The sequence below is a fragment of the Perissodus microlepis genome, chromosome 6 (assembly GCF_051167445.1).
Source record: "Perissodus microlepis isolate ML-2025 ecotype Zambia chromosome 6, ASM5116744v1, whole genome shotgun sequence".
Lineage (NCBI taxonomy): Eukaryota > Metazoa > Chordata > Actinopteri > Cichliformes > Cichlidae > Perissodus > Perissodus microlepis.
The window spans coordinates 11,056,796-11,178,691 of NC_140466.1; the positions used below are offsets into that span (position 1 = coordinate 11,056,796).

At 40.2% G+C, this 121,896-nt stretch overlaps 9 protein-coding genes and 1 long non-coding RNA gene across 18 annotated transcripts; 3 read left to right on the forward strand and 7 right to left on the reverse strand.

Moving 5' to 3' along the window:
* The first annotated feature begins 2,491 nt into the window (after window positions 1-2,491).
* On the forward strand, window positions 2,492-5,197 carry LOC146385156 (tumor necrosis factor ligand superfamily member 14-like). Of its 3 annotated transcripts, none has more exons than XM_084929965.1 (6): window positions 2,492-2,754; window positions 3,043-3,292; window positions 3,962-4,031; window positions 4,277-4,324; window positions 4,422-4,656; window positions 4,787-5,197. In XM_084929965.1, the coding sequence occupies exons 2-6, from the start codon at window positions 3,095-3,097 to the stop codon at window positions 4,974-4,976; spliced, it is 741 nt and encodes a 246-aa protein (XP_084786091.1). In that variant the 5' UTR covers window positions 2,492-2,754; window positions 3,043-3,094; the 3' UTR covers window positions 4,977-5,197. The 3 variants fall into 3 exon arrangements, with proteins under 3 accessions (XP_084786091.1, XP_084786093.1, XP_084786092.1); XM_084929967.1 differs by having other exon boundaries at window positions 3,075-3,292; XM_084929966.1 differs by having other exon boundaries at window positions 2,492-3,292.
* A 2,731-nt stretch (window positions 5,198-7,928) lies between these two features.
* Window positions 7,929-10,721, reverse strand: LOC146385157 (uncharacterized). Its single transcript, XM_084929968.1, has 3 exons — window positions 10,195-10,721; window positions 10,054-10,090; window positions 7,929-9,717 (listed from the first exon to the last, which is right to left on the reverse strand). Exons 1-3 carry the CDS (start codon window positions 10,438-10,440, stop codon window positions 9,341-9,343), a joined length of 660 nt encoding a protein of 219 aa, XP_084786094.1. The 5' UTR covers window positions 10,441-10,721; the 3' UTR covers window positions 7,929-9,340.
* Window positions 10,722-19,939: 9,218 nt separating this feature from the next.
* On the forward strand, window positions 19,940-26,597 carry LOC146385158 (phospholipid phosphatase 3-like). Its single transcript, XM_084930749.1, has 7 exons — window positions 19,940-20,144; window positions 20,310-20,478; window positions 22,322-22,479; window positions 22,586-22,872; window positions 22,953-23,010; window positions 25,519-25,695; window positions 25,796-26,597. Exons 1-7 carry the CDS (start codon window positions 20,088-20,090, stop codon window positions 25,892-25,894), a joined length of 1,005 nt encoding a protein of 334 aa, XP_084786875.1. The 5' UTR covers window positions 19,940-20,087; the 3' UTR covers window positions 25,895-26,597.
* A 2,142-nt stretch (window positions 26,598-28,739) lies between these two features.
* adgrl1b (adhesion G protein-coupled receptor L1b) lies at window positions 28,740-55,444 on the reverse strand. Of its 6 annotated transcripts, XM_084930744.1 has the most exons (27): window positions 55,065-55,444; window positions 54,589-54,701; window positions 47,651-47,763; window positions 45,105-45,318; window positions 44,542-44,651; window positions 43,711-43,725; window positions 42,225-42,432; window positions 41,003-41,267; window positions 40,564-40,903; window positions 40,193-40,486; window positions 37,473-37,576; window positions 37,154-37,339; window positions 36,997-37,035; window positions 36,736-36,916; window positions 36,519-36,641; window positions 35,844-36,061; window positions 35,560-35,733; window positions 34,680-34,892; window positions 34,309-34,529; window positions 34,067-34,133; window positions 33,850-33,938; window positions 33,001-33,169; window positions 32,747-32,896; window positions 32,568-32,664; window positions 32,378-32,488; window positions 31,981-32,004; window positions 28,740-31,664 (listed from the first exon to the last, which is right to left on the reverse strand). In XM_084930744.1, the coding sequence occupies exons 3-27, from the start codon at window positions 47,712-47,714 to the stop codon at window positions 29,674-29,676; spliced, it is 5,667 nt and encodes a 1,888-aa protein (XP_084786870.1). In that variant the 5' UTR covers window positions 47,715-47,763; window positions 54,589-54,701; window positions 55,065-55,444; the 3' UTR covers window positions 28,740-29,673. The 6 variants fall into 6 exon arrangements, with proteins under 6 accessions (XP_084786870.1, XP_084786874.1, XP_084786871.1 ...); XM_084930748.1 differs by having other exon boundaries at window positions 32,747-32,857; window positions 54,589-55,444; XM_084930745.1 differs by having other exon boundaries at window positions 31,981-32,001; window positions 54,589-55,444.
* A 143-nt stretch (window positions 55,445-55,587) lies between these two features.
* On the reverse strand, window positions 55,588-58,396 carry nxnl1 (nucleoredoxin like 1). Its single transcript, XM_084930752.1, has 4 exons — window positions 58,194-58,396; window positions 57,660-57,907; window positions 57,327-57,416; window positions 55,588-57,225 (listed from the first exon to the last, which is right to left on the reverse strand). The coding sequence occupies exons 2-4, from the start codon at window positions 57,893-57,895 to the stop codon at window positions 56,868-56,870; spliced, it is 684 nt and encodes a 227-aa protein (XP_084786878.1). The 5' UTR covers window positions 57,896-57,907; window positions 58,194-58,396; the 3' UTR covers window positions 55,588-56,867.
* A 1,794-nt stretch (window positions 58,397-60,190) lies between these two features.
* Window positions 60,191-64,194, reverse strand: LOC146385161 (nucleoredoxin-like protein 1). The gene is made up of 3 exons (XM_084930751.1): window positions 61,383-64,194; window positions 61,188-61,277; window positions 60,191-61,063 (listed from the first exon to the last, which is right to left on the reverse strand). Exons 1-3 carry the CDS (start codon window positions 61,850-61,852, stop codon window positions 60,688-60,690), a joined length of 936 nt encoding a protein of 311 aa, XP_084786877.1. The 5' UTR covers window positions 61,853-64,194; the 3' UTR covers window positions 60,191-60,687.
* Window positions 64,195-65,436: 1,242 nt separating this feature from the next.
* Window positions 65,437-83,583, reverse strand: LOC146385162 (procollagen galactosyltransferase 1-like). The gene is made up of 12 exons (XM_084930753.1): window positions 83,254-83,583; window positions 78,333-78,443; window positions 78,119-78,236; window positions 75,516-75,650; window positions 72,465-72,669; window positions 72,247-72,366; window positions 71,263-71,339; window positions 71,065-71,171; window positions 70,566-70,698; window positions 69,390-69,517; window positions 67,261-67,467; window positions 65,437-67,136 (listed from the first exon to the last, which is right to left on the reverse strand). The coding sequence occupies exons 1-12, from the start codon at window positions 83,469-83,471 to the stop codon at window positions 66,866-66,868; spliced, it is 1,830 nt and encodes a 609-aa protein (XP_084786879.1). The 5' UTR covers window positions 83,472-83,583; the 3' UTR covers window positions 65,437-66,865.
* On the forward strand, window positions 83,328-87,239 carry LOC146385163 (uncharacterized). The gene is made up of 2 exons (XR_014800452.1): window positions 83,328-83,442; window positions 86,795-87,239. It is a non-coding gene; the product is annotated as an uncharacterized LOC146385163 (long non-coding RNA).
* An 8,232-nt stretch (window positions 87,240-95,471) lies between these two features.
* LOC146385164 (long-chain fatty acid transport protein 1-like) lies at window positions 95,472-102,565 on the reverse strand. Its single transcript, XM_084930756.1, has 14 exons — window positions 102,104-102,565; window positions 101,846-102,025; window positions 101,598-101,736; window positions 101,237-101,492; window positions 100,947-101,105; window positions 100,317-100,386; window positions 100,006-100,097; window positions 98,446-98,555; window positions 98,099-98,308; window positions 97,867-97,993; window positions 97,624-97,761; window positions 96,048-96,212; window positions 95,810-95,956; window positions 95,472-95,720 (listed from the first exon to the last, which is right to left on the reverse strand). Exons 2-14 carry the CDS (start codon window positions 102,013-102,015, stop codon window positions 95,563-95,565), a joined length of 1,941 nt encoding a protein of 646 aa, XP_084786882.1. The 5' UTR covers window positions 102,016-102,025; window positions 102,104-102,565; the 3' UTR covers window positions 95,472-95,562.
* Window positions 102,566-102,936: 371 nt separating this feature from the next.
* Window positions 102,937-118,536, reverse strand: adgre5b.1 (adhesion G protein-coupled receptor E5b, duplicate 1). 2 transcript variants are annotated; one of them, XM_084930754.1, is made up of 17 exons: window positions 118,128-118,536; window positions 114,150-114,230; window positions 113,563-113,706; window positions 113,057-113,200; window positions 111,290-111,430; window positions 110,744-110,787; window positions 110,296-110,400; window positions 110,046-110,199; window positions 109,824-109,943; window positions 109,546-109,745; window positions 109,232-109,399; window positions 108,656-108,850; window positions 106,635-106,852; window positions 106,287-106,445; window positions 105,254-105,425; window positions 104,961-105,062; window positions 102,937-104,776 (listed from the first exon to the last, which is right to left on the reverse strand). In XM_084930754.1, exons 1-17 carry the CDS (start codon window positions 118,156-118,158, stop codon window positions 104,735-104,737), a joined length of 2,220 nt encoding a protein of 739 aa, XP_084786880.1. In that variant the 5' UTR covers window positions 118,159-118,536; the 3' UTR covers window positions 102,937-104,734. The 2 variants fall into 2 exon arrangements, with proteins under 2 accessions (XP_084786880.1, XP_084786881.1); XM_084930755.1 differs by lacking the exon at window positions 113,057-113,200.
* Window positions 118,537-121,896: the final 3,360 nt, after the last annotated feature.

Here is a 121,896-nt window from a genome sequence, read left to right on the forward strand (position 1 = left end):
TCCCTAGATATAGATATAAATTATTTTTACGCAAATAAGCATCACAGATGATTGAAGTAGGCAATGCACATAATGAACCGTTACGAGTGGAAATTACAAAAAAGAAATGGCTCATGTTGAAATAAATGCATTCATGTATTCTTGTTCAAAATATCGACTCCTCATTTGTTAAACTTATATCACCCGTTGATGTTAATTTCATTATTTTGTTTTATTTTAATATGTTCAGCATAATTAGTTACTGCCTTAACAAGTATGGCAGCACATTATATTACAGCTCAGTAATAAATAAAATAATAGGTAATATTAGGGTAACAAGGCAGAAACAAGAATTTCATAAAGTGGTAATTTCCACATTTTTACATTATTATTATTACATTATTAAGTTATTACCACTCAATTAGCAAAGTTATAACCAGTTAATATCCAAGTAATACCATGGTAGCAACAGTGGTTACAGATGGGTAATATTACACAGAAATATATGTCAATTTATTTAATTTAAGAATAATAAGGGCCCATGGATTTGATTTCAAATACCCATCCATTTTCTTCCGCTTATCCAGGGCCGGGTCGCAGGGGCAGCAGCCCAAGCAGAGAAGCCCAGACCTCCCTCTCCCCAGCCACCTCCTCCAGCTTATCCGGGGGAACACCAAGGCGTTCCCAGCCCAGCTGAGAGATATAATCTCTCCAGCGTGTCCTGGGTCTGCCCCGGAGAACCTCGCCCAGGAGGCGCCCAGGGGGCATCCTTGTCAGATGCCCGAACTACCTCAACTGGCTCCTTTCGATGCGGAGGAGCAGTGGCTCTGCTCTGAGCCCCTCCCGAATGGCAGAACTTCTCACCCTATCTCTAAGGGAGAGGCCAGCCACCCTTTCTTAGTAATACAGATTTATTGAAATTTATTTCAATGAAAGTTATTTGGATTGTGTGTATTCTTGACCAGGAATTCCCTGCTTACAGGGGGATTGTACATGCTGGGTTTGTGTAAATCACAAAGTTCTGCCTTCACTTTCTCTCCCACTTTCTAACTTCAGGTATGTGTATGAATGTATCAGTAGGTTTCCTACAATAGGTTTTATTTCTCTTAATGTGTCTAAAACTAGTCAACTTTATACTCTCTGAAATAAAAGAAGTTCCTTGCTTTTTTTTTCTTGCTTTTTTGCTTGTCTTAGCACTTTTACTGTAACTCACCACTGGGTCTGTCAGAGTCTGTTCATTTTGTCATTCATGTTGGACTGAGCATGCAACGACCACAACAACTACAGTCAGGCCTTCCTTGACAGCAGACTTGCCTCTGCCCTCCTTGCAACTTGCAAGTGCCCTGTGCACACACTGCATATCTCTGTTTGTGTGTCTAAATGTATGTGTCTGAAGTAGTAATTTATATTGCAAGTCAGTAAGTGTGTGAGTGAAGTTTCACCATATGGAGTATGTCACGTCAAACTTTCCCCTCCTACAGCAGAAAACAGATTGTAAAAATACTGGTGTCAGGTTATGATAAAGAGGATACCAAAAAGAGTGTTTCTTCATAACATTAGAGACAGTGTTTAAGCAGCAGAGAGAAAAAGAAAGCATTCAGTATCACAATTCAAAACGAGGATTGCATTATGAAACAGGAAATGCGAAAGAACAAAAAAAAAAAGAACCATAACCAACACAGACTGCCTGCATTTCTGTACTCCTACTTAGCTGTCCACATTTACATGAAGATGAATCACACTTTCAGGATGTTAGATAATAAAAGTAAATACATTTAAAAAATGACATGTCACTAAAACATTTTTTCAAAGGAAAAAAGTGAGAACTACATCAATACTACTTACAAAAGTGAGGAAAAAATGTCTCGTTGTCTCACTTTTTCCAAACTGCTGCAAACCATCAAGCTCAATCACTGCAAGCTGTTGTTTGTTGAAAAAAAAAGAAAAGAGAAAGAAACACCGCAAGTTCCTCAAAATGAAAATAAAAGCAAGTTGCTTAATCCACCTGAGACACCTAGAATACCGAAAGAAATTTTGTGTGTGAAAGGGGGGTTTTACTGTAAGATTAACACTTACAATGTGGGTGATAGTGCAACACTGTGGTGGGAGGGCTGGGTAGTGGTCAAGAGTGCGGATGTGTGTTACAGCTTGCCACCCCAGCTCATCTGGTTTTGCTGTACTTAGTTTAACATCACACTGCGTACGTGCTTAGTATTAGAAATGCTAGAAATGTGCATAGCTAGATGAAGCGACTTTCTTAGAAACTGATAAAAAAAATCTAAACAACTTAAAACCAACATTGACTGTTCAATAAAACATCAAGAACAGTGAGGCAGAAACTAAAGAGTAAGAAAAGGAAGTGTCAGCTGTGATGATAACTATATTCAGCAGTTGTAGGGAGTGCCCCACACACACGCACACTACTCACTCTCTCACTCTTTGTCTCTGTGTCTTTGCTCCTTCCCCGTGTCATCTTCATTTCCTCCTTATATGAGCTGAAAAGAAATATTTGTGATAGTTGACAGCAGGCAAGCGAACACTAGAGGTTGGACTGAGTGCCAATATCTGCTCCGAGAGAAAATATCTAGAGAGGGAAATAATTTAATAAATGAGTCAGTAGCGTAGTTCAGAGAATGTTGTTAGGTCTATATTTTTGAAATGCATTAAGAATACATTTGCTATTAAATATCCCAAACGAGCTTCAGAGGACTGTGTAGAGACTACCCCGTGCTGCTGGATGGTTGGCTGAGCGGTGGAGGAACATTTAAATCCAAGGTAATTTCCCTTTGCCTTACAAGAGTTTTGTTTTTATTATTTTTTCATTTGATTGACAAGCTGTCTTTCACTGTGCTGTTCAAGTAGTTGGGATATGAAGAAATCACATTGTTTTCAGAAACTGCTTGCATCATGGCTACTTAACTTAAATAGACCGTAAAATAACTGATTTGTTTATGTGTAGATTGTTGCTTTGTCACACATTCTTTTTTTTAAATATTTCCTGTCTGATCTTCCTTTTTTCCCCCCGTTTCTTTACACTCTACTGTACAACTTTTTTTCCTTCAGTATCTCCTTTGACCTTTACCCTAACATCTTAGGTTGTCTCTGATCTGGTGGGATGTCAGAGGGCGGCGCAGGTGCCTGCCCCCAGGTGTTTGTAGTGGACAGTCAGGCCAGCTACATTAAAATGCCCCCTGAAAGGAAACCAAGGTGGGGGAGTCAGTTCCAAAAGTTTCTTCTCTTGCTGGTGGGACTGGCCATGTTGGGAATAATCGTCGAGGGATTTTTAATCTACAAACTTTACCAAAGGACAGAGGTGAGCCTGAGGTCTGTGTGTGATTGCATGTGTGCTGTAAGAGAAGAGAGAAGTGTCAGTGCTTGGACTGACTGGAAATTCCTTCTCTTTAGAATTTCCCTGCTTGCCCCTACGTCATATTGAGACATGTCATTGCAGAGCTAAACGCGTTTCGGTGTGGGTCCTCGTTTGCTCTTTAAGTTATAGGTCGATAGTGACACGTTTTTCAACTGGACTCTTTCTCTAGTTGTACTTCCCTTTATTTGTATCTCAAGCACAAAGCTGCAACATTAACTTCACTTTTTTAAAGACAGTTTCATAATGCTGTTTATTATTCACCTGCCTCTCACGTGTTATGCCCTCTGTTTGTATATAATATGAACTGCACTTAAAAATCAAACCTAAGATCTCAGGTTTTATTGAAAATATTATTGTTACATTTAGGTTACTATTGAAAAAAATACTGGAGTATGTGGTTTCATACAATAATTAATCTAATGTGTAAAACATTACTTGTATATATACATATATATATAATGTATTTGCAGAATTTACATTTAGTGTGCATGTTTTTCCATACATCTCTAAAGGACACCTTCCCTTATTGCATGAGGTTCCTACATTTTGACAAACACACAAAGATTTTCACTCAGTATTTGTTGTGTTGTATTTATCTTTCCTTTCCTGTAGGCTTCTTCTTCTAACCATGAGCATGACCTTAAGAACCGGACAAACCCCAAGCCAGAAAGTCTGGTGGGAGGTATTGAGATGCCCATTCTTAACACGATTCATTGATAATTCATGATCTGCATAGAAGACTGTCTGTGAAGGGAAGCCAGAACAATTAAATCATCATATAATTTAGACCATTAGACTGCTAACACATTGAAATTTTGTATTGTTTTTCCCCACAACTTCATCTTAAGAATTTTATGTGTATATTTAAAAATGTTTTTTTTACACTGGTTGATTAATTAGTTGATCTGCCCTTGCTTTCTTGAACAGATGGGAAGATGAGCAGAGATGAGAGGAGACCCTTTGCTCACCTGCTGGGTAAGAGGCTCCCCTCATCACTCAAACATGAACACTGCATATGAGCTCTTCAGATAAATTATGGTCCAAGCAACTGCTTTCTCTCTCTTTATCCAAGGCTCCAATAATCCTATGGGGACGAACGATGTAGTGCAATGGGCAAAAGAGGGTGAGGCAGTCACCCAAGACATGAAGTATGAAAAAGGCCGGCTGACAGTAGAAAAGGAGGGCTACTACTATATCTACTCCAAAGTGATTATGAATGCAGTAGAAGAGTGTTCACTTAGCCAGCACAAAGTCATGAAGGAGACCAAAGCCTATGATAAGCCTATAGAACTTATGCAATCAAAAAGGTACTCTTTCTTTCCTTTCTTTCCTCTCTCCCGTTGTTATTGGTGTGCTTATTTGTGTGTTGCCTGTCTGTAATTTTTATGTTTGTGCTGAGTTGATTTAAATGTGACACCTATCATATTTTTCTTCTAGTATTCATTGCTCAACCTCAAAACCTCATTTGAAGCTTCCAGAAACTTCAGAAGATTTGTGGAACAGTTACCTGGCTGGGATTTTCCAGCTGCAAGTTGGAGATGAAATTTATGTGACACTGAAGAATATAACGAAGATTCATGGAGGGTCTACTCTTAACTTTATGGGGGCCTTTATGGTATATCCCTAGAGCCATGTGTGTGCCAGTTTATCTTATTCTATTTACTCAATGTTAATTTTACACCATCTGTTTGGATGATTTCTATGTATAATATATGCACAAAATAGATAATATATGCTGTACCTGGTGTATGTATTTGGATCACCAATGAAGAAATAACATTTTGTTGTTTTATAAAAAAGTATCTGATATTCAGGTTATATAATGCTATTTTTGCAATGTGGTTTCTTGTTTAAAATAAATAATGTTTTTTTCATCAAACAAATTGCAAAGCAGTATCATATCCTGATTATGACACACAACAAGAACAACGAATAAGAAGGTATCTTATAAGTGAAAGAATGAGATGCGGCAGATTTTTTTTCTTGTTCACATATAAAACTGTGTGAACACTCATAAAATCATTTGGAAACAGCTTGGATACCTTAAACACACTGTAATGAACCACAGACAACCCACATTATATAGCTGCATATTGAGAGATGCAACAAACACCAATGTCTGCAAGGCACTATATGTGTGTGTGAAGTGCAGGATGTGGTTGAGTAAGGATGCAGTGAGGAGAAAATGGGGGAGGGAGTGGAGTGGAGGTTGGGGTGGGGGGGTGGGGGGGGGGGGGGGGTATCGAGATGCTGGGTCTAGTGTTCCTGACTCAGCTACTTTCACACTTTAGGGGAAGTTTCACATCACTGAAGCAGTTTCAAGTGGAAAGAAGTAAACCATATAGATCTACATATAAGTCAATGAGGGTTCATTAGCCAAAAATGGCTTCTTCCATGGAAGTAGAGTGGAAAAACAGAAAAATGAAAGTGTGTGATGTGGAGTGAGAATAAAAATAAAGTAGTAAAGACAGGTGCAGAGACAGGTAACTAAATCACCACTAAGACAGAGACATAAGTAAGTGGAAAGACTGACCTCAGATACCTTTGAAATATTTGGGTCATTTCCTGCCACAATACACAGATAAGCATCTGTGCAGAGAGGAACCGGCTCAAACCAAGATAGTCTTTGCAAACTTGAGCTCGAAAGCAATGGTTGTACAAACATATCATGTTGCTGATGTTTATTACTTGCAGCGGTGCAATGTGTCCATTGTCTATGTTAGTGCTTTATTTTACATAGTTTTCTTGGGTTTTACACCCATGTTTTACATACTATTTCAAGTCTCTGTTTTCACTACATTTCTTCAACTTCAACTACATTTCAGAAGTTTTCTTGTGAACATCATGAGCTTTCAAACACAGCAAGTATTCAGGTCATAAAATCTGATGCATTCCTCCTCAACAGTAACAGGATGCATCGATAAAAGGCTGTTTGCACCTTAATGTTTCAGTAGTAACGATCTGTTTGACGTGATAAATGTCCACTGAAAAGGGAATAAGTAATTTCACTTGTAGTAAAAATCTTGTGTTTCATGCACATGCACATTCACATGCACATTCACAATGCAATACGTTTCCAAGTCTGCACATTCACAGATCTGGTGGTAAGAGCCAGAGATGTGCAAACAGGGACACTGACACACATGAGTCCTGAAAAGCAACTGCAGCCATACACAATGCAAGGTTTAAAATGAAGAAAGAAAGAAGCTTGACTAGTGTTTTGTGAATCTTGTCAGTTCCGTTGTTTGGAATTTACTGTAAATTTGGGGTTTTTTTGTTCATTTTTAAGGTGAAAAAAGGTCACTTTCCCTTTCAGCTTGCAGGTACATGTTGGTATGTGTTTTCACTGGCAGGAGCTGCCATGCTTTGAGGTGTGTGTGGGTGTTGTGGCACAAGGAGTGACTGACAAAGCATATGAAATTGCACTGTTGCATATGTGTGGGGAAACCAGCACTTAATCATAAAGGTATAAGGGCAATTTGATGTGCTGCAACAGAGCTGCTAAAAACTATTCAGCGTGCAAACTTTTCACGAGTTTCTATGTGCGGTGACGGTTATAGTTGGCTAAGAAAGCTGCAGAGAAGTGGTTTACTTTTCAAAATCTGTGTCTTTTACTTACAATGCTACTGTCCTATCTAACTTGATCTGAATTTAGATAGAACTGAAGTTTATTTGACAGGCTATTGACTATTTGACTGCACTATGAAATAAGGAAAATCACTGAGGAAACAACATGAAGTCAAAAAAGGTAAACTACGCAGCAACTTTTTCCCTTTTGTTTTCAGATTTTGCTCAAAGATAAACAAATAAAAATTTATTTGAAGTAAAGACATTTGTTCTAGAGTAAAAAAAAGAGAGAAGAAAACTATAAAACTACCACAACAACCTGGGACATGTATTACAAACCAAGTTTATCATACCAAAGATTTCACAGCTGCTAGCACACTAAGTATATATGGGTGCATATAGCAGAACTCACCAAGGATAGAAAGAGAGATTAAACAACTTTATGGCCTCTTGCCCTAAGCTTTACAGTTTGTAGAAACACATTACGAGGAGGTTTCTTAACAGAAAGTTTGCAACGCCGCATTTGCCCGCTTGTAGTCCAGGAAAGACAGAGCAGGAGTCAAAGAGTTGGCCAATCAGGTTCACCAGGGTTTTTGACTGGTTGCAGGAAGCTGTACCAAAGGTGGAACACCTGCCACTACCTAGTCACCTATTAAGGATGCAATGCTGGTAAGTGGTGACTTCTCGTGCCCAAAGACACTACTGCAGATGTGCTATAAGTGAACCAAGATTTTTCGAACTTAGCTATACACATTACAGCAGTGTAACAGCACCAAACAAGCATTGTCCATGTTTGGAAGGCTGGCAGAAAATTGCTAAATGTTAAATCAAAAGTCAATAAAGTTATAAATGTATCTGCCTAATTTTTAAGGTACAGCTAGATCAAGTTATAATTACAACTGTGTGCGCCACTGAATCGTTTAGAGGAATGAACAAAAACAACAAAGTTGCGGGCCAGGAAAAAAAAAAGAAAAAAGAGCTTAAACCAGCTGTAAACAACTTCAATAAAGACAACGGGAGCTGTAGGTTCACTCGTAACCACTGGTCCCAAAAATAATGCATCACACCAAATGTGTACCTGTAAAAATAAACAACTGATTGAACTTGAAATTTCTTTATTTTTATGTTTCTTTCAGTTTTGAAAATCACTAGTTTAGAAAAGTGAGTCCATATAAGCAAAAAAAAGGAAACACTGTACCTACATATGACAAAAACAGATGCACTGATAGAGCATCTGTTTTTGTCATATGCAGAAAGTGTACATTCATCTTTAAAAGTAAGGATATGATTAAACTTACTTTGTTTTAGTTCGTTACATTCAGTACTTACTTTTAGACCAAAACCATCTTTTTATATATATGTACATGTACTAAAGCGTGCTTTTTGCTTTGAGCATTTGTTGGAACCATGAAAATCATCATTCATTATGACAGCACCAGATGAAATTTTGTTTCACTTGACATCTCCATCTCACGTATATACGGGAGGTGTTTGTTTGGTGGCTTACAGGTTTTTTTTCTTCTTCACCACACATCATGGTAAATAAACAGGATGTGATGTGCATCCAGTTCCCGGAATGAGCTGTGTAACATTGAGGTACAATTTGTCACAGTCGCTTTCACATTTTCTTGTTTAACACCAAAAAATACTTCATGTCACCACATCCATGTTTTTAATATGGATTACAGAGAAATACATTCAACAATGGGTTCGTCCACAGGACTTAGACATCTTTTAAAAGCAAAACAATTTCTTAGGTTGAGTCTTTACACTTAATTGTAATTAATAAACAAATAAACTGAATGTTTTAGAAATTCTGGATATGTTTTGATTAACTCGGACTTTTTTTCTGCATAAGTGCACAATCTCACTCATCACTTGGTTACTCATTGCTTCCAAGAACAGATTAACAACAGAAGAACTAAATGCATCCCTGAAAGGCTTTTTTTTTTATTGTGGTTGCAGGAGCCCAATGACAACTTGAAATCTGTATATTGCACATCAATATCAGTGTAGTGACATCTACTGTACATTTAAAAAAAAATCATATACAAAATATAAACATCACTATAAATATAAGTTATAAATAAAAGCAACATAAGTACATAAATAATTCCATATCACCAAATAAATATAAAGAGAAACATTTTTACATAATTACATAGAATGAGCCAAGTTTCTAGTCTCTCCATATTCTCTTTGCATTATCACAAATGCAGCTTTTCTTGAGAGTCTCATAAGGTTCTTTCTCCTCAAACCTTTGCAAGGAAGCTCGTCATAGCTGTGAAAAACGGCACCCAAGCCTGTCCGTTTTCAACTATGTGGGTTTATGAAAAAACAGACTTCTGTTCTTGCTCTTTACAACCCACGTGTCTCGGGTCCATTTACTTCTAGATAACAGCAGTAGCACTCCAGCATGTGCATCTATGGGTCTATGAGGAAAATTCCAAATCCTGAGCTTTGCAGCTCCAGTTTCCAGTCTTCTAGGCCTTTCTGTACTGACATCTGAGTGACCAGTCCCTGGTTATGGAGTCGAGTAACAGTCCAGCATTTCCTGCTCACAGGTAATATACCTGCTGGAAGCTCCACTTTGCAGGTAAGGTCATCACCTACTTTCACCGTGAGAACACCCGCATTGCATATGGAGATGCAGCGGATATTTAGCTCGACGTACATGAAGTACGTTCCATCCTGTACTGGCGTCAGTGAATGCTGCTCTGAGTCGAAGACAAAGTTGCTTCCTACAGATGTCCGTTTACCATATGAGATAAAATCCCATTGCATGGTGGAGTTGTCCAACTCTGGAAGAGGAGACAATTACATTTATTTTAGTTTTTGTTTAGACAAGATAATATCAGATTTGGCAGCTACACTTACAGATTTGCTAAGACTTGTAACCCCCTTTTTTGTAATGCAAAATATGTTTTTTATTTTTCTCAAAAATTTAAATGTACACTTTTTATATAAACAGCAAACAGGAAAAGACTAACAATAACGTTAAACCGTGAGGCCAATATCTAATGCCTACTCTAAATCTTTTGCAGAAAATGTTATAACTTCAGTTTTTCTGTAGATTCAAAAGACTTTATGTAACATGACTTTATATAAGATATTTGGAAAATCAGTAAAACACTTACTTGAGTTGGCGGCTTCTAAATAGGCAAATTTCTCCATCTGTTGGCAAAACAGTAAATAATGTGTGAATTAAAAGGGATAAATTAAAGAAAAGACAAGAAAGTTATCCAAACTTTCTGAACAAAATGATAATAATTAATTACCTTATATACTGGGGAAGATGCGTCTCCCGTCTGCTTCTGCTGCGTCCCAACTGATGGGGGCGAACCCAAGGACTTCATGTCCGCCCGCAGTTTCATCACAACCATCGCTCCTCCGACTGCAAGAGCTGTGGTTGCCACAAAGAGAAAGCTGATGGACATGACTAAAAAATTGTCCAGGCACCTTCCACGCTGAGGGCTTCTTTCCTGAAGCGCTTCAACGTCCACGTCTTTGGCTTGCTGTCCCATCAATCCGCAGTAGGGTCCCTTGAGCTTCGGTCAAAAAGTTCACACTGAGCAGCTTTTATCTTCGCAGAATAAAAGGTTTGAGCGAGCTTTAAAGTTTTATAGGTCCGGCTTTGGTTGGTTGACGACCAAAAGATAGTCCGCTCGTCCGCCGAGTACACTGCGTGTCTTGGTTTAAATGTTGTAACTGTAAGCACCCATAGCTATTTATGTACGTGAAGTCACTTTCAGACAGGGAGGAAAAACGCGGAAGTCATGGGTTTCCCTACCGTCCCCACACATTCACACCCCCTCCTTCCCTGGTCTTACAGGAGGTGAGAAAATAGACGCGCAGATTTTCCGCAGCGCTCTTCGCTATTGCGCAAGTGCACCCTAGAGAAGTGCGGTGGAAAACGAAAGGGACAGAAGAGACGATACCTTCAACTGCACTACATTCCGAAACAGTCAAACATAGCTAACCTTTTCACTTTGAACAAAGCAGGACTGGCAAAAGTGGCACAATGGAGATAATGATCGTATGAAAAAAGCGAATATGGACGCGGCTGTCTTAGGCCTTATGGGAGTTTTTTTTTTTCTTTCATTTTTTTTTTATGTCGGTGTGTGTTTGGGGTTTGTGGGTGATTGGACAGTGTAGGGCATTTGTATGTATAATAATAAAGAGAGAGAGAGAGCGAAAGACAGAGCACGAGAGAGAGGGGAAGAGAGTACTAGGAGCAGTTTTACCAGGAGCATGTCAAATGACAGTGTGACTGGTTGCACAAAAAATAACCAGGAATATCCCTTCTTGCGTTTGAGAAAGAGAGAGCGAGAGAGTTTTATCTGCTAGGAGCAACTACAAGCAGTTTCACCAGAGGCATGTGAAATGAGACTGACTTTAGATTGAAAAAAAAAACAGCTAGGGATATCCCTTTGTTTTGTGTGTGTGTGTGTGTGTGTGTGTGTGTGTGTGTGTGTGTGTGTGTGTGTGTGTGTGTGTGTGTGTGTGAGAGAGAGAGAGAGAGAGAGAGAGAGAGAGAGAGAGAGAGAGCCCAAGAAAAAGAAAGACCGCAAGAGGTTCAGCTATTCAGAGGAGCTAGATGGTGGAATCTATTAATACTGCAAAAACTATTTTCCCTTTTCAGCTAGTCAAACTTTAGTCTTACCAGGTACAGTTCAATGCTTTGATAATAGAAGTATGGGAATTCCCCACCATATCTGTATAAGAGAGGGGAAAGGCACGAAGAGTTGAAGAGTGACACTAAAAGGATTACATAGTGAGAGTGATTTTCTCAAAAAAGAAAAAAAAAAGCAATGCTTTTATTTAAGAAAGGAACTTCTGTCTTACACAAAGTCAGAATAAAACTGGCCAATATTATTATCTTTATTCTATTATTATTATTTTATTTCATTGTCTTTCTAAATATTTTACATGTCATGTAATAGCTTGGTCTTCTATTCATTAGCATATTAGTTTCACCATCACAGTCACCACTTGCTTCACCATCAAAGAACGTTTAGAAACCCAAACGAGGTGCATGCCGCAAAACCATGATTTCTATCAGAGTGGCATGGCTATCTGGCTTTCTGAATTCAAAATGTGATGTTTACATATGCATTAACTTACTTACAGGATGCTCCAGTTTTTCAATATGTTTGACATGTCTGTCTTCCAGTTTATGCAGTTGTTACAAAAACTAACCATTAACACAAAAGGCAGTGAAGTTATTAGCTATAGAAGTAGCTAATAACTTGTGACTGACATTTCAAGTTGAAACAAACAGAACATGCTTGTGCTGCTTTCTGCAGAGACGTGACATTTACAATGAGATGTTAAATATAAACTTATCAATTAATTACTTTTTTGTCCTTTCCTTACCTCACGAGTGCCTCATTTCACTGATCCTCTTGCAATAGAGTCTAGGCCGACATCGCTATCCACACACATTTGAGGAAGGGCTTTTTGCTATCTGTATACTACATAAACACTTTATTTGCATTCATATAAATAGACATGCTGAAGTTAGATGTTGGTCCAGACTAAAATATATCAACAACTATTTGATAGTTTACAGTGAAATTTTCTGCTGGATAGTGCAGCATAAAAAAAGCTGCAAGACAGGGAAGTCAAGGTAGCAATAAACCAGTAATAAAAACACCTGGACAGCCATTTGTTTATGTTTCTATTTATTTATTATCACCGGTGTAAAAGTGAATTACACATTTTAAAAAAACTTGTAAAAAAACTAGTAATAATTAAATGCAGATATGAATACATGCGGGGGGGGGGGGGGGGGGGGGGGGGGGTACTGTAAATGAACTAACTGGACTGATCACAGGCATTACAGTCTATTGTGTAATTGATGGTGAATAACTAGTGAAGACTCTTCCTCTAGCATCAGGTGATGATCTGTAGAGTCAGCATAGTGTATATTGGGATTTATGGTAATGGCACTCTAATACTATTTTTGGATCATGTTAAGGGAATGTTTGTGGCTGTTCCTGAACAAGAAGTCATGGGTAAAAGGAAGTGGCTACCACTTAGAAAACAAACACAGTGCAAATTCTGGCACTAATGTATACAAAAAAATATTTAAATATATATATAGCTTTATCATAGAAACCAAAAAGATGGTATATTGTGCACACAGATGGTAATGTTTGTGCTGTATTTTGTACTTTTTAGATCACGTGAATTCAAAAGAGGTTATGGGTTAGTAAGAATAACATTTAAAAACGTTATTCCTCTGCTGTCGTGTACTTACAAACTTATTTTGAATACAATAAAACACATTTACGTGCCTGTGCGTCATGTTTAGTTCCTGTGTTTGTTTCTTCATCTCTGACATCATTGCTTAGCCTTTTAGTGCTGTTAAGTAGAAAACTACTGAACAACTTGTGGTAGAGAAATATTGCCACTTTTTATTTATTTGAATGATTTTTAAGTTCCAATACTTCTACTTTTATGTCTCCTAATAGGGCCCCGATTTGCAAAATATTTTGTTGACTACAGACAAGTTTAAAACAGAGCATGGAACTAAGTAGTTTATATTGAGTCTATAGTGATTACAAATTTTCAACTCCCAATTTTTCTTTTACATATTCTGTATGCACTGTACAAAACTCACTGCGATTTGCTCAATAAATTTGCATACCTACAGTTGAGCTGTTCATTCCATATATGTATACAAATGATAGCAGCTCAAACATCCACTTATTATTAATCAGTTTGTAAACGCTCAAAAAAGTGGGGCGACTGAAGACTGGAAAACTGTCGCTAGGTCTGATGACCCACGATGTCAGTTGCAACATTTGGGTGGTATGGTCAAAATTTGCTGAAAGCACCATAAAAACTTGGATCGAGCTTCGTTTGCATCAAAAATTTTGGGCTGGTGGTGTTGTTGGTTGTGCAGGGGATTGCTTACTGGCACACTTTGGGCTCTTTAATAACTACTGAGAATTGCTTAAATTCCACCTGAGTATTGTTGATGACCATATGTCTTCCCTCATGATCACACTTTACCCATCTTGTGATTGCTCCTTCCAGCAGGGTAAAGGGCCATGTCTCAAAGCTCAGGTCATCTCAAAGTGAATATTCCAATATGATAGTCAGTTCACTGTAATTGCTTCCACACTAGATTAAAAGATTTGCATGATGGATGTGCGGCGGGCAAATCTGAAGCAGCTGTGTAATGCTATCGTGTCAGTCATCTTGTTAAATGTATGCCAGATAGAAGTAAGGATGTTCTGAAAGCCACAGTTTATCTGCTATATTTTGTAGATAAACTGTATCTGCGGGCTATTAATTCTCCAAAATGTAGGCTCAGGGTTAGAGTAGGCACTTTCACCTCACAGGGGTGAACCATTCCAGTACAGACCTGACAGGAGTGCCACTGTCACTATTTACGTTGACTGACTACAGGTTAGTTCTGCCAAAACTTTCAGCTCAGTTTCTCTCAAATTAGATTTTCAGCTGAACTGTCTCAAATTTTTTCTTAGTTTCTTCTCTGATGAGTTTTTGGGGGATTTTTTCGAAAGTTTAAGTGATGTCCAAAAACCTTTATTGCTGCATTCATGCAAAGCCCAATAAAAATGTTTTTTACATTATAATACACAGGTAAGTTTTACATCTTCCATTGCTTTTTGTTTAGTAACTTTAGATAATGTCATGGCCTTTGTGACGCTATCTAACTTTAAACTTTGGGGAAGACAAAAACAAAAAAGTGCTTAATTAAAATATCATGAGGAATGACAACTGAGAAGCGTGACACGGTAATGGGAAAAATGTGGGGATTCTTGCTGTGTGGGTGACCGAGATGAGGAAGTCAGTCTGAAACAGAGAAAATAAGAAATTTAGCATTACGAGCATTTGTAGAAGGTCATATGCTCCACCAGGGCAAACCCATGTCTTCTGTTCCTCAATGAAACTAACCACAAATATACAAATAAGCAAACTATTAAAAATAAGGCAGCACAGACAAATTCCTCAAGAGTTTCCCAGCTGTTTTGAAAAAGATTGAGCTTGTTAAAAACGAACAGCATCTGTGTGTGTGTTTGTGTGTGTCTGTGTGTGTGTGGTATTTAGTTTATCTGAATTTATGATCTACATCTGTTCACCTTGCGTGTTGTTTTAAAAGATTTCAGAGACCTTTGTTAAGAGGAAGTTGCATAGAGGCCTTCTAATGTATGAGAATAAAATCATTTTACAAAATGACGCTCGAGCTTCCTTACGGAAAGTGACGAAATGTCGGAGGAAGGTAAAAGAGGAACTATGTCACTGTTAAATGCCTCAGATAAAGTAAACAACTGCTAAACGTACAACCTTGCACAAATACACACCCACGCACATTTCGTCCTGGATTTTCTGTGGTCAGGATTACATGCAGCCCCACTTCACCTAATTGACCAAAAAAAAAAAAAAAAAACCGTTATGATGTGCTGGGTTTTCTCACAGGGAAGTAGCTCTCTGTGTTTTCACTTCACAGTCAGGATCATGCTATCTTTCTATCTTCCTCCATGTGTGAAAACAAAAACAAAAATGGCTAAACCCCAGGATAATTGCTAGAGTAGAACATCCACTGATAGGGGTTTTGCTGCCACCTACTGCTGACAACTGTTTATCTTGAATGTTGTGCTGCAGTTTCACTAATCAAAATAAGTCAATCACCAATCTCTTAATTTACTCTTAATTTAAAAAAGAAAAAAAAAATTTATACATTGTAACACTACTTGTGAGGATAAAACGACTCGTAAAGTTGTTACATTTTATTTCCTTCTACTGTGAGCAAGCTTTTGTTTTCCATGTCCCACATAATGAAAATAAATGCAACATATTAAAAAATCAAGCTTATCTCACCAGGTCATCTAAAAAATGTAAATTTATAAGTACATTTAAAGTGTATGAAAACTGGAAAAAGGTACAGCAAAATGTAAAGTCATTAATTGTACTCGTCTCTTGTAAGACGAGGCAAAAATAGTTTTTTTAAAAAAAATATCTTTGGCGCCTTTTTGGTTATTCCCCTCCTTGGTTCGTTCAGGAGTCAACCACCACAAAGTTTCTAAAAAAAACCAAAACATACAACTGGGACTTTTTGTTTCTGTCATTGTAAATAGGGTCACTTTTTGTTGTGCTGATATTTTTCAGTGTACAAGTTGGTTTGCTTACTTTTAGGAAAGTGGTGCTGCTGATGTCGATACACAAAGACAAAGGCATAAATGAACAAAATGTCACGAGTTCGAAAATGTTGAGCAATGAAACAAACCAACGGAGGCCCAGGAGAGTGCAATCAAACAATGAGTTTATTAAAACACACGCAGGAGGAGAAGTATACAGCATCACATGAGCACACGGTCTCCTGCTAAAAACACATTTGGCAATAGTTTTATAACATCAGGGTTAACGCCCCTTCTTGCGTCGATTACAGATCAAATACATCGATTACAGTAAAAGGTACATCTTAGATGGCTAAAAACAGACACAGAAGTTCCTTTTTCTATAACATCTTCCATACATGGCAATAAATTTCAAGTCTAGATGATCTCTAAGGGCTTGTCCTTTTCTTAACTGGTCTTCTGTCATCTGTTACTAAGTAAACTGAAATGCAGTTAGAAGCTAAATGAATTTCGGGCCTTTGGCCTGGCAGGCTTCTGGATTATATGTGTATTGTAAGCGTGTATGCTGTCTATCCTTCTATGCTCCAAGTCACCCACACAATAGATTGTGAAGACATAACGCTCCACAAAGCTTAAAACCTTCTTTAATAGACTGAGCATCAACACTAAATGAGCACAAACATGCAATGTGTGTAAAATAATCATAGCTGCACCTGTAATGAAAAGGTTAACGTGATGGCCATAGCTTTAATAAACATCTTTAATGCAATATCAAGGCTGTAGGATATATTATTAATGCAATGTTAATAATGCAGGTTATATTCTAGCAGTAAAATAATTTCTGTATCTCCACATTCCCTCTTTTGACATTTTGAAAGAAATGTCACCACACGTCTTGTTGTGTCACTCCTCGGCCCACTCAACCGCTTCTAGTTCCATCAGTGGCATTATGGACATCGGAACAACTGCTCCGGGGTCCACAGCCCTTGTTATTACCTTTACCAACAATCCTCTGGCACAATTAATGAGACAACAACCACAGGTGACCAGTATCCCTAAAAATGTAGCAATTGAAAGCATAACCGACATAACCAAACCCTTCCATTGGCCAAACTCGGATGACATCCAGCTCTCCAGCGGGTTGTCGATACCTGAGTGCTCATGCATGGTTTTGGACAGAGTTTTCAGGCCCTCCAGAGCTCGGGTTACCGAGCCATCTGGAGCAGTATTATTGGGGATAAAGGTGCAGCACATGTCTCCAAACATGGCACAGACGCCCCCTTTCTCCGCCAATAACATGTCAAGGGCCATTCGATTTTGCACTCCCATCAACGAGGTCGGACCCAATTGTTCTGCGAACCCTTCCATTGCGTCCCTGGTAAGGTTAGAGAGTCTCAGCACATTGTAATGAACATAGTTAATGCGATCAACATTCTTATTAGGCGTTACCCAGATGAATATACTTTCAAATCCTGAAGCTACTTGGTCTGCTAGTTTATACTCGTTCGGAACTCCCCTGGGCACCCCTATGGAGTTAATCCAGGTAGGGGAGTTCAGTCTGGGGTCGTACGCATGGGTACCATGGGTCCCTCTTTTTGCCAAAATGTGTCTTTTACGTTTGGCTGCTAAAGTACGTGTGTTGCGTTGTGGAATGGCTTTTACCTGGTTTCCGATGAGTATGAGTGGAGCTCCCAGCCGCACCATAGCACATGTCCCGTCACTACCCAGAGGAACACGGACTAAAAGGGTGTTCTGCCCACAATAATAATATAACCCACTTCTTGCCCATGTTCCAATCACTGTGTTTGGGTCACTTACAGTGTTTGTGGTTCTTCCCGTGAGTGTGACAGCACACCAGCTTGGGTCAATTTCTCCCAGTTTATAGCATTGCTGGTAGATAGACTGTGCTCCCTTTTGTCATATAGACTGTATACAGTATAGACGTTATCAGCTGTTTCCAGTCTTCATGCCTAGCTTAAGCTAAAATAACTGGTTGCTGGCTCTGTAGTTTCACGTTGCATGGAACTGCATGTTCCAGTTACCACAGTTCTTTCACACATTGGCATCAAACCACTGTGGGTATTTTCCAAAAGATGAACTTTAGTATTATTTGTCACTGACACAAGAACCACATCTTTATAAAGTACTTACTTGTAATGTTTTAAATTGGTTTTCACTCACCGTTCTCCAAACTTTCTGGAGGTCTTTCTAAGTTTTTCTTTGGACATTTGTTACTTTTTCACTCATTTATAGTTCAGGCACAAACCTGACCATTTTTAAAGGAATGCTTTTTGTTTTATTTCTTTAGCCGCTTAACACAGGCCCACAGTATAAAATATAAACTTAATATTGTTGTGTACAACAGGGTATTGAATTAGAGTGTTATTAGGGTAGTTATTAGGATAATATTAGGGACATATTAGGAAGAACAAAATATATATTATTGATCATTTTTGAGGATAAGTGCAAAAAGTCCAAATACTATTTTGAGAAAAAAACAGTCCAAATATGGAGATTACAGCTGTTTCAAGGCAAACTGTCACGGCTGCTGTAGCCTCTACAAAATGCCATGTGTAGATGAGTTAGTGAGATCATACTTCAGAATTGGTTTTAGTTACAAGGAAATTATTAGCATAGCAAAGACCTGACACGGGAACTGAAAGTTCCATCTAGCCCTTCAGTTGAGCCATTCTGTTCACTGAAAGCCTCAAAAATTTGACCTCAGTGGGAGGGTGAATGTCAAGAAGCTACGTTCAAGGAAAGGAAACAGGAAGAAAAGAATAGGGTATGCCAAATTTCACAAAAACCACAGTGAATGAGTCAAATAGAGCTATTAATCCAATTTATGGCTGAAATCATCCACAATATGTATGGAAGAGATCTGGAGAACGTGGAGGGCCAACATTTATTAAATATATACATCATGAAATAATTAACTAAGTGTGTTGTTAATGAATAAAAATCTGTAACAAGCAATTAATTAAATATCAGTAAATTTAATTTAAATATTTAATAAACTGTTTGTTTATTACAAATGCAAAATAATTAATTGCACATTTATTTAATAATGTGTTAATTTATTTCTTTTGGGCACTCGTGTCCCTCAATAGAAGAAAGATAATGCCAATGCTAGAAAAGCATAGCTGGAAAGAAAAACATATGATGACTCACTGTTAGTCGTGGACTGCTCTCCTCATAACCTGGAACTCAACATCCTTGAAGCAGTGGGATCATCTTGACAGAGAAAAGAGTAAACCAGCATCCAAAAGAAGAGCTCAAGAAGGCTTGCCTGAGAGTTTAAGCTGTATTGGAAAAGAAAAGAAAAGAAAAGAAAAGAAAAGAAAAGAAAAGAAAAGAAAAGAAAAGAAAAGAAAAGAAAATTCAGTCTTGTTAAGATTGTATGAACTCAAAATACTGTTAACATCTTTTTCTCCACTTGTTACTTCTATAACCATCTTGTAGAATTCGCCTATAGATTTCAGTTGAGGATTATTTAAGACACATCTCTTACTTATGATATATTTGAAGGGGTCAATAAACCACGATAAAAAAAAAAACACGATGTGTTTTTCAAACAACTATGTAAAAATTACATTTAAAAAGTACTAAAGTAATCAGACTCAAAAAGTAAAATATGTCCAGATCAATGGCAAATATTTGTATTTTTTTAAACTGTGGGCTAAATTACTTAAAAATACTTCGAATCTCAGTGTTTTTTAAAGTGATAAGAAGTTTTATTTAGTCTACTTTTGATTTCTTCCCAATCCCCCATCACCTGCATTTTTGTAGGCGATAAGTCATACAGTAGTGATGGAGAAATATCTTCCAGACTGCATCCATGCAATAACCACCGTCACGCCGTGACACATATCTGATGTGCTGCCTCTAATTAGGACTTGCGGATTTTTCCCTCCCTATTTTCCCTAATGTTCGATGAGCTGACAGGAAGAGAGAGGGAGAGAGTGAGAGATTTTATCAACTAGTTTCGCAAACCACGCATATCTTTAAGCTGACGGAGGCACTTCAGCGAGTCTGAACGAGCCCTGCAGACTGACACCAACATGAGTAAAACATTTCTCCACTTTGACAGCGAAGAAACACGTCACCACGCGCTCCAGGTAGCATATTAAATACTCCGGGAACTTTTTGGATTTACTTTCATTCTCCCTGGAGATCTGCACATGAGTAGCCAAAGGGCGCTCCCAAGTTTCTGATGCCAGTAAGATCTACAACCGACCTACAATTCGCAGCTAATCGTCATGTTGGATACGTTTGCCCCGCAGAGCGCCGGTGTGCCCGTCTCCAGCGCGGACCTCCAGCTTAAACTGACGGAAAACAAGAGCGGCCTGGGGATGGAGAACGGCACTGGGAAGAAACTCATAGAGATAACTGGATCGGCTTTATCCAAAAGAAAACTTCTGGTCGGCTTAGACCTGCTCTGCCTCTTTCTTGGTAAGAAGGCCTAGCTAATTGGATTTGTCAGTGTTTAACATAACACTATATTGCTTATTGAGGGGTCTGCATTGCCTTGTACAAGGCGATGTATTCTGCAGCATAACATACTTCAACATTTAACCCTGTGTTATAAGCTGATACAGCCCTGTGTTCATTGTGTTACTGGACTTCCGTGCAGTTTTTTTTTTCATTAATTACAACTACACTGGTGCCAGTGTGCATTAGTACAAACTACACTAACCGATATGCCGAATGGGTCTCTGTATTTTTTTAACTGTAGACTACAACGTAAGAAACTTGTTTTCTCGTGAATGTTTTTAGAGCTGAAATCTGCATTCGATTCAGCAGTGAGTTGATAGACTTCAATCAGCTAATAACATTCTGTTGTCTCGAAAAGGGTTTGTGGATGTTTTTGCACAATTCTGTTAAATTCTTCCAAATAATTCAAGAAATATGGGTATTATCAAAGCGAGTCATTTGTTGTTTGTTTAAATCCATATGTTCTCCTACAGTCTCGAGTCATTGATGAATTTGTTCATCAGCGACAAAATCCCGTGCACTTGTTATTCCTTTCAATAAGATCACGTCGCCCATATTAAGTGCTGTTCCACTTTGTTTTCATCCCTTTCGGTCAAGAAATCAGTGGGTATTTGGGTACTTATAAACGTGATGATCGAGCTTAGAGTCTTCAGAAAAAAGCAGCAAATATAAAAAGGTGAAAAAAGGAGGAAACCAGAAAAGTAAAAGAGACAGAAAGTTAGTTTTCGCCCCTTTCATCTACATGCCACCCCTCTTTTTCTGCTTGCTCTTCAGCTCTTTGTGCCAGCTGGTTTGTGCATTGCCCAGGGAATTGTGCAGTTTCCATGACAACATACAGTTCTCAGGGTAGAGTCAGGCCAGGGGGAATTCAATAAATAATGTACGATCCATGACTATCACATGTGTGTGTACACATACATGATCACGACTCTACTTGTTGACCCTAGCTCATAGTGGTATTGGTGGTGGGAGAGGGGTTATGTAATGCTGGCTGACTGGAGCAAGCTGGACAGAGAAGTAGCCTGTATTAACAACAGATTGGATCTGTGCAGAAGGGTGGAGGCCCTGCGAGAAGTCTCTGTTTCTCTCTTTCTTTGTCTGTTTTGATGTCTGTTCCCCACCCTTGTCTTTTCTGTGTGTGCGTGCAGGCATGCAAACAGGAGGCAGAGAAGGAGAGAGGACATGAGAGACAAACAGAGACAGTGTGAGGCTGGTTCTGGCTCGGGTCTATTGGCGCTTTTACGCTTTGTTTTGTTGGGAAGAGCTCAACTGGAGTCACAAACAACCCCCCCTTTCTCTCCTCATCAACAGAAATGCATACACTTAGACACAAATACACACATGCGCAGCCAAACTGGGTCTTTTACTGAGCGCTGCCTTGCTCCGCTCTTCCACTCTCAGTGGATTCAGCTTTTATTCAGTAAGGAAACTGGAGCTTTCGGCTGTTCTCTGAGTTTCTTTGGTCCCAGTGGAGGAGTGTTACGACCCCGACATTCCTAATGGTTGTTCTCCAAAGAAAAAGTTGGATTTCCTTTTTTCTGTAACCGTCTTACTTTCCCAAACTTTTTTCCTTTCTGTCTTCTATGTTTCATTGTAGCTTTAAATTTATGTTTTGATTATATTATTTTTGTCTATCATTAACAATGTCTCTTCTTGGTTAACCTGAGATGAGACCTTACTCCTCTTTTCTCCTCCCATGTATCACTTTCAAAGAATACTTTCACCTGGAGGAAGACTGGGGATTTAAAATACTTAATTTTGGTCTAATTCTATTTTTCTCCCTTTTCTTCCTCCCACTCAGCTTCCATCCCTTTATTTGCATGTGAGCTAAAGGCACTGAGTCCTTACAGAAGAGGCTTCATTTGTGGGGACCCCAGCATCACGTATCCTTACCTGCACAGAGAAGCCATACCAGATGAATTACTCATCACAGGTGGCATCATCATCACCGGCCTCACTGTGAGTATTCATCATCTTCATCATTCCTGTCGTATCAGTCACCCCATTGTCATTTATTGTACAACAACATGTAATCTTGTGATTCTCACGTTGCATCTGAATCTAGATCGCTCTCGGCGAGTGTTATCGGGTGCGTTTCCACGGTGTCAGCTCGAAGGCCTTTGTGAGGAACGTATACGTTTCGTGCCTGTACAAGGAGCTGGGGTGCTTCCTGTTTGGATGTTGTGTTGGCCAATCACTGACCAACATGGCCAAGCTCAGCGTGGGACGGCTGCGACCGCACTTCCTGTCAGTGTGCGGCATTACCTATGCATCACTCAACTGCACACCTGGGACCTACATTGAAACAGTGACTTGTCGCCAGCCTGACCACCAGTTAGAGGAGGAAGCCAGGTGTGTGTCTGCATTCATGAATTTGTGCTTTTAATGTCGTATTGAAATTTGCAATTCTAAATACTTCTCCACTTTTTCAGGAAGTCCTTTTTCTCGGGCCATGCTTCTTTTGCAATGTTCACAATGCTCTATTTAGCTGTGAGTATCTCTATTTATTAGTCGCTTTTTCCAAAATGTTTCTCTTCCTCTATCTCTCTCTCTTTCTCTCCCACACACCACACATTCATACTGGCAAAGAAAATTGACTGTCTCTCCAATTTCCAATTACCATCACTCTGTAAAATGCTGAGAGAGAATGAATGAAACAGGGTCTCATCCCCAGTCCAGTTAGCATCAAAGAGCGAGAGAATAAGAGATGAGGGACTGGAGGGAGATACGGCACAAACAGAGACTGCTTTGTTCTGCTTTGGGAGGAGTGTGACCTCGTCTCACTGTGCTGCTCTATTGTACAAGAGTGTGTGTGTGTGTGTGTGTGTGTGTGTGTGTGTGTGTGTGTGTGTGTGTGTGTGTGTGTGTGTGTGTGTGTGTGTGAATATGTGAATATGTGTACTCATTTTTATGCAGACGTAAATGCTGCATCAGCAGAAATTCAAGTATTTTCACAGCTAACAAGCTCAGCGTAAAGAAAATATAACATGATTGTTCATGATTGATCTTAAATGTTCTATAGTGTCCTATAGAACTTTACATATTTATATTACATGCAAAGAGAGCGTATTTAACTATTAACCTTTGGTGGGAAGATTTGGACCCAGCTTAGACAAAGTCTGAGTCAACAAACTGTAAAGTTTTCAGCTTACAACAGCATTTTAAGGAGGGTTTACCCGCTTTAAAGTGAAACAGATGCACAGGAATCACTTTTACTGCCGTTGCTGCTGTTATATAAAACAGTGTTTCACAGCTTTCAGTGACTAAAGCACAGAGGGGTCATTGCGACATCTATTATTTCAGGAGCACACATCTGGATCTTTAGCTACCCGACTTTGTTCTCTCACAGTGTCACTGGCACCACTTTATTTTAAGAGGGAAATTATTATTCATAATTTAAAAAATAATCTTTTTTAAACTTAGGAACTCACTGCCTAATTCATAAGTGGAACTGAAGGCACAGTTGTGCACATTCAGTCTTTTCTTTGTCCTGACTTTGTCTTTTTTTGACTTTCTATGGTACCTTTTTTGGTGGGAGTGGGGGGTTGATAATTTAATGTGATTTTCATGCATCTCTCTGAGCAAATGAACACTAGGGTGCCAAAAGTGGAAGCCACTTTGTTAGATGACAATGAGAGCCGACTCACAACAGTCTCTCGACATAATATCAGGTGTTATATGATGTGAGTGGCGCGGTGGCTGTGACACACCTGCGACAGTAGATCAGGAATCATTTCAGAATAATTTTTGCTGCTCGTGTGTCCATAAAACAACAGTTAACTGTTAATTTACCATTAAACAATAACAAGATTATTTGCCTCCTGTTGTATTGAAAGTTATTGTGAAAGCTTTAACAGTGCACTGGTGAAAAAGAGGGGAGATGGATAAAAAGTCAAGTTAAAATGGATATAAAGTGCCTTAAGAGAGTAATTCCCAGCCATGTTCCCAAGAAGGGGCACAAGTATCACCGGTGGTATTTCTTTAGTATCTAAGTTTTCAGCTAACAGAGCTCAACTAAATCAAAAAAATGAAATAACCATTAAATTAAAGAACGGCACCCATACAAGTCTGAACAGTAAACTTAAGTAAGACTAAGCAGTAGAGAAAAAGATGAATGCATAAATGATTAAAGCTGGTGAGGAAACCTACACAGAAGTACATCATTAGCTCGTTGACACTGTTAACTAATAGTAAACCAAATGCTGCCTAAGCATAACGGATAAACACTTTAAATAGCTAGTTAATCTTATGAATAAAATTATTACTCATTATTTAGCTAAAATATGGCTAACAGTTAAATTGTTCATCAAGTGTTCAAACACAAATGCTAGCAAAATATTATAGATAAAATGTTGAACTTGGTCACCAAGACTCAAGAAAGTAATGCATACAAAGGTAGTAGTTGATGAATGCTTACATTATAAATATACATATTTATGAATATCTATGAATAGTCTTTTGCCATGTTTCTGCCATTTTGGGATTTCTTTCTAATATTGCTGGGTCTTTACCCTTTATGTACGATATAAAGCACTTTGAGGTATTGTGGACTGGAGATATATAAATAAAACTGAATTGAATTGAATTAACTATCCATAACTGATAAGTCCAGAAACAGGTGTTGAGTACTCTCAAAGATGCTTCAGATTCTATAACCGCCTATAACCTTCATATGCAATGTTTAATCATTTGCAGTATCAAAATTAAATATATTTGTCATTACCACACCACTCACATTTATGAAACCTCTCTCACAAAAAAACAAAAACAAATCTTAACCCATCTCAGAAACCACTTATCCAATCACCATCCACCATAGCCCTTACCTTCTGGTGGAAGCTGTAATTCCCTGACCGTCAACACAAAGAGAGAACTTTTGTTCCCCCTCCCCACTGTAATCCGTAGCTTTAGCCACATTTATCTCTTCACTTGTAAACGTCTTGTATCTGTAATGTATTGCTCAGCGCATTTAATATTGTTTTTGTTTCTGTAATATAGTTTTACCTGCAGGCACGGCTAACGTGGCGTGGAGCTCGGCTGCTGAGACCCATGCTGCAGTTTTTCTTGATTATGCTGGCAATCTACACAGGCCTGACCCGTATCTCAGACTACAGGCACCACCCGTCTGATGTATTAACAGGCTACATACAGGGAGCTCTCACTGCCTACTGGGTGGTCAGTATAACTTGCCTGCTTGTCTTTGTGCATCAATGCGTGTCCACATGTCAAAGTCTGCTTAATCCTCAAGTTGGGCATGTGTTTATGTTTCTCCCAGGCCTTCCACATCTCGGCTATGTTTAAAAGCTCCAGTTCAGATCTCTCTCCGACCGAGACCCCTGACAGCCCCCTGTCACCCCACCATACTGTTTGCTAAACCTCATTCCCACTTACCGCTGCATCTGCCTGCATCCAGCTGCTGCCTGAAGACTGATTTGGACAGACAAGAGATCTGAAGAATGCAAGACCATTTCCTGTGAAATCAAACTACAAACCTCAGTATTTTGACAGAGTGAGGGGAGAAAAGGAAAGCAGACCTTATGAAATACTGTCAAAGCAAGCAGTCAACATTTTGTCCTTGAAACTGACATTAGCTTCACATGTAACACTTACCTGTGAGATGAGACTACAAACAAGACTGAACGCAGAAGAACCACTATCACTCCACATATCACTTGTAAATATATAGTTTTTTTACAATTCAAAAACTGTAAAAGCACTTTTTTATGTCCATGATAGTGTTAATAATTAGCACTCTACAATGACTTAGTATGTAGCATGTAAAATATTTCATACAAAAGTTAATTATTTTGTGTAGTTTATTTATCCACCCACTGAATGTTGTTGAAGGAAAGCACAAATAGCAAAAAAGCAACTCATTTAAAACGTTTGCATCAGGTGACTTCATTGGATGCATCCATCCATCTCTGTGTTATGTAAGTGAGAGGACTCCTAACAGGATCTTTGTTTATGGAAGAGGATGGATGCCACTAGTTCTCAGACTTTATAAAGTTATGCATGCTTGTAGATAACTTACCAGTCCATGAGAGCACAGATCATTAAAAATAAAAGGTTTTTTTAGTTGTTTAAATTTCATTGTAATGTATGTAATTAAATGTTTTGACCACTTGGGGGCACTACTGCAAGCGTGTAAAACAGCTTTCACATGTTTACATAAGCAGACAGAGAACATGTCATCACTCATTTGGACTAAAGCGTCTCTGTCCACCTGAGAATTCCAATATTCTTTCTCTTTTCGCTTTGATTTGGTCTCCCCAGACTCCACGGGTAAGTTTCTAATTTTTCAGAAAGTCACTAACTTTGTCTTCCTGCTGTTTGGTGCTGGCCAGGTGGCACGGGGTAGATTTATCAAAGCTTGCCTAAAACAGCAGCCTGCTGCGACTGAAACAAGATTAAAGAGAACCCGGATCAAAACAGTAGAGTTATTAGCTGTAAAAATCAAAACAATGAGCCAAAGATGTTCAATTAGCACTGTGCAAATGAGCTGGAAAGTGGGCGATAATTCTCTGCTGTTTTGTCATAACAAGCAACACTTTACATTACACTGTGTCATTTGATCTGTTTCGGGCTAATCCAGAAATATTGATTAGTGGAGCTTTAAGCAGATAGCACAAGAAAGCAAACAGCATCATTCACATTTATTATATGGCTTTTTTGTCAATATGTTTTTGTGATGAACCAAATGGGACCCACGCAACTGCAGTTCATTTAGTATTGAATTCATTTCATCACACTTCTCTTCTTATACTCGTCATCTTTGGGAGAATCCAAAACCTTATTTAGGGAAATGTAAAAGTGTTATCAATTTTTCTTTAAAATATCAAAATTAAAAGCAATCACTGTGCAGCTAAATAGTCCCTAACAGAATGACATTGCACTATTATTAATGCATGGATGTGTCCAAAGTAGAGCTGGGCGATAGAACGATAACGATATGTATTGCGAAATAACTTTTTCTCGATAGAAAAGTTAAACTATTGCGATAAGCCTCATCTCGCTTGTCCTCTTAAAAAAAAAAAAGAAGAAGAAGAACAGCCAATCCAAATTAACTAGCGCAGAGCCGAACCAATCACAGCCACAGCGTCACGTCAGGTTACGTACAGCACAAGTGCCAAGCCGCACATGTGTATTTGTTTGGGAATGGAGGAAATGAGTGTGCCGACTAGAGAAAAATCAACCGAGAGCGTGACCGAAGTCGAATGCCGGAGAGATTGTTGAACGGAAGAGCCATAGAGGTTCCGTAGTGTGAAGGTATTTCGGCTATTTCAAGTCTGACAAAAAACAGAGTAGCGCGCACTGTAAATTGTGCCGAAAGCAAGTCTGGAAATACAATAAATCGCTTTCTGACTGAAAGCGCTAGTACATCTACCCTGTTGAACTTATTATGGGAAATAAATATTTAAATCAAAACAAGCTGCTGATTATTTCACATTTTACTTGTGAGCAACGGCACATTTAAATCTTACAAATATAGTTATTTGGCTTATATCGTGATATATATCGTTATCGCCTGAAATGAAAAAAACATATCGTGATATGAAAAAATCTTATATCGCCCAGCTCTAGTCCAAAGCATTTAAATTTTGCAACTGGATTGACTTTGAGCTCATTTTCATTACTGTCTATTTTGGGAAAATCTCTCTTATCATTTGAATTTGATGCTTTGTATGTAATGTCTTAATTAGAAGTAAGATCGATGCATTAAGGTTCAATATTTCCCTATAAAATAACATATTAATTTAAAACACCAATGGCAGTCACCTTAGACTACATTGCTTCTTAGACACTAACATTTCTCACTCTCCTCACATCACATACCAAGCACACCCTCCCAACTTGTTGGTCTATTAAAGCTGCAGAATTTTCCATCTCTCCCTCTGATCTGTCAATGAGGCGGCTGCACTGAATTGCTTCCTGCTGTGTCGACCTCTCCACTACCTCAGCATTCACCCGTAGACTCCAGGGGGCATGTTTACTCATCATTCCCCAATTCCTATATGTACCATATCTGCTGGGTTAGATGAGCTCAGAGTCTAGACTACAAACTCTAACAATGTTCTGTTGGTGTAATAAGTCAGTGGTCTGATTGAACTGTAATTTTTTTTTTTTAAATCATTCTGGCTGCAGTAATAGACGGCTCTAACTCATCTGCAAGTTGACATATTTACATTTACACATGCACGAACAGAAACACAAACAGGAACCTTTTTTTCACGTTTACTTGAACTTCAATAGCAATACAAGACAATCAGAACACTTGAGGCGATATGTACAAGGATCTCGGGGGAAGTTGCAGAAAAGTTCTGAGGTTTTACATGATCTCTGGCTCTGCAGTCAAAAGTTCCATCACCTACAGTCAGTGGCAGGTCGGGGCGCAGAGGTTTTGGTCTTGATGTGAAATAGGATTGGTCAAGAGTTCAAAATCAATAGGAGGGGATGTTTTTAAGAGGCCCTCCAGTTGGTATAGATAAAATGCTTCACTGTGATACATTAATTATACAAGAATGATGTATATACACACACCCTTTCTCTCGCTTCCTCTCTCAGACACACATACACATACACACAAACACTCCCTTGCGCACACCCGTGCTCATCAAGCTACGCGCACACTCGTACGTCACGCACACTTCAGCACTTCCTCCTACAGTATGTAGCCTTGTAAAGCCACTATAAAGTCATGCACATGTTCTTTGAAAAGATTTTTTGGCAACACACAAGTGCTTCTTTGACACACTGCTTGCTTGCTACAGGGAGGGGCAACACCCAGCCGATGAAGCAATAGAAACTTAGACGACTGGCCAATAAGGATAAGCACCGATGAGATGGGAAGACACAGCAGGGTTTAGGGAAAGAGAGAAGAGAGAGGGGAATAGGAGGAAGAGTTATCAATGGATCACAGTCATACAAAAGTAACAAAACATGGAAAGGGGGGAAGTCTCGTGGTGATCGGGAGATAGAAGCAGGGAGGAGCCATCACTTTCACAGGCATCACTGTTAATCATCCATCATCATTAACCTTTTCATTAACATAATCATAATCGTTTCCATCAGTTTGATCGTCATTATGTGTTGTTATTATCACCATCTTCCTCCTCCTCCCTGATTTCTATACCCCAATCACCACCGCCCTAGTCACAGGCTCGTCACCCGCTGCATCTGTCCATCATCTCCTTCAGAGGAGGGCTCTGGCGTGTACCCTGCCTCTCCATTGGATGCCATCGGTGGTGGCTGGTAGAAGGTCTGGAGGTGATTAGGCCGAGGGCCCAGCGGGGGTCGCCCGAGGCTGTACGGCAGCTCCAGAGATGGCCGCTGAGGCTGACCTGTGGGGCTGACTTCTTCTGGACCTTCGGGGCTGCTGTCTGGGTACGAGAGGGTCGGGGGGGAGTTGCGGGTATAGAAGCGAGGAGGGGAGCTGCTCCGGCTGTACACCTGCGGGGAATGGCGGGAATAGAGGTTGTTGGGAGGGGAGTTACTTTCTCGTGGAGCGAATATATTTGTCGGCGGAGAGCTTCGGGGGAAGATGCTAAGCGGCGGTGAGCGGCGGTCTCCAGGGTAGAGAGGGGAGGGGTTTGAATCTCGGGCGTAGATAGGTGAAGAGTCAGCATCAAGGTCGAGATCTGGGGTCAAGGGCAGAGAGAAGCTGTCAGAATCTTCTCGCTCACCATACCGAAGAGACCCTCTGTCTTTCCCTCTTTTCCTCCCATCTGGACCTCCATCTTTGCTCTCAAACAGGAAGGATTCCTCCCTGTCTACATCCATCCCTCCTCTCCATACGTCAAGCACTCTGTCCTTCTGTTTCTCGTTTTCTCGTTCGATCCCTGCTCTCCAACCATCTCTGTCCTTTAAAAATAGGGATTCGTCTTTCTCTCTCTCTATTCCACCTCTCCATCCATCCATCCCAAAATCTTTCTTTTGAGTTATAAAAGTCTCTTCCCGCTCTGTCTCCGCTCCTCGCCACACCTCCATCCTTCCATCTCTCCTCTCCAGCATATGAGACTCCTCCCTCCCTCTGTCAATCCCACCTCTCCATTTGTCCATCTCTCCATCTCTCTTCTGAGAGGTAAAAGATTCATCTCTCCCCATCTCTCCTCCACTCCTCCAATCATCCATCATTCCATCTCTTTTTAATAGAAATGTCTCATCCTTCTCTCTGTCCTGGCCGCCTCTCCATGTTTCTACACCTGCCTCCCTCTGTTTCATCAGCAGTGGCTCCTCCAGGGCCTTGTACAGGGGCTCTGAGTCCTGTGGTGGAGGTGGAGGAGGAGGTGGGAGGGGCCTGTCCCGATAACGATCCCGGTCTCGCTCTCTTTCTTTCTCCCTGTCTCTGTCCGTCCCTCCACTTGACTCTGCAGTGCTGCGGTGGCGGGACAGAGTACCAGGTGTGCGGCTGAGAGTGGAATAAGGTCGTGCTTGTACATCGGGGGGACGCGCTTGCTGTCTTTCCTGAAGCCCACGGCGTCCCAGAGTACCTTGCAGCTGTGAGCGGTCCCCATCTTTAAGCAGCTCACGGGACTCAGAATCCCCAGAAATGCGCGCGTGTGACCAGCCATCTTGTAAGCGAGGCGTTGTGGTATGATCTTGTCCACGTGTCGTGGAATGTGTCTCAGTGTCTTGTGTGAGGTGCCTTGTTTGTGACCAGCCCTCTTGTGCGTTATGCCGTGTGCTTGGCTGCAAGGAGGTAGCCCATCCCTCTTGTGGCGGCTGTGTGTGTCGCGTTAAAGTGGCAGTGTGAGTGAGAGCCGGCCTGTCGTGGTGGTGCGGCCTCGCCAAGCTGCCGTAGCGCTCAGGAGGAACAGGCATGGGAACTGAAGGCCTCAGGTTGCTCTGTACCAGCTCTGAAATAATCATCTTCTCTAGTGCTGCTGCATCGGACAGATTACGACGCATCCCAGCACCACCGCTCAGATCTGCTCCCCCGTGCGGTGTCAGGAGCCCCGGGGAGATGTCGTCCCCTCCCATTCCAACTCCTCCGTCCCTCAGAAGGTCAGTGCTGCCCACTACTCCAGCTCGGGACCCAGGAGTCGTCCCTAAACCGTGCAGGGTGAAGGTGTTGGGGGTGTAGCCTCCATTGAGACACACACTGTCCAACCCACAAGACTCCTGGCTTTGTGAAACGCCACCCTCTGTTAGGAGAAAAAAGAAAATGCCAGTCACAAAAAGCCAAGGAACCCATAAGAACTTTAGCATTAAATATATATGAATGACCAAATGAATGAATGAGCAGAGTTTGGTGTTCCTGCTGAGAGTGTTTTGGATATTAATATTTCTGAATGAAATGTTTGGTTATGTAGCCACATGGAGAAATGTGCTTTATGTCTTTATGGTCTGTGCATTGTGACTGTGTGCAAACATTTCACAGATAGTCTATGAATTGAAGCACAGTGCACAAGGGAGTGGCGCTCAATGATTCAAGTGAGCACAAGAGGGAAGAGCTCATACTCTGCTTGTTTCTGAAGGTTCCTACTGGTCCATGTTAAGACAGAAAGACAGAGAGGAAAAGTATCAAAAAAGAAACAATTATTTCAAGTCGAACAACTAAAGCAGAATTAAACAAACTCAAACAAATCCAAGCATCCATACTGTACAAAAAACAGACAACACTGTACTGTGCAAAAGCTTTAGGCTATTAAAAGCTAAACAAACAAAACTTTTTGTTGCTTTATAAATGGCTACTGTATATAATAGTGGTCTAACAGTCACTCAGTATTCAGCATAGCCTAGAGCTTTGCAGGGTTTTGTGCATATACATAAATAAGAGAATGGTAAAAGATAATAATAAGAGAAGGAAAGAATAGCCAGAGAAGCAGGGAGTATAGAGAACTGTATTAGGATGTACCTGTGGAGGTAAAGGGTTGATTATATCCCTGGGCCAGCACTGTGTCATATGGAGAGGCTCCAGCATGAGTCTGCAGCACTTGGTTAGTCAGAAAATGGTTCCCCAAAGCAGCTGATGATAAAGAGGGAGAAAATAAATGGCACATTCTTTGTCTGCAGAGCCAGCATATCTGAGCTATAAACTCTTGTACCTCGGTTAAGAGTAGGTGTATTATTAACATCCGCTGCAATGAAAGACGACTCAGTCTGCCTGCGAACGGTGTCATTCCACATCCTTCTGATACGACTCTGAAACAGACATATTACAGAAGTTCAAACCTGGCTCAGACACAAAGAAGGAGACTAAGAGGCACAGAGTGCTTCAGCATACCTGTCTGTTAGCCGTGGCCCTGCGACTCTGGCTGCTGGTGTAGCGGCTGTTGGATCTAAGGGCGGCACCCTTAACCGAGTCTGGAGAGCTGGACGAGGAAGTTGCGCAGCACTGCGAAAGACGCAGGCAACGGCCATAATCCTTCTGACCCTAAAACATTATTTAGTCATGTAGAAGATGGCTTTCTTCAAATATAATTATGTCACTGACAGACACCAGCAGTTATTTAATGATTCATGCTCACTGACACTGACCTTCCTGGCGAGGCTGCAGTGCAGTATGCTGATAAGAAGAGCCTGGGCAGTGTTGAGGGACGAGAAGAGGTAAGCCAGGAGGAGAGATGGAGCAGATAGGAACATGAGGCCTGAAGACCAAGTGACACTCTGCAGGAAGAGCAGTGTCAGGGAGCCAACTGCCCATGCCCTGCAGACACCAAAGCAAAGACATATTTTACTTTTCTGATGAGCGATCTAAAACATAGGTTTTCACTTGCCTCACGTTGAAAATGAATAAAATTCAACTGCGCCTCTATTTCACAGGGCAGCTAAATTATTAACACAAAGAGGAGGAAGGAGCATGTAACAGCACTGAGGTTTGTAAAGCCAAATGTACCTGACAGCCCCCATCAGCAACAGGAACTGTGAAAGAAAGCTGTGACAGATGTGGGCTGCATTACCTTGAACATGCTCGACATTACTCACATACACACTCGCTGACTTTTTCTCTTTTGTTGAATGAATGCTTTTTCTTCCCTCTATTTGTCATTTTTGCAGCAATGCTAAGGTCTGACCTTTACTCACTCAAAAGGACGCAGAGTCTACATAGGTCATGCTGCTATTCAAGACTGCTGCAGTGCATTTAATTCGGGTTTTTAAAGGCTACAGTTGCTGCACTTCTTCTTTCAGTTCTCTTACCTTTATTAAATGATATTAATGAAATTTCATTCAACATTAATAATAACAAATGCACTCGAAAGATGTTTAATAAAACAGACTCACAATTTATTTTTATCTGTCTTGCCTCATTCGGCAGTTATCAATTCATGCTTTGCACAATGACACATAATAATTCACCGCCGAACGGCACGAGAGACTCTTACTAACCTCAGGTTGTCATGGCGACTGGAGTCTGGCTTCAAAGCAGCGGTGCTGTGCATCTTATGTAAGGTCATCACCAACACAATGAGGTTTAACTGATGGCAAAAGAGGAAGATCAAACACAGTCAAATATATGCTCATTAAAACAAAATTACTGATCATGACGCTATGACACAGTCAAACAGGAAACGGTTGGCATTTCTAACACGAGATGAAATCTCACCGTAATGATGACAGCAACAGGTCCGAGGAAACTCCAGATAAAGTAATTGTCTGTGCGTAGCCAGCATCTGCAAATATATACAAACAAAACAACAAATTACAGGAAAATAGGAATCTTAAGAAAAACAAATTAATAAGCAGGAGATGACACAACAATACTGAGTAACTGTCCCCATGCAAGCTTCCAAGAATGTGGAGTCAAACCCACACACAGCAAACACACCCACAGACCAGTCATCTTACGCAGTTTTCGAGCCGTAGCCTCTAAAGTCGATGGCTGCGGACACGGCCACCACCAGCCCAGGAACAGAGTATCCACACAGGTAGAAATACTTCCTCCTGGAGTTCCGCCCCTCGAACACCTCCCGCTGGAGCAGGTACAGTTCTACTCCTTCCAGACACAACCAACAAAACACAGAGAGCAGCGAAAAGTGCAGCAGGCCGGCGGTGATGGAGCAGAGAACCTGAAAAATCAGGAGGCAGCCAAAAAGTGATTTATTACTATTGAGTTATTATGTCAAGCTTTTAAAATTATTATCTAGATCAAGACGCACTTCTTTAAAATGCTATTGTTTTCTAGTCCAATAAATCATAAAAAGAAATAAAACACTAACAGTGTACTGAGTCTTGTTGGCACCAACAAGGAAAAGAACTTCAGTGATGAGCAGGTTAGCCCACAGGTTACAGTGAATGGTGCTGTGGTCTGTATGCCAGGGCGCCCCTTGGCAGCACAGTGTGGTAAGGCAGGTCGCCAAGCACACCAATGCTACGGAGATGCCAACCCAGGAAACCACATAGACAAAAAGCTCTTCCACACCAGCTCCGAACTGACAAAGAAAAGCAGACATGAAAGAAAGTGTAAGACATTCATATGTATTTATCTTGATGCCCATTTGTTTGTGGGCATATCACGTGCTGAAAACTGCTGTGTTTCTATCCTTGTTCCACATAACATTTATTTAAAGGAATGCAATCATACCAAACAGAGTGAGCATCTTACTGAGAACACAAAATTTAATTTCATGGCAGAAAAAATATTCTGCTACATGTATCACTCTCTCTTTTACAGCCACAAATCCGAATTATCACCCACTTTGCACTTGATTTTTAAACAACATTTCAGAGAGAACAGCAGGGGTGAACTCCAACTGTGCAACCACAAATGGGCACCGTGGCGGGCGGGGGGAATCGACAAGTTCCTGGTGGGTGAGGATGGAACAAGTTTTATTTTTATTCAACTTTAAAGTCTGTCAGCTGTTCATCTCAAAATCTGACTTTTAAGATCTTAGTCTGACCACACAAGCAAATGCATGTAAAAGTACAAGAAAAAACGTGACTGTTTTCAGTGGTACGTCCATACTGGCATAATAGTTGCCAAATTAAACATATTGAAAATACATTCTGTGCTCAAACGGTGCAAACGCACAATGGCAATATGGCGAACAGTAGCTTCCACGAATTAAATGCTGCTATGTGTCAGCGTGTGTTACTTACAGCAGGTTGCTGGTATGTCATGAGGACAGCATAGCTGGACAGATGGTTGCAGGCGCAAGTAGTGTGTGTGTTGTTTGTGTGTAACAGGCGGCAGCCCTGTGTAGACCACCTGCCATTCCCAGAAACCCCTGATGCGTTCCAAAAAGAGCAATTGGGACCAAAGTGGTTCTCCAGCTGAGGAAACAAAGGCATCAATAAACAGTATGCTCGACACAGCAATTATGCAAAGTGTTACAAATTTGTTCATTTCAATGTGACTTTTACGCTGAACAGAGTTAAGAGACCTGCAGGTGCCTAAGAGTGAAGATCACTGGCTCGGTGAGATACACTCTGCTGGATCCTCTGTGCACAGATGCAGAGATGACATGAGAGTTCACCACCAGGCTCTTATGCCTGACCTCTGAGCTCTGGCCCAGCCCCAGTCCAAGCCGCAGGGTCGAGTTCTGAGTTGTCAGGAAGGAGCCCAGGTTCTTGTAGAGGGAAAGGACTAATTTCACCTGGCCTGGAGAGAAAACAATAGAAAATAGCATGAAATAATTGATCTGGAATAATGATATGTCTGAAATCTTACTATCTGAGAAAAGCTAGTATTACTTCTCCAAACAATCAGTCTTAGCCATGGTTTAATAACTATAATTTAAGAACTACTGCTACTGCTGTGAAAATAAGATTAATATTTCCTTCTGCAGTGCTCTTATATTTGGTGCTATGGCTCTGTTATGGGAGTGCAGCACCGGGTCCCCGTGTATAGAACAGGGCAGGCACTGCTAACACAGCAAAGAGGTTTATATGTGTGCAGAAGCTATAGGCAGCCTAAAGATTCAGTAAACAAGTATCAGCTTAGCCATTAGCTCATGTGGCTTGGCACTGAGATCAGCTGATCTGCCTGATTGCAGCAGAGCTTGAGGATGTGCCCTGCCTGAACTAACACTGATCAGTTTCTCCTATGTGCCACATACCGTTGTTGCTGTACTGTTGCAGGGCCAGTGCTGATATCTGTAGGATGCTGTCGCTGTCGTAAGTGTTAGGGAACTTCAGGTCCTGTATGTCCGCCTCTGTATTTAACACGTACACCTCCAGATCTGTGCATAAGAGGACCAGAGGTACACACAAGTCTGGATGAGCTGCTAGTTTGAGGAGAATATGACAAGAAAACGGACGAAAAAGTCAGCGTACCAACATTTGGTGCCCTGTCACTGAAACGTGCTTCATAAAGGTTATTAGCCAAGAGAAACGCTCCTTTTTCTACTGCGTCTAATAGCAGTGACGCAGAGCGTGACTGGTCAGCATTGCTCATATCAGCCCACGACACAAGAGCTTCAGGACCGAGCAAGTTGTCAACTGTCTGAACAACAGCCTGAAAAACAAGAGGGGAGAGACAGTTACATCTATCAGTCTATCTAGCTACCTAGCTAGCTGTCTATCTATCTATCTTACCTGAACATAAGCTTTGCATGTGCGTTCTCTCTTCTGCAGCTAAAAAAAAGCAGAAAAACATCTGTTAGATATCTTTTAGAATCGTCATTGTTGACATTTCTGTTCATTTCCAGGAAAGGTCAAGCACACATCCACACTGACAACAGCAACAATTTACCTTGTTGTAATTGCGTGCTGCTGACTCTTTATTGGCTGGTCTCAAGGCCTGGAGCTGAGCGTCCAGTATCTCGAGCAGCTGTTCAATTAGCTTGACGGACATGCTGACATCACCGGCATAGATCCGCCCCCGGGTCAGGTTGACCAACTCCCCGGCGATGTTGGCTGCATTCTCTCCACTCTTAATCTGGAGTGAGGCGGGGGTGTTTAGAATGTCAAATATTTTGACATTTAAGAGAGAGCTGCTTGCTGACTAGCTTTAGGGCATTTGCACAGCATGCGTGTGCATTTGTGGTTGTGTGTGTGCGTGTGTGACTAACCTTCTGTGCAATTTGGCTGACCCAGGGAGAGGTGCAGTTGGAAAGGTCAGGGCCTCTGGAGTTCCAGCCCACTGGAGACGACATGCATTGATAGGAGGCTATACCTGCAGAGACGGAAAAGGTGACGCAGAAAGTCAGAAAGGAAACCGACAGTTTGTATTTTATAACACCAGAGCATAGACCAGATATGAGACAGATGTAGCCTCTGTGTCTGAAGTAAAGCCATTGGAGAAGTCCGTTAAACTTGGCATTCTTTCGTATTGACAGAAGGGGGCCTTTAGTTGATTCTATAAGAGTCTAAGAGAAAAATCTACTTCTCACTTGATTTATCGTCTGAGAAAAGACATTCTGGATGAGTTTATGGTTTTAGTGTCTAATTTCATATGTTATGTTAGACCACACAGTACTCATTTTACAAACGGTCGTCCAATTTAGAGTAAAATATTTGTCAAGGGTATGCTTTAAGATTGCTACAACAAGTTTTTTCCCGCTTCAAAATAGGCCATTAAAGAGTGATTATGCAAGTAAGTACAGTTGGTCCACATAGCGCTAAGGCAATAATCCAGCAAATATGTCTACACTGGGGTAGCTGTGGGAGAACATGCGGCTATGTGAGAATAGCCTGTCCCATGCATGCCCCAAGTGGGAGCACTTACACAGTTTTGTCTTTTGAGATCCCCTATATGCCCCTCATGATATCCCATGGTAGTTTTGCTTTTTTAGTGGGTACCCATGAGGGTTTGCTGTGAGCAAACAAAAGTGGGCATGCCCACAGAAAATCCTCTTTGGCCTCCCATATAGGGTTTTTAGGGCAGCTGTGGGACACCCACTTGGAGCCTGTATGGGAGAAATATTGGTTTTTCTTACCCATACATTTCCAAAGTTCACCCACACCTGCTAACTGTGAGCTTGGATATTATTTATAATAAAGAAGAACTGCAGGGATGTGTAACTTTGAAAGATTAAACCATAGAAATAGAAATAGAAATATGAGGCTTAGTAAAGGTGACTGATGTAAAACATCAGTAATATGTATATAGTGATATATAGAACTCTAGAAGTTAACGTTATAAAGCCATATTTAATTTCCTAAAACAGGCTAACTTGTTTTGATAGGGTTTAGGTTTTTCTTTATGTTTGTTTGCTTGTTTGCAGGCTTGTTTAAGCGAGTGGCTCCACATTGAAGTGGTTTACACATTTGCCTAACGAGTAGAAGATCCCCAGTTCCCCTTGAAAAAACAAGGGGTGTTTTGTTAGGTATAGTATCAGCTGGAAAAATGGCCGAATCAAATAAGTGGCACTACCTGCTGTGGCAGCCCCTATCGAATGTCAGAGCTGCTGACTTTTATTTTTAGAGACATTTTGCTCAAAACTTCATAGCAGCTGGTGGTGATAATGCGGGCTTCATGCTGCAAGCCTACAGTGAACCCCACTTGGACACCCTCTCTGCTTAGTGTCAGCAAGTAAGTCTGTGCATTTTCCTGTTATTTCAGGTCAACTGATAAGCAAAATTATAATTTATGAATGATCAAATTTCCCTTTAAATGAGCTAATTAAAAACATTTTATCACAGCTCTGGTGATGTTTCTTTATAGGAAGTCCAACATTTCTTTACTGAATGCCAATTTTTTAATGTGATGGAAAAGGCCTGGAGAAGTATCCAGCATCCTCAATTTCTCAGTAAGAGTCACCCCTCCCTTTTCCCTTTCAAAATACCTAGATCGGTACAGCCAAAAATGCTTGACTCGAGTCTTCAAACAAAAGTCAGTGAACCAGTGGCCAAAATGTCTCACACATCATCTTTTACTTGACTATGTGTGTATTTTTCACTTTTCTGTGCAGATAATTCCAATTTTATGGTTTATTTTGATAAAAGCATAATTTATAAAGGTATGTTTGAAACTTTAGGAAATCACTGCCTTCTTGTTACACCGTACGCATTTAGTTTTTCCTTCTCAGCTCGTCACTAACTTTGCTTGTGCTTTTGGTTCCGAGCAAGTGTGGCACAATAGGGTTCATTTTTGCTGAAAACAGCTACTGCTGGAAACGAGGCCAATGAGAATGAACCCTGCAGTTAATAACATAATAACAGAACTGCTGTATGAGCTAAAAGAAGTTGCAAAGCTCTCCACAGCAGAAGTCAGGTGATTATTTACCATGAATTGAGTTTGAAGCCTTTAACTGATCTGCTTAATTGCTGCACACATTTTGTTTACAAGACATTTAATGAAAACCAAGACTGGACACTTGTTCTGCAAATTAGGTTTAAGTATGAAACAACAGCCACGCCTATTTCCAGTTATAACCATCGTTTAAGATAAGACTCAATCATCACTGCCGTGCCAAACCCATGTCCAAGCCATTCAACATGATTATGAAGAGGCAAAACGCACTCCAGGCATCTCTACATAATCTCCATAAGAGTTGCTCCTCAGAGGGAGGCAGGGCTGAGGAAGACAGCTGCACAGCGAGAGGAAGAGTCGCTGAACCCAGCTTCTCTACACACTGTAACCTCTCAGACTCATCTGAGGCAAGTTCAAAGAGAGGACATCCGACTACATTTCAAAGGGAAACAGGATACACAAACACACACACACACAAATGATACTACACACACATGAAACAAACATGTTGGCATGCTCACATCTGCGCACACACACACACACAAACATGCATATGAAACACACACACACTGGCATGCCCACATCTCCCACACCTACCCAAAGACCCCTTAGGGCAGGGCCTTTCCACGGTCTCCCCCTTTAGGGTAGGGGGCCACTGCACCCCTCGTGCCACCCGACTCTCACATCCTCCCACCTGACCCAGTCCCCCAGGGGCCAAGGGGACACGCAGAGGAGGGCGTGGGGTCAGAGGGACCATGGCTGTGATCGGCCGCTGGTCAAAAGGCCCTCTGTTGATGACACCAATTGGATGGGAGGCTGACGGCCGTACTGGAGTCAGAGCCACTGTGGCTGTGTATGACCGGACAGTGGTCATCAGAGAGGACAAGGGCCCTGGAGGGTCAAAAAGCACTGTTAATTCTCCACATTTATTACATTAGTCACCTATGTCCTACTATCATTCAACTGACCTTTAGTAGGTGGTGGTGGTGTGAACTGTAGAGGGTATCTCAGTACATAGTAGTTATTCCACACATACAGCTGGTTGTCTCTGGGGTTGTAATCTATGGAGGAGATGTACTGGTAGGGGTTTGGGAATGGTATCTGAACAGGAAGCTCCTGCCCACGACTGGTATCGTAGGCATAAACCACCATGTTGCTGCTGGCTCGGCCATCTGCCTGCCCCTCATCATCCTGGAAAACAGAGCGCACGGCGTAGAGCACGCCGCAGGCCATGAAGGCGTTGCTAGCTCCACGTTTGTCAAAGCCAGTTGCCCAGGTACCCTCAAAGCGGAGAGTGTAGGGGTTCACCTGCAAACAGGAAAGAAATGATGAAAAAATCAAAACCTCCTCTTTTCTTTCTTCATCCTTTCCAAAATACAATCATCGATCTGTTTTCCTTCCTCCTACCTGGCTGACCACGATGCGTCCATTATTGGCTTCAGTAGAGTAAATAACCCAAAGGCCGTTCTCATCCACTGCCAGATCGATGTCCGACTTCCCTCCCCAGCGGTAAGGCGAGGTATCGTGGTAGTTAGCATTGACCACCACTGCCTCCCCGCTCTTGATACGGGTGCGTAGGTCATATTTCACAAGGTTGCGTGTTCGCTCCTTGTTGTAAAATACGGCACCGTCATACACCACAAAGCCTGTACCATCCACACGGCTGGGCAACCTAGGAGATTATTATGAAATACATCATGAAATGTGTGAAAATCTATAGTTTGTGACTTTTTACTTTTACAGAAGAACAATAGAAACGATACTGAGTCAAAACATCAAAATTGGTGTGTTGTGTGTTGACCGGAAAGCTCAGCTCAGATTAAAACCACCCAGAACATCACCAGCACCAACTAAACATCAGTGATATTAGCAAGATATCTCCACAGAGTCCAAAAGATACTAAAATTAAACATCAACCCCAGCTACACTTAGTCTTGCTTCATTCATTTGTATTTTGTAAGCAGCATAAAGGGATACATTTTGTTATACAATCTTGTGTTGCATAAGGAAAATTAAATTATCTTGAATTTTGATTCTTTAGTGCTCTAATTAGGATATTATTTTGGTGACACTTGCAGATATTGTGGTAGCCTTAAGAGCATTTATATAATACCTTTTAATAATCCCAGACCTTTTTATTCATCACTGAGAGCAAGCCTCTCAGAAGCTGCATGCATAGATTTTACCTTCATTTGAAGGCACAGTGGTGGTAAACTTTACCACTAACTATGCAAACTACTACACAAAGAGCTAACAAATGAGTGGTAACACATTTAATGAGTGTAGCAGAAATCTTATCATCTATAAATGGCAATGATGCTTTTAACTATAACTCTTCTTATTTAACCATACGTTATAGATACAGAATATATGAAACCAACTTTTTATACGGACAAAATAAATGTTGCTCTTTTTCCATAATAAATTGATTTGGCTAAATGTGAAATAAGCCCCCAAGGCCTGCAAACTGCCATTATTTTTATTACAGACTACTTCATTGATTTTTTTTCCAGCTGTGATTAATCTGTTACTTTACAGTTTCTTAAAAAACAATAAACAAAGCAGACCCTAGAGTAACTGAATATTCATCAACTATCTCAACAATATACGCGGTACACAAAGCACTCACTTATAGGTTGTGGTGACTCTGTTTTGCCGATAGTCATCCCAAGAGGCGTACTCATACAGCACCTCTGTTCTATAGGGTGTCCACGGCATGACATACAGCCTGTCACCAGCTTGCAGGGGGTCTTTACACCAGGCCCCTGATTGATGCTCCACCTCCAGGAGCGAGGAGGCTGGCTGGATGCTGAGCAGTGAGCCAGGACACACGAAAACTGGAAGATGGGAATTAGGCGGGGTAGAGGCAGGATGTGAGAGAGAAGAGAAAGAGAGAGGGAGCAAAAGCGCAGGAAGGGAAGTGCGAAAAAGAGTGAAGAGAAAGAAAGTGGAGGCAGGTGTGGGGAGAAAATGGATCAATGCATGAAAAATGGATTGAATTAAATGCAGTCAATGCAGCGAGATTAAGGAAAAAGAATGAAGAGAAAAAGAGAAAGGGATTTAAAACACCTGTGCTGATCTTGAGAGGCAAGCAACAGAAGAGACGTATAAGTGTTGAGAAATCACACACTGTTAGTGTGTGTGTGGTGAGTAATACAACAGGGACACTGCAATGAAAGGTGTGAGTGTATTTATGTGCTTTTTGTGTGTATGTGTGTGTGTGTGTGTCTGTGTGTGTGGGTTAGTGCAAAAAGAGTGAAAAAGAGTGTGAGGTAGAGTCAGGGACGCAGAAGGCGGGGCTAAATTTTGCCTTGAAGTGAATGAGAGGGCAGGTTAGTTTACGCCGAGCACAACGATTGGTCCACCCACATGTCAATAACTGTATGGACACATATGTATACTGTACAGTCTCACACTGGCATGCAAATAGGCATGCACACACACCCACACATAAGCAGTGCTTGGTAAGCACACATCCAGACGGATATACAATCACACAGATTTCGTCTTATTTTTCCTATGAAGATAAATAAGGGGCTCTTCCTATAAGGGAAGAAAAGGGAAAATAAGCATGAAGAGGATGACTAGACAAGAAGGAAGGAAGGAAGGAAGAAAGGAAGGAAGGAAGGGAGAGTAAAAAGTGAAAGAAAGAACAAAAGAAAGATCGAAAGAAAAGAAAGAAAGAACATAGAGGAGGGAAAGCTTCAAAGGAAGATTGTGTTTATGTACGTGTGAGTGGCTGTGTTTGTGTTGGTGTGCACAGAGACTAAAGGAGAGACAGAGAACAGAGAGATCAACCAGGAGCAAGAGGGAAAGAAGAGGTGAAGAAACTAAAGCAAGAAAGCAAGAGAGAAAAGATGAAGAGAGACTAGGTGCAGAACCTGGATAAAATTGGATAAAAGGACGGCTTTCTATACAACGAGAGATGGATAAAATGGGGAAAAAAGAACTGAGTAGGAAATGAAAAAAGGGAGGGGGCAACATCCAGCATGATTACGAAACAACGTCCTAGGGTAGGAGGAAGAGAGAAATGGTAGGAGAGAGGAAGAGAAGGAGAGAAAAGAGGGGGTTCGGGGGTAAGGAGAGATCAAGATGCTACAATGTATTGTCTTTACCTTTTTGGTCCACTTCTACTCAAGCATAGGAAAAAAAAGAGGGAGAGAAAGAAAGAAAAGTCAGAGGGTGAAAGAAGGGAAGTAAAGAGAAGCAAGAAAGCAAGCAAGAAAAGCAGGAGAGAAAGAAAGGAAGGAAGGAAGGAAGAAAGAAATAAAGAAAGGGAAAAAGAAAGAAAGAGAGAAAGAAAGATTTGCACAGATAAAGACTTTGGAACTCATTCTCACCACATACATTATTGTTCACGTAAAAGGAAGGAGCACGAAAGAGACCCAACATATTCTTCTTCCCTCTTCTCCTCCCCTCCCACCCTATCCTCTCCCCCTTCCCTCCCCCACCTCCCCCGATCTCTCCTTCCCTCAATCAGGCTCCTGTGGAGAAAAGAGAGCAACTCCCGTGGCGTGAATCTGGAAAAGAAAACACACACGCATGCACGCGCAAGTGCATACTCCCAAACACACATACACGCAGGAGACATTTTGGCAAACAGTTTTTCTCTCTGTACTTTCTCCGTACAACTTTCTTGTTACATTTCAGAAACACAAGCATGCACACACGGTCCCTGAGAAACAAAACAAAAACGAAAACTCCCAGTCTTTTTCTATCCATCAGTTTCTCAGGGAACTAGTAAACATCAGAGATCATACGTACAAATAATAATAAACACCAAAAACCTAAAATGCATCTTGGCGAAAAAAAACAAAAACATAGGTTAAATCTGTGTGCACTTGTGTTTGTGTTTATGTATGTGTGTGAGTGTGTTTGTGTGTGTGTGTGTACATACAGTATATGTGTGTTTATGTCTGTTGAAATAAATATATATGCATACTCACTGTAAGGGACACACTCATACTGGATCTCCAAGTACTTGTATGTTCCAGGACAGGGGTCTGGGAAGACGTCAACCCCTGCAACCACCACACACTGAGTCCTGTTGTTACACCTGGAGGACGGATGGATGGATGGATGGATGGATGGATGGATGGATGGGTGAGTCATATGGATGATGGAGAGAGAAAGCAAAGGAAGGAAGGGGAGTGATTACCAGACAGGAAAGGGGAAGCAAAGGACACTCCATTTGTCTACTCTCCCTCTCACTGAATATTGATCAGTTCTTCGAGGAAAACACTGCTGAGTACACAGCTAATGGTGCAGCCAGGCACTCATACTTAGCTGGAGAGGTTGCTTCACCTGCATGTATACATGACACACAAGACAACCTACTAATCAGCGTGTATGTTGTGCAGCAGTGCACACATACAAACAGTTCATGCGCTCATTGATTGCCGTAGCCACTTCTAAAAGACGTATTCAAATAACTCGAGTACGATATTTTTAACTGCTTATGCAAATATAGTGTACACACAGCAGGATGTGCAGCCCAACACATACTCACCTCTGTGACATGATCTTTAGTGCGTCAGGGAGGTAACACTGTGTGTTCTCCATCTGGAAGGGGTCTGCATCACAGATCTTGTCATCGGTGCGTCCGTAATTGGCAGTCTCCACCATAACCACATCACTCCCTGGGCAGCGCAGCTCTATGGGGTAACCCTCACATGCCAGCTCCCTGCGTAGCAGGCCAAATGGCATAGCGGCCCGGGACATGGCTGCACAGTAGGCGGGGGAGAAGTGGGGTGAGGCAGCAGAGGATGAAAGGGAAAGGCGGAAACACAAGAAGAAAGAAAAGCCAAGTTTTCAAAATTTACTACAGGCAATAGGAGCTTCATAGTTAAGTTAATACATTTCTAAAAATTGGCATTTGATTTATTTTTGTAGTGTCTGATTTTGTAGTGTCCTCGATGACAGCAATTTTAAACCTCAGAAGAGTCTCAAATGGCTTCTTAGAGCTATAAACCAATTACTGACTCCCATGTTTTAATGTCCAACTTTACAGCTGAAATGAAAATAGTTTTACCTTCTAAAGCTAATTTAACCACTTCCTAACAATTTTCTTGTAGTAGTCTTCAGGCTTCTTGAAGGACATTCAAAGTTCTTCTGTGAATGTTGGCTACCTTTTCCTCTGTTCTTTGTCAAGATGATTCCAAAACGCTTCAATAATTTTGAGGTCCGGGTTCTGGACTGGCCAGTCGTAACTGACAGAGCATATTGCTTTTCAATCCAGGTATGGTTTTACTGCACTGCCAGTGTGTTTGGGATCAAAGAAAATGAAAAGCTGAAAATGCTGCATCTCTCAGGTCCTGTGTCAGCTATTTTTTGGATTTTTTTCCTCTTTCTGAAGGACATGACTTTCAAACACTGTTCATCTGCTGTATAAGTAGTTTTTTAGACCTGCCACTTCTTCTTTTGTCCACCACTTGTCCAGCTTTGTCAATTTTTTTAATAGCATACCGCACATCATGCCATCAAGTTTTAGGCTAACATCTCATCTGGTGCAGAAATACTATTTTATGCCCGTCAAGCTGGCATTTTTCAGAGATTCGTCTTAAGAAATTGAAACAAATTATCTGTTTTTGTGAAAAGTACAAGGACTGAACTGAAAATGTGTGAAAAGCAAAGAAAACGCTTAAAATACATTCAGAAGATGTTTCTTTCCACACAAAAAGCTTTTTGCTTTGTATATCTGTAATAGTACTACTGCTGGCTCCTTGCAAAATATAAAAAATGGTGGTGGCTCAAAACGTTTGCTCAGTACTGCATAAACCACCTATTAGTATTATGGTTTGAAGCAGTAATTCATAATCATGGATGCTGGCACAGTCTCACATTTGTTTTAAGCCTTTTTTTGCACTTAGTTATGAGTGGTGCTCTGTGATGGATGCTAACATGCAAAATCTAATCCCAAAGTTACGAGATGTTAACATCTGATACCATGGATACCGTATCTATGGTATCCTTTGTACACTATGGATGCACTGGATTTCAGGGAAATTCCATATCGAATTAAACATCTGCCTAATGGTGAGCACGGAGAAAAGGCAGGGAATGAGCAATTTCTGTAGGACTGGAGACTGTACAGAATGTGATACTAACAATATTAACATGGCCATGCTGATTACATCATCTGGGCTACATTGTCAGGCTTTGGGAAGATAAATACTCCTGGTCTACAGATGGGATCAGCTATCCAATACCACGAACTATAGGACATTGATCCCATTAATGATTCCCTAGGATAGAGACCTTACTTTGACTGCCTCATTCAAATCATTCCCATACCTGTATTTGTTAGCACATTTAACACACATTACACATGCTTTGAAATTGTGAAAACGTTGAAAACCGCTAATTTAATCTTTAAAATGCGCAAGTGTGAAAGCTAACACTGGAAGGATTCCCAGACATGACTGCTGACATAATCTCGTCACACCTCCTTTGTAACAGCTACATGTGACGCGCAGCTTTGAAACCACTACTGACACTCAGGTGCTCGGTAAACACAATCAGACAAGTATAGGATTTCATTTTCTTTGAGCACTACGTGTGAATATGTTAAATACAGGCTCAGCGAAAACACTCACCTGACAACCTTTTAAAGCTGTGTAAACCATGGTTATTGGAGAAAATCCCATTACCATTACCTTAATCCGCTTTCTCACACGAGTTTGAGTATCGTGTACGCATGACAAGGTGTTTGCAGCATCAGGATTAAAACATTAAAGCAACACTTTAGTGTGACTAGTATGCTGCTGATGTACTGTAACTGTCTGCCGTGCTGAATAGCTGATTGTTAATCGACTTTGAGCTACAGGCAGCTCTTCATACACTCCACTCATACACTTGTATTCAGATCTTGTGTTTGCGTAGGTCAAAGCATGTCATACAGCTTGTCTAGATGCCTTTTTTAGTGGCACTGGGCTTCACTCGATTAGATGTGAGTCACTCAAATTTGTGTTGCACTGACATTATCTATGGCGTTTCAGTTTATAGGATTCCTCCTGCTTAATGCTGTCAGAATCAACACCTCGACGTGACGCTTACCTTGGCCAGAGGGCGCAACTTGAGCCAGAGTGAGCACGCCCACGAACCACAGTGACACAGCCATGCTGGGCAGGAAGAGTTAGGACGTCACACCACCACAGTGCTAGGAGAGCCTGGGGAGGAAGCAGTGGAAGTGTGAGACTGTGAGTGAAAAACTGCACCCTCTCGTCTTAGTGGAGATGTGTGTGCGCGCACGTGTGTGTGTTGGATGGTCAGAAACCCACACTGACTATGAAAGAGTGCACATGAGACACCACAGCAGGGTGGAAAGAGGACAGAATAATAGAGACAGACAGACAGACGGACGGACACAGAGTGGGAGCAAAATAAAGATAACAATTGAACAATCGGTGCAGTGAAAAGCCCCTCAATCTGCTGTTACCATGGTGATAGCACAGTGCAGTCTCAGGAAGTGAGAGAGAGAGAGGGATGGAGAGTGAGGAGGTATACAGTGGATGTGCGTATCTGTTACTGAAAGCGCACACGTGAGAATTTGTGTTTTAAGTCTGTAATTAGCCAGAAGCAATACTGGCAACTGACCCATAAAAGAGTCTTAATCTTTCTATCCTTAGACACACACACACACACACACTCACAGAGGCAGAGGGCTGGGCTCAGCTTAGGCCACTTTTCAGTAATCCTAAATAAATCATGTCGTAGAGACGATCTCTTCCCCCGCAGGCGTAACTAGGTAAAGCAGCTGACTGAAGACACAGGTGATCAGAGGGCAATGGTGCACTGTGGATTTTTATGAGGGAACATACGGGGCGCAGGAAGATGAGCTACAAGAGAACAACAGTAATATGACTCCTTAATATAAACTGAACTCTTGGCCCTGGACAGAAGGGAGAGAGGAGGGGCATCATGTACGCCACAACATTTCTTTTTCCTTTTAGGATTTCAGCTACAGCTGTAGTGTGGACTGCGTAACCAGAATTACGGTCTTGGGAGGTTGTGTGTGTGTACATAAACATATGTGTGCATGTGTGTTTATTTGTGACTCGGTTTTCGCTCCATCTTCTTGTTAGGTAATGATGGCCGACAGATTTAGGTCACTCCTCAACAAATGTCCAACACGCATTCAAAGACTTGCGCTTGCACGCACGCACACACAGACAACCTCGCACGCATTCGGGCACACGCGCATAAACTAAGAAAGAGAAGAGAAACCTCTGCCTTCTTTAAATCCACTCAACCAACAAGGCTGTAATAAAGGCCCCAGGACCAGTGAGCTATGCACACGCACACACAGTAAATATAAAAGACTGAACAGAATGAGAACATTTCCATTTTTTATCAGATGCACGCACAACCACGCAAATACATACACACAATATGTCTAGTCTCCTGCAAACCCCTTATGGCAGCATTTTCTTATGCTTGCTACCCCAGATCTCTCTCTTTCTCTCTTGCTATCTCACCCCCCCCCCCCCCCCCCCCACACACACACACACACACACCCCTACCCCCCCCCCCCCCCCCCCCACACACACACACACACACACACACACACACACACATAGATGCAGAGTAAGTAGAGCAAGGACACTGATGGCCCTTGACAAAGCCACACACCCGGTTCCCCCTGTTTGCACCACCATGCTTACTGCCTACAACCAAAATCCTGCCCCGGGGAAGCGGCCGGCCTACTTGAAGTGGCAGCTATCTCTAAGTGAGGGTATGAACATAATGCTTAGAGTGAAAAAAATTACACAGGCGCACACATTAACGTGCATGCTGCGAATACACCCAACCATTTACAAAGAATATACACAGAGAAAATTCGTTTGCATGTTTTGCTGGACGATTTCATGAAATAAAAATATTCTCAGTTCATCATTTTACACACAGCTACACGGCAGTATAGCTTTACAATGATAGCTGTTACAAGAATTTAGGCGTGACATCTAAATTCTTGTCGTTTAGACGTCAATCACACAATTCTGCATCACACAGATCCTTAAGAATGTGAGTAGCCTGTTGTAGAAATAATGTAAAAATCAAGTTACGTACATTCACGTGCGTTAGAGGCGCAGGCCATACGATCAACAGAGGGCGAGATAGAAAGAGAGACTAACCTCCCTCTCTTTGGTCACAGAGCAATCAGTGCCTGAGGGTAGATCACTATGAAGCACAAAGTGACAAAGCAGCCTTGTAGCACTATGCTCTTAATGGATGAATGAATGTGTGTTTGTATGTGTGTGATGGAGAGGAGAGACTAATTAAGAGGTGTGGGGGAGAGATATAGATTAGTCTTCCAACAGAAACCCTGAAAGGTTTATTGGCTGAAAGACTTTTTAATAACAAGAGTGGGAGAATTTTCTTGTCGCTATGGCTAATATTTAAGAATCAAAACACACTACAGTGCCTTGTGCAACTGCCAGTTTCGGACCATTGACCTCTACATTTCCCAGAGGGCTGAGGCCTACATGCTGCAGTCAAAGCCACTTATGGGGTTTTAGAGCCTGTATGTTTGTCTGGTCGATGTCTGACTCCTGGGACTAGAGGTGTCGCATTCCCCTACATGTATGAGGGTACACAGAAAATATGGTAGTAACTAGCATATCAAGCCAAATTTTTCTTTTATTTTATGTCATATTTATTGTTTTTATGATTTTAACCCCTACTTTATATATATCTGGAATACTAGCAGGTAGTAATTAATCCCACAGAAGGCCAAAAAGACTCCCTGGTTTCTCGTTCTGTGCCACATTTTTTAAGAGGTGCAGGCCGGGATCTCTTACAAAAGAAAGTTTTTGCACAAAAAGTAATTGGGTTTTCTCTCACTTAAAGAATTGAGTCTTTGCTAAAGACTGCAGGAAGACTGCTTAAACATTGATAGGTTTCCTCACATATTTATCACAACTGTAATCCTGCCTTCAGCACACACTCCCTGAGCTAAAAGCACACCATGCATTTGTGCTCTTCAAGCATTTTCTCCGTATCAGAAACTCTCCAGAATTGTACGGGTTTGCTCATTAATCATTCTTTTGTTTTTACCTGATCAGTGCGAAGCATAATAGCTGAAATCTGTTACTGTCACATTTAAGATTATTGCCCAATCTGAATCTTTCTTAAAGCACATAATTTACTTAAGTCTGTCTTCAAATAATACTTTTATTTTTTTTTTAAAAAAAGGCATTACAACTGTATCTGCTCTCCATAAGTGGACGTAAAAAAAAAACAAAAAAACTTCTTAATATGACAAAATCCACAGGAATTGCCTGATTGATTGATTTTAAAATTAGTCGAAGTTTATATATAGCCTCCCTGTAAAAAAACAAAAAAAACAAATCCATTGTCCACGCCAGTAAGAGGTGGGCGGAAACCAATCTCAGACCAACAAGGAGTACAGTAGGAGGCCTGTGCAGCATTCATGTCAAGTGGGTTGCATGGTGGAGGTGGAAAGATTCTTATGCCAATGAGTTGCAAGCTTTCATGACAGCTGTATGAGTGGATCATGTTTTTTTTAAACTATGTATAAAATTGCATTGACAGTGTACAATTATGTGCATTAAATATGGGTGGATGGCAGATTTTGGCTGCTTTGAGGAGTCCGTGTTCGTTTTTACAGGCACTTTTACTTTAGTCACGGTCCGTGTGTCTGCCCGGTCAACCCAGTAAGGCCACATGTGTTTTTTGTTTTTGTTTTTGCTCTCTCTCCTGTGTTCGCTCTGCCTGGGCGGAGCTCATTGCGGGCTCCCGCCTTTGGCCCACGCACCTGGGAGCAATCACACACCTGCGGCCCATCATCCTGCTTTCCTGACTGCTAGTTAAGATGGCGGCTCAGAGTTTTTTTTTTATTATTATTAGTAGTAATATTAAGGCGGCTCAGAGTTTCTCGTCGCTGGACCGTTTTGCAACACATATTGGTGTAGCCCCGGCTGACTAATATCTCGTGTCTTCATAGTGACTCCCTTGCGGTGGTTATCTCTCGTCTTGTGTATGTAGATTCCTGGACCCGTCCCTTGAACCTCTTTGGATTCAGAGCGCGAGTGTTTGGATGAGCGGAGTGGCGCGTGTTGAAGATTGGAGCGAGTGGGCGCACGAGCGGAGTGTGGACCTACGAGCATGTGTGGAGTGTTTTCCCTTCCCCTCCCGTGAACCCCTGGAGCCACGTTCATTCCCCTCGTATTCTGTGTAGTTCACCGGCTGTTGTTTGCTTCAGCTTCAGTCAGGGTTCCGTCAACCCTGACAACTTTAAGTACCGACGAACATAGTTTATAGCAGCATGTGATTTTTGTAATAACAATTTAGATATCGGCTTGAACCGCAATGATAAGTCAATCAACAGAAAAATAAATTTAAAAAAAAATCTAATTATTTCAGGTTTTATCTTTCTGATGCTTTCCTTTGTTTTACCCCTGTGAAAATGTTGTTTTCAGAAGACCTACGGGCTCATGTTCAGCACATGTTAATATTTGTTTGGAAAACAGTTGTGCTGATGTTGCAAAGTCTTGGCACATCAGATCTCTTGACAGTTTGCAGAGGCCTGATATTAGATGATCTGTTAATGTTTCATGGCCAATAGTTTCTAGGAAAGCAGGGAGTTCCAGCCAGACACAACTGGCTCAGAATAATGTTTGCCTGCTCGAAAGAATTAAAAGTGACATCTGTGTTCATTTAGATCTTCTCAACATCTAATGAACATTTTATACTTTCTTCAAAGTCTTCTTTCTCAATTTAGGAGGGATTTCCCTGACACATAACAAGAAAATGTGCAGTGACTTTTTAGCACAGATTTGGATTTTTGCCATCAAGTTTCTTATTTTAGGGGTTTTAGCTTGCTGCATTAACTGAAAATAAAAAAAAATATTCCTGTCCGTCATATTTGATCTATAAACAGCTTTTCAAACCTTGTCAAATCTATCTGAAATTATATCGCATTATATATCGATACAGCTGACAGCTGCCACATAAACACACACACACTCACATATGTGAGTAACATACGTATATGTGTTTATAATTTAAAGTGTATTTAAGTATGCAAGTGATCCTTTAAACTTAAGAAAATGTGGCATTGCTCCCAGTTGTATGTCAGCATAACCTGCTCCGATAATGTGAGCTGCTGGAAAATGTCATCAGAACAAACTCGCAGAGTAAAATACAGGATTGCGGTTTGGATTTTAAAATGTCACATGGCTTAAAAAAGGCCTTTATGCCACTAGATCATCAACTGAAGTACGAGAGAACAGAGCAGTCTGGACAGGAGGGAGAAAAAAAGGTTTATTAATAAAATATTTTAGCAAAATAGCAATATTAGGTACAGTGATATGGCAAAAATTTGTCTCCTCGCAGAGATTTTGTCAGACCGTGTACATTAAAATCACTTGACTAAGCAAAAGCATACGCACATATCTGCATGTCAGCTTTACAGATTATGTACGATTTATTTTTCCTGTTTAAACATTTCTTTAAAAAAATTCTTTATACCACCCATAACCCCTGGAAAAAATTAGCATAGTTAAATATGTCTCATTATTTGTTCCACAGTCTGACTTGGAACTGTAACAGAATATTAAATAGCTGCTCTTTTGACATTGGTAAATTTAAATGGTTTTTACACGCCAAAGTGTCTGCCCCTTATCTTTGTCATATAAAAATCCAAGCAGATGTCTGTTCTCATATCATGATATTGATATTACACTGATATATCCGCCCACAGCTCTGCACAGGCTTGCATAAAATGCTCACAGCACAAACGGGGAGACTGACTCAGTGTGTCTGACTGATTCAAGGAGACGTGAGAGGAACCTGTTCGAGGTGGTCCGAACAGAAAGAGACAAATATGGTGCATTTTACAAGTCAAATGACAGAAAACCCATCCAACTTGTGTGTGCGCATGTATGTGTGTGTCTGAGTGGTTTAAGCAAATCACTGTGTCCTTTCTTTTTACTCCACAGTAGTTGATGTAAATGATCCCTACATGGAAACAAACCTCATTACCTTTGTTTTCTCTTTCTCATCCAACACACAGTGCGGACGCACACACACGCACACACACACACACACACACACACACAGAAAGGAGTCACCGCTCTAAAATCTGGGTTCACAGATAGTTCTCTATATTAATGAGCTCTTTTTCAATGTTTTTGTATCTATAATTAATAGGACACAAACGATGTCTTTGCACACCCTTGGCTACAAATGAATCAGGGATTGAGTCTGACAGTAGAGCAGGAGTCCTGTCACCCACTGAGCTCTTCCTCCATCTATTCCCTTAGCCTTTCTCCCCTTTCATTCACCTCCTTTGTCCTCTGCATCTCTCTATCGCTCCGTCTCTCTTTCTCACAGTCACTCCAGTCTCTCCGCCTGGCCTCCTCCACTGACCCAGTCCTCTCTTTCCCTCTCTGAAATATTGATAGTGGACTCTCACTCACTCGCTCTGCTACCTCTCTTTCTCTTTTCTCCTCATGTTCCCATCTGTGGTGAATCAGCAAACCAAACCCGCATTAAAACCCCTTTTGTGTGTATGTGTGTGTGTGCGTGTGTTTTACATCACTGCTCACTGCAGCACACATGACGCTGCAACCAAAGGTGTGTGTTAATGAACACAAATCACACCACCCATGACAGACCCCTCTGGCGTTCCAGTCTGGGACACCCTATCACAACACTTTTTCTCCTCTCTGATCTCCAAAGACGGGTAATCACGTGCCTATGAATATTTCACAACACTCATGGCTACTACTGACCAAGCTTTAATGGCAGCAGCGTTAAAAACCCCAGCACAGCAGCGCATGGGATCCATGTCCACTCAGTGATCAAATGGCCCTTGGCAGCAGCAGAAGCAGAAGCAATACCAATGAAAGAAGCGGGGCACCTGTGCTGTCCTCTGGGGCATTGATCATATATGTGCGATTGTGCGTGTGAACGAGAGAGAGAGAGAGGAGGGGCGGAGTGCATCCTCATAGCCTATATCCATATCTTACCGTCAATCCTCCGGTTTCCCTCGTCCTCCTCCTCCTCCTCGCTCACTGCGTCTCCCGCATCCCGTCTCTCCGCGCCCTCACCCACTGTACTCTCCTCCCTTTCTCCCGCTCCGCTGCGCCCGATGCATTAAAAAAAATAAATATTCAATGGGGAATTAGTGGAGGGCGAGACCTGCTGGGCTATACGACAGTCATTAGCGTGATTTGTCCAGCAACAACTGGGCGTCCTCCGCCTGTGATCAGTGCGAGAGGCAGGGTTTTGCTCTGCTGGACCTCACACCCTCCCTCCGTCCTGTAGAGGCTCGATGTCTTCCCGCTGTGCTGTGTGACTGTGCGTCACGTTGGTATCATAATTCCCACGGGTTTCATGCCCAGAAATGATGCGGGCTATAGGCCTTATAGCCCCGATGGATGAAGGGAGGGAAACAAACGGGCACACACGAAAACAATAATTAGGCGCAAATTAACGCACAAACCTCGACCGCTCTGAGCCCCTCCGTCGATTTCTACGGCTCGCCGAGCTCAGCTGTCGTTTGTCATTGTTGATCGTACGCCTCCGATGCCGTTCATTAGGTACATCCTTGCACTTAATGGAAAATAACGTCGACGTGATAACAGCCGCTTTGCATATCCTTGAAGAATCGTGATGGGGTGCAGCGGCACATCAGGACGGATATGGAGAAATGTCAGGCTTTAAAAAAAATAGGGGGAAAAAAAGCAAGAATCGCGTTATAAAATAATACTGGGGTTAAAGGGGGAAGGAAAAGACAACAGCTGGACGGTCAGGAGAGATACAGTTTCCCGTTCCTGGCCTCGCCTTGCATCCGTCCGTCTCTCTTCTTCTCTCTCTCCATCCGCTGGTCCGCTTGTTGCGCGTTCTGCAATCGAGAACGCGCAACGCGTCTGCGCTTCTGCGTGTGTGCACGTTTGTTTATGCGTGCGCGTGTGTACTTGTGCAGAGAGAGTGGCGGGGTTGGGGGGGCTTCGGCTATATTGTCAAGGTTTGTCTGAGTGAGCAAAGCTGCTGTGTAGGCAAAAGCAACGGAATATGAAACACACAGCGGCTTGTGTTTATTCAGGCATCTGTCTCCTTTTACAGGTCCGACCAGCTCCGATGTAAGTTTAGCATTTACAGTTCTGTGACCACATCATGGTGAAAGGGGAGATGAGCTGTTTGTTAGCTACCCTGTGCTGCACAGTGCACAGACATTTGTGCAGCACTGCTAGAAAATATGACCTATTTGTCAATCTGGCTGTAATGTTAGAGCTTTGTTATAAATCATCATGTCTCTGCCTTTTCTAAAGCACATCAATCCATAGCAATCAAACCTGATGACACCTGATGATACTCTGGCTTCCTTCTCTGTCTCTGAGATGCATTTCAACCCCAGTGCTGCTGCTGTGATTACTGTGATTACTGTCATTCTGCCTTAGCTTTTTGTACTTGTAGTTTAGAAGTACTGGCAGCATGTAGTTAAGGCATGGGTCACTTAGAGGATATAGAGGAAGGAAGAAAATGTCACAAAGAGAAGGAACTGTTGCAAAGGAAGATCTTGCCTGATCACTTGAAAGCTTCATCAGATTAGCCTGCATGCGCAAGGAAGCGTGCAAAGCCTGGATGTGGTCTTCATTATGTGAGAAGATGATTTACAGACAAAGTAGCTCAATGATAGTGTAGTAAAGCCAGTTTCTCCATGATTTCACTTGACTCCTGTTGAATAGCTCTGATTGCTGCTTGTGTAGTCTGTAAAGTGCAGCTAGACTTCACAAACACTCAAAGCAAAACAGTCACTAACAAAATTATTTTAATGGCGCTGAATAATTCATTGATTTCAGATTATGCATGGTGTGTTTTGATTGGACGCACAAATTATCATTTTAAAAAAAGTGCATTACAGAGCTGTGTTGTTGAGAATGGAGAAATGGTTATAATCATCTCCAGTGTGTAATAAAACAAGCCGTAATGGCAAGACTTGGCTCAGACCAAACCTTGTCTCGACTGTATACTTGGCAGCATTCAGAGACATCAAATACAGCCAAATCAAAGCAGCTGTCAGTGTTCCTGCAGATAGTGTTATATTTCTTTTTGTTGTTTGCTGCCCACATACTGTACACTGGAGCTGTTGTAGGACCACGATCTTTGTACCACCGAAGCAAAGCCAGTCACAATAAGGTCAGCTTCACATTTCTACTGAAATAGCTGCGATATTTTTTGCTGTGAAGGACAGCAGCAAGTTTTAGGCAAATCAGCAGTGTTTTTCTCCCGTTCTTCGTCTCCATCACCATGGTGATCCCCCTCCTTCCTTCTCGCCCGCTCCTCCATCCGCCTCCACACCTTCATCTCCACCTCCACCCCACCCCTTTCGCTTTTTCTTCTTCTTTTTCTTCTTTTCATCTTCCACCTTATACTTCAGTCTTCTCACAGGGTCGCTGAAGCTGCGCATGGACTTCTCCTCAAAGTCCTCTTTGTTCATGAAGTTCCTGTCAATGAGCTCTGCTGCCTCCTGCCAGTTGTGGTAGCAGTCTGTTCCAAGGCGGAGTATCTCATCCACGGCGTTAGGGATGAGGATGGAGCAGTCGGGACGCAGCACCAACACTGTGGGCACCTCCTCCACGTTAAACATAGCCTCCAGCTCCCTGCGGAAACACACACACACACTAGCATAGAGCTAACGGATTTACATTACCATCACCCACTAGCAGGTTATACACACTTCTAACTGGCTAATCTCACACACCTCCTGTAGGGGTCCTCATAGGCCAGGAACAGGCACCTTTTGGGGAGCTCTTTGAGGAAACCTTCTTGCTCTTCCTCTGACTGGTCCAAACTAGAGAGTGAAAGGGAAAAACTCCAGTAAAAATTACTCCAATGTAATTTTTCTTGCGGTTCTTATTTCTTAAAGGAAATTCATACATGCATTACGCAAGTGCACATACGTGCATGCAGTTTAATTTTACATTCGAGCTAGAGACAAGGTTAGTTTAATAAAGTAACAGAGGAGAAAATCTATTCCAGTGTTAGACTCTACAGTTCTAATAAACACCTATATGTGTGCCTCTGTGTGTTTTACCTAATGTACAGGAGAACCAGCTGAGCAGCACGATCCACATAGAACTCATCTGTCAACTGTTTGTAGAAGTCAGAGAGCGTGGGCGCAAACTGCCTGCAGGTTTCACACGTAGCAGAAGCAAAGAAGAGCATCAGGATTCGGTTCTGCAGGCGCATGATGATCTCACGCTCTGTGTCCAGCTCATCTTGGTCCTTGTTGTTCTTTAACAGGACCCGGTCAATGAATAAGTCCACCATGATGAAGGGGTGCTACAAAGGGAGAAGCAAAGCTATTAATATGCTTTGGATTAATCAAGAAAGAGTAGGCACATCACCGCTAATCATGATAGCTCAAACCATGTAGCATAACACACATTAGAATATTAAAGGCTTCACAATAGCAGTAAAAAGTCTTGACATTTGGAAATATTTATCTGGGTGATTTTAATGGCTTTGCCTTGTGTTTCACTGTATGTTTCTACTCTCCCAAATCGATTACAGTAATCATATATAATCTCGCTTGCTGTTAAATCGGATAATCCTCACAGTTGCTTACCTCTAACAAATATTATCTCTCCTTGAGGCAGCAAATCCAAAAAGAAAATAGCCTTCAAAATCTAGCCTTATATTTCTTTTCACCTCTTCCTTTATCACACTAGAATCACTTCCCAGTCTGCCAGTTCGTATCGCATTCACTCATTCGCCTTCACCTTGGTGGCAGTAGCTGCTCACTACCTCTTCTTTTGTGTCCCTGCTCTCCACCTCCCCTCATATGTCTGGGAGGGAGGGATTGAAAGACAAGGTGACAGAGGGACAAGGAACATGAAGTGCTCGCACTGATGGTGTGTGTATGTGAAAGCAGTGACTGAACAATCAAGTCTGTCTGAATAAAGAGCGAAGAAATTACAGAATGAGAGACATGCTTAAAAGAAGAAAAAGAACCTTAATGAAGTGAGCCACTGTGAGACCTTTAATATTCAGTAACTAATGGAATAACAGAACCGCAGGGAATATGTGCGTAGTGATAGTTTGATTTGCTCTACTGGGAACACTACAATATGGCCATGAAAGCACAGCAGTGATACAGGCACTGTTTATATTAAAAGAATAGAGAATTTAATGATTTTGGAGAGCATACAATTCACATTTAACTATGCAATAACAAAGTGCAAACTCTGAGGAGACGTAGTTAATAAAGAATAGTAAAGACAAATAACAGTGTTATGAAAGTAAATAACACACTGACAAGACATTAATTTCAGTTACAAAACAAGCAGGCGCCAGCACCTAAATGTAGCCAAAAAATGCAATTACATGTATATTTTTAGGGGTTTTTTGCCCAAATATTATTCAAAAAAACAGTGTGGTTGAAAATAGTTGCCTGTTTACATATCCAGCAGATATCAGTCTCTGTATCTGATTAATTTAAGCCTGTTACCTGTTTTTAGCATTTACTTTTGTCTCCCCTCCCCAGTGAGAAAATATCTTGACTGTTAGCTGCAGAAAGCTGGACTTTTTTCACCAGCTAGTTTCTCGTCTTGTTTCTTTATCATGCTGAGCAGCACACGTACAGTCCACGGATTATTTGCTCAGAAAACAGCTGCCTGATGCTGCTGGAAATGGAGCTGATATGTCTTGAATTACTTTGCCAGAAGAATTATATTGTCAGTAGAAAGGGTAAAGAAGAGGGAAGAAAAGCAGAAAGAAACAAGTCTGTAGAGTTGCACAGCTGGAGTAGCCAGTATACACGTGAGTCCTCTCTTGCTATACACAGTAATTTGATCCTAAGTCAATAAGAAGGTATTGATTTGTAGAGCTTTAGATTGGAATCCTGGGGATCGATACTCACATATTTAGTCAGGATTGGTTTGTACATGTTTGTGTTTTCTGAATAAAAACAGTGGCATCTCTTGTGGTAGTGAATATCACCAACTGAACAATATCAACAAAATAATAATAGATAAATAAATAAATAAATAAATAATAATAGAAAAGAAAAAACACCATCAACATATACAGTAGGTATCCACAACAACAGATGAGCAGTAATAGTAGATGTTAGTTTCAAACAGTCTGCTTTATAGCCTACATCTGCTCTCTGCTTGTTTTGGGGGTTTTTTAAGAAAAGGAAATTTGTTTTCATCTTATGCAACATTAAAGTGAGTCTCAAAATGGTTAATAAAAAGAAACTCTTTGGAAGCGCAACAGATTATTCTTGTTCTAGGAAATGAAGGCTATTCCACTCAGGAAATTAACAAAAAAACAAAACAAAACTGTATTGTTCCCTACAATGGCGTGCACCAACCTAACCCTACAAAGAAGATCCCAAGCTGGTTCTAACTGGATTAGAAAGAGAAGCTGGAAGCCAGAGTGCAAAACTGTGCAAGACAACAACTGCATTAGAGTCTTTGGCTTGAGAAAAAACACCTCAGAGAGCCAGATTGTGCTGGTTTGTAAAACGATTAGTGCACACAGTATGAAAAAATCTATCTATCTATCTATCTATCTATCTATATATATATATATATATATATATATATATATATGGCACACCAAGAAAAACTGGTAAAATAAACTTTAACTCAAAAACAAAGACTGATGGTTGTTGAAAAAACAGTTGCCGGTTATTATCCATACATCCATCCATCTTCTCACTGGTATCCAAATTCAGGGTCATGAGGGGGCTGTAGCCAGTCCCAGCTATAACAGGGTACACCCTGGACAGGTCAGCAATTTATTGCACAGCTAACGCATAGAGACAGGCAACCATTCACACTCACAGGGAATTTAGATTCACAAATTAACCTAAACCCACTCATGTCTTTGGAGTGTGGGAGAAAGCCAGACCACCCAAACACAGAGAGAACATGCAAGCTCTACATAAATTCATAATCATAAATTCCTGATTATGAATTATAGCAGTTAATCTTGATAACATTTCTGATAAATTTTCTGGAACAGCAGATAAAAATTTCTTTCTAAAAGAAAAATATTTCTCCTAAATGTCTGAGTGATAACATACAGAATATATTATATGATATATGTTTTCCTCATCTTATCCTCCAGGTATTGTTATCTCCCTCATTTCTCTTGGTATCCCATGCTCCATCTTTCTCCTCTTCCTCTTCATTTCCATCTTTTCCCTTCCCCCATAACTTCCACCATCTCTTTTTGCGTTTGTCGTCCTCTGTCTTGTACTTGAGCCTCCTCACAGGGTCAGTGGCACTGCGCAAGTTAAGGTTGTCAAACTCCTCGTTGAGCATGAAGCTCCTTTCAACAAGCTCGGCCGATTCCTGCCAGTTTTGGAAACAGTCACAGCCGAAACGACAGATGTCCCGCACAGCGTTTGGAGAGAGGACAGAGCCGTCGGGACGCAGGACCACTATTGTTGGTACATCCTTCACTTTAAACATGGTCTGCAGTTCCCTGAAAAACAGAAATAGACTGGCATGAAAATATACTCTAATTTTGTACAAAGAGTGATGTGGTCCTCCAGACTTGGTGCACTGACAAACAGCTTAAATATATGCACATATATTTAAACACTCACTTCCTGTACGGGTCCTCAAAGGCCAGAAACAGAACCTTTTTGTGCAGCTCTTTGAGGAATTTTTCCTGTTTCTCCTCTGATTGGTCCAAACTAGAGAGAGAGAAATCTGGAAATCTCAAAACTGATCAAATAGATATATTTATGTAACTGCATATGTATAAGACAGATATATAGATTAAAAAAAGATGTGGGAACCTGATGTAGATGAGTGCGAGCAGTTTCGGGTATTCGATGTACGCTGGATCTTTCAGTCTCTTAAAGAAGTCGTTCAGAACAGGCACAAACTCCAGGCACTTTTCACATTCAGCAGATGCAAAGAACAGCATGACGATGCGATTTTCGAGAATCCCCATGATCTCACGCTCAGTATTGAGTTCGTCTTGGTCCCAGTTGTTCTCGATGAGAACTCGGTTTAGGAAAAGGTCAACCATGATGAAAGACAGGAATGTAAAAGGATAAAGGCCCTCTGTGGAAACAAGGATGGTTAGATGAAGTTTTATGTACATATGTTCAACAATATGCATGTGTGGTGGCTTGTACAGCACATTCCTGAAATAATGACTTTTTCTTCTATCTGTTGCATCCATAAATGTTTCATTTTGCAAACTGTGATTGAGGCTGACATTAGTGTGAAACCCCTGAGACCCTGTGTAGTCACAGGGCATTGAATTTCAGGTTTTCAGTACTTCACTCTGCTCAATAAAGTGTTTTATACTTTGTAGACGTCACTGTTTTGTGCAGTAAAATGAACCCATTGTCCACACTTGAGGACACACTTTTCATAGGTAATGTTTCGTTTTTAGACCTGTCAGGTCCGACTGATCCCAAATAGCTACGAGAAATTGAAAATCCATCCAAAACAAGAGTTGAGGTCTCAGGATGTTAAATCTGAAATATTTTAGTGTCTTGTGAATTTCAACAAATATGCACGACAAAATAAGCAAGAATCAAGTTTGGAGTGTCTGTGACATTTTGGGTGCACTTACAGGTGAATCCGGAGCATTGCTACTGCCCACGCAAAACAAAAAACAGTCAAAACAAGTTTGACAGATTATTTGTGCTCATGTTGGATTCCATCAGCATCAAAGAATAATTAAGAACATCTGCTTCAGGGCCTTTAAAGCTTAAAAATTGCTAGAACCATTTTTCAAAATGTCACTGCTTTGGTGTTTTAGAGGTGCAATCTGTAGACAGTGGTTACATCTATCCTGAACAAATTACTTTTGTTTACATAAAAAGTTTTTTGATTTTTTTTTTTTGGAGGGGGGGAATTTCAAACAAAGCATGAGCTGAGTCACTATTGCATCCTACTGTGACCGAATAGCAAATGGTAATTTACATGAAAATAATGAATGATTACCCCACACTGTTGTATAAAAAATTGATCCAGAGGGACCGATACCACATTTTGTTCTTAATCGTGACGATTTAGCGGAAGGAAAGCAGCAGTTCCAATTATTTTGTCAAAAATTATTTCAGTTTGGCCAGTTATTAAGATGCCACCATTACGAACCAGCAGGCCAGGTCCCTAAATTGGGAGTAATTGTTTGATAAATGCTAGTTCCTTTTAAAGGAGCAAATTTTAAGATTTATAAAAAATTTTTGAAAAAGGAAACTTCCTGTTGTCCCATTGAAACACGGTAATTTGACAAACTGACAATACAACAGCCCAGCTAGAACGAGTTAGTCAGTATGAATAAAGCTTTTATGAAATGGTGTTTTCCAAGAGCCAACTTATGGTTCAGAACAAACAAAAAAAAGACCCATAAGAGATAAATTTCAGATATAGAAATACAGTTCAGGCCAAAAAGCTAAGAAATATGCTTTATCTGTCTTGCCCAGCCTGTATTTCTGTTGCAGAAGTCGCTGCTGGCTGTGAATTGACAGCGATAACCTCACAAATTAGATTTGGCTCTGTGGCTTTGAGCTGTGCCAGATCTATTTGAGACTACCATTCTGCACTGAAACGTCCGAGGCTAATGTAGGAGAAATACATCTGAAATTGAGCAGCACTGGACCTTACCTGGAAAAAAAAAGAGGATTTACTGTAAGGCTTAGAAAGGTCAAAACTTAAATCTTACATTTGGAAAAGTTATTTCACAATAATCTGCTTCACTTTTCGAAGCTGATCAATAGCTCCTGATATACACTAGCAAGACTGCCGTGTCTTGTTAGAAGCTAATTTAATAGGCCATCAATCTTTGTACGTGCAGTGGCAGCTAAATATACACAAGTAATTTACCTCACCTTGAAACTCCTCGGCTCTCACAAAAAAAAGACATAGAGGGAATCCAGATTTTCTGTCTTTCAAGACATTATATTATTTCATATGCCTTTTTCCCCTCTTCCTTTAAATCCTGTGAAGCTTGTTATTTTAGTGGCACCTTTCACTGTGTCTTCACCCCTTTCTCTGTAATTTGTTCACCCTGCACTCTGTGGTCCTCTAAGGGAGATTACAGATAGCTGGAGGTGTGGCAGTGCTGTAATTGAGGGGCATAGGATGTGTGTGTATGTGAGTGTGCCCTAAAACACCAGCTAAACACTAGAAATCTTATTACTTAAAGACAAGAAGGGAGCAAGTAAAGGAGGGATGGAAAAAGAAGACAAATTGGATTGCAAAGGTAGGATGGGCTTGTTTCAATCTTCCCTTCGCAGCTTAATTTGCTGGCTTGAGTCTGATATCACCCAACAAGCCATCAAAGCATAATACTGATTCTTTTGTATCCTGTTTTTAAGGCTGATTTAACAGGCAGGGTGCAGAATTAACTGAGAGACTGAATAGTTTTGAGCCTGGTTCCGGTGAACTCCAAGCTGTGCTGTAGGAAAGTGCTTAGCGAGCTGCAGAGGCACTTGCAGAAAGTACCCGGGTTAATCTCAGGGAGAGGGTTGAGGTAAATATAGAGAGAGAGGGAGAGAGCCCTAATAGGATTAGTCTGAGTCACACAGACATGCGTCACTGCACATGAATGCACAAAAACACGCACACATGCATACGCTCCTTTGAATAATACATGCTTTGGATATGTGACCAAATGCACACAACACATGCTGAAGCTTTTTTTTTTTTTTTTAGGTAAGCCTAGAAGCATGGCTGTACTGCACAGGTGTCGATGTAAGTCAGTTATGCTTCTCTTATCATCAACTGTAATGTTTGAGAGCAAGAGATCTCAGACCGATCTCAGACATGTGGTGAAAGTATCATCTAAGAAATTAGTATACCTGAGGTTATCCATGAAGTGGGTCTGGCAGTTGGTGGAAATGGCCCTCTGGCAGTGTGTTTGAGCGTGATTGCAAGTGATATCAAAGTGGATGTACACTGTTACAGTGGTGGATGCTGATTTTTGGCCAAACATTCAAGTAAAGAGGTGAGGATATGTTGAGGTAATCTATGTGAGTCAAAAGCTCAGACTTCAGAATGCTCCAAGCACTCATATTACAACAAATCGTTCCTAAAATTTGATGTAAATGAGGGGGGATAACCCTAATATGGTCACAGCAGCTACAGCTCCCACCACCTGTTCAAGTCTTTTGATTGCAAGAGGCTGCCAATCAAACAAATATTTGCTTAAAAGAAATAATGGATGAACTGATGTGCTACACCAAAGCCTACTGTAACATAAACATGGATTATTGTGAACTGTTAATCATGCAAAGCTACTCTCGCAGAGGTCAAGACTAAAAATGTCTCCCTTGAGTATAATTTCTTTAACTAATTAAATGTTTTTGTTCTAATCCAACAACAAACTCTTGATCTCAGATGCAAATACCATGAAACTGTAGGGCAGTCGGTGTAGAACGAGCACGCTTCACTGGTCAGCAATGAGTAAGCCATAATGAGTATAAACACAATGAATGGGGAGAGGTAATGGTGGCTTGCTGTAACCAAAGCTTACCATTATGTAGTTACAGGGCAGGCAAACACCAGTGGGCACTAATTAAATAACTCTCAACATTCATGTCTGCGCTTAAATAAAACTGTAGTGTGCCAATAAAGGAGGCAAAGCAGATACTTTGATATTTTAGCCACTGCAGCTTTAACCACAGCCGGCAGCATGTCAGTGCTTCCATGTACATTTAACTGAGCTTTGAGGTGCTGATGCTCTAGCGTTTCCCTGTTTCAGCCTAACTTAAATCCAGTGGAGAAAAAATGTCAACCAACCAATCCTTTCATATCAAAGGCGTTAGTCATCCTTTGGTAAAAACAAAGCAAAAAAGACACACTTTGAAAACACAGAGAACAGACAAGACGTTAGAGGTATTACAAAAAAATCTATATTCATTTGTTTTAACAAACAAAAATGCAACCAAAGCTGCAAGTCTGGGTTAAAACTGCAACATGAGCTGAGAACTAAGGAAATACAAAAATCAATCCTGCTATTATTCAAGTGTGAACAAATCCTTTGGTAACAGTTAAAACAGATACATTCATCAGTTACAAATAAGTAAGCCTAAAATTAATCTCCCAAAACATAACATGTAGTAAATAACAATGGCTGCTTGGGCCTAAATTAAAGATCAAGGTATTAAGAGTCAGAAAAGGCGAACAGAGGTGATTCCCAGCCACAGACTGAATATGAAAGATGAACGTAGCCTCATGGTTTGAAAAGGGAAACCAGTGAGAATGATCTTAAACTGACATTTTTTCCCCCCAATGGCCAGCAGAGAGCTACTCGTTCTTCTACTTCTCACTGGTTTCAATCACAGTTTGATTTCTTATGATTTTCATTATGTAATTATTGTTAATTTTAGAGTAATTCAGACAATAAAGGATGAAAACCATAAAAAAAACAAGCTGAAGCATTCAAAATGCTCTTCTGATGTCACAGTGGCCCACACCATCTTCCCTATACAGTCTATGTTCCCAACCTGGATTTGATCACAATATAAATATGAAGTTTCACGACATGAATTTACAGGAACTTTATATATATCGATATCATCGATATTTATCAATATGTTAATATGGTTTTTCTTATTTTTTAGATTTGCTGGTTTATTTTAGTCCTTCTAAACTCCAAAAGCTGTTAAACTGAAACTAATGAATGACCGAAAGTCTCTTGGTGGAACGGATCCATCCAATGAAGAGGGATAAGTGGCCAAACATGCTGGGAACCATGTTGAAATTTTTTGGTGATTGTTTTCTCCAGAGAGAGAATTTTAGACAGTAGAAGAAGAAACGTAATATAACCTTGTTATTCTTTAGGAGGTCACATTTTAACTCAGAACATACTGCAGCTTTAACGTGTGATTTAGGGAAAGTATTGGTGAAATTGCTCTGGACAGTTGAAATATTACTGGAGTGTCTTTTGGAGACATGCAAAACTGCATGTGAAATTCTCATGTTAAAAACTATTAAGAGACCAGCAGTGGACAAGGGACGTCTATGGGATGTAATAAATAAAACAAAAGCTGACAGCTGACTCTTCAAGAGTTAACTCTACATCTAACCTCCTCTCTCAAGAGAAAGATTCAATAGTGAAGAGAGAAAAATAATTTGTTCCTCATCAGCATATTGTCCATCTGTTCCACTATGACTCCTTTATTCCACCACTTTGTTAGATTCCCTCCATATTTTCTATTTCCTCCCACTATCACAGCTTTGCTCTATTTCCCTCAGTCTTATCTCTGAATGCCAGAGTTCTTTCTCTCTAACTCCTCCTCAAATCTTCCCTCCTTCATCACAGCTCGTCCCGTGCGCTCCAGTTCTCCAGTTCAGATTGCAATACGTCAGAGTTTTGGGCTTCGAAACTCAGCTCTTCTTGCTCCTGAGTTTTCCTGGACTTGGCTCGGTCCCAGTCGGTCCTGACTGACTCGTTGTCCCAGACTACTGATGTTTCCGTGTCACTGATGTAGCCCGGGTCTCCTGTGTAATGGGTCGGATACACCAGAAGCGGCTCAGCAGAAAATGCACGCAGGTCCCGACGCTCAAAGTGGTCCATGTACTCTGATCTGATGAGCGAGACAAGCGGGGATGTGATTAGATTTACAAGAGCGCCACAGAAAAGAAATCACAAAGAGGAGGCAGATAACAGGAACAAAGAGAACACGTGGAGAGCAGATGGGTTATACTTACACTGGATGTTTGTTGTACATGACAGGAAGGAACTCGTCAACAGGCAGCATCTTCCTTAGAGGATCTGCACCGAGGAGCTTCTTGGCTCCTTGTAACGACAACATGTAGCCAAGAGTCCAGTAGGAATAGTCGGCCTCCACCAGATTGTGGATGTTTGGTAACGACTTCTCTGGATGGTCCACCTGCATTCGTTTCCGCCCAATATAACTGCAAGAGTTGTTCACATATAAGAGGCACAGATCACAGATTTGAAATGACAGCTAATAACAGTAAATCTACTCTACTGTCTTAACAACTGTGCTGAATCCGGATGGAAGAGATGGTAGGCATCAGATTTGAATATGACCCTTTTAGTTTTATCCTCTTGAATTAACTAAGTGAACTTATATTTTAATTAGCAACTAAGAATCAGCACACAGATGAATATTGTTTCAATTTGTTTTAAAAACCCACTGTGAGCAGGCACACTGTGATGCTTCAGAACATTAATGTCAAATTCTGCAGTGATGGTCTAACTGTGGAGGAAAAGTACACAACGCAAAACCTTGAGAACTACTCCTGCCCTGATGCGCCTTCTTGGGGCTTGGACACTTGCTGGGAAACTCTCATCAACAGTGAAGATTAGGGTTGGGCAATATGTAAAAATTTTCCAACTGACAATTGTCAGTCCAATAATCGGCGATGGGCGATACATGTGCGCATGTGCAGACTTTTTGATGGGCGGAGCAATGTAGTCATGCACGTGTTTACAACACAGAAGAAGTCCAAACATGGACGAACTAATTTGCGCAAAAAATTAGGGATGTCAGCGTTAACGCGGTCATCACGATTAAAATTTTTAACGTGCTCAACCCATCTGGAGCGCAGAATGAACAAACTTTGGACAAACTGCCCAAAATGCATTGACAGAGACATTTCAGGGATTTTGACTCAGTCTGCGCTCCAGATGGGTTCATTCTTAATCGCGATAGTTGTGATGACGGTGCGTTAATGCTGACAACACTAAAATAAAATATAAAGTTGCCCATTTGGGATGAAAGAGGTAAACCTAAGGATGTAACCAAAGCGGTGTGTCGCTTGTGCAGACATATAGTGCGAGCAAAGTACTCAAACACGACTAACTTGCATGAGCATGTACGTGTCCACCATCCTAGGCTATCACCAGCTTCTGCAGCTCCATCAACAAGCATTTGGGTGCACTCTGAGGAGGGTGCATTTGCTCGCAGATGAAAGAGGATGCTGTTAAAACAGTGCTATTATTTTTTTTTTCTGTTGACTGCTTCTATTAGCTCCATCATTATTAGCAAACTTACTCATGGGCAAATAAATAAATAAATCGCCCTTGTAAAAACGATCACCGATGGGCTCAGCCTATCGTCGATAGTCGATATATTCGTCCAATCGCCCAAACCTAGTGAAGATGTGCACTGGTTAGCTGATACTGGATATCCACGGTGAAATTGCAAATGGACACAAGTAAGTAGGCAGAATGGGACCCACATCCCTTTCTCTTGCCAGTCAGTAGCAAATGCATCAATTACAACGTTTGTGCAATTATAGCCTAAAAATTACTCCACATAGCAATATTGGAGTTCGATTGATAATTTCCACTTAATAATGTGATTGTAATAAATGTTTGTGTTTTAACAACATTTTTTCACACTCGCATAGCGGGAAACTCTTAATGAGATATCAATGAGTCTCTGCTGCCACTGTGACAAAGAACCCAGCAGCAAGAAAATTCAATCAATTCCTCCTCAGCTGTTGAATTCATAAGAAAAAAAAAACAATATATGAATGTAAAAATATACGATCGGGCTTTTAGAAATACTAAATATAGTTGCAGCTCAGCTCAAGCAGACTTTGCTGCAATATTTGAAGGTCATGTCTAGATGAGTCTCCCGAACAGCTCTTATTTCGGATAGTTTCAATGAAAATGCCGTAGGACGGTGCTCAGGAGTGGGATGCTACACTGGATTATTCCCACAAGTGTTCTCAGCATCTGACTGGTGGCGTCTGAGATATCGTGTGACAGATGGTTGGATTTCACTGTAAGAGGATGATGGAGATGATAATCCTCTCTGTTTACTACACTGTGTATTCCCTCAGTTCACTGAAGCATCACTCACATGAGATCCCAGTCCAGCTTGTGTGATGTCACTTCCTGCAGCAGTGCCTGAAGGCGACGTTTGAAGAATACTTCAAAGCGGAGGTCGTCCTCGATGACCAGAGAAGTCTGGAGACCTCGGTCTACTATCTGAACGAAGACATATGGATATGGAGCATTACAGTGCTGCCAATATATCGGTGAGCCTGTGCATAAAATCCATCATGTACTTAGGTGGATTTAGTGTAACGTTTGTTAAATCCTTTTTGACCTTTATGGGTCCTTCGTACAAAATGATTACAAATGGCTAATTTTCTATAATTACACATAAAAGCCTGTGTGTTTGTTCATTCTCCCAAAATAACAGGAGTGGCTGAATACAGCTGGTTTAATTACTATACTGACTGAGCTTTTTCCTGACAAACAGTGCAGCTAAACTATGAAGTCTTTTATAAAGTTTTGGGTTTTTAAAAAAAAAAAAAAAGATTCTTTATGAAAACTACCAGTTGACCATGTAGACTGGGCGCACACGACATAGGTTACAATTTGGGAACCAATTGGCTGCTAACTATTTTTGATGGCCTCCAGTGTAGCCAGGATATCCAGATAGTGGATATCCGGTTTGTGACTTCCCGGTTATTGTTTGTAAATACAGATACAATGAAAAAGGCTCATGAAAATGCAATAAGTCACTGGTTTTGCAACTGCATTTTGGCGAATACAGTCCCTTAATTGCTCTTCATGTGGACTGTTTAAATGCATGTAATCAAAGTCTATTCAAACATGATTGGTAAACAGAGGCTGGACAACAAGAGAACTGTAATTGGAGAAAGCTACCAGTCTCTTTGCTTATACATCCTACATAATCACATGCAGATAGCAGTTCATAGAGATTACATGCACTGCAATGCCCTTGAGTAGATGCATGCCGGGTTTGCCTCGCTTGTAATTCCTCTCTCTTTCCTTGCACTTTTTATTACAGCAAGTATATTTTCATCATGAAAATAATAATAATAAGATTTAACTACAAATTTGTCCAAAAAAAGCAGCGATCTCATTGAAACATATAGAAGACAAGTTTATTTGCCGCTCAAGCCACCTTTCCTCACGCAATCTCAATTATTGTGTTTTTAACAATAAACCTTATCTAAGACGTGCAGGTAGACATAATTGCCTTAGGCCAGCTCAAGAGTCTCACCTCCTTCCAGATGTTGTAATGAGACAAGAAACAACCCAGTTCACCCTTGGTTAGAGGTCGACCGTGATAAGGGTCTTTGTATCCTGGCAGCATCTTAAGCCCCATAGACTCTATATCAGACTTGTTCAGAGCTCTGAGAGAAAGAGATGGACATTGAGATTTAATATGGAATCGATACTCAAATGAAACAGTGAATAAACATGTACAACACAAATATATTCGTAAACCATACAGGTATCAGGACTGACTGCAGAAACAAATCAATTATGAATAACTGAATAACAGCCTAACTTTTGGACAGCCCACGCAAAGGTTAGAGACATAAATAAGCAAAAAGTATGTGGCTCAGGGAATCTAGAAATAAGAGCAAGCGACCAGCTGCTTTTCACCTGGTTGTTTGTCTCAGCCCGGGCTCACTACATCAATTTACACTGCATGTTGCAGAGGCACAAATCAGGAAGACACAAGCGGTGGGGGAGGAAGAAAATGAGAAACGTACTTGCCATCCACAGCAGCAACAACCTTACAGCTGATCTCCTGCTCGTACAGAGTTCTCAGCATTCGCTCACGACGGTCAGCTCTCCGCACCAGATTTATCATAAACACCTGGGTGCACGCAGATGCAAAACACACACGTCTAGATTACTGTGCATGTATTTATGTGTGTGAGAGAGTGAATGAGTGTGTGTGTGTATACCTCATCAAAGCCTATCTTGTTAGGCTGCTTGGGAGGAAGAGACAGGAAGCTGGAGGGCTCCAATGGTGGATTTTTTACTGTCAAAGAAAAAAGGAGGGGAGGGAAAAAAGAGAATGAGTAATGTGTTAGAACAGGAGTTCCCATAATGTGGTTTAGGGAACAGCAGGGGTCCGCAAGATAGTTGTGAGGGATTCCCCTATGAACGCTGGAAAAAACCTACAGTTTATGTTTTCCTTTGATTTCCTTTGATGTAGTATTTTGCAAGATACTGGTAAGTATTAAAACCGTGTTATAATCAGGTTATTATTAGCTTGTATTAGTATTCGTTGTGTGGTTTGTCTTTCCTTTTCTAAAAAGTGATACTTACATATTTTATTCATTTTCAACTCTATATTTTTACTCTGAGATCACGCTGGAGTAGCTTTTCATGATTCACAGTTAAGAATAATTCATATCTAGCATATACTGTGCTTTCATTCTCTTTCTGAAGCATGCCTCTTAGCTCTTCTCCCTTACAGCCATCCTTCCCTTTAAACTTTCCTGTTTGGCTACCCCTCACAAACAGATGGTACTGTACTCTGAGCTGCGCGTCTGAGATGACCATATCATCATGCCTACCATGCTCATTTGTCAAGAGTTATACAGCATATGGCACTGCTTTGGTAGAAGGTCACACCGCTCTAACTCAGCGCAACTTCACATTTATTTTGTTACTGAGGGAACAGCAAAAGACGACAGTTGGCTGGCGTGAGGATTTAGTTTTGATGGAAATTTTTTTAAATGCAACTCAATGCTACAGACCAGACGAGGCAAGTGAAAGATGTCTTGAGTACCAACAGATCAATCCGTTTGAATATAACTAGCTTAAAGACTTCTGAGACATAAACAACTTTATTTGCCTTAATCACAAGAAAACTTGCACCCAACGAGTAAACACAAACAAATCACTTCTGCATTTCTGAGCGCTTTGATCTTTTGACTCACCCATGACTTCAAGGTGAGTATGCAAAAAGCTCTCTGCCTCATCCTGCAAGGTAGCATGAGAACGCATTGGCACCGGGAAATGCCCATAAGTCTCCTTGTTGCATATATACATCTGCACATCTGTAGGCAAGAGATGAAAAACAAGCTTACACTTTCTTTTTAGAGAACTTTAATGGACCTACCACATAAAAACTCCAGCTCTATTGCCTTTAACTCACCTGCCATGCGCGCTGAATAGGCAAAGACAATGACATCATCCAGGGCCCAACTGTATTCTGGGTGTGGTGGATAAAAGGCCAGCTGACGGGAGGCCTCTTTTCTAAGGTCCATCAAGTAGGTAGAGTGGACCATTGGTACAGGAAAACAGCCACGACGCTCCTGCCTGCGGATGGGCATATAAGCTGGTGTGCGCCTGTAGTAACCCTGCAGGAAGTGCAGAAACACTGTGTGCTATAGTTACAAACAGCTCTCAGCTGTGTCCAATTTATAAGGTGAGCAAGAACCTGAACTGAAGGACTGGGATTTGAAGTTTCTGAATGCCTGTAGCACTTCGTAGGAGGTTGAAATATCTACATATTTTTTTAATTTATGACAAAAGACATTTTCTAAGAGCAAATCTTGAAATTCTGGGTTGCGCTGACATGGAAAAGACATTGATTGCCTTCTGGCAACAGGCCTATTAACTGTACTGAAGGAAATGTTCTTTAGAGGAATCAGACTGTTGGCTGAAGTTGGTTTATTTTGTCTAGAGGACAGTCAGCGTCCTCATGTCTATTCTGATCTGAAAAGAAACAAAGATGAGTTCTGAAAGGCGTCCTGCCAAGACAGGAATAGATCACTGACAGCTTGTGTGATGAATCAGATATGCTGTCAAAATCATGGCAGCAGTGTCTGCATACTCAGGGAAACATGTTTCAATTCAATTCAAAACAATCTACTTTGGGTAATAAATAAATAAATAAATAAATAGAGGTATATATTTACTCATTTGAATAAACAGAGACAGCAGTGGCGTCTGGTGAAGCAAGTGGTAGCAAGTGGCGAAAGAACAAATTTTAAAAAATGACTGTTTATGCTGTCTGTGTACCAGCATGTTATGTTAAATATTATATATGGTAATATTACTTCACCAGACAAAGCAAAACTTTTAATTTCCTAAGGAATTCCACGGCATATACAGTCGACAGCCACTTTGTTAGGTACACCTTGCTAGGGCAGGATTGGGCCCCCTTTTGCCTCCACAGCCACCTTAATTGTCCATGGCATAAATTCAAAACAGAGCGGGAAACATTCCTCTAAGACTCCGATCTATGTTGACACAATAGCATCACACATTGGCACAAATCTCTTGTTCCCAAAGATGATTGAGATCTGATGACTGTGGAGCTCATTTGGAGCTCATGGACCACTGTGGATATAAAGCAGGGGTCTCAAACTCCAGTCCTCGAGGGCCGGTGTCCTCAAACTGTCCCTGTTGCAACACGCTTGAATAAAATTAGTAGGTCATTAGCAAGAGTATAGAACTTGATTGCATGCTGAAGTGGCAACCCTTTACCCTTAAATTTCAGTAAATGTAAGTGTTTGAAAAAATGTACTTCTAAAAGTAATTTTATTGCACGATGTTCATTCACTCATGGCTGAAATACCACCTCAGCATGCAGTCAAGTTCTATAGAGTCTTACTATGGACCTATAAATTGTATTCAGGTGTGTTGCAACAGGGACACATGGAAAAGTTTCAGGAAACCGGCCCTCGAGGACTGGAGTTTGAGACCCCTGGTAAAAAGGGATGGACATGGAAATGGGTCCAAAGTGTTACCACCCGGAAGAGTCAACACAAGGCAAGATGGATCCACGCTTTAACGTTGTATTTTTCCAATTCTGACCCCACAATCCAAGCGTTGCAGCAGGAATCAAGACTCATCAGACTGTCCACGTTTGGTGACGCAGCGCAAATTGTAGCCTCGGTTTCCTGTTCTTATCTGACAGCAGCATCACTTCCAACAGCTTCAAAGTTCAACATGATGTATGTTCAAATATGTTCTTCTGCAAACTTTGGTTTCTTTGTAACGGGTTGTTATTTGAGTCCGTTCCTATCAGCTTAAAGCAGTCTGACCATCCTCCTCTGAGCTTTGACATCAACAAGCATTTTTGTCCAGCGAGCTGCTGCAGGTGTACCTAACAAAGAGTATATAGCACCTACACATCAAACACACTCCATTCACTACGCTGGTAATAATAAAGACTCTACCACACCTTCAAATTGGTTAATTTACAGTGTTTCTAAAGTTAGGTATTGTACAAATATAATTTCCTGAAGCACAAGAAAAAAACACTCTGTAAATGTTCTCCTAGATTATTTTTCAGTGTTTGGAGGACGGCAGGAAATGTGTTTTTCTTTTCCACAGTAGAAATATTAAAATTTTACAGACTATCAGTAGCCAACAAACTAAATAGTGGATTTCATTATTCATCCAGGATATAAAAAGAGGTTTTTAAGACACGTTATAAAGAGACTAACCTTGATAACAAGGAATATTCAGATTGAGGGACGCTAAATCTAATAGCTTTTTAAGGCCACTTTGATTAAATTTAAGCTCTTGCATTTACAAAAAGGCTTAAAAAACACATTCTAGAAGTACAGCATTCATTTTTTAAAAAGCAAAGAATTTGTTGGACAAAAACTAAGCGGAAAATTAGAAGAAAAGTATAAAACACTATTTCCTTTCAAGCAACTGACCCCGTGGCTTAGGTTCTCCATCCTCCCAAGCATAAGAAAATGACACATAAATCTTATCTATCATCTGAAGACATTTGAAAAATGGATTTAGAGACGTAGCAGCAATTTCTCAAAAAGTTAAGATCTTAATTTTGCATCAATTTAAGGCTTTAAAGATCTGAAGACAACCGATGATGAATAATCTTTGCAGTCTCTTTTCTTTGTGTCACTGTGATTAAAACCTGAAGCTAGCAGAAACTTAATTAAGTGTTATAAATTTAACGATGCACAGAAAAAGGAAAAAAAACATCCAAGAGATGCACCATCTTGTGGTTTATCATTTCGAGTCGGTGGATAATAGCATTTTCTAAATACTCTTATTGTGCTATTGTGCTTATTGCATTTTAGACTGTTCTTTGCCATCTGGTTGTCACAAATTAATACATTATTCACACATCCAAACTGAATGAATGCATAGCATGTGAGATACCACATAGCCAAAATTTAAATGGAGTGTAAATGGATAGCAGCTCAAAAGAAATCTGCAGTACCTGTGAGGTCATGCCGCACCAGAAGTTGGAGTATGCAGCTCTGGACTCCAACATGGGAGCTACAATGGTCTTGTTTTCCCTCATCAGCTTCCACAACACATCCTGATTGGTGAGCAGATTGTCACAGTCGGCCACCTGCGGACAGACGAGAAGGGCACAGTATTGACTATCGCACACAAAGGTACACATGTAAGCACCCAAAATGTCAGCCATTGCTTCACAATAATTGACTGAGCCACGGCAACATGGCTTGATCATTAGACACTGCAAGCATAGGCCGCTCCTTCTTAGACCTTTTCACCTCGAAGCACGTAATTTTTATAAAACCCTTACAAATAGACTGCACTAGCATTTGTTGTAGGATCATTTTCACTGAGTTTCTGTTCTGAATTGATTTTCAGGGAACATTTTTTTGTTGTTTTCTGTTTTTTGTTCAGTGCCAAAGTCTTTGCCTCATTACATCTCAACAACGACAACAGATGCGCTCCAACAAGTGCTCCCAGACAACTATGTGTGTGTATGTCTTCAGCATAAAATGTATCCTCTGATATTGGCTTTTTGCACATGCACCTTCAGTACACTTACATTAGGCATTGATTTTCCAAGTCTCTAAAATTCTACTGAAGGGACAAAGCGTAATTCCTCTGAAGGATATTCCCTCGTTTGGTCTTCGGATGATGGTAGCAAAGAGTGCTGTTAAACATATGGGTCTAAAATCTTCTGATTACTGTGTGCATATGGTTCACATCATTTTCATACTCATAAAGCTATTCAACGGCTCCTTGTGCTTTGTGAAGGGGGGTATTGTTGCTACCAAGTGTTTATTAACAAGATAAAGGTGATTACTGTGCAACTTTGTACCGATTACCATTTTCACTTCCCTCTATTGGGACAGCTGGACCTAATCCATGCGAGCAGGAATATACACCACAGCTTAACAGAACCACCAGACCCCCACAGAGCATTCAGCGTTTTCCTATAATTTGCCAACCATATGTGCCTTGGCCTTGGCCTGTGTTTGTCCCAATAAGTCACAGGAACTTGTGCTAGAAATGTAGCATAAATGTAGTTAGTTTAAAAAGAACGTTTTCTCAGGACTCTATGCAGTACATTCCATGATTCATTCAACAGCTTGCAGAACCATCTTTAGCAGCCTTGGAGTAATTGGTTTTCTGTTTAAAGAAATTCTGGCCCACTCTTCTTTGCAACGTTGCTTCAGGTTCGAGGACATTTGTTTATTCACGCCTCGCTTAAGGTCGTGCCACAGCATTTCAATTAGGTTGAGGTCTGGGCTTTTTCAACCACTTTTCTTTTTGTAATAGATTTGCTGCTGCGCTTTGCATTACTATCATGTAACAAGACACAATTTGGGTCAAGCTTTAGCTGTCAGACAGCCTCTAGCATAGCGATCGTGGCTCAAGAGTTGGGAGTTCATCTTGTAATTGGAAGGTCGCCGGTTCGAGCCCCAGCTTGGACAGTCTCGGTCGTTGTGTCCTTGGGCAAGGCACTTCACCCGTTGCCTATGGTGGTGCCAGTGTCCTCTGTCAGTGTGCCACAGGGTGGCTGTGGCTACAATGTAGCTTGCCATCACCAGTGTATGAATGTGTGTGTGAATGGGTGGATGACTGGTTGTGTAAAGCGCTTTGGGGTCCTTAGGGACTAGTAAAGCGCTATACAAATACAGGCCATTTACCATTTTTACCATAGCATTCAACTCAGTGCAAAAAAAGCCGTAATCATCATCCCACCACCACCGTGCTTGACAGTTGGTATGAGGTGTTTGTGCTGATGCTGTGTTTGGTTTTAGACAACCTATGCATTATGGTCAAACATCTCCACTTATTGTTCCAAAACTCTTGTGGTTTATGCAACTTTGCACAGAGTCCTATGAAAACTCTCTTTTTCACATGACTGTATGTAAAATTATATGGTAGGAATTAGTGGAAAATCTTTTAAATTGTTATTTCTTACTTACATCGCAAATATTAATAAAAAACAATGCATATCTACCTGTTTACCTAATATATGAAGGAATGATGTAAAACAGTCCTATCTCAAAGTACTGGCTAACTGGCCACAAATTTACTTGTACACAGGTATTAGCACGCAAGAGTTCTAAATAATAATGGTTAAAAACAATAAAATTGTATAATACACTGAAAGCCTAACTTCTTGTGTCCTTTTGCATTGTCAAATCGAAACAGCTCTAACAAAACAGCAAAAAACACAACACAAAACAAAACAAAAAAGACAAGCTCATTTCTGGCAGTGTGTCATTCAGCCTTTAGTTACCAGCTACACGGAGCTGTAGTTGTTTACAAGTGCAAAAGCACTGTTCTTCCCTGAACTAGGGTTTTAAAACTATAAAGAATTTAACATTTGACACAACAGCATTAGTAAAAATGTCAGCCTGAAATTTGCATATTTTTAATTTTTTACCTCAGTTCTCTGAAGAGATATAAGCATTTGTGGATAATGTGGATGAGTGGCTGTTAGGAGAGTGGAGTGTCATGAATCAGCGTATTGTAATTTCCACAGATATCGCCTTATTCACAGAGCTGAGAGCACATAGTTGTAGAGCTGCAGAGTGGATGATAGCATACCAGAAGATAGTCTGCCCATATCTCACGGGCAGTGTCCAGCGCTGCCTGACGGAGCTTCATTACATGTTCATAACGGAGATTATTCCAGTGCTTGGGCCCCACCTCATCTTCAAAGGCACTGAGGCATGCAAAGACAGACGCATTAAGTAATGTGCACACCACGCACACACAAACACGCACAGAGACCCATTGTCACACATGGGCACGCACGTACCTGGGTTCATCTTCGGGTCTCCACTCCACATAGTGGTAATAACTCTGGACCTTGATGAGCCACTCTCTCAGGATGGCTGTAGTGTTATCTATGTTGTGGTCTGTCGCCACCCTGTGGGAGTGATGACAGGAGAGAGCAAACTCTGAGTAAAGAACAGTTCTGCTGGTACCAACAAGTATTAAGACTTAATTTGGCTTAAAGGGAGATGAACATGTATCATTATGTGTGAAATTTATTATTACAATATACAGTATATTAGAGACATGCTGGAATAGAATTGGTCCCAATCCTAGCATTAATAAGACAAGGCTGTGAATCCTAGGAAAACTATTTTTGGTCGGTGTCGCTATAAAATTCTGTTTTATTGGGTCACTGACTACATTTCAAACAACCACAGTAATCCCTGTACATGATGTACTTTTATTTATTAATATTCGCCAGCATTTATTATTCTGCCACTCAAACAGCATTTTCTCAGCAGGAGCCCTGTTGTTTTCTCTTCTGTTCTGTCTCATTTACTGCAGTCAGCTAATGTCTCTGCATAAATAGTTACACAAAGCTTCTGCTTTTGGAAGAAGAATGATCCTGTTCAGTTTTATACACTGAAGTATGGAGGTGGTAGAGAGGTTATAGATTGATTATTGGTTGTTTTCCAACCAGGATTGTGAGTTGTTTCCAAAAATCAAGTGGGAAATGTTTTGTGCATTAAGTAATAAAGTTCAAATAGTTTGCAGCACTTGACGGTGCACAAACTCAACATTTTAATATTCCAAAATCATACAGAAATGAGCATCAGTAGATCAACACGTCTTGACTGGAATAAAGCCATAGGTGAAAATTTCAAATATCAATCAACTGTACAAAATATTTCAGCCTTAAAATTCAGTCATTTTAGATTTATTTATCCACCATCTATTTATATGGCACCAATAATTTTTTATTGTAAGGTAAAGCCCCAACAAACCTTATAATGCTATTATGGTGTTAGCAAACTAAACCTTGTTAAACATTCAACAGAGTTGGATCAAGTTCAGCATTCATTCTAGAGATAAAGGACTAGGTGTTCTAGTCCTGGTGAGGAAAGATTTAGCATCATTAAATTAGCTGATACTGTTTCTGTGTTTTGCACCTACAGTTTGTTAATGCATCTTGCTAACTAGCTTTAGCTGATAAATTGGGATTCAACCTTTTTATCCACATATGACAGTTTCAAGAAAACAATAACAACATGTAAGTGGCTGAAACACCAACACTGAGACTACAAAATACAGAGTCAACAACCAGTGGGCTGATACAACGGCTACGTGTTTCATATTGTCTGTGCTGTGTACTGGTTAATCACAAACTTTGTCTTGCGAAACAAAGCAACTAGAACTCTGAAGGAAACGAAACAAGCTGAAAAATGCTGAAACAGCCCACAGAGCTAAGATGTATGAGAACATTTGGGTGGTAAGCTCAAAGTCATTGCATAAGTCTCTGAAGGTTTTTTATCCATGTTGGAACCTAAAATTAATGTATAAGTAATGTATATAATAAATATTAGCAATACATGTTAATATCAAGCAAGGTCATTTTTCATGTGCTGCAGCCTGGCATTCTTTCAGCTGATGACACGGGGATACTCTACACATTCTCATCCCTGACATGCATTCACCAATGCAGATTTCAATTACAGTCGAAGTTAAAAGGTTGGATTGCATGTCTTTAGCATAATTAGAATGGTCCTTTATTGCACACATTCCACTTTGGTCCTTTACTGCTGATGCTGTCCTGTGCCTGACTGCCTTTATGTGACTACCTTGTGATTTCTGTAAGTAGGCTTTAGAAATAATTCTTCAGGCTTCTTAAAGGACACTCTGAGCTCTTCTTTGAATGCCCCGAACGTGTTGCCTTTTATTCCATTCTCTATCAAAGTGATCCCACACTGCATTAATAACTTTGAGGTTTGGACTGTGGGGAGGCCAATCCATGACTCAAAGTTTTTTATTGTGTGTGTTTTTTTTATCTAAGTATGCTTTTACTGCATTGGCAGTGTTTTTAAGATCACTGTCAGACTGAAAATGAAACTGTCCGCTAGCACTGGGCGAAATGCTGCACTAAATCGTGTTTTACAAATGGATGTAGACAGTCACTGTTGTACCTGTCTGTTGACTAAATTTTTCAAATTTGGATTCATCAGTTAATAACACCTGTTGCACTAATTTTCAGATGTGTCTCAGGTCCTGTGTTAGGTCTTTCCTGGATTTGTTCACATTTGTTAAGGTTATGTCTTTAAGACACTGTTTTGACCTTCTTGATAAAAAAAAAAAGTTATTTTTCATACATTCAACTAAAGAAATGACGTGTTTTTTGTGACAGGCTACTAGTAACAAAATGTCTAAAGATAAAATTTAAATGAGATATTTGCTAAATTGTCTGTTATGTTTAGACACGACGCTGGTTCAACACTTGAGTTGGGTGTCTGTTTTATTAATGGGTCAGTGTTAAGTGGCTCAGTAAACAAAATGAAAATGACACAAAGACTAAGCTGAACATGAGTGAAATGTTCAAAGAAAAACTTGGCAATGAATATGTTGATATTTAAAGAGTGCAGTTTAATGGCAACCTAAGACACTTTAGGACATTGATAGTCTGAGCCTGGAGGACAAATTCACAGTGCAAAAAAAACTAACCCTAAAGAAAACAAACATGCTCCTGGCTGTGCTGCTCGTCTAATGGACACTTTGGGGGATTGGAAACAGAAGGATCCTCTGCTGAACACTTTTGGGTCTTAGCGAGAGACAGAACTCTCATCACCAGCGATGATGCTGACTGATAAAATCTTTGACATCAAATTTGACATTTTCTCTATATCCAAGTTCAAGCTCCACAGTGAATTAACAGCTACACTCCTACTAGTGCTCAAAATGAGACTCCCAGCGCTGCTGGAAGCAGTGCAGGGCTACAAAAGGATGTGACCTTGAAGAAGATAACAAGCAAATGTAAATCAGCTTTTGATTTTCATACGCTCAGTTGCTGAACTTTTTGAATGCTCTCATAATCCTTTTTATGGCCTTGCTGTCATTTGAGGTTCAAAGCGTCACATCACTAGTATCAGGTGTGGACGGGGAAAGAAAGGCAGACAATAGAGCCACAGAAGGGGAGGGTGGCATTCAGCTGCTCTCTGTGCTATCATAACAAATCTAAGTGTGTCAGGGAGGGGCAGAGACAAAGACAGAAACACAGACGGAGCGTGAAAGAGGGAAAGAATGTGTAACACGGCAGAAATGGATTTAACTCCAACCCTGTCATGTAATGAGCGTCAGTCAACGTGCTGCTGATGTTAGCCTTCCCATCTGTTTGTGGCGTTTTTAACACAGCAGTGTCATCTCAGCACCTACATGTGACCAGCTAACCAATCGATCTTCTTCTCCCACGCTCTCTCTCTGCATGTGTCTACTTCTTTTATCTCTGTTGGACACAAATTTCTGACAGCTGTGAAGTTCTGAATGGCCAGAGGTAGTGAATTAAAAAGGGTTTGTGAAAAATAAATATGTGCGATTGCAGCCATGCCTAACGGATATGAGAGTGCTAGGGGAAAAAAGGCAGGAGGAGGAAGATGATTTATGGCTTGATGATAACATCCCCACTGCATGTCCCTGCAGAGCACACACACTCACCAGTGTGTGTGTGTGTGTGGCCGTTTGCCAAGTATTTCATCTTAACCTGTCTCGTTGATAACTGCAGACATCGACAGGTGGCAAGCCAGCAGCTCAGAATATGTCTTTCACACTGCATTTCAAAACTTTTTATATCAGCTCTTCCACGGAGAGATGAGCTATGCTGTATATCAAAGCGAGCCCGCTGAAAACTGGCTGCCACATGGGCATGGTTAAAATCAGGCACAAATATCTGGCTCAGACACAAGGAAAGAAGCTCAACATCCAGGTTGGTTTGTTTGAAGAGGCACACGGACACTTGAATCCCTCGTTCTGGGTCTGATGGAAAAAGTTCAATTCAGCATTTAAATGAAGCACGGCATCCTCTGATCAAACAGCCATTTCACAGGAGTGACTGATGTTTAGTTTTAATTCCCCTTCCTGCTGTCACATTAAACGCAACTCTGCTAGAGGCGTTTAGCCCCTCATTTCCCTTCATTAGACCACTGGATTGCCAACTAGCATATAATCTAACCTGTCAGGTGTGAATGCTGATGAAAAATTTAAAAGAATCTCTAAATTTTCAAGAACAGATCTACTGGCAGGGGATCACAGGAAGTTAGCAGAGCTGGAGACAGGAAAAATCTAGAAGGAGGGGGGCTGGGTGGCAACAGAAAAAAAACAGCCTTAAGGTAAAAGAAGATGAGTCCTGCGGAGGCGTTTTAATACACGGGCTCACATTCACAGTCTATTGTGTCTGGTCGCATTGTAAAAGATGTATTCAAAATTGTTTTAAATACTAGTTTTGTTTCCAGACGACTTTGGGAGACGAAGATGAGGAAGGGGAAGAGGGAGGGGAAAGAAAGGGGAGGGATAGGGGAGAAAGAGAGGGACTATGTAAGAGAAGCTCCGTGACTGAATGGAACTTTTCATGGGCTTGACTCTGCAGGCGGAGTTCGCCCTCCCTGCTCTGCCAGCTCAGGTCCACACAGTAGGGGAAGCCACGCTGCTCCCAGTTGCACTAATTTCATCACTGGTGTCATTTACAAAGATAAAGCCCACGCTGCATATGTGTTCCCACAGCTTTAGAACACAGCGCCCCCATCTGATCGAATCTCACAAGCGCACGCGCAAACGCACGCAGAGTTTTCCTCTATAATTTAAACCCGGGCTCGACGTGTCTCTCGTGCGCCACTGAGAGCTTACAGTGAATCCCATTTTGTTGTACTTTACTGTCAGCTAGTTCCTTTAATACGTTGACACGACACACTGATGACACTCACCACAGCGCAATGCGGTCCTTCGGGTAGTTCAGGCGCTCGATGGTTCCGAGAAACAGCGGCAGAGAGTGCGCCGAGTTGCGACAGACCAGCGCGATAACGACCCGGGGAGCGAGGATCGGAGACTCGGGGCTCCAGCGCTCCTCGGGGAAATAGCCCCAGCTCCGGCCCGGCAGGAGAACGAACAGCAAGGTAAGCAGTAGCGAGGTGACCCGGTGCATGGCAGGGGCGAGTAACTCCTAGAAGCCAGGGCGGACAGAGAACGAGACTGGGGGATGTAGTAGCCGAGGGTCCCGCTGTTGTATTATGCCGACAGTGTGTACATGGCAGAGGAGCTGGCTGAATTAAAGGGCAGGTCTTGACTGCTTTAAGGGGAACTCTCTGCTGTCCAAGGGCCGTTGCTTCGCAGCCGCTATGCACCACAGTTACAGAGAAAATTAACCGTGAGCTACTGACAGGTTAAACTAGAATGAATCCTACCTATATATATATAAAACAACATTCTCTTTCCTATAAGGCCGACTGGACTCACACTTTGCCATATGCTGCCCTCCCCTTTAAGAATAGATCCAGCTGTAGCAGATGGAAAGCCATTTGGGCGTGTCGGATGTGTTGAGCACACTGCAGGCCTGTCATACCTCTGCAAAATATCGTCCAGAAACTCTAAACTAAGGGGATTTACGCTCTGCTTTGGAGCTACTGTTTGAGTAAAACCTTTCATCTCATGCCGTGTCGCATAATCATGCACCTGTTATACCCAAGTGACAATATAATCAGGATAATGACAATAATGGTGATTTTTGTATACATAAATATTAATTACAGAGCAAATAATTAAAATCATGGTGTACAGCAAACCTAAGCACTACCAGGCATTTTAGTGATTAACACTAAACTTGAATGATTAAAATGAAAGATATTAGTGAGAAATGATTCCCTGATCTCAATGTGAGAAGAAATCCGCAGGCATAAGATTGTGTAATTGGCCAGTGTTCAGTATTTTTGCTGGAAAGTGGTGGCGCTGAAGGTACTGCAGTACCCCCTAGTGGATAGAGATGACCTACATGTCCACAATTACAAATGAAAACATAAAGTACAACTCAGACTCCATAAGCTACTTTTATTTTTCCTTATATTTTTTATTTATTTATTTTTTGGGGCTGCTTGCTTTAGTGGTTGCCACAGTGGATCATCTGCCTCCATCTCCTCCTATTCTTAGCCTCCTCTGTCACACCAATCCTCTGCATGTCCTCCCTCACTACATCCATTTATCTGTGCTCTTCCACTTTTCCTCCTGCATGGCATTTCTACAAGAAGTATCAGTATAACTACTTTTGTCTTTGCCATCATATCAGCTAGTACTCTCTGTTTACCAGCTATAGCTTACACCTACTCTCAGCTCTTCACTTCTAACTTCCCTTCTCTCTTGTCGCCTCCCTCTCTCCTCTTCCTTTGTCTTCGGCCAACAGTACCGTAGTTTCCACAGGCTCCTTGTTGGCCAACAGCACCAGAGGCAATCATTGTTAATCTCCGACCAGTGCGGAATGGGACCCTCCTTACTGGTGCTCTTTAATATACAGTGCACTGGCTTGTCCCCATATACATACATACATACATAATAACATTTTAATCACTATGAATCCAAAGTAGAAGTGCGCTTTTGAAAGCATTCAGTATGGCCACTTTTTAATGGTTTGATACAGCAATCCATTTCTGTTATTAAGCATATTATTAACTACCTGTTAATAACTCACAAAAGTCTTGAAGCATTCCTCATTTATTTATAATTTGCTTTAAAAAAGACTATTGTTTAAGTGGTCTTGAGCAATAGTCTTCCGTGATTTCTGAAGGTCTTTTAAAGGTTTTTCTTTGGACATGGGTTGTGCTTTAACTCATTTTTAGACCAGAAGACACAGCAGACAAGGATGTCACTGTTATATTATACTGACATGAGATTGGCGCTGGCTGAATTAAAAGGCAGGTCTGAAATGGTTTCAGGGGAACTCATTGTTGTCAAAAGGCCATTGCATGCCAGCTTGCATGCACCACAGCTACAGTAACATTGAACTGTGAGTGAGGTACTGAGAGGTTAGGTTATGATAAGACAAATCCTCCTTATGTATTCAAACAACCTTGTCTTTTTAATAAAGCCATCTATACTTTCCCTTTGACATATTCTGTCCTCCCTTTTAAGAATACATCACACAGTCTGCTCCTTGTACCTGAACATTACAAAGTTTTATTTTTGTTTTTTTTTGTTAAGCAACTCACTTATGACCCATTCAAACATAAAAAGGCATCTAACTAAATGGATGTGTTGTGTCTACACATACAGACAGCTTAGGAAAGGAGCAATTTTAAATTGTGTCTTTAGGCACTTTGTTAATAGCAGCCTATCACGGACAGTGACTGTCTGCAGCCATCTGTAAAACACACCGGAGGCTCTGAAATGGTTTGGTGCTGCATTTCATCCAGTGATGTTGGGGATCTTGTGAAAAGAACTCTGGAACTATGAATAGATACATTTTAATCTACCATATTATATCACCTGTTTGGCAACAGATTCATGTTTCAGCCTGAAAATAATTCCAAATGCATTCACAATGCATAAAAAGCATAAATTAATATAAAACCACACAGTGAAACCATTAGTTATGGATTGGCCTCCCCAGAGCCCGGACCTCAACGTTACTGAAGCAGTGTGGGATCATCTTGACAGAGCATGGAACCAAAGGAAGCCAAAATTCAAGAAGAACTTTGAAATACCATTCAAGAAGCCTGTAGAACAATTCCTGAAGACTACTTTAAAAAATTACAAGTTTGCCTAAGAGAGTTCAGACTGTGTTGAAGAATAATGGCAGTCATACCAAATACTGACTTTCAAGCTCTTTAAAATTGTACAAATAATAATTGTATAAATATATATATATATATATATATATATATATATATATATATATATATATACACACAATGAAACTGCCTTTCATAAGTTATAACCGTTGTTGTTTACTTTGCCTATATATGTTGTCTTCTGATCAGTATCCATATTAAATAACAGCTTATTTGGTAACTGTTTTATCAGCATTTGTGGAAATCTGCCTTTTATATGGTGTCCAGCTGCAATATGTCTGTGCAACCTTTCATTTATATATGTTTTCTTACATGGTTTTCCCTTCACAGACAAATATGAGCTTTAAATTTATATGAACTGTATTTTTCAACGTATTTATTCTGATATTTTTCATATGGTGGTGAGGGTGTCATCCTAAAGTCACACATATTGTATCATCCTCACAACACCCCCACATGAAACGTGTTCTCACAGCTATGGTTTTGCTTTATTATAGCATCTTAAACTATTAACGCCTACTGCTGCGCTTATTTATGTAGCATTTTCTTTCTTATCAACCACTCAAAGCCCTTTAGACAACAAGTCTTTTTACCCATATATTATATTGTATTATAATATAAAACAAAAGCACGTATTTTTAACTCGACCCTAAGTTTGAATCACCAGTTAACCTAATATACCTGTTTTTAGGAGGAAGCCGGAGTCAACCTTCAGGCACACGGAGAGCATGCTCGGAGAATCCCAACTGGGATTTGAATCAGGAACCTTCTGGCTCTGAGGCAACGTTTGCACCATTGTGCTAAGAACATGCACAGATCAGGCATAAGATTATGACCACCTGTCTAACACTGAGTGGCCCTTTTCAGACTCATTCAAATCCTTACACTTGACAATTTTTTCCTGCTTTTAATGCATCAGCTTTGAGAAGAAAAAAAAAAAACGTCAACTTGATCCCTAATATAACCCACCCATTAACAGGTGCCATGATGAAGAGATAATCAGTGTTATTCACCCATCAGTGGTCATAATGTTATGCCTGATGGGTGTATATATAGTCTCTTTTCTTCTGGTAGTTTAATTAATGTGCATTTTACAACCTAAATAAATGTACATGACCTTTATGTACAAGACTTTACATATTTATGTTTTTCTTTTTCTTTTTCTTGGAAATTGAATAGAAACATGCAAAGGATATAATTTTAGAGGTCAAAGCCTCTACTGTGCCGCCATGTAGTTCCTTCATGGCTCATTGCCTTCATCAAGGGCTGAGAGCATATGTTTTTCTGAGTTTTTAAGGCAGGCTCCTTGTCTCCTCTGTCAAACATGATGCTTGGCATGAGTTTTTCAGATTCTGATTAAGAGCCTTCAGAGGTTTGGCTGGGCTTCTGCTGGCAGTCACAATGACGGAGCAGCTTGTCATGTACTGGTTCAGAGACACCAGAGCTGGAGCTGTGGGGGATGTTGGGATTGACATGGAGATGCACAAACTGCTGTGGGACTGTCTCATCTCAGCAGGAAAACAAAATGTAACATGTAACTGACAGCGTAACAAGTAATCGGTTCAAGATAAGCACGGCACACTTATTTTTAAACCAGAAACAACTCCTTAAGTCTGACTTAGACTAAAAATTACATATACCTTTTTTGGATATGAGAAGTCAGGATGTCTCTTAGGATGAATTCAAAGATAGTACAGGGATGGATAAAGAGAGGTTTTTCAAGCTGATACCTGGAATCATAGCAGGTCAGATAATAAAACCATATTAATTTATTACAAGAATATTAATAATTTTGATGTGAGAAGGGAATTACGCAGCTTGCAGACATAAAAATGTAAAGAAATGCCTGCTCAGTCACACCTTGTGCAAGTACTGGCAGCGATACAGGATCATTTGCAGAATTAATTGAGATGACAGAGTCAACAGTTCTGTTCCCAGGTGCAGGGTAAAGTGAACATGCCCAGACAGAAACAGATACATACAGGGAAATGTGCAATAGCTTTGCATTTTACTCTGTGACAGCACAATCTGAACAAACTCTGGGGCATAAAACTCACAATTAATCTCACCTTATTACACACCTTAATCACTCTGTCTTTGATCCTGCACAGCACTGCTGTGATCAGAGACCGAGCTCCAAAATATCGCAGCACACATATTAAGCCCGTGGAAAGAAAGAAGAGTGACGGGATAGGAAAACCAATGTGATGGCATTTTAAAAATGCTTTTATTTGCATTACTTTACTGGGTATACAAAATGTTTCATTAATTAGCTTTGCGGAGAGCATTCTGATTGGGCTTCCTGTGTGTCCAGTAGTGTCTCTTAGCCTTCTGCTGACAAATCCAACCTACACTGCCGCATGCAAGATCCATCTGCTCCAAGTCAAAGGTGTCAGCATTTCAGATAACAACACTTAAATTTTACCCTTCAATAATTCAGCAAACTGCACTGTGAATAAGCCACCAATTTTATCAGCTCATATCAGAGCTATGCAGTTGGTTTGAATAGCATAAAAACTACCTATAGGCTTTCTAAAACATGGCATTAACATGGTTTAAAAAGAAAAGCTTACATCAACTTCCATTAAAATACTCTATGCATCTAAGGGCATGCACAATACTTCACATTCCATACTGTGTTTATACCTTTGCATGGCTGCCGGGTTAAAAAGTGAAGTCGGGTAAAGAAACTGAGGAATCACCTCTTTCGTCACCTAAAGAAAATAAGATTTGTGCTTTTGTTGTTTTCTTTGTTAATGTAAGACAAAATCTGCAAAATTCTTTACACTGGTTTGATTTGTGAGCATAATCCAGTGACATTTAAAAATCATAATGACAGATTTTGACATTAGTTCATCGCTTTGGATCTACGTTAGCTCTCGTCCTAATCCGTTCACACTGTTTATCCTTACCTTATCTTCATCAGACTTTTCACTGCGGTAGAGTCCATAAATCGTATGTTAGCAGTCAACACTCTGGACAAAGATGCCAAATAAAAGCATGTCAATGCTTGTGCACTCCCATTCATTTGGCAGTTTATTTAGCAGTTTTAAAGAATGGATCGTGATTAAAGTCACATCTTCTGCTTCTGATGTAGAATAAATATAGGCAGTTGTGAAGGAGCCTTAAAACCCTCAGTTTGTTGATAAAGGATGGATCTCCATTTATTGAAGGTCAGTCGTGGTATTTTTGTTGGTAAACCCTCAGAAAGACCTTTGCTTTCCTATTTTCAAGCTTCAGAAATCAGTTGTCGCTTTCATTTTGGCTTTCATAATGTTTGTCATTTCCACCTTCACGCTTCCACCTTTGCCTTTTTCTTTATTACGGGTGCAGCAATTGTGAAACTCTGAGGTGTTACTAAATGAGAATTTGGCAGATTTACTGTTTCCCCATTTTTATTCACAAAAAAAATCACAGATCTGTATGAATGTTAAACATTTAGCTAGCACAAAATTCATGTCACACAATCACTGACACTGATAAATGCTTATTTTTAATCGTATTTGTTGCTATGCTGAAATTATTCAGCAAGGAAAAACTAATATTCGGCCCATTTATCAAGCTATCCTCATTTATTATCTCTATCTGATGACACATTATGCAGACTGACATTAACGCTTTTACTAAACAAAGGAGTTTTCATCTCCTGCTGTCACCCAGCCGCCATTACATTGGCACGTCTGAAGTATTAACAGAACATAAGGGCTGGATGAACTGTCACTGACCTGACTGAAACTGAGTATGGTGAATAACAAAGGGAAGTTCTAGCTAGATGCTGCCCTGCCTCTTGTTCATCACCCTCATCAACTTGGAATCAAGCCACAAAATCCATTCTCTGAAAATGGTGCTACAGAGGTGAAGTGGCACAACACAGAATCAGCTGCTGTAATTGAGCAAACTGATGATAGAGCTATATAGCTGAGAGGGGTAATTGTGTGCAGCACACAGAGAATGACTAAGACATTGAACAATTTTACTTCAGAGACCCAATTTTCCCTGTCCTCAAAACTGATAATGTTTGGAGAGAGAGAGAGAGGTAACAGTCAGCTGTCAGGATTACTGGGGCTGAGTGGGAGGACATCTGAAGATGATAAGAGAGTGCTGACAGAGGAAAAACATGAAGCCGAACTCTATAAAACCTGTATGGTAAACACATGAAGAGATGCAGGCAGAGGCAGCTTTTTTAGGTTGATGTGTTTCATCTTGTCCCTGCCACTGTCTCCGAACTTGCTGCTCAGAGTTTTGGCCAAAACATGCCTGATTGAAGTTTGCCCATTCACAGCAATCTATGTGTGCAAAGCGGCAAAAGTTATTTAATGACATTAATATTTATATTTACTCACTCACCAAAATAAAGCCATTTTTAACAAATGTATTTTGCCTTCAGGGTTCACTTAAGCATGACCCCTAATGGATAAAGGAAAGACTAAACTGTGAAGCGCTTCACGAGCACATATTCAACTTGCAAAAATGTCTTGTTATTTTAATAAAAGCCTGAATCCTGGTAGCGCAAACACTGAATAATTTAAAACTTGATGCTGCATGTGTTAATTTGAAAACTAAAAGAACCCCTGAACTGTGACTGTGCACGTTCCGACAAACACACGCAAGTACCGAACACTACCAGAACTTACTGCTACAGTTCAATGGGAGGGAGACGACTGAGGTAGTAAAAAAAACTAAGAAAGGAATGAAGTTAGCCCTTGGATATGAAAATATATATCATAAATTACAGGGTCATAAAGTCAAGTTGACACTGCAGGGTGATATATGGCTACATCTGGTGGACACACATTGCCTGAGCTTTACGTTTGAGGTGGAGGTATCGTTTCATGCAGGTCACAGAAAAAAGTAAGCCTCACTTCTCGAAATATTGCACATGCAGCTCTAATACTAAGACACATGGGCACATGTAGCGCACTTCCACTAAGCTGTTTTCATTATTTGTCATCTGTTTCATACAAACATCCAGCTTCTGCATTCGTGAAACCAAGCTGGCATCACGTTTGAAGGCTTCAACTGTCACCACCAAGTCCCTCTCCATAGACCTCTTCCTGGATTTAAGGCAAAAAGCCTTATCTTTCCTCTCTTGTTACTTGACTCTCCAGAGTGTTATGAGAAATGTGAAGAGCACTTGTCAGCGTTCTGTTTGGATGACTAGGACCCCTTAAGTAAACTATTTGCAGCTGGAAGCCATGCACGGCACATGGTTTACATTTCAACATGGGCAGCTATACGCTGAAAAGTGTTAGGTAATGAGCATAAGACTTTACATTTAAAGAAAGAATAGAAAATAATCAATGCTGTTTTCCTATTACAGACTTTATAAGTTGAGGTTACATGAAAAGAGGGAGCTCGTATAAACATTTACCACTCACTGTGGTATTCTTAATTCTTCACTCCTTTTACTTTGGCATGCAGGAATTTAACCTCAAATTTCACAATGTTGTTTTCCAAGTTTTACCAAAGCAAAGAAACCTCTTTATTTGGCATCCCTTGTGAGTTATGAACAGAAGATTAACCTTAACCAAAACTATTTTCCCAACTGATTCCTTCATGTGAATACGATCAGAGGCCCCACCAACTAAACTTAGCCAGTAGTTATTTCACATGTTTTTCTTTTCAAGGATGTATTTCAGATTTCTCTTGACAGGATCACAAAAGTGAAAGACCTAGAAGAGATCTGTTTATTTCACTGAAAGCAATAAAGCAACTTCCTGAAGGATCAGATACAGAGCAGCTGGCAGGAATTTACTTTTTTCCTCAAGGACACTTCAGCGGGGTAGATGATTGCCAGCAAGAGTGCTTGAATGCTGGTGTTCTAGTTGCAGTTGCACCGATGTCACGAAGCCAAACCAAACATTAGCACGAAGACATCAAATAACAGCAGAGCGCTCGCAGCCTTACAAGATCTGAACCCTATTCTTTGCAAAGACTAAGGGGGGCCTCTCAAGACTGTTTCATACTTTTTCATTTGCATGCTTCCTGCAACCACAGCAAGCGGATATTTAAACAAGGCAGCAGTCGGGCTTTAAAAAAATCTCCTGTAAATATTCATTTTCCTTCCCAAACAGATGCCGCCTTGTGTTAATCCAAGATTAGTTGATTCAAGCTGAATTTAGAGTGAATTTCAAAGCAGCATCGAGCTGAAAACTGAGCTGGTAATAACTGTGTCTATCATTGTCTTACATATGTGCTGTCTCACAAGAGTCAAGACATGAAATTTGAGCTGCACATACACGCACACATGCAGACCACAATGCCAAGAAAAACTGAAGACCTGGAGAGGTGGGTTGTGTTTCTGTCAAGTCTGTACAAATACGAGAAAAGACACTCTTTATTTTAGGTAAAAGACGTATTCTCATATTCAAAATAGAACTTATGAAAAAGTAGTGGTAGTAGTGTTTCTGCTTTTTACTTATTTAAAAAGATGTACAGAAACGTGCCAAAAATGAAGTAAAAGTACTTTTTGTGCAGAATGATCTCGTCCTTGCTCTCCTGTTGTGGCACTTGATCAGAGCATCAGTTATGCTTCCTCTTAGTTTTTGTTATATAGTGTTGTGAAAAACTCTTTGCCCTTTCCTGATTTCCTTTTTTGTGCATCTTTGTCACACTAAAATGTTTCTGATATCAAATGAATGTTAATATTAAATGAAAATAACCAGACTTAATAGGGAAAAAATATTAAGGGAAAAAATCTATCCAAACGTACCTGGACTTACATGAAAAGTAATAATTGGTTCTGCTATACTTGGCAGCAAAAACTGCAATCAAATATTTTAAATAACTGGCAATGAGTCTTTGGCATCATCGTGGAGAAATTTTGGCCGATTCTTCTTCTCTGAATTATTTTAATTCAGCCACACTGGGGTTTAACATCACAAACTGGTGTCTTTTTTAACACTGGGTCAAGTAGGTTTGGATTGCTTTTTTCCTCTTAGTAAATGAAAACATCTTTTAAAAACTAATTTTACTTTTGTTTTGGCTATTTTTGTCTAATATAAAATTTTTTTTTGATGATTCGAAACATATGAGACTAACAAATATGAAAAAAAACTAATAAATAAGCAATATATATAACAAACATTTGGTGTATACCACTCACGGTGATTTGGTATCTGACAAAAGCTCAGGCTAGAGTGTTCAACCTATGTATGATGTCTATATGAGGAAATGTCCTTTATATGGGCATCTTGGACACACATTTGTGACTGTTCAACCCTTCTGTGTGTAAGGGATAGCCAATCAGAAGAAGGCTTAGTTATAGTAGAGGAGCCAAACGAGCTTCAGACAAAGAATCAACTGTGGGGCTACACCAAAGTCAAGTATAAGATAAATAAGGACTTCTGCAACTGTGAATAAATATTTGGAGACTCCTCAAGTACTTGAGCAATTGAGTAAATGTACTTGCTTTTCACTACTTGATTTGGTAAAGTACTAACAAATGTTACATACTAGATAACTAGCAGCTAATCAGAAGGGCACTTATTGCAGAAAGTGTGATAGATTATTCGTTTTTAAGTCTTTTTGCCTTTAAGGGGAGCTCTGAACATCACAAATGGGATGAGCAAAAAGATGCTTCACTGCAAAAATGTCCCACAGACCTGTAAACATGCATTCAAATGATTGGAGCTGATGTTTTATTTATTTTACAGTCTTCTTGCTTTACAAACAGTTTTCATTGTGTTTTAGGCTGACAAGAAACTCACAGAAGACCACATGGAGAGGGATTTATGTGAAAGACTTTTGTGAAACAACCAGAGTAACACTAAACACTGGAATGGAAAAAGTGAATCAGTCATGCAGTGAAATCCCTGACAGAAAAAAATTGTCACTGAATAAAGAGATGCTTGATTCAATTAAATGTTTCACAACTAGTCAGTGAATGAGAACGGGTATTTAAAATGACAAACTCTTTTTCACACAACTGCAAGGTTGGAATTAATTAGTTTGTGGCTTTGCTGTTTATTTTAACAGACAAGCATGATTGTGCCTGACGATATGATACGTTTTATATTAGTACCTGTGGAAAAACACTAGGGTAGCTGCTAGTATGTCTGATAAGATGAAACACATTGCCCTCTAGAGTTAGTTTGCATGCATGCATGCAACTTTCTGGTCGCTTCATGAACTCAAGAGGCCCTCGACCCCATAAAAGATGGACAGCATCTGAGGGAGTCTCCTGGGGTCAACAGTTTCTACATCACACAGACAGGAACAGAACAAAATATGGGTAAGTTTGCCACTTCCACAGCCATCCCTAGTCTTATGCATGCTGCAGGAGGGGTCTTTAAAACTTGAATATGCTGTTAGGATACAGTGTCAGTGTCAGCCTTGTTTGTTTGTCCTGATAGTTTCAGTCAGATGAGAAAAAAAAACTGTCCACTTGCGTCTGATTGGCCTATATTTATTTATTGAGCTTTAGTTTTGTTTATATAAGTCTGTAACGTTCTGCCTGTTTGATTATCTTCATACATGTAACCCCAGTTAGTTCTCAGTGTCAATATATGCCCATACATTCCTTTAGTCTTTGTTGTCACTTTTCTCATGTGCTACCTTGGTGCTCTGTTTTCCTTGGAACCTGCTCTTTGCTCCTCTCGTTCGCAGCCTAACAAAGACGCTTTTCTGTTGTTGAATCTGCTTCGTCCACATTGGAATTCTCAGCACATCAGTTGCAGACAGCAACCATGTGTCGCAAGTTTTTGGGAGAATGATTGATATTAACCCAGATATCATTTTTAACTTTAAAATACAATTCAGTGTCAGTGTCTGCCTTAAAAGCCAATCAATGCCCAGCATGTACTGTAATATAACACACTGGTGCTTGGACTCAACGTGACTGGTATTAGGTGATGAAAGTTAAAAGTCACTTTGCTTTCACAAAAAGAACCCACATATTTTGTGCCATGATTCAAGGCTACTAATTTTGACACTTGAGAAAAATGCTTAAAAGGATAAAATGTAACTTGCACCGGGACTGGCTGGCACAGGCATTCACAAGCTGATAATTCAAGTTTGCCGTGCGGTGCTGTCCTTAGTCTTTCTGTGCTGCTCTGTTTGAAACAAGTCTTTAGGCAGCTATGGAGTATTGGTCATGTTAAAAAATTAATTTTCAAATAATAGTTATTTGATATAGTTATTACTTAATTTCCATAAATTACTGAGTTTTCAGTCATTCTTTTTCTTGTAAGAAGGGACATGTTTTATTACTAGAAATACAAAAAAAATCGTATTTATTATGATGGGAAATTCACACATTGTTCATATATATATATACATATATATATATATATATATATATATATATATATATATATATATATATATATATATATATATATATATATATATATATATGATGCCTCAGAGAAATCTGACCAAGCCAAATCTATTCAGGTAGGTGAAACACAGTCAGAGTAAGTTGTGTTAACCCAGTAGCCTTGTTAGCTCCTTCTTCTTTCAAAGAGACACTTTCCCTTCATTGATGGCATCATATAATTCATCAGTGACAGGCTGATAATGTCCAGCACGACTGTTCAGAAAATAAATCTTTTCACTCGAGTTTTGTGGCTTGTATCCTTCCTTCTGCAGCCGTGTCTTCTGAATTTTGAAGGTACCTTTGAACAAGATAAAAAATATATATATGGTTATTATGTAATTTTATAAAATCACATTGCCGTTTGAATGTTTTTTCAATGATGTTCACCTGTAGTGTCAACAGACGGCATGAACCGAAGGAAGACAGGGCGTGCGTAGGAGGGCAAAGCTTTTTGTACACCGATCAAGAATGCATCAAGGTCCAACTGGTTTCCCTCCTGAGCTATTGCTGCCATACCGGCCTTCCCTTCCACACCTGAACACAGTAAAACACAGAGTATTCATCAGCGTTTGAGTCTGTTTATTTGCCTGAAATGTGCCGATGAAATAATTCATTTCATCCATACCTGGCACAGACACTCCATAGACGGCAACATCGGTGTGTCCCAGTAGTTTGCTGAGGACTCCCTCCACCTCTGTCGTGGAAACGTTCTCCCCTCGCCAGCGAAAAGTGTCGCCGCTGCGGTCCATGAAATACATGTAGCCATAATCATCCATCACCAGTATATCACCTAAAGCACAGACAGTGACAGAGCAATAAAATAATCATCATTCTGATCGCTGTAAATGAATGACAGTCGTGAAAAACAACGTATTCACAGGACTGGGAAATACTAAGTATACCCTTACTGCTTCCATAGGAATTAAAGAAATAAGCAGCAGCCAGATGCTTTTTAATTTTGAAAAAGCCAAAGACTCTACAGGCTTTAGTTAGCATGTTAATTAGATCAATTAGAAAAAAGACTGAGCAAGTATGGCTAATTTGTAAAGGTTAGCAAACAGAAAAAACCTTCTTCTCTCTAAAAACAATATGACACAGCTTAGGTTTGCAAAGCTGCATCTGAACAAACCTCAATACTTCTGGAATAATGTCCTTTAAATAGATGAGATCAAAGTAAATGGTAAATGGCCTGCATTTGTATAGCGCTTTTCTAGTCCCTAAGGACCCCAAAGCGCTTCACACTACATTCAGTCATTCACCCATTCACACACACATTCACACACTGGCGATGGCAAGCTACATTGTAGCCACAGCTGCCCTGGGGCGCACTGACAGAGGCGTAGTAGTAAAGTAGAGATGTTTGGCCGTAATGCACAGCACCAGTTTTAACTACAATCAGCTGTCAAGTACCATGGTGGAGGGGTGATTTGGGTTTGTTTTGCAATCACCGAGCAAAATCACTGCTCTTTAAGGCCATCTGTCTGACAACTAAAGCTTGGCCAAAGGGCCACCATTCAAGCACATTAATAGGTCTGAAACAATCCACAAAAAAAGGAATCAAGGTGTTGTAATGGCCTAGGAGAGCTGTAAACAAACCAATGAACTGAAGCAACTTTGTAAAGAAGAGTCAAAATTCATCCAGAACAATGTGAGAGAATGACAACTCACAAAGCCAGAAAATGACTACTTCCAGTGAGGGTTGAATTCACGATTCACAAACTGCTTGAAGGAAAAAAATGACAAGCTTGCTCCTCACAATGCACCATCATCTGGCTTGGAAACTGTCGTAGGCAGGGAGCAAACTTTCATTGCAATCAATGATCCTTGACACTAAAGTTGATGTTTGCTCTGTGAAAAAAAACGTTGTCTGTGGTGAAATTACAGATGCAGCAGCGAAAGTGTTCCGAATGGGACTTTCACTGCTGAAAATAGCGGCAGTACTGGAAGCAGTCCAGTGGTGTCATGATCACAAATTATTTTCAGTTTTCTTATGAAAACAGAAGCCAATTAAAATGTGAACTGCATGTAGTAAAAACTATAAACAAAGATAAAAGTTCATATGGCAATTTAGCATCTGCTGCTTTCTTTTTCTGGATACCTGTGAGATGAAGCATGTTCGATATTATAAAACTGGAAATCAAGAAACAGACAGTCCATCATTATTATTCTGACTAACATTAAAGAGACAAAATAAAACATGCCTGAGACATAAGCACAGTCTCCCATCTTGAACACATTGCGAGCGACTTTCTTTTTGGTGGCATCCTGATCAGCGTAACCGTCGAATCTTCTGAGCGGATCGGTGTGGTTGATGTGTCCCACTAACATGCCTGGCTCTCCTGCAAAGATGAAAGATGATTTTTGCATTTGTTTACAACTTTTTTGTTTGCCTTTTTTCTCTGTATTGTAGCTTTGCATGTACGTGTGTGTGTGCATGGTGTTACCTGGCTCACAGGGTATACAGAGGCCTTGTGAATCCCTCAGTAGTTCCTTGCTATCCTGCTGCACCCTGACCAGTCTGATGGGATAAAAATTTGGTAGGATGCGACTATTGAAGCCACACGCCCCGACCTGGATGTGCAAACATACAGTATAGCAGGTACGTAAAAAAGATGTTGTGTTTTAAATTCTTTAGCCTCCTAAGAAATCAGTAAAACAACATCCAGGTAAGCATACCTTTCCATCTATGTTGAGCAGGCTGCAGTTGCACTCTGTGGCACCATAAAATTCCCCAATTCTTTGGATTCTGAATCTCTTGACAAACTCTTCCCACACCGAGGGACGGAGTCCATTACCGATGGCAACACGGACCCTGTGACGAGCCTCTGATTTTCCAACAGGCTGGGCCAACAGATAACGGCAGATCTCTCCTATATACTGGATTACCTATGTGTGCGCACAGACATAGAGGTACAATTACACACTAAAACTGAATCGTAAGTCTTGTTTATAAAACTGGCTCAAGAAAATCAATAGGACATTTGGCCTGTGGCTAGGCGCAGTTATTGCACCAGTGTACTCACAGTGCAGTTGTGTTTGACACAGTCATCCCAAAAGTGACTGGCTGAGAATTTCCTCCTGATTACAACAGTCAAACCAAAGAGCAAACACTGGCCTAAACCCATGATGTTCCCTGTAAATATCCACATGAACACATGAGCACATACAACAAGGATTTCTGTGAAGCAAATATATACTTGTAAACTTGTTCTTTCTTATACATATTGGCAGAAACAGTATCCCTCCTAGTCAAACATGCCAGCCATTTGAACAGTGTTAACACTTGAAAGCATGAAAGGTGAAAAGCTTTTCAAAAGACATTTAGACATTTATTAAAATTTCACTTATGAATATAGCTTGATTTAACCTTGACAGTTACCAGTAGACCTCTTTTAGACCTCTCATTAAAAGAAAATTGCTCAGTGGGTAAACCTCGACGTCCTTGATTTCAAATTATGTTGAAGTGAAAAACTTTGTAATAACCTAAAGATGATAACATTTGCCCTTTTTTACTTTTACTTTTGAACCAAGTTTAAAGAATTTAATTTAAAGTTATTCTTGTTTGTAGTGTTTTTTTATCCCATGCATTCTATGCTCCCCTGTCATCATGTTTACTGCTTACCTTCATGTTTCAGTCATATGTAGCCTATTTTGTTTACTTTCTTTTTCACACTGAAGATTAATTTTTTTGTGTTTCTTATTTCACTTTCTGCTTTTTGTTGCTAGCCTGTACCACCTGTACCTCTGCCTGCTTCCTGTCTTCTCTTGGTGTGTGTGTCTGTCCTATGTCAGTTTATTGTCACATTGTCTATTTGTTCAATGTTGTTGTTTTTTTTATCCTATATAAAGCGTGTTGAGGCAGCTGTTGTTGGGGGTTTTGTTGTGCAGTTGGAGACTGATTGCAAATAATTGAGCCAACTGGTTGCCCAGAGATTGAGCATGCGACTGGTCCTAGAGTTAGTCCCGGACTGCAAGGCAGCCTTTCCAGAGGCACCGAAATTGCAAGTTTATTGCACACAGTTGCAATAACTTTAGTCACACTCCAGTCTCCAAACACTGTTGTCCTGAGTGTGACTTTAGGGTTCTTCTTCTTCTGCCCTTTTTGGTATGGATTCATGTTTTGTTTTCTCTTTTGAATTTTGGTATGTTTGGAGATTTTTGTATCAGCCAATAAAGTCTCACTTTTTGTTTATTTTTGCCTTCCTCCACATCCTGCATTTGGGTCGCGCGACAACTGATGAGCCTTCACCAAACTTAGCCCAGAAAATAACATCACTAAAAGTCCAGTGTGATGAATGTCTGACTTCAGGAAAAAATGTATTTTTAGTATAACGATAAGATTTGTAAACCTCAAATAGATTTTACCATTTATCAAAGCCAATGGAAGTAAAAATAAGTACTTTTTAAAAATGGGGTAATATATTATGTTAAAATAGACATAATAACATAAGAGCTATGAAGAATGATTCTGATTGTTATTATAATGACATCATGCTTGTAAGGATGTGTAAGCGTGGGAAATCTTACTTTATATTAATTTTAAATGTATTTTGAAAACATGGATGAGAAGAAACAAGGCCGACCTGCTGAATGATAGAGAGGAAGGCAGTTGTAGGTGATGTCATCAGGACGTAAGCCAAAAGAATGAAAACCAAAAGCTGCGATGCGGTAATACCTGACAAAAAAGAACAACAAACTAAGTGACAGAAGTCATCATCATTACTTATTTCATTATTTAAAGGATTCTCTTAAAAGTGCAATTTTGTGACTGAAATGTCGTAGACATGTCTTATAACAAAATTCAAAGAGTAAGTTTTATTAACTGTTGATAAAACTGTTTAGGTCCCTCAGTGGACTGCATCACCTTTGCAGATGTTTCCACAGATAAACTTACCGACTGTGCACCACTACAGCTGCCTTTGGCATTCCTGTTGTACCAGAAGTGTAGATGTAGAAAAGCCTGTCTGCAAATAGAAAGAGAAGAAGAAATTTCCATATTGCATTCTCAAAACCTTTTGACGGTGTTTCACATGGGTGGCATGCACCGTGACGCTCCCGTCATTCTTTACATATTTTTTTGTTACTCTGTTTTCTCTCCGTCCCATACAGGCTAATCAAGTAAAGACTTGAAGTGTGTCAACATAGGAATGCTAAGCAATAACAAAGACAAAAACAATGCCTTTGTTAAAAATAAGAGAACAAATGCACAACAATATAAACGATTGAATTGAACATGGCCAGAGTTGTATTTGCATGCATTATATAAAATAAAAGATAAATATTGTTCATAGTCTTGAACTTTGTAGTAACTTGATGATTTTTTCCATTTTTTTTTCATTTTTTTGACACACATGTGAGCTAAATTAGAAAAGAAAAAATACACAAGACAGCCAATTTTGGCAGTCAGCCATTTACTCTAGCAGGCAAAGACTTGCTAAGGACAAGAATGTGTTGCAATCAAATCTTGTAAAATGTCAAATGCAGCATACCCCTACCCACGTGCACAAATTCTACAGAGCCTCACCATTAAACTCTTTCCTTATCTTGTAGGGTGGTGGGTGTGTGGGTGAATGGGCCAGCAGAGAGTCCAAACTCTGAACCTGAAGCTCATCCTTGTCTTCCTGCTTACCAGTGCTGAACAAAACCATGCTGGGCTGCAACATGCTACTCACCTCTGTTACAGCTGGAAGACAATCAAAAGTGTGAAAAATATAAAGCAGGCAAACCAGCACATGTTTTATTAGCTGTTTTATTCCACCTCTGGCCAAATAAGCTCTGTATTTATCTTATAAATAAAGTATATTTAGTTCCCACCTCCAGTCATCTCCGATCCAAACACCATCGCTCGAGCTCCAGAAACACTGAGACAGTGTAGCAATGACTGCTGTCTAAGGTTGTAGTTGATAAGAGCAGCCTCAACACCTATTATAGCAAAACCCAGCCATAAAGCTGCCATTAAAGGCTGACTTTCCATGTACAAAGCCACCACATCACCCTCAGTCCAGCCCTGAGCCAATGCCCAGTGGGCCACAGCGTGGCATCTCTCCTGTAGCTCTCTAAAACTCCAAACCTGAAATGAAATGAAAATGTAAAATCAGTCTTAATTTAGTTTATTCGCTGTTTTAATTAAGGTGCTATGTTTTCTTTCTATTTGTTATTCTTGATGAGACCTCACCTCTCCTGTGGCCTCATATATCAAGGCGGGCTTGTCTGGGTGTTGTGTCACTACCTGGGCAAACAGGGCAGGGATGGTTCTTCGGTTTCGCCGATGGTGATACATGGAAATTCTCACTTTAATTATAACAGCCAAACACCTTTTAGACACAAAGAAGAGGAAAGGAGAAGAGTGAAGGGCATTTGCAAACAGGACTGGACCAGCATAGAAGCAAATGTGGGACAAGCCCATGCAAACTACCTACTTACATGAGGTCTCTTTTAACAGTATGCAAAGCTATATGAATGTTCTTCCAAGATCCCATATGGACCAAGCACAGCCCTAGCCCCACCAGCAGACTGCAGAGCCAGGGGAAGGAGCGCAGCCACACAGTGCCCAAACCAATGAAGCTCAATATGACACCGATCTTTCGCTCCATGATCGTATCTCTGAGAATACAAACAATGACTTCAGGCACAAAAATCATGAAAATACACTCAACTGAAATCTCATGAGATGAGGCTTACCTCTTAAAGATTCTTAATTATGATAGTCCAAAAGAAAAAAAATGGATTCAGCAGCAACAGTGTGCTGTGACGAGTTAAATGTCAGCTTCACTGTTAAGTTGAGTAACAGCACCAGAAGCAGCTCAAAGAGCTGTCAGATGTTTCCAAAGCCAGAGGTGAAATGCCTGATAAGAGGCAGCACGCAGCAGAGAGTTGCACAAGTTACAACCCATGCAGTTCCTGCGTCACCGCAGAGCCAGTGTGATTCATTACTCCTGAATCAAAGCGCTGCCGGTCCTGTTTATAAAATCAGAAATGTGTGATTTCATGAGGAAAATTATTTACTGGGTTCATGCATAGGCACAATTTCTTCATCTGAATAACTACAATAGATTACTCACTTACAATCAAGGAAGAGTTTAATCATCAGTATTTATTATTTCCCAGAAAGGCTAATGAACACCAAGGTTTTAAAAGCAGAGAGAAGTTCAATTTTATTGAATGTGTAGAAGTTATAACATTTGAATCCATTAAGTGTTAAATCATTACTAAATAGATCATTTTGATTAAAGCAGTTTTCAAAGGAAAATTAAAAAAAAAAAAATCCTTAAAGAATAAAAAAGACTATTTGGATTCACAAGCAATACAAAAAACTATGCTTTATAAATCATTCCATTCCATGGAAGGATGGATGGATTTGGAATTTACATCAACAGCAACTCAGTCCCGGATAAGCGGAAGAAGATGGATGGATCATGGATCAGGTCCATTCGTGGGGGGAAAAAAAGGTGGTGTGTTATTGATTAATGCTAATAAACCACAATCTTCTTTTCAGATGAAATAGAAGCTTTAATAAATCTTATGATGCACATTCTTCAAAGAAAACAGTATCAAATATAAACAGAACAAAGTAAAAAAATAAGTTCATATAACTTACATTCACAATACAACAAAAAAAGCATGTAGCTATTTTCACATTGATATCCGTAGCATTGTATGAAAAAAAGGTTTGATGGCCATAAAAGTGCAATCACACTTACCAACCGAAGAACAGGGTAGATGTTAAAACCAACAGCGAGGTGACTTTAATATATTTCGCAGTAAGGATTAAGACAATAAAACAATCAAAATGCTTCCTTATATTAACATCTTTGTCGCTTTTTGTTTTTTCTGTAACTGGAAATATATTAAAAAGTTTATTTTTACTCTTCAGGATCTGTAACTGAGGCTGGTGCACTGTGTGAGTAAAGAGGCGCGGGATCATCATATTTATCATCATGGAAAAGTGCAACAAAATAAACAAATTCAGGTCTGTACAGCTCCCATCGCTTAAGTTTTACAGTAACTAAGAGTGTGTAAAGGCACATTGTGACTGCTCACAGGCTTAAACACAGTTTTCTTGCAGGAAGTTGCAGGCTTATCAGTAGGGTGGGTCTGTTTTTGTGAATTGCCCACTCGTTTTGGGACAGATTTAGAATTTCAAGTTCACAATTTTGAGAATAAAATGAAAACCCTTGAAATATGCACTTGGGGTGGGGAAAAAAGGCACAGCTCAGTTGTTAATCAAGGGCGAGTCTTTGAAAATAGCCACAAGTATTATTTTTTTAAAAAATACTTGTTTTGTTCGTAATCAAAGAAGCAGACATGAACTCCTTGCAAGAACCCACATGGGAACAAGGGGAAACTCATCATTGGTAAACTGCTTCCGTTGCAGCCTACTGTTAAATAGAGTACATGGAAACAAATATTATCCGACAGTAACAACAAACATTCCCAATCTTACATACAAACAGCCATTTATGCAAAAACAAAAATACAAATATGTAAAACAGAACAGTTTGCATGCTCATTTTTTTCTTGTAGCCTACATAACATGGACTTTATTGTCTGCACTGCAAATAAATACTAACATAATTATATCATTTTTTATGACTTTGAAAGGAATACAGCTTATATTATTACTGTGATATGTTCTGCGTGAACCAATAAGCCACTCGAGCAGCTTCACTTTCACACTCCTGAATAAACATTTTTAATAGTTGGCTTTTTCATGCCTGTGACTTTAATGACATTTTTTTAAACTCAGTGATAAAAATCTGTCATTACCAGTACGCCTTGAACTACAAAGAGTGCTACAGCACACAAACAATGAGGAAAATAACCTAATTCAGGAGGTAAATCGGACCTTGCGACTTTGTGAGTAGCAAACGATGCTACTGGATTGAACTGAAATTTGGTCCCATTAACATTACGTTACCTACGAGGAATAACCTGTGCTTAAGAGGTCACAATTTCATTTCTTACTGTTCTATGATGTGACGCTTTAAAGACAAGCTATAAATGCTTGCTATCAGTACCTAAGAATGACATTTTATTTTGAAATAAAGGATTTTAAGAGGACTTGGATAAAACTAAAAACTATAGTTTAAATGTAAATATCCAGGAACCACTTTATTTCTTTTTTTCCCCAAGTCACCGAGTGTGGGTGAATCTGCCAACAGCCCCCAGCCAGCATTGTGTAGTCATTTAGTGAGTCACTGCTTTTAGACTTCACCGGAATCAAGTTTAAATGAAGAATTGCTGTAGGTGACAAAATAGGCTGAATGTGTGATCGTCATTAAGTCTTTGGAGGAAAGCTTTAGCTCGAGCTCTTCATATTTGTGATTCTCCTGTTTGCTGCCCACTCTTTGAACCCTAAAGGGAGACAAACCACACAGTTAGAAATAGAGTAATTGTTCTGAAAAGCTAATAATTACACACCCCTAGTAGATTAAAAAGTACCAAAGTGCTACCAGTGAGAAAATGCAGTTCTTAACTTTCCACTACAAAGTGTGCTTGTGACCGATGATGATATCCAGTGGTATTATTGCATGCTTACTTGTGATTGACTGCTGGAGGGATTTGTGGTGCTTAGGTCTGAGTATCTCTTCTTCTGTGACGTGCAGATACAGGAGAGGAAATTGGCATATTCCTCTCTCACCTACAGAGGGCAACAGAACATTAAGAAACAAATCTGTGTTGCCACCTCGCATACTGACACAATCTAGCATGTTTGTCACTGCTTTTGCCCTTTTCACTGATTTTTTTTAAATATACATTTTCATGCTGTTTTAATTTCGGTCTTAGTATCATGTCCACATGAAGCTTTACACAAATATACTGTATTCGTACCTGTTTGGACAGCAGGCAGTGCATGATGAAGACCAGTGCGCCCTGCAGGCTGTTGAAGATGGTGAAAATGTACGACACCGCAACAGGGGGATCCTCTTGAAACAAGAAGACCCCAGATATCCACATCAGACCCAGAATACACATCTGGGCTACAGCTGTCACAGTGAAAGCTCTGAAGACGGAAAAGAAGGATGGGAAAAACGGTAAGTCAATAAAGATTACCGGAGAATGGTAAAGGTTACACACGGATGACTCAGTTACTACATCAGTGTTTGGAAAGCCCCATTAAAAGTGAAAGAATACAATGAGACGTGTTCTAGGCAAAGCAGCTACAGAACAGATCATTTTAGTTCACTTTGCTGTCTGCTGAATGTATGTGGAAGCAGAAAAGCCAAAGGCTAATGATAAATATAAAAGAGAGATTAAAAGAGGCACTCTTAAAAAAAAGTTTCTGTCAGTTTGCTCTGTATGGCTCCTTTGTTCTATTTATTTATCCAGCCTAGCTCAAGTTACCAACTTAGCCAAGAATCCATTTAGCAAACAAGAAGATCGAAATGTGAAAAAGAGACTTTTCTTCCACAGACAGAGTGTTGGATTAATGCCTTCTGACTTTTTCTCTACTGAAAAAAAACATCTTTCTCTCTTGTTTCTGGTACAAGAAGTTCACTTTCCCAACTCCTTGGACTGAACTACACATCATTCATGATCGACTAGCAAAAAGAACAAGGGATTCTTTTTCTTTTTGACTCTAATGTTTTTTGCAGCTATGAGCAGAGGGTCCATGAGCTAAGTATGAGCCTACTGTAGGTAGACAGGCGAGACAAAATCCATTAACAGGAGCCCATCAGAGAGCTGTCACAACTAAGAAAACATTCCCTCCATTTTTTCCCCCTCACAAAACGTATCCTTTCTATCAAAGCAATTCCCAGTCCCGAAGCTGCCATATTGAATCTATATATTGTACGTTTTATAGTTACACAGTTTGGTCATGCAGTGGAAGGGGTTACACATTCAAATTAATACACAGACTGACTTAATTTTGTGCAGGTTGGAGAGGTCTGGGTTGAGGCTGGCAAACTTCTGGGCAAGTTTCCAGACGGTGATGATAAAGAAGAAGACATTCACAAAGATGACTAAGCACACAGGCCCGAAGAAGCTCCAGACGAAGCCGTCATCCGTGGATAGCCAGCAGCTACGTTTAGGAGTGATAAAACACACATTCACAACAGGATGTTCTTTGCTTCACTGAGATAGACAGCATTAAGTTTATGCAACCTACTGATGTCATTACTATTAAGCAACTGTAGATACACATGCACAGACAAGGCTTCTCTGTTCATCACAAACTATTTATTTTGCTTTTAGTTACTGGAAGACTTACTATTTTTTTGTGCCGTATCCGTTTGGTCTAACGCAGGCGGATATAATGACGATAAACAGAGGCGTCCCGTAGCCCACAGCATATAGGTAGAGGGGCCGCATGGTGGCATTGAACACCAGAACAACCATACGGTACAGCTGCACCCCTTCTAACAGCATCCAAGTGAATACCGCCAGGAAGAAGAAATGGAGCATTGCTGCAACAAACCTGCAGCCACCCTGTAATGTGAAAGGACACAGAAAAAGAACACGTCAGAGAGGAGAAAGCACTGCTCTATCCCCAATCGTACAGCAGTCAGCCGCTTGCAATGTTTATGTGAGTGAGAATTATTCACACAAACGTTTTCTATTCTTAATTAAGACCACATGAATAAGTAGCTTAGTAGCATTTTACATCTTTACTGCCAATGTATTAATGGAGCAAAGATGTACATAAACATCAGAAAACACAGTACCACAGCACCAATTCTGCTCCAATCATATGGACAAGGATAACAAAATACACCATTTTAGCATGTAATGCTTCAAGGTTAGACATCATTTTTGCTTATCGGGAACCTTCAGTCATGTGATCTCTCTGAAGGAGAAGAGACTACAAACTAACTCTTGACAGCTGTGAAAAGCACAAGGTGTGACAAATCAAGCCAACAGCAACACTTTAAGAACACTTTAACAGTGGCCAGGCTTGGCTGTTACTTTGTTGCTGTCAGAGTTAACCACAGATAATTCCTCGGTGCCTGCGTTCTGCTGAATCCCAAAACCGATCAATAGATTAACAGAGAGAGAACTAAAAAGAAGCATCAGGTTAACCAGCAAGCTGCTACCTCGTCTGCATTATTAGGTAATTATCCACTTGCCATAATTATCACAGTTTGTTATCCATGTATCTGTGGAAGCTTATCAGCTCAAGGACACCTCTCAGTGTTGGCAGATGCTCCTGGCAAGGCTGAAATCCGCCCACGGTTTTCTGAGCTCATCATTGTTTACAGTTAGTTTGTATTACTTCCATTTGCAACATATGAGCACTGAAAACAATCTAATTGTTAATGAGACAAATTATAAGTGGGTTTTTGTACTTTTGAGGTGTTAAAATATCCAAAAAAAATGGCATTTTACACTTGCTAGGCCAGGTACTGTTCTCTGGTACCATCCTGAGCTGCCATCCTGCCTCAGCAGTACTTCTTCTGGTTTCGTTCAGATATAGGTCTTTTCTCATTATTGCATTGGTTAGTTTATAGCTGAGCTGCTGTAACAAGCCAGTGTGTCTGATCAAAATATATTCTGTTCTTAGTCAGATGAATAAACGACAGCATTAAGAGGTAAACAAGTCTTCGTCTTTTTTTGCAGAGTCGTGATTGTGTAAACTACACAATTCAAACAATCACAGTTCAAACAGTGAAGTGTAATTAAGTGTGACTGCAGTAGGTAATGTCAGCCAACATCATTTCAATTAAAAATTTGTCCTTAATGAATGAAATGGCATTAACTACAACTAAATGGGAATAATCAAGCAAAGCACATGTGGAATAGGTTAGGTTATGGGATAGATTCTGATTCAAACTGAAGTTTTCTTTGCAACAAACTTCCCTGTCCTCATTTTTGTAATTTTCTGCTCCATTCTGAGCCTACTCCAACAATCTGTCCGTGAAAAATTTTCACGGACAGATTATTTTTTTAAAAAAGTACATTTTTTCCCCTTTAGAAAACCCACAAGGGTATTCTGCATTATCAGAAAGTGCCATTCGAGATTTATTTCTGCAGGAATGCTCCAGCGTTAAAGTGAGAAAGACTCTGCTTCACAGCAGATACACAGAAAGATAAGTATCATGTGAAGAAATTACATGACACTATATGACAAACTAGTTAACTATGATTTGACCCACATTCTCAAGTACAGGCCATTAGCTGCCGTGCCTGGCACAAGATATTGTTGTTACCACGAATGCTGGTGAATTTACATATTCTCCTTAAATAATGTAGAGCATGTCACATGTAGCTTTTTTTTTCCTTTTAGAAACGTACCACAGGTTTAGTTTGAGAAATGCCAGCCAGGAAGATAAGATCAGCTATAAAGAGACAGATGCAGAGGTGCAGGTGGATGGTGGTGCGGGTTCCCTGTATGGAACGGCAGAACTTGAAAGTCAGGATGCAGAGTGTGAGACACAACAGGGAGATGGTCAGTCCTATTTTAGTCACCAGCTCGAGCCCATAGGTGTGCTGGAAGAGAAGACAATAAGTGTGAATGTGAGTGCAGCTGGTTACCAGTAAATAACATATTGTTGCACATTTCTTTTCAAGATCATAAAATCATTTTACTTATAAACTTATAAAGTAATGCTATTCTATTAGAAAATGATTTGTATTTCATTGAGGTATAAGTCATGAACACTGATGACCCTTACCCTATGTTTTTAGACAGAGTAATTTTACATTTGTTCTCCCATGTCTTGGGAATTAGGGGACAAGAAAATTTTCAAACTGACTTGCATCAGAATTTGTTTTGTTTTTTTTATCAAGATATAGAGTAAGGTTTAGGGTCAGGGTCACCGATGAGGTCTTAAACGTTACATGGTTACACTTTTTTAAGCTGTTTCTTACCTCGATGGGGTGAAGAGCCATGAGAACAGCAAAGCTGCTCAGATGGTTACATGTACATATGGTGCGTGAGGCATTGGAGTCCTGCTTAGAACAACCATCTGTGGACCAGGCCCCTGTCTCGGTCCAATATGCACAGATGTAACTCACGTTAGCCGATTCCTCTATGTCCTAAAACCAAAACAAACATGTCAAAGATGCGATTTATGTTTTATTTACATCTCTTGTTCTTTTGCTCCTCATGTTTGTTACTGTGAAGCTCAAAAGAAGCAAATGACTGATTTTAAAAAAAGTGGATGTGACACAGGTGGGATTACCTCAAGATGTCTGAAGGTGATGTTGACAGAGCGGCTCAGTTTCTGAGTCGACGGATTTGAGACCACCACAGACACAACTTTAGAGAAGACCTGGTAGGAGGGGTCTGCTCCATTTTCTTCAGCTCCTTTGACCATCTCGAAAGACCTGTTCACAGAGCTTTCAAGGTTTTTGTAGCTCAACAATGCAGCTACAGCAAAACCTGTAAAAGGTCCTCAGAATATTAGAATATTATAAACTTATTATGACTTGAACTGGACAGAAAAGAACTGAGATTTACCAGGATATTTTCCTGTCCCGGCTGCTGTTGCCCAGTCTGTGTCCAGATAAGCATATTCACTGGACAGACGAATTTCTCCAGTTGGTCGAGTCGTTCCTCTTTGAACGGCAATTTGTGCATCTATTCAAGAAAATCACTCATTTCAAATCATAACACACTTTGCATCCTAACTATTAGTTCCCAAGATGGAAATCATCAAGTTCATTAATTCAAAAGTGTTACCTATCTTGTTGTTCTCCATCTTAGTGTGGTTGTCTTTTAGCTGAGGCCCAATGAATAAAATCAATTTCTCCACAGTAGTGAGCAGCCCACTCACGCTTTCATCGATGTTCTGGGTTCCAGGAAACAGCATCGCATCAGTCTCTGTGAAAAGTTTCTGTCACAAATAAAAGACACAGAGAGGGGGATTGTGAATACTGCGTATGCATTTGCATTTGGTATGAGTGTATGCATACTTGTATCTTTTCCTAACCTCCAGTAGCGCATCTCCATCAAGCTTTACTTTGCTGCCAGTTCCAGACAGAGCCAAACAGCTGTTTCTCATCATGGACATGATGTTTGCCAGGCCCCCGAGCAACTGGGAGACACATAGACAGAGAATAAAGACACTATTCAGCCTGCCCCATTCTAAAGTTCATGTATTTTGAACCTTGCGGGGCCATAGGGTCGTCTAGAGGAGCAGGTCCTATGTGATGTGCCAAAGCAAAGCGTGGTGTACTTGTGTGCAAATCCAGGTGTGCTATGAGATTTTTTGCCAGCCAGATGTTATTGTCAGAATAAATAAGTAACTTTGAAACACCTGATAAACAGAATTTGAGCTAGATGTACTATCTATTTTTGAACTATAACTGGCTCTTCTAATTATATCTGTGATTGTTCCATTATGTTGATAATGATCATAATTTTATTTCCACACTTACCTGTGTTGGCTTTTTCTCAGCACGGAAGTTATCACAATCGAGTTCTAGACAAAACAAAGCATTAGGTTATCACCACACCGGCTGACTGGGATTCTTGGCTCCACCATGAAAAGAGTGTGTGATAAAAAATCTCACAGTAAAGGAACAAAACTATGCAATGTGCTGGAAGACATAAGCCACAATCTAGATTCTTGAACTGATAAGTTCATACAGAAAGTAGATAGAGTGTTGAGTAAGCCCTGATATCAAAAACGAAACTGAGTCCCAAAAGATAAAAGAAAGCAAAACCACAAGCTGCATGACTAAGAAGGAAAAAAAAGGGACTTTACTCAGGAAGCGCAGTGGATGAAATTTGGTTTTCTTACTACTTAAACGTGGTGGTGTAAAAGATGGTGAAAATATAGTCTGCAACTAATACAGTGACGTCTGTGTCAGGAAAATTGCAAAAATGCAATAAAGGTGTGTTGCCTAATGTGAAGAATATGAGGACATAAAAGCTGTGAAATGCACTCGTTTATAGGAAATAACAAAAAACTGCACACTTACTTGAGCATGGTGTCCTTTCCGCGTTGTAATTGGTGTAGCCATTTGAGCAGTTGCACCAATAACTCCCAATAATATTATTACACACTCCATTGGGTCCACAGAGCTCTTCTTTATTTTTACTGTCTGTGCACTCATTAAAATCTGTGTAGGGATATAGAGCAGAGGCATAGGTAATGGCTCATACTCCTCAAAAGTAATAATTTTGATTAGACAGAAACAACTCTGAATATAGGTGGTATTGGTCCGTCCTTCAAAAGAATAAACGTCTCTGAAATGTAGCTACCCGCACAGTCATGTGACTTTTATGATGCTGGTAAAAGGATCTTAAAGAAAGAGTTAAACTTTCCCAGCAAACGGTGTTGTGACATCTTGTCTTGTATTTTGGGATCACTAAGTTCTACTTGCAAGTTATTGCAAGTAGAACTTGCCCTTTACATTATGACACTGTGTCATAATGTAAAGGGCCTATAAGACTTTTTAAAGATCATATCAGCACTGGCAGAGTTTTTGTAAGCTTTCATTTTCTCTTGCTGGCTGGATGCTACTGTAAGCCCGATCTCCCGCTCTCTCCTCTCTCTCTTTTGTGTGTTTTTGTTATTGGAGACAGATTTGATTTCCTTTTTTTATGTTGAGCTTGTTTGTACTCAGTGGGTGTACAGATAAACACACATGTGAAATGTATGAAATAGTAGAACTTGACAAGAATATTCAAACCCAAATTAGCAAATCTGGGGGAGCATAATTTTAATATATTCGGCTCCATGCGATACCTATGGAAGCCCGTTTTCGCCATTAAAAAAGAAATAGAAAGTATCAATTTTAAGAAAAGTAAACCGAAATTTTGACTTATTTTCTCAAATTTTTGACTTATTAACTAGAATTTTTGAGAAAAGTAACTTGAAATTTCAAGTTAGCTCTGTCAATCAGTAATCTACGTGAATGACGTCATTTTCTTGTTACCCGGAAGGATATGGTGCAGAGGAATGCGCACTAAGCAAATTGTGCGCAGTCCTCTGCGCAAAATGTAATTAAATTTTGAGTTATTTATATTTTTTTTCAGTGGCGGAAACGGGCTTCCATAGTTACCACTATCTGAACCTTGCCAAACAGCAGATGGAATGATCAAAACTACACAAACAATTTTTCCAGTTGGAACTCGCACTTCAATATTCTGTAGTTTATACAAAGACCATTATTAAAAATTCCAGAATTCTAATTTTGCCTCGGGATATCAGATCTCCTCATCATGATTACTGCTTTTATTCACCACTCCGGTATGTTCCCATAAATAAGAAAATCGTGTATATTTTAATATTTGCTTTTACTTCACTATTCACCATGACTTAAAAACACTTTTATCATTGTGATTTTTCAAAAAACTAAACAAGAAATGATCACTTATTCCTATTTGTGTTCAATAATCTACAGCAGAAACCAATCACCCCACATTCAACAATTTTAATCCATTTAAAATTTTCCAAATCTCCATACACAGCACACTTTTTAATTTAACTTAAGAAGCTTCTTCAAAAATGTAACATGGAAAACGTCAATAAATAAAATATCATCATGGCACCACACCTGTACAACAATACAGGTAATACCATCTGGTTAAACAACTATAACTGAGTTTCATTAGATAATCCCAGATCTCTAGCTTTAGCAAACAAACTATAGTGAGCTTTCCAAGCCTGATATCTGAAAAAAAACATACTGTAAACAATGGTGAGAGCAGACTGGTGAAATGTATGTCACACACACACTTACCTATGCACTGTCCCTGTGTGAAGTTAACCTTTGTTGAACTGTGAATGAATCCATGTTGGCACTGACAGTAGTAGCTGCCAATTGTGTTAATGCAGCTTGAATGTTTCCCACATATAGATGAATTACCTATACACTCATTTGTATCTGTAGATTTCAATACAAAATCATAAAGCATACCCATCAACAGATAACAAAACACAAGATTAGGGTATCAGGCCAATCAGTCAATTACGCTCCGTTTAGCCTAATTTTACTCTTCTTGGAACAGCACCACTCAACTTGAACTGATGACACTACATACAAAAAAAACACCATTCATCTTTACAGCTGCTTCATTGCTGTTGCTACTAACACTGAGATGGACAAATTGCAGTTGTATCTCCCAATTAATTTTTAAGCTTGTGAGAGCAGTTGCTGACATTATTGTTGTGGTCACTAATCTCTGAAAAAACACACTGTAAACAATGTAAGAGCAGACTGGAGAAATGTATGTCAAACACACTTACCTATGCACTGTCCCTGTGTGAAGTTAACATTTTTTGAACTGTGAATGAATCCATGTTGGCACCGACAGTAGTAGCTGCCAATTGTGTTAATGCATCTTGAATGACTCCCACATGCCGATGGATTTTCTGAACACTCATTAATATCTGTAGATTAAATACAAAATGAAAACACATAACCATGAGTAGATAGTAAAAAATAATATTCAAGTTTTTATTTTATTTATTTTTTTACAAATGAAAAAATATCATTTCAGTTTAAAGCAAACTTGGTAGTTATCTTATTTGATTATTTTCTTTGTGTCATATTTCTTTAATTAGCTGCTAGTATTTGAAATGATCTAACAATTTCAAACTCCTTTACTGTTGTTTCAAATTGAATCCTTCCTGGACGTGAACTAAAAGTCCTAAAATGGGAAAAAATAAAGAAGAATGTCATTAAGAAAGGCCACTTTCCTATCAAACTATCCTAAGACTCCTTGCATAATGGCAATGCCATGTTTGTCTGAGAGTTCTTGTTTTGAGAAATGGCGCACAGAAGCAAAAAAATGTCGAAGAAAAGTCAAAACGATAGGTAATGACAGATTTACCAGTGCAGTCTTTGATAGTTCTGTTGTAGCTCAAGCCAATTTCACACCCCAGAACACGATTTCCCAGTGCACATGCTAACCCTGTGGAGAAAAAGCAAAAGAAAGAAATGTGATTAAATTACAATCTTATTGGAAATCCATCTTCTGATATAAAGAGAAACAAAGTTTTAAATAAACAAATTGTGAATGTGAAGTTGCCATGTAATATGTTGTGTCTTCAAAACGTGTACTTCATTTTAACGTCTCTGTTTATGTTCCCATCTACAAGTATCCATCACTTTGCTAAGAGTGTGAAGTATGCAAACAGAATTATTTGCTTAGTTCACAGTTTTGCAAAAGTCATTATGTTTCCTTCCTCAGTTAGCAATTTGCACACACGGTGTTTAATGCTCCCGGATCCTTGTTCTGTGTTTCCCTTCTTCTACCACAATTCTGTTATTTCACGGTGAGGCTAAACTGTCCCAGAGTAATGCCACAGGAAACACAGACAGTGTTGCTCAGTGAACAGTGACAGAAAGTGTGAAGAAGGCCGACTTGTTCTTATTATATGATGAAATAACCACAGACAGAGACAATACCTGAATTTATTTAAAGACTAACTGCATGCTCGCATACAAACGACTCTACTGACCAGTGAGCACATGTGCCCTAGCTGTATGACTCCTGCACATTTTTACTCTCTAGCTTTTAATTGTGTTTTGTTTCAGTCTTTGTGTGTGTTTGATCTACTTTTTAGTTTTTTACTATGTACAGCACTTTGGTCAAGCTGAATGTGCTTATAAATAAATTGATTGATTGATTGATTGACTCCTCTGCCTTTTCTGCCGTCTTTTGTAAGCTGCATGTCTATTTTTCTCTCTCTGTTCCTAGAAGTATATTTTGACTTGATAGACAATAAATACTTCCTTCTGTAAACTGTTTCAGCTTTGTAAACACAGGCAGGTTGTCTTTTCACTAAAGGGCTGACTGTGAGAAGTAAAGCTGATTAGTAGGTGTTGATTGGTCATATGTTTACTATCCAACATGCCTGTTTCAGAATTAAGGGGATTTTTGAGTTTGTTTGAAAAAGTCCAGCTTTTGTTTGCCTTTGGTTACAGTAATAGCATGTGAACAGAGACAAGGAAATTAATCATGCAAGAGCTATTTTGCTATACTCACGCAGCATCTTTTTTTAGAAATATTAGTTATTTAAAAATATTGTGATTTGAAGAAAAAACAGAGCCTGGTATTATGGTTGAAATTGTTGTTATGTTATGTTTAATTTGAGAACTAAATTGCTGGCATTTGGTGATATCATTCATTCAGTAATTACTAAGACTTTAGCCCCTGTCATTATTGTTAGACAGGGGTTTCTGTAGGCCACAGTTAATTTCAACTTTAAACCTATATTCATCTGAACTGTTTATTTTTACCACAGCGCAAACATCTAGCCAAAATTGGTTGCAGACCACATATTCAGACATGTAGTATTCCTGTCTAACACATAGTACACAATGTTGACTTTTATATTTAGTGCTGTCACAAAAGATGTCTTGAAAAATGTCATGTACTTTTTAGATTTTCACCAACTTCTGAGGGGACTAACTGACCCTTTTGCCTTTTATGTCACATTATCATTACTGAGCAGCTTGTGGAAGTAATGTTCATTTCATTCAAAGGCTACTGACCAACTTTTGACTTGGTCAGCACACGAATTCGTTTTTTGATATTCCTCACAACCGAAGACCAGGGACCTTCAGTTTTGACAAAAGAGGTCAGAGTTGCAACACTTGGGTGCTATAACAGGATGTTTGACACATCACTGGTTTCATCTAAACAAAAGAAGAGTTTCGCCACATATTGTGAGAGCTCAACACAGACAGGTTCGAAAGTGGTAAGCACAGAAAGCGTGAAACTGTGATGCAAAAAACCCCCAAAAAACCAGCAACAACAACAAAAAGTTGACTAAAAGAAGCAACAAATGCTGCAGTGGGCGATAACTCTTATTGTGTTTGTTTATGAAGCAGTGCTATAGAGCATTGAACAAGCATATTGGCATATTAGCAACATGTGTACATAACTTCATATAGGAAATAAACATAGACTGTATATGGGGAAGGGACAGCGTGTTGCCACATGAAGGTCGGGGGTTCGAATCCACAGAACAGCTACCCTGAAGTACCCCTGAGCAAGGTACTGTCCCTACACACTGCTCCCTGGGGCACCTGATTGGTGGCTGCCCACTGCTTCACTGAGTGAATGGGTTAGATGCAGAGAGAGTAATTTCCCCATGGGGATCAATAAAGTATACATCATTATTATTATTATATAAAAATCGCAGCAGCATTGTGATGTCACCCTCTCTGCACTGAATCATACTTGTTATTAATCTCTGGCTCTCTTCCACAGCATGTCTTCTATCCGGTCTTCCTTCTCTCACCCCAACCGGTCACGGCAGATGGCCCCGCCCCTCCCTGAGCCTGGTTCTGCTGGAGGTTTCTTTTGGTTAAAAGGGAGTTTTTCCTTCCCACTGTCACCAAAGTGCTTGCTCATAGGGGGTCATGTGATTGTTGGATTTTTCTCTATATATTATTGTAGGGTCTACCTTACAATATAAAGCACCTTCGGGTGACTGTTGTTGTTATTTGAGGCTATATAAATAAAACTGATTGAATTGAATTGAATTGAATTGAATTGTCAAGTCTTATTCTAAAGCCTTAAGCTGACCATTTTGTCTGTGGCCACCTTGGCCCGCTAAAACTAGATGTCATTGTGCATACGACTCAAACCTCAGTGACTCTTGTCTTACATCAGCTACTTGTCAGTCACAGTGCAGCCATCCTGGACTCTGCACTATTATTCATTTGGCTTTAATAGGGACCAAATTTTTGAAAATGTGAACATCAAACTCTATTCGGCCAGATGCGTCACCCTGTGTTAGGTGTCTTTACTTTTCAGACCTGTACTCTATTAACAACTTTTATACACAATCTATGGATATATTTAGTTGATGATTGTTTTGTACGTTTTAGATGTATTTATCTTAATAAAAACATGAGCTCATTAAAGAATATTGTAAGGCATCTGTACAAAGATGACAATAGAGTCAAGTGAACTTCTGAAATCAGCCTACATTACATGAACCATCACTTCTGGTGTACCACTAGACAAACCAGAAGAACTAACACGAAGGTCATGCTCTGATACATCTGCGGTCTATTCAAACAAGACTTGAAGATTCCTCTTACGGGGAGGCACGTTGTCTGTGATCTTTGCATATTACTGCTGACATATGCAACGGTCTGATTGAACAGCGATACTGGATTCAGGTTCAGGGTTTCTGAGGATGTGGCGGTTTTTCTGGAGGTTTTTACTGCCAACCAGTCTGCCATTCAATAAAAGCGAATTACCTCAAGAAAGATCTACTTAGAGTTCAGCTAAGCTTCATTTATATAGCACGTGTTCGCAAAAACAGTCACCTCAAGCTGATTCATAATGTAAGCTAAAAAAAAAAAAACCCAGACAATCTGAAAACATAACCAAGCACTTAGCGATAGTGGGGAGCAAGAACTCCTTCAACACCAAGAGACAACTGGTAGAACCAGTGATGTGTAACGATCTGCCGCGACTGAGGGAAAGGACCATAGAGAACAACATTCAAGAAACAGAAACTGGGGGAAAACACATCAGGAAGGTGCCGATCACTGTTTGACAGGGTTATGTTACCACTGTAAGCTAGAATTAACCTAAATAACTTTTAAAAAGAAAAAAAGTAATAATATTATATTTTCGAGTGACAAACTTGGTTAATACCATGCTGGATGGATTAAAATGTTCTCTAATTCTTGAGTTTTTAATTTTTTCTCTTTTTTGCCCATGTCTCATAAAATTAAGAAATTTTTTTATGTACCCTGAACTTTCCCTTCGCACACTCTTCGTCACTTCGTTACACACACACACACACACACACACACAAGGTAAAGTCATTTTAAAACTTACCAAGCAGAAGTAGTTCCTTCCCAAATCCCATGCTGAATAGGAAAAACAGTTCCACACAGAAGTTTGTTTCTGAACTATCGCGACTATGAATGAAGTGAAAATCTGGTGGCTGTCCGCTCACAAAGGTTCAAGAAAAAAATTTCAGGTCCATAAAAATCGAAAAAGTATTTGAGTGACAAAACAAACACTGATCACTGAAAAGAGACGTCCTTTTTGTACAAGTTATTTTTACTTGTGACAGGAAAAACAAGAATGAACCTTCACCAGCTTTCTTCCTCTCTCAGATTCAGACTTTCAGCCTGGGCATGGCTCGCGCTCGACTCCCCACCCCTCGCTCTCGCGCGCGCGCGAGACCTCTCTATCTCAGTCTCTCTCTCTCTCTCTCTCTCTCACACACACAGACTCTCTCTCTCTCCCTCCTTTCTTTCTTTTCATTTATCAGCGTGGCCTTGTCTCCCTCACACTGCTCTTTCTTGCACTTTTCTTTGACTCTGTGTCTTTCCACATGAATACGTTTCTTACACTGGCACATATCACATTGCTTGCACACACAACCCCCCTCTGTCTACACCAGCTTTCACATTTCCCCCTAAGCTCCAGTGGCCTCTATTTCAGGAGCTATTCACATGAGAGACAGAAAAGGAGGGGGGGGGGGACTGAAGAGAGGGCGATGACTAACACTCAGCCTAAACAGCTGCTGCTGTACTTGAGTCTTGCCCGTAAGTAATCTTATATCCTTTCCCATTCTCCTCCAAGTCCTACTCTGCTCTTCTTCTACATTTTCTTCTTTGCCTGCTCAGCATTCAGCCCTTCACCCAGTTCCACTGACAAACCCTCTGCATTTTCTCAACCCCCCAGGCTGCGAGAAAACAGGCTGGAGACAGATAGAGTGACCTCTGTTAAAATGAAATCCACCACACAAGCATAATGCTGTGGTTCACAGAAAACAGCAGGGGTTTGACAACAGCTTTATATTTGATAAAGAAATAAATGCTTTTGTTGTTAGAATTCGTTTCTTACAGCTGAGGGCCCTTGCAAAGGTTACACCCTCTCTCATCACTTCATTTCATCCAGGCTTGGTTATAGCCTTTATTTGGGCATCAGCCAGGCTCTGCTTTCCCATCTGCAACTTGTCCAAAATGCAGCAGCTCGACTCCTAACGGGGACACACAAACAAGACCATATTTCCTTAGTTTTGGCTTCCGGGCACTGGTTCGCAGTGTGTTTTACAATTAGATTTTAAGTTTTTGCTTGTGTTTTAATCTTTAAACGGGTTAGCAGCTTCTTATCATTCTGATCTGTTAACTATGTACACATCTCAAAAGATTACTGAGCTCAGCTCACCAGATGTTTCTGGTTATATGGAGAAGCAGATTAAGGCACAGAGGAGATCAAGCCTTTGTTGTAGCTGCCCCTAAACTTTAAAACAGTCTGGTCTTTCACATCACGACTTAAGCAACACTCGACATCTTCGTAGCCTGCTTGAAAATTCATTTTTATTCCTTGCCATTGAAACCAGACTTGACATTTGTTTGTCTTCTGTTTGTTTTTCTTGCTTTTATTCTTTTAGTTGTACAAAACTTTGGTCAGTGTTTATTGTTTTTCAAACATTTTTGTAAAAAAAAAAACACTTGGCATTAAAATCTATCATGTAAAGAAATAACTTCTTTAACTACAAAACCAATCTTTTGTTGTCTTTTGTAGCTGAGTGCTCTATATCTTTATTAGTAATACAGGATCATTATATAAATACAGGTTCCGCCTTTAACAAGACTCAGAATCACATACTAAGACTGTTAGGGTTACTGAAGTGTAACATCTCGAACCAGCTTCCAGTTTCCAGACACATGACCGTGATCAAGAAACTGATTTTTGTTAAATCAGTTTTATGATCATGTTTTGAAAATGTTTGGAAATGCTAAAAATAATGCACACTCATCCTTATATCTATATTATTGCTTTTAATATCTTCCCATACACACTGCTTAGCAAATACATTCTGAACCATGACAAGTTACACACTGACACTTAGTCAGGGAATCATTATTGTCATATTGTAAAGGTATATCCCTTTAGCTTTATTTTCCAATGCATTGACGGCAAATATGAAGACATAAACCTTCAAAAGTTTGCCATAGGTAACAGCTGGGGTGGAAAACAGCAGACCACAAGATTATGCAACCAGTTTGACTTTTTTTTCCATTTCATTTTACTTTCTTTTTGACTCTACTGCAGCTCTATAATTAGGTTTGGGCTTTAGTTAGGTATAGAATTGAGTGATTACATTTAGCCACCAAACCATGTGTTTATAGGTTTAAGGGAAATAACATTAAAATACACATTTTCAACTAAACTCTTAAACCTTTGCAAACTTTTACTATCTGCAACACACTTCTTTGATTTTACCTTGGTTGCCAAGGTTTACACATCCTTGGTTACCATGAGTACACGTTCTGCAACCATAACAACACCTGTGGAGCCTTTTAACCCACAGTGTCATTGCACGGTTTTCTGATTTCAATGATCTCTGGTTTGGTCCTATTGAAGTGCCTTGAAGATTGAAAAATACAAACTACAACTACGGCTACCTGCTGCTTCATGACAAGCTTGTGGGTCTTTACTAAGCCTCAGTGGGTGAGGAGTTAGAATTGAGAACAGGTTGCTTCAGCATGTTGACATGTGTGTAGTTTCTAAATCCTGCAATACACAGCAACGTTTGCTAAGCTATGAGATATTCACAGTTAGGCAGGGCAGTGGTAGAAATTCTCATATAATTTTCATTGTATTGCTTATTTAAGAATAAACATAAATAATTATGTTCCATGTCTATGTTTCCACACATATGATAAAGTAGTAATTAATATTTATTGACATATTATTGCACGAGTACTCAGTTCTCATAGCTTGCATGATACCTGCAATTTTGATTATATAGTTAGTGCTCTGCACATGAGCAGCGAACTCCATTTTTTATCAGTAACACATTTATCAAGACTTATCAAGCCACATTACTCAATTGGGGTAATGTGGTAATTACTTGTTTTGTTTTGTTTTATATACGTAGATTAGTCTATCGCACAAACATACACTCTCACTCGCAATGATACATGAGGGGACTTTTTTGAGGTTATCTTTTGCCCGTATGTTCCCCGGGTGTAACATCATTACCTTGAAAGAAAAGAAAAAAACACTCCGACAGAAAAATATATTGCCACCAGTCAGCACCCAATGAGGTACACAAAGGACACTTGTGATGACAACACAGAACATCTCACTAAGTTGCACATATACAAAAGCTGTGACAGAGGTGTGAAAACCCACAGTCGAAAAGGGGGAAAGAAAGATTTAGATGTGTACTGCAAATAGAGATTGTTTTCATGGTTACTGGGCAGTTAACAGAAACAGTGTCCAACACTGATGGAAGTCTCTCAGTGTGCAGCACGGATAGCAGTCGTAGATAACCAGTTACCTCTTCCTGTTACGTGCAGCGACAAGTGCACTTTCCATGACGAGATAGTTGAAAAATCTCTGCTTGATTCACAGTGAATGTAAATCACATTGATGTGACCTGTTTTCCTGCCTTTGGTCTCTTGTTCTCTTACTGTCACGGTCTTCTGAAGCATCATCTTGACTCTGCATCTTCATATTTTCTCATATTCTCACAGACAAATGAGGAGACACATGGAGACAGACAAATCACACACACATGTAGGCAGGAAGAGAATGAGAGAATCCAAGTTCATGTCCCTTCAGCATCTAGAGTAAACAA

Coding starts and splice junctions, on each gene's coding strand:
- LOC146385156 (XM_084929966.1), top strand. CDS start 3,095: ATGTCAGAGGGCGGCGCAGGTGCCTGCCCCCAGGTGTTTGTAGTGGAC. Junction 4,325..4,421: donor ACCCTTTGCTCACCTGCTGG/GTAAGAGGCTCC, acceptor TCTTTATCCAAG/GCTCCAATAATCCTATGGGG. Junction 4,657..4,786: donor GAACTTATGCAATCAAAAAG/GTACTCTTTCTT, acceptor TTTTTCTTCTAG/TATTCATTGCTCAACCTCAA.
- LOC146385157 (XM_084929968.1), bottom strand. CDS start 10,440: ATGGGACAGCAAGCCAAAGACGTGGACGTTGAAGCGCTTCAGGAAAGA. Junction 10,091..10,194: donor CATCTTCCCCAGTATATAAG/GTAATTAATTAT, acceptor TTTTGCCAACAG/ATGGAGAAATTTGCCTATTT. Junction 9,718..10,053: donor TTTAGAAGCCGCCAACTCAA/GTAAGTGTTTTA, acceptor CTCCTCTTCCAG/AGTTGGACAACTCCACCATG.
- LOC146385158 (XM_084930749.1), top strand. CDS start 20,088: ATGAGTAAAACATTTCTCCACTTTGACAGCGAAGAAACACGTCACCAC. Junction 20,145..20,309: donor CACGTCACCACGCGCTCCAG/GTAGCATATTAA, acceptor TTTGCCCCGCAG/AGCGCCGGTGTGCCCGTCTC. Junction 22,480..22,585: donor TCATCATCACCGGCCTCACT/GTGAGTATTCAT, acceptor ATCTGAATCTAG/ATCGCTCTCGGCGAGTGTTA.
- adgrl1b (XM_084930744.1), bottom strand. CDS start 47,714: ATGGCTGTGTCACTGTGGTTCGTGGGCGTGCTCACTCTGGCTCAAGTT. Junction 41,268..42,224: donor AGAGTCACCACAACCTATAA/GTGAGTGCTTTG, acceptor ATAATCTCCTAG/GTTGCCCAGCCGTGTGGATG. Junction 31,665..31,980: donor AACCTTCAGAAACAAGCAGA/GTATGAGCTCTT, acceptor TTCTCCTAACAG/AGGGTGGCGTTTCACAAAGC.
- nxnl1 (XM_084930752.1), bottom strand. CDS start 57,895: ATGGTGGACTTATTCATTGACCGGGTCCTGTTAAAGAACAACAAGGAC. Junction 57,417..57,659: donor CTGGTTCTCCTGTACATTAG/GTAAAACACACA, acceptor TTCACTCTCTAG/TTTGGACCAGTCAGAGGAAG. Junction 57,226..57,326: donor TATGAGGACCCCTACAGGAG/GTGTGTGAGATT, acceptor GTGTTTCCGCAG/GGAGCTGGAGGCTATGTTTA.
- LOC146385161 (XM_084930751.1), bottom strand. CDS start 61,852: ATGCCCTGTGACTACACAGGGTCTCAGGGGTTTCACACTAATGTCAGC. Junction 61,278..61,382: donor CTCGCACTCATCTACATCAG/GTTCCCACATCT, acceptor CTCTCTCTCTAG/TTTGGACCAATCAGAGGAGA. Junction 61,064..61,187: donor TTTGAGGACCCGTACAGGAA/GTGAGTGTTTAA, acceptor TCTGTTTTTCAG/GGAACTGCAGACCATGTTTA.
- LOC146385162 (XM_084930753.1), bottom strand. CDS start 83,471: ATGCACCGGGTCACCTCGCTACTGCTTACCTTGCTGTTCGTTCTCCTG. Junction 75,651..78,118: donor TATGGGCAGACTATCTTCTG/GTATGCTATCAT, acceptor GTCTGTCCGCAG/GTGGCCGACTGTGACAATCT. Junction 72,670..75,515: donor GGTGCGGCATGACCTCACAG/GTACTGCAGATT, acceptor CACTTCCTGCAG/GGTTACTACAGGCGCACACC.
- LOC146385164 (XM_084930756.1), bottom strand. CDS start 102,015: ATGGAGCGAAAGATCGGTGTCATATTGAGCTTCATTGGTTTGGGCACT. Junction 101,106..101,236: donor TGGATCGGAGATGACTGGAG/GTGGGAACTAAA, acceptor ATTGTCTTCCAG/CTGTAACAGAGGTGAGTAGC. Junction 97,994..98,098: donor TGCTCAACATAGATGGAAAG/GTATGCTTACCT, acceptor TTGCACATCCAG/GTCGGGGCGTGTGGCTTCAA.
- adgre5b.1 (XM_084930754.1), bottom strand. CDS start 118,158: ATGGGATTTGGGAAGGAACTACTTCTGCTTG. Junction 113,707..114,149: donor AACTATCAAAGACTGCACTG/GTAAATCTGTCA, acceptor TTTAATCTACAG/ATATTAATGAGTGTTCAGAA. Junction 113,201..113,562: donor CACACAGGGACAGTGCATAG/GTAAGTGTGTTT, acceptor TGAAATCTACAG/ATACAAATGAGTGTATAGGT.